Source organism: Ovis canadensis, chromosome 3, assembly GCF_042477335.2.
Source record: "Ovis canadensis isolate MfBH-ARS-UI-01 breed Bighorn chromosome 3, ARS-UI_OviCan_v2, whole genome shotgun sequence".
NCBI lineage: Eukaryota > Metazoa > Chordata > Mammalia > Artiodactyla > Bovidae > Ovis > Ovis canadensis.
Genome location: NC_091247.1, coordinates 142,840,901 through 142,978,629, shown reverse-complemented (window position 1 = coordinate 142,978,629; position 137,729 = coordinate 142,840,901). Strand labels below are relative to the sequence as shown.

General features: G+C 51.3%; 7 protein-coding genes across 20 annotated transcripts; 1 reads left to right on the top strand and 6 right to left on the bottom strand.

Moving 5' to 3' along the window:
* Nucleotides 1-4,894: 4,894 nt before the first annotated feature.
* Nucleotides 4,895-22,578, bottom strand: ARF3 (ARF GTPase 3). The gene is made up of 5 exons (XM_069580862.1): nt 22,315-22,578; nt 9,636-9,875; nt 8,718-8,828; nt 8,364-8,488; nt 4,895-7,800 (listed from the first exon to the last, which is right to left on the bottom strand). Exons 2-5 carry the CDS (start codon nt 9,781-9,783, stop codon nt 7,639-7,641), a joined length of 546 nt encoding a protein of 181 aa, XP_069436963.1. The 5' UTR covers nt 9,784-9,875; nt 22,315-22,578; the 3' UTR covers nt 4,895-7,638.
* Nucleotides 22,579-27,595: 5,017 nt separating this feature from the next.
* Nucleotides 27,596-33,024, bottom strand: WNT10B (Wnt family member 10B). The gene is made up of 5 exons (XM_069586402.1): nt 32,733-33,024; nt 31,744-31,863; nt 31,353-31,621; nt 29,279-29,652; nt 27,596-28,765 (listed from the first exon to the last, which is right to left on the bottom strand). Exons 2-5 carry the CDS (start codon nt 31,815-31,817, stop codon nt 28,307-28,309), a joined length of 1,176 nt encoding a protein of 391 aa, XP_069442503.1. The 5' UTR covers nt 31,818-31,863; nt 32,733-33,024; the 3' UTR covers nt 27,596-28,306.
* A 6,424-nt stretch (nt 33,025-39,448) lies between these two features.
* On the top strand, nt 39,449-42,454 carry WNT1 (Wnt family member 1). The gene is made up of 4 exons (XM_069586401.1): nt 39,449-39,552; nt 40,291-40,544; nt 41,197-41,462; nt 41,966-42,454. Exons 1-4 carry the CDS (start codon nt 39,449-39,451, stop codon nt 42,452-42,454), a joined length of 1,113 nt encoding a protein of 370 aa, XP_069442502.1.
* A 10,708-nt stretch (nt 42,455-53,162) lies between these two features.
* DDN (dendrin) lies at nt 53,163-58,922 on the bottom strand. 7 transcript variants are annotated; one of them, XM_069584496.1, is made up of 5 exons: nt 58,866-58,922; nt 56,979-57,050; nt 54,767-56,579; nt 54,480-54,533; nt 53,163-53,762 (listed from the first exon to the last, which is right to left on the bottom strand). In XM_069584496.1, the coding sequence occupies exons 2-4, from the start codon at nt 57,023-57,025 to the stop codon at nt 54,525-54,527; spliced, it is 1,869 nt and encodes a 622-aa protein (XP_069440597.1). In that variant the 5' UTR covers nt 57,026-57,050; nt 58,866-58,922; the 3' UTR covers nt 53,163-53,762; nt 54,480-54,524. The 7 variants fall into 7 exon arrangements, with proteins under 7 accessions (XP_069440597.1, XP_069440596.1, XP_069440595.1 ...); XM_069584495.1 differs by having other exon boundaries at nt 53,163-54,533; XM_069584494.1 differs by lacking the exon at nt 54,480-54,533.
* A 1,161-nt stretch (nt 58,923-60,083) lies between these two features.
* Nucleotides 60,084-73,911, bottom strand: PRKAG1 (protein kinase AMP-activated non-catalytic subunit gamma 1). 2 transcript variants are annotated; one of them, XM_069584487.1, is made up of 12 exons: nt 73,797-73,911; nt 69,264-69,312; nt 62,938-63,047; nt 62,657-62,738; nt 62,502-62,560; nt 62,318-62,363; nt 62,162-62,216; nt 61,757-61,883; nt 61,508-61,673; nt 61,324-61,361; nt 60,919-61,065; nt 60,084-60,789 (listed from the first exon to the last, which is right to left on the bottom strand). In XM_069584487.1, exons 1-12 carry the CDS (start codon nt 73,803-73,805, stop codon nt 60,685-60,687), a joined length of 993 nt encoding a protein of 330 aa, XP_069440588.1. In that variant the 5' UTR covers nt 73,806-73,911; the 3' UTR covers nt 60,084-60,684. The 2 variants fall into 2 exon arrangements, with proteins under 2 accessions (XP_069440588.1, XP_069440590.1); XM_069584489.1 differs by lacking the exon at nt 73,797-73,911 and adding an exon at nt 72,791-72,870 and having other exon boundaries at nt 62,938-63,045.
* A 141-nt stretch (nt 73,912-74,052) lies between these two features.
* KMT2D (lysine methyltransferase 2D) lies at nt 74,053-114,330 on the bottom strand. 7 transcript variants are annotated; one of them, XM_069584480.1, is made up of 56 exons: nt 113,147-114,330; nt 108,879-108,964; nt 108,503-108,629; nt 108,097-108,320; nt 107,874-107,983; nt 107,579-107,741; nt 106,850-107,015; nt 106,643-106,757; nt 106,335-106,492; nt 105,993-106,138; nt 104,232-105,854; nt 103,043-104,145; nt 102,157-102,270; nt 101,699-101,809; nt 101,052-101,156; nt 100,164-100,345; nt 99,849-100,013; nt 99,646-99,755; nt 99,506-99,553; nt 98,618-98,839; nt 97,998-98,117; nt 97,797-97,910; nt 97,452-97,582; nt 97,218-97,365; nt 96,968-97,033; nt 96,674-96,784; nt 96,379-96,516; nt 96,190-96,274; nt 95,715-95,956; nt 95,545-95,618; nt 95,283-95,333; nt 93,348-95,159; nt 93,081-93,260; nt 92,867-93,003; nt 90,787-92,648; nt 89,090-89,213; nt 88,859-88,943; nt 88,687-88,753; nt 88,363-88,595; nt 85,362-88,262; nt 85,086-85,226; nt 84,796-84,963; nt 84,482-84,641; nt 83,778-83,853; nt 83,421-83,596; nt 83,182-83,312; nt 82,417-82,549; nt 82,211-82,338; nt 80,917-82,057; nt 79,807-79,943; nt 79,562-79,692; nt 79,028-79,075; nt 77,607-77,892; nt 77,305-77,378; nt 77,069-77,177; nt 74,053-76,936 (listed from the first exon to the last, which is right to left on the bottom strand). In XM_069584480.1, exons 2-56 carry the CDS (start codon nt 108,925-108,927, stop codon nt 76,844-76,846), a joined length of 16,854 nt encoding a protein of 5,617 aa, XP_069440581.1. In that variant the 5' UTR covers nt 108,928-108,964; nt 113,147-114,330; the 3' UTR covers nt 74,053-76,843. The 7 variants fall into 7 exon arrangements, with proteins under 7 accessions (XP_069440581.1, XP_069440586.1, XP_069440584.1 ...); XM_069584485.1 differs by having other exon boundaries at nt 84,482-84,572; XM_069584483.1 differs by having other exon boundaries at nt 95,715-95,935.
* A 3,237-nt stretch (nt 114,331-117,567) lies between these two features.
* On the bottom strand, nt 117,568-120,838 carry RHEBL1 (RHEB like 1). The gene is made up of 8 exons (XM_069580859.1): nt 120,520-120,838; nt 119,838-119,909; nt 119,435-119,502; nt 119,081-119,163; nt 118,934-118,990; nt 118,691-118,738; nt 118,276-118,357; nt 117,568-118,104 (listed from the first exon to the last, which is right to left on the bottom strand). Exons 1-8 carry the CDS (start codon nt 120,569-120,571, stop codon nt 118,015-118,017), a joined length of 552 nt encoding a protein of 183 aa, XP_069436960.1. The 5' UTR covers nt 120,572-120,838; the 3' UTR covers nt 117,568-118,014.
* Between the last annotated feature and the right edge of the window lie 16,891 nt (nt 120,839-137,729).

Here is a 137,729-nt window from a genome sequence, read left to right as displayed (position 1 = left end):
AGGACAAGGCTGTGATCATATCTGGAGTCCCTTAGGTGCCAGCTGCACAATACCCTCCATACAACAGATTCTAGACAAATATGTTTTGAGTAAATGCACTATGCAATACTGAGACACCATTAGAGGGAAAACCTAACTATACTAATACAGAAAACCTCCAAGACAAGCATATATACCTTTAAGGTAAAAAAGAAAAAAAAGAAAACTAGACTGATACATGTGATAGGAGCCCCTTTGTATTTTAACCCCTTCCCAAATACGGATAGATACATATATTTAGAAAAGGAGAGGATGCACACCCAACAACTGAGGGTGGTTACCTCTGGGAACAGAGGGAGCAGAAGGGAACAAGTACTACATTTTGCTCTGAACATTTATGAGGTATTTGAATCTTTTGTAATAGGAACTATTTGGGTTACAAAAATAAATTGTAAAATTTTGAGTGAATGAACATGATATCCAGCCATCCAAGATGATGTGTGGGAAGTGCTGAAGGAGTTGGGCTAACAGAGCTAAAGGAGCCAGACTGAGAAGCAAAGCGTCCTTGTGTTGTTGTTCCGGCCGCACTGCATGACTTATGGGATCTTAGTTCCCCTACCAGGGATCGAACCTGGGGCCCTGGCAGTAACAGTGCTGAGTCCTAACCACTAGACCACCAGGGAATTCCTGAAAAACATTTCCTGTAATTACAGAGGACATGGGTAACTTTGCGCTTAGTCACTCAGTCGTGTCTGACTCTTTGTGACCCCACGGACTGTGGCCCACCAGCTCCGCTGTCCATGGGGATTCTCCAGGAAAGAAAACTGGAGGGCTTGCCATTTACTTCTTCAGGGGAACTTCCCAACCCAGGGAATGAACCCAGGTTTTCTGCATTGCAGGCAGATTCTTTACCATCTGAGCCACCAGGGAAGCTCGGGTAACTTTGCAGATCCTATAAGTGGGATTTTTTTTTTTTTTTGAAAGTGGTATTTTTAAACAAGTGAGAAAGGGTATAAAGGCAGAGGGCCAGATATTTGGGGAAAATGAACAGACCAGTTTGGCTAAAGTAAGGGATTTAGCCAGGAGAGTAGACAGAGGTAACTGGAGAGACAAGTAAGAGTTGGTATGGAGAGACTTGATTGGTAGTGAGAATCCACTGAAAGTTTCTGGGCAAAGGGGTAACACTGAATACCGTGCTGATGCAGTGCTAGAGATAGAAGGTTACTCTCTTGCCCAGCTCTGAGGCTTTGTTTGGTAACCTGAATGGGAATGGGTGAGAGGGTAATAGCAGAAAAGGGCAAAACTAAGGCAACAGTATCCCCCACAGAGGGCAGCACAAGCCTTCTTGGACCCAGGAGGGACCAGGGAGGGAGTTTTCTCCTTAGGTCAAGTTAGGAGCCTGTGTGTGCATGCTCAGTCGCTCAGTTGTGTTAGAGTCATGTCTTTGTGACCCGATGGACTGCAGCCCACCAGGCTCCTCTGTCAATGGACTTTTCCAGGCAAGAATACTGGAGTGGGTTTCCATTTTCTATTCCAAGGGATCTTCCTGACCCAGGAATCAAACCTGTATATCCTACGTCTCCTGCATTGGCAGGTGGATTCTTTACCAGTGAGCCACCTAGACAGGCAGAGAAAGGTGACATGGCCTTGGGAAAGGTAGGGGAGACTGGCCCAACCTAACTCAAGGCACAAGTTAATCAGAGGGCCACCCCTGGAGTGGCTTCCACCTTCAGAGGTGTCTGTGTCAGCAAGTAGGAGAAACCACCACATACTCCTGGCTTCCAAGCTTCAGGGGCACCCACCATGCCCAGCTTGGTCAAAGACAATGATGTTGATTCCTTCATCAAAGTTGAGTGACTATTATGTGCCAGATAGAAAGCAAGGCATTGCTTTTTAAATGGTTTTAATATGTTTAACAGATTGCTAATAAATAAAAACTTAAGTGAGTCAGCATATAAAATCTGGGTTCAAAACTGAATGCCATATTTTCAGGAGCATGCATACCCAGGCTGACTAGATGTTTTCTTTTGGCATCTGATTATGTGCTCATAACCAGGAATGACACGCTACCCTCCCCCCTCCCCACTATCCCCTTTGGCTGTTCTAGCCATGGATGTATTGTGCCATCGATACAAGATCTGGCATAGGCAAAAACAGATTCACCACCTCCTATTACCTAAAGGCAGGATTCCTATATTCAGAACTCGGAAAAAAGCTAGCACCCAAATCCCTGTAGTTCAAAACCCCAAGCTAAGCCCTCCAACCCTTGGAAGGCCTTGTACTCAATTCTGTTCTGGGACAGTTCTCGACAACATGTGGGAGGGAGTGCTGGGTGGACCAGTTCATTCTCAAACCTCCTGCCTGGCCGAGCCTAACTGTGCAGACCTCCTCAGAGACAGCTCTCCATGCACCTGTTTTGAAGGAAGGCTCAGGCAGGAAGCGGGTATGGGCCGAGCTGTCAGCTCTGGGCAGATAGCCGAGTTCTGGCTTGTGTGCTGCCCTCTCCACCACATTCAGCTCGGAAGTCAGATCTGCTGCTAAACTAGAGCCCAGATACTCTCTTCTGTGGCTCATGGCCACAGTGACACAAACAAGGAGACACTTACCTTCAAGCCTTGATGGGGAAGAGTTCTGGCCCAAGTCCCTCACTTCCAGACCTCCACCATGGCCTTTCAGCAGCACTGCGCCCTTTATCAGTCAATGCTTAGATTTCCTCACACCTAACCCTTTCTTCCCTTGCTCAGGAACTCAGGGTCATCCTTACTCTTCCCAGTAATCAAGGCCAGGAAACCTAATTTGAATGAAAAGCCTGCAGAGGGAAAAAGGCACTTGGATCCCAAGACTCCCCAGTGGCCAGCTTGATTCTCTAAACCTCCAGTTCCCAGGTTTAAAAAAAAAAAAAAAAAGGAGAGAATTGGACTTTGACCCTTCTACCTCCACACCCTTCTGAGCTGGAAAAGAGACTGTTCTTAATATTATGACTGCCTGCACAAAGACACCATTCCCTGCTCGAAGCAGTGGCAAGGGGGTATCCCTTCTACACTCTCACTACCCCATATGGTACTCTGTGGTTATCCCAAAGAATTCCAGAGCAGCCTAGGAACAGACTTCCTCGTCTCTCCCTCGGTGCCATGGTTTAACTCCACTCTTAGCACAGGTCTGCAGACATGAAGGTGCAGAATAAATACCTGCTAGCTGTCTGCTCTAACCAATCTAATTACCTGAAAGTGGAGATAGTGCGGTGACTTCCCAGAGCTTTCAGACCTAATGCCTCTAGTCCGAGAAAGTCACACCCACTCACACTTATCCTGCCTGTCACTGACTCCATCCCACCTGGCCCGATCCAAGGCTTTCCACTAGCTTTCTCTAGGCTCACTTCAGAAGCTCCCTTGCCCAGATTATCCTGAAGTATATCCTAGGCCAAGCCATGAATGAGGAGCTATTTGTGTTCTGGGAAGAGAAGGTTGCATTTGTCTTAAGAGCTGGATGCTAAACATTCACCTTCCAGGTTAAGTCTCCCTTTCATCTCCCCATGTCCTCCTCCATCCCCCCAAAAGCTAGAAGTTTCAAGCAACTGCCACAAGAGAGCTTCCCCTCTTTCCTGGCATCCTAGACTGACTACTGAGGGTCACAGGGACTAGACCATCCTCTCCCCAAGATGTCAGAGGTCAAAAGACCCCCACTGGCCTGCCATCCAGGTAAAGTCCTCTCCACTACCATTATCTTATGCAGGGCTGTAGCTCTAGAAGTTATCTATTTGTTAGTATACAAATAATGCACTTGGGCAAGTGCTCCTAACTTATCAGCAACCTCGGTCACCAAGCAGGACTTCTGAGGAACCCAGAAGGGGGAAAGCATCACCTGGTTTTGAGGCTTATGTGGGTAGTGTTCAAAGCTTATGGGGTTCATAGAGCAATGTCTGATTGAAGTAGTTTAACGGTTTCATAAGGGCAGATGCGCTGGCTTATTTTAATAGCAAGAGAAGGGCTGAAAAAGAAGATTGCCAGGGGAGGCAGCAGGGAGGTAGCTGAACACAAAGGATAATTTCACACTGGTATTGGGGCTCTCAAACTTATTACATCCCTAAATCCTGTGCCTTTTCCATAACATCAAGTTGGGAAGACCTCTGTCATTAAAGCTTAGGAAAGTGGTGAGAGTAGGGAAGGCCTGCCTGGCTCACCCAGACCTCACCAAGAAAGGGGAGCAGCATCCCTTTCTTTGCCTGAATAACAGCAGGAGAGGAAGAGTAGTGGTGGGAATTGGATGGAAGGACAAGGCTTGTCTTTTTCCTTAGAACACTATCTCTGGATGAGGTCTGGCCTCCTGACAGTGGGGAACTGGACACCTAAAGCAGAGGTGTCATGGGCCATGACAGGGCCCTGCCTTACAGCAGGGCCATGAGCTGTAAGGAGGGTCAAGTTCACTATGCTACTCAGACCTTTATCCTTCACCTTACTCAATGCCAAAGTCCAGAACTAGATGGGTGAGCAGACTCCAACCTATGGAGGAGGGGACCCTGGTCCAACTCAAAGCACCTGAGGCACAGGGCTGGGGAGATCTGAGAGTGGGGGCTGTGTGAGGCATTAGGGCCCTCTACTGGAGTCCCTAAGTCTACTAGAAGATGATGAACACAGCTAGGTTCAGGGTTAAACCCTTTACAACTTGAGGGGCAAAGTCACAAAGCCCTCAAACTCTGGGCCCCGATTCATTTCGGCTCCCTTTTGGGGTATCATGGGAAACAGTAAGAAGTGTGGAGATGAACCTCCATCACTTCACTCTCCCCAGTCCAGAGTACCCTTTACCCCTCTGCTGAAACAAAGAGCAGTCTGGAGTGGGACCAGAAGCAGAACTACCCTCACCAATAAACCCTGCACCACGGCTGCTGCACATCAAGGATGAAGGTCTGCTCCAAAGCTGCATAAAACAAGTTTAATTTCCAACCAGGGTCACAGTCATCGCGCATCCCACATTTTGAGCAAGGAGAGAGAAGGTGAGTTATTAAACATGTACAGTCTACATTCCAGAGGAGAAAAAAAGAAGAGAAAAACCAGTTCAGAACTGCAGTTACCACTATAACACCACAAACAAACTTTTAGGGGGGAACAGGGGAAATTCCCAGGGAGAAGAAAGGCTGGAACAAAGGAAAGCAAAAAATTAAACCTACCAGAGGAAAGTAGGGGAGGGAGTGGGTAGAAGTGGAATGAAACACCCAATTCCAAAAGCGCTTTTGGGTGAATGGGAATGTAGAAAGGACCGCCCCTGCCAAGGGCCTAGCAGCCTGGGATACTAACAAGATCATTTACTGCCCCCTGCTGGACAGATCCTTGAGCAGCACTCAGGCAACCTCCAAGACTGTTTCCCAACACCCTCAGCCCCACCTGTCCCTGAAGGCCCCCAAACCAAGGTGGGGAGTAGGTCTAAAATGAGAAAAACCCATTTGGGACTGACATCTAACTAGGCAGGGTCAGAGAGGGAGTGAGGCAGGAGAGGAGGCAAAGTCCTCACCAACCACAATGATACAGAGTGAGCAATTCTAAGGAAATTTTCCCAAGGAAAAGGGAGACAAACAGGCAACAGCAGTGAAGCAGGTGAGAAGGCAAAGGAAAGAGTTCCGGGAGGCAGAGGCAACAGGAGCAGAAACAAACAAAAAAAAAAATCTGACAAAACAGAGACAAAGGCAAAGTAAAAGTATGAGGGAAGCATCTGTGGGGTCAGGGGAGTGAATACATGTTAAAATGAATCAGAAGCTCCAGCAACCCCTCCCCCGACCCTGCCACCAACCACACGTACACACGCATACACACAAAGGCCTAGAGCACAAGAGACCTGCATACACCCACTGCATCTTGGATAATTAACACGTCACTAAGGAGCTGGCACTGAGACACCCCTGGAACCTCTCTTTCACAGTTCAATCTGAGGTGGGGTAGGGGGTACTGATCCGCCTGTTGTAGACAAAAGTGGCAGGAAGCCTGGCCCCATGGGGTGGGGCTTGGGACAGCCCCTCTGAGAAGAGGTCCCTCAGCCATGCTATGGAGGCCCTGGGCCCTGACATTAGCAAAAAGGTTATGGGTGGCCGTCTTGGAGCTCAGGGCGCAGCCAGCACACACAGGAGCCCGCAGAAAAGCCACGGCTTCACAGAAACCGCGGAAGTCAGGAACCCAGGCCAGGATCTCAGGGACAAGTGCCTCCTGTAGACAGAGACACAGTAGCAGCAGCTTCTGAACTACATAATAATGGAGGGAGGACTCGGAAGACCGCTGCATCCCATCAGCACCAACAATCACTTCGGAGCCCAATCTCCTCCATTCCAATGCCCAGATCCATTTATGGGAAGTGGCTGGAGAGGGCAGGGAAAGGCTGTTGGGATGGAGTAGGGAGTGACGGCAGGATGGTCTCAGGGTCTGGACACAGAAATTTCTCATCTTTCAGCACACGCTGGACTAGATAAAAACGAAGAAGAGCTGGCTTGCTGCTGAGGCTTGTGTGGCAGCCCCACTCCCCTGCTCCTCAGCAAACCAGCCAGCCGGCTCTGGTGAGGCCAGCACTACCAGGGTGAGGAAACTTCTGACAAAGGACAGGTGAACCACCCAGGCCCAAGATCAGAAGACAGAAGGGGCAGGAAGGCAGGAATAGGGAAACTGATCTGTGTTTCACCTTCTCCTAATAACAAAAGAGGATGAAGACGGAAAACCTGAGCCCCTCTCCCCAGTGCCCTGGGTCCCAAATACAACCCATGGTCTTGCTATCCCTACCTCCCCGCTCCAGCTCGGAGGAACAGATCTAAGGATGAGGGGGAGGATCAGCTGAACACTCTGAGCTGATAAAGAGTGAGTGGGTTCCTCTCTCCTTCCACAAAAAGGCAGGGCAGAATGGCATCTCCTTGGGAACAGTCATCTAGCGACAAATGCCAGCCCCCTGACCTGAGTGGGGTGGAGAGAGGGACAGAGGAAGATGGTGGCAGAGAAGCTGTCATCTGCCCTGTCATCCAGGAAAACCTACCTGCAGTGGAGAGGCACCAGCCCAGGACGGGGGAAGCCTCCCCTCCACCTCCTTCCCTTTATCTCACCAGCATGGGAGGAGCAGTTGATAGACGAGAGTGGGCAGTGTCCTGCTCCAAGCCCTGAGCTGCACCCACCTCCTCTACCCGCTCCTTGGCCCCCATATATATCTCTCTATACAGGTATATACACGCGCACACATGCACGCACACACAGAGAGGCCCGTGCAATTTCCATGTAGAATAGGGGGAGAGCAGCAAAGGAAAGGAAGACGGGGAAGGGGAGAGGGGCCTGTGGGGAGAGGGAAGGGACTCAGATGCCAAGAGCACAGCAACTAGAGCCAAACGAAGCAAACCGGAGGGAACACCCCATCCCACCTCCCAAGCCCCAGAGCTTGAGGGGGGACCCACCCCATGAAACCATAACAACCTTGTTTTTTGTTTTAAATCCGGTAAATTGGAATGACTCATCATCAGGACAGCAACTGGGGACTGGTTATGGATGGGGGAGGGGAGGGCAGGGGAAGCAAGGCTGTTGCTGGGCATGCGGACATGATACCCAGGGCTCTGGCCGCACTGGCAACAGGAAGGAACAGGGCAGGGCTGGGTCAAGGAGACAGTAGGGGTGCATGGGGTGGTCGGATGGGGCTGTCTGGCTCTCACTTCTTGTTTTTGAGCTGGTTGGCCAGCCAGTCCAGGCCTTCGTACAGCCCGTCCCCGCTGGTGGCACAGGTGGCCTGAATGTACCAGTTGCGGTGGCGCAGGGAGTGCAGGCCCAGCTTGTCTGTGATCTCAGCGGCATTCATGGCATTAGGCAAGTCCTGGAGCACAAGGGAGACACAAAAAGGAGCCTCAGGATCCTGCAGAAGCTTCTAGAGCACCCACCTAGCAAAGGCAGGTACACCAGCACCCTCTCCTCCTTCTTCAGTGGAGGAACCCAGAGCAAGATCCTAAAGAACCACTTTGGATTTAATCATCCTAGAACTCCAGAGCCAAGGCACTAAAGGTCATTCCACTGAGGAGCTGGAAACCAAGCATGGGGTTGCTAGGGAAGTGGAGAAGTGATTCAGATGGGCCGACAATCAGGTCCATCTGACCCTAAGAGAGAGGGCTGTTCCACTAAAGCAGACAACAGGTGAGATAACAGAGGGGCTGGAGGTAAAGATCTACCACACCAGTCCCTCTGGACAGAAACACTGCCAAGTAAAGCCGGGGTGGGGGAAGGGGACAAGAAGAGGGGCATAAAGAAGCCAGCTAATCATATCTCCTACTCTCCAAATTGGGAGCCCAGTCATAGGGTTTACCACACAATGGGCTCCAAGGTCCCATGACTTCCACGGCCAGGCTGCCCTCTCTCAAACGCAGAGGCAGGGAGATGTCACACCTGTTTGTTTGCAAAGACAAGGAGCACAGCATCCCGGAGCTCATCCTCCGCCAGCATCCTCATCAGCTCCTCCCGGGCCTCATTTACTCGCTCTCGATCATTGCTGTCGACCACAAATATCAACCCTGGGGAGGCAGAGCATGGGCTGCACAGAGACCACAGATCAACTCCCCTCCCCCACCGCAAAGAGAAACACCCTCCTTATACCCTTCAAATATCTGCTCCCTCTTCTGTCTCCCATCCCTAGGAGCTGCAGCAGGGCAAGAGCTGGCGCCTGATAACCAAGAACAATGGCCACCCTCTGCTCACACCCAACCAACCCGTGCCAGTCCATGGGCAATTCACATGGCCTACCTTGGGTGTTCTGGAAGTAGTGTCTCCAGAGAGGCCGAATCTTGTCCTGGCCACCCACATCCCAAACTGTGAAGCTGATGTTCTTGTACTCCACTGTCTCCACATTGAACCCTTTGGGGAGAAAACAGACAGTGGTCACTTGGCCAGAAATACCAGGCCGCAAACGATGCCCCATTGGGTTATTTCTGTTTCCCCCAGGCCTAGCAAAGAAAAGAAAGTAAGGCTTCCTCAGACCTGGTGTTCCCTGACTTAGCAGCATCAAGGCCAAAAAGAAAACCTAAGAGAAGCAGCAGAGGAGGACGAAGAGGGCCAGCCAGGAGGTTCCCAACTGCCTGGGTGAGACAACCTTTCCTACTCGTTCTCAGTCTGACTCTCTTTCCTGCAAAAGAAATGACTCAGCCCCACTCCTGTCCCTGGGCCAGCGAGTCCGCCTCAGCCGAGAAGTGGGGCCTGCGAGGCAGAATGGAGAACAAGAAGTGGGTGACAGTCCTGGAGCCCCGAAAGCAGAACCAGCTGATGATGGTGATCTAGAGCTGCTTCCACGAGCCAAATGCTCTCCCTCCCAGAGGCAGGTCTTAACTGGGATCAGGGCCACCAAGGATCTAAACTGAAGCAATTCCAGGCCTCTGGCAGGAACATCAAAGCTCTTCACCTGCTTTTCAAACAACAGAGAACAAACCAGCTCAGTGCTTGAGGGCCACTGTTGGGTGCCAGGCCACGGAAGTTCCTGCATCAGAGAGCGCCAGGGTAGGTGTGCAAATGGCAGGCCCAGCACCTGCTAGGAAGCTAAATAACCACTCTTCCCTGAACCCCACAGACCGTAAGGACTTGCCTGGTGGCCAGGTTGGGGATCCAGGAATAGGCCCCCTATGTGGCTCAGTGGTGGGCATGAGAGCCTCCATTGAGCTTTGCCCTTACCAATGGTGGGGATGGTGGTGACGATCTCGCCCAGTTTCAGCTTGTACAGGATGGTGGTCTTTCCTGCGGCATCCAGGCCCACCATCAGGATGCGCATCTCCTTCTTCCCAATCAGGCTCTTGAGAAGGTTTCCAAAGATGTTACCCATGATCACAGCAGTCGCTTTCTGAGGACAGCAGGGTGCAGTGGGGGCAGGGGCAGTCTGGTTCGGGCCTGGACCCTGGTATGGAGGACTTGATCCTAGGCAAAGAAATGCAAACTCACTACCGCCATCTGCTTGTCAGGACTTCACGCTAATGGGACTGGCCAGTCATGGCTGGAGTTCTTTTACGACAAACCGAGAGCCTGAGCATACCATGAAGATCAAGGTCCCCTTAGATCCTGAGCCTCTGGGAGCAGAGACAAAGCAGGAACACTCAGGTCCCCTGCTTCTGCCAGTAATCCACCCAGGTGACGCTGGATGGGTTATTTCACCTGTTCTTATCTGCACCTGTAAATGGAGGAAGTTGAACTAGACGATTTCTAAAGTCCCTTCAGTCCTGCCATTCTATACTATATCCCAAGACATAGGGAGATCATTAATGCCTCTCCTTCCCCCAACCTTGCCCTGAGACTTCTGGAAAAGGTGGGAGAGGAGGGAATGGAATAAGGAGTGGCTCTTTGTGACTCCTGACAAGGTTCAGGCTTGTCAGGTTCCCAAGGTTTATGCTCTCAGCCCTAATCAAGAGATTCTGCTTCTTCCCTTCCTGTGTTTCTCCACTTTCCTTCTACACACCAAAATTAAGCAGGAAGAAGTAAGAAAGCAGCACTCCTAAGAAAAGCTGATCCTTTCCACTCTGTGAACTACCAGCTGCTAAAGCCGTACTCTGCGCATACAACAGTGAGCTGAGAGCTGGGAGGGGGGGTGTGGAGAGGCTCCCCCTCATTCCTCAGCCAGCTAGGTCCCTCCCGTGGTCCCTCCCAGGACAGCTGCTCCACATGGTCACCTGCAATGAGGCAGTCAGCTCCTTCTCTGCTTCTGTTCTCACCCTCTTCAACCTACTCTCCACAGAGCAGCCACACTGATTGTAAAACCAAAACCAGGTCAGGCTGCTCCTCTGTTCAAAACCCTCTCTGGGCTTCACAGCTCCCTTTCTGTAAAACCCAAAGCCATCCACGGCCTACAAAGTCCGGTACAGTCTGCATCCCCGCTTCTCTCATCAGGCCTACTACTCTCCCCTGGGCGTACTCCACTTCAGCTCCCCAACACTCTCCGGTCTCAAAGCTTTTGTCCCTGCTCTTCACTCTGCCTGGAAGGCTCATCTCCCAGACAGCCTTCGTGAGCTCTCCCTTGCTTCCTTCAGGTGTCTGTTCGACTGTCCCTTTATCAAAGAGGCCTTTCACAACCACCCATATCACACACACACACACCTCTCTAGCCCATTATTCCACTTTTTCCTCACAGCATTTATCACCATCCGACACGTTCTGTATCTGTTTCCTTCCATACCGGTTTTCTCCTCCTACTATAATGTCGGTTCCTTATCTGTTCTGTTCCCTGCTGTGTTCCTGGTGCCTTGACTAGTGCCTGGCACACAGTAGTTGGATAACTGAATTAACTCACAAAGTCTCTGCTGACCTCACTAGCAGCTCACTCAGGTTAGACCGCTTCTGCCTGATGCATCATTGGCGGAAACGAAGGGAGCAGTTAGCACATTACAGAAGCACAAGATGCCTGTCTGCCCACTTTGCCCACTGCCCCAGACTGACAGAATCATAGAGTCATTCATTTCTTCCCTTCTTCTCTCCCATCTGGATGGCTCAGGACAGCCACAGAAATGAGTCCTTGAAACAACAATGAAGCAGGGGTTCAGAATCACCCATGCCAGCCAGCTCTCTGTGCCTGCAGGAGCCGATGCGTCAGCGGCAGCTTATTCAGCAATCACCATATGCCAGCTGCTGGCGTTCTTCACAGTCTGGGAACCAGAGGCACACATATGCACACCACAAACCCAGCAGGCAAAGGAACAGGTCAAGACAGAGTGCACCCAAACCCAAGAATGTGAAAGGTGGATAGGAAGGAATCCTATTTTCAAGCTAAAGCACAGGGGTTTGGTGGGAGTTTAGTTGTTTCTTTCAAAAACTATTTTAGGTTTGTTTATTTGTTTCCTACTCTCCTCAGTTTGCAGTGAATTCCAGACTGGTAAAAAGGAGCCAGATCAACGGCCCCTGGAGACCAAAGTACTAGTTTGTCCAAAAAACAAACAATCAGTGCTTATGGAGTGTTTCCTCTTCAAAGGCCTCCGCAGACATTCACTAATAAGCCAGGCGTGGTGCTCTGGGTAGGTTCCACAGACGAGCCCAGCCCCTGACCCAGAGGGCTCACACCCCAGGGGGAGGGCCTGGCTCAACTTTAGGGTGCAACTTCAGCCAGGTCGCCCACTAGCCATCCACCCGGCCCCTCCTGCCTCAACCACCCAGGCAGACAGATTCCTGAGGATTCCTGAGGCAGGAGGGGAAACCTACCCAGCTAGTAAGATCAGATCCTACCAACTCTGGAAATCCATGGTAGTCAGACTTCTGGTTCTGATGCCTTCACTTCCAGAAATTTACACCTTCCCCAAGTCCTCCTAGTTTTTATCTTGTTTGCCGCTCACGTGTCCTTTCCTTTAGCTCCAGATGACACTTTGCTTTAAAGCTTAGGTAATAGGCTTTGGCCCAGATTCTGAACTGAATTTATACCACCCGTTTATCTTGCCATCCTTCATGGCTAGAAGTATTGCTGATTAAATGATTACCAACTGTGAGTAGAGCAGCGGCTGAAAGCGAGCCCTTGCCCCAGAACATGCACACACTGTCCTCTGGTTTGCTTCTTTGCTAAGCTATCACACTGAAGTCTTGGTTCAAAAGCGGATCCCAGTGTTACACTGATTTCTTTTTTTTTTTTACACTGATTTCTATTTCCTGGCAAGCTACATAAAGGCCCCTGAATTACCTGAACCATTCAAGTGGCACTACGTTGTGGAGTTTTTCCTTCTAAATCTGTGCTTTTACTGTCTCCCCAATTTAACCATGTGCTCACCATGTGCAAGGACTATGCCTTTTATTTATTTTGGGTCTTTCCTTGCTCCCAGTGCCAACCCCCACTGTAGGAGTTCAAGCAAGCACATTGGCTGATTTAAGCCTCATCTAAGGCTTGTATCATTTCTTCTGTCCTAGTAGTACTCGGTATCTTGGTGTCTCCATGTGGTGCACAGATGGCTGCTCAGCTTTCCTGTCAATCCCTGGCCATTTTCCACACACACTGACCTTAAGACTGGTTTGGGAAAGCCATGAAAGGACGAGAAGACTGAAAGTGGTAAAATTTTCTCTTGGCATTTAAAACTCAATGGGGTTGGCAGATAACTAATGAAATATTCAAGTAGTTACCATGTGTACCCCATGGCACCCCAGGGCCTTGAAATTAATGAACGTTACAACTCTTTTTCAATATAATCAGGAGCTTGACTCAGACGAACAGTCCAAAGTAAGTGCTGGCTTTCTTGTCTTGGCTTTCCTTGTTCCTGTCTGTTTCCAGATGGCATGCTGCCCCGACCACCAGGATGGTGGCAACTTTCAGTTCTGTGCCATGAACATACACCTACGGCTATATAGTCAGCTCTCACTTTCACCACACAGCAGAACGGCAAACCAACCAACCTCGGATTGTCTATGTACAGTATAGCCTATAGTCATTCCCTTTTGCCACAGATGGCACTTCTGTGTCAATAGGGCAAAATACCAGGGTTCCATGGACTGGGAGAAACAGAAAGCAGTTAAGACTGAAGGTGAGTGGCTCAAGATGAAAAATGGAAAACAGCAATATCTCTATAAACAAAAAGGATGTCTCAACATTCTATTGTACAGTTACAAACTTTGTTATCAGTGGTAAAAGCAGCAACAGGAACTCTAAAAATGCGTTTTAGTATAATCTGTGTTGGACTGTGCGGTTCAATCGGGCACACTGACTGATGTAAAGCCTCACCTGAGGATGCCCTCACTGAGGATCACTTACGGCCCCAGATTCCTCCCCCGCAGCGCCCTCCCCCCCCCACACCCCCCCAACCCCCCCACCCCCCCCCACCCCACCCCCCCCCCCCCGCCGACAGGAGAGGCAGGCTGCTGCTGTTACTGACTGTTCAGTCACTTGACTTGAGGCCTATCTGCCTCACACTCCAGGTGATTCTGAGAGTCACAGCCCAGTCTGCCAGGCACACACCCCATTCTTTGTCACAGGCATGTGTCCTGAGACACCCCTGAGGGGACTCCTGATCCAGCACCTTTTCAGGCTGCATGGGCTCAGGGAAAAGACAACCAGAGTCTCCCAAACCCTCTGCTGCCAGGCAGAGTGCACAAAAAGCAGCTATATTCCCAGACAATTTTCAAATTGAGACTTCACTAATAAAGATGCTATTTTTAGCACAGCCCATGGAATAGACCAAAAAATTTAGGAAAACCAAAGCAGGGTCTGCCTGTATTTGGTTTCCTTAATGCAGCTGGCTTGTGACCTATGTAAACTCTCCAAATTTTTGTCTTAAGAGCACTGTAATCAGCACACAAGAACTTGTAGATTAGTATCTCAATGGCTTCTATTAAACTCAAAAGATTTCCCAAAGCCAAGAAACAGCTTCTGATGTCAGTTTCCATTCATTCATTAAACGTTTATTAAGTATAATGAACTAGGGATACAGAGGAAGAGTTTCTGCCTTCATGAAACTCAGTCAATGGGAGAGAAAGACTAGGAAACAGAGGATTACAGTGTGAGGCTAAGAGTGGGATAAGCACACAGTATTATGGGGACAGAAAGCTAGAGCAGTTAATCAAGACTGGAGGATGAAGGCCAATTCCAAGACATGACTCTCTAGTCACACCTGAGCTGACTCTTAAAGGAAGAATACGAATCAGTCAGACACTAAAGAACAGGGAAGGTGGAAGAGGGAGGAGTGTATGCACAGGCGTAAAGATGAGTTAGAACAGTGATGAGCCAAAGTCAGGTGCAACCAGGAGGCCATATATGTGAATGCAGCATCGTGAGTAAAGAGAAGGGATGAGGCTGGAGAGGGAAGCGGGAGCCGGATCATGAAGGGCCCTCAGGGTAACACTGAGTAACATGATCAGATATGTGCTTTAGAAAGACCGTTCTGACAGCAGTTTAGCGACTAAGTTAGGGAATAAGGGGGAAAGACGGAGGGAAAGAGACCACTCGGGAGGTCCAGTAATAGATAAGAAATCCAAAATTCTTAGAGGGGTGGGATGGGGAGGGAGATGATAGGGAGGTTCAAGACGGAGAGGACCTATGTATACCTATGGCTGATTCATGTTGATGTTTGACAGAAAATTTTAAAAAAAAATTGTGTACAACAATTACCCGTCAATGAACAAATAAATTTAAAATTTTAAATAAATAAAATTTAAAAAGAGAAAAAAAAAAAAGAAATCAAAAGTTCTGAAACAGAGATGGCAATAGAGAGGACAGGACAGATTTGAAACACCAAAATAGTAGAACAGGCTTTGATGGCTGATTATAGTAGGGAGAGGAGAGTCAAAGACGACTCCCAGGTTTCTGGCCTGTGTGAGTCAGTGGCACTTCTTTAGACTGGAAACACTACAGAAACAGATCTGGCAGCAAAGATGTTTGTTTTTAGATTAATTTTGAAGTGCTAAGGTCTGAAGATCGGGAGAAAAGTCTGGTCAGGGTATTTGGAATCATCTGCATAGACAGTAACTGAAGTCCCAAGAGGAACCAGGAAGATTCAGGGTGGCAGCAGTTACTGGCTTCCTGCCCCAACAGCCATCTTCCCTTCTTTCTTCTAACAGAACCCCTAATTTGTTCAGACATTGGCAGGCAGTGTTTATGAGCTACCCCTCCCCAGCCCTAGGGTATGAAAGCTGATCAGTAAAGGCTCTGGGCATTTCATTTCTCACCATGATTTGAGTCACAAATGGTCAAGCACTAATTCTGGGCAATAAGATGTAAGAAAAGTCTACCGGGAATATCTGGGAAAGATTTCCTCAATCTTAAAAAAGAACATATATCAGTGTTCTCTTCTCTAGCCTTTGGATGTTAATGTAGAAGGGCGAGATGCTGGAGTAACCTTGAGTATATGAAGGGACAGACACAAGAACACTAGGATATGAGAGCAGAAAAACTTGGATCCTACCAGTGCTTAGTTGGTAGATCAAAAAAAATTGTAAGAAGAAATGTTCTACCCCTGAATTACTTCTCCATGTGGTAGACTATGTGCACGTGTGCTCAGCTGCTGCAGTTGTGTCTGACTCTTTGCAACCCCATGGACCACAGCCCACCAAGCTCCTCTGTCCATGAGACTCTCCAGGCAAGAATCCTGGAGTGGGTTGCCATGCACGGCTTCAGGGTATCCTCCCGACCCAGGAATTGAACCTGAGTCCCCTGGGCTACAGGTATACCCTTTACCCACTGGGTCACCTGGGAAGCCCTGTGGTAAAATATACATAAATTTTACCATTTTAACCATTTTTAAGTGCACAGTTCAGTGGCATTAAGTAGTTACACTGTTGTGCAACCATCACCAGGAGGCATCTCCACAACTGTTTCATCTTCTCAAACTAAAACTCTACTTGTTAACCAATAACGTCCCTCCCCTCCCCCCTGGAAACCACCACTATACTGTTTCTGAATCTGACTGTTCTGGGTACCACCTTAATGTGGAAGCAAACAATACTTGTCCTTTTGTGTCTGGCTTACTTCACCTAGATTTCCTGCTAGATGTTTAATAAATCCTCGGATTATTTGAGCCACAGTGTGTTCTCTTTTTTCTTTTCTTTTTTTTATTTTGGCTACACTGAGTCTTTGTTGCACATGAGATTTCTCTAGTTACGATGCTCAGGCTCTAGAGGGTGGGCTCACTAGTTGCACCATAGGCATGTGGGATCGTCCCGGGACCAGGGATAAAACCCAAGTTCTTTGTATTGGAAGGCGGATTCTCAACCAGTGGATCACCAGGGAAGTCCTTCACAGGTATGCTTTCTATCTTTTGCAACTGATACATCCTAATCTATATATCTAGAGAGAGTGTGTATGCTGAGACAGGAAAAAAGCCAAAGATAAAAACCTGGGGCACATCAACATTTAAAGCAAAAAAAGGCCAGGAAAGAGAGTAGGAAGCAACCAAAAGGGTAAAAAGGAAATCAAGAGACTAAGGCATCAGAGACACCAATGAGGAAAGAAAAAAAAAAGGAGGGTCAAAGGCTATGGAAAAGTCAAATTAAGATAAGGCCTGAAAGATACCTACTGAACTTAGCTACTAGGCAATCAATGAATGGCCTTGTTATAAATTAGAACATGACTAAAATTAGTCTCCACTTAACTAACAGCACTTAGGTTTGAGTCAGAATCGTTAAACATCAGTTTCCCTTCTAGTCTGAGAGGAAGACTCCAGTTCAGGATAATCTGAAGGAAGCCACAAAGTCAAGCAAAGGATTCTAAATTGCCCTGATAGACCCAAACACCAGAGAAGGGTATGGCTTTTCCCAAAGACAAACCTCAGCAAGTGAGTCAGAACAGAACTTCAAGTCTGTTTCAGAATACATGACCTAGCTAGATAAGACAGTGACCAAATAAAAACTAGACTCATCTATTTTCCTGGAACATTCCATGACACTGCCCCCTAATCAAAGCTTTCAGTGTCCCCTGTTCTTAGAATTTGACCAGCTTACAACTGTACCATATCCTGATAATTGATGGCTGCTCCAATGCCCACATCTCTAGCCTTGGATATCCAGTACACTGTACCTTCCTAATTACAAAACCACTGAAATCCCATGAGTAATCAGCCTAAAGCCCTAGTAAACCTTTGCCCCAGTCTGGTCCCACTGTGCAGGTCAAGATGGAGCTGCCAGTGAACAGATGAAACAGGAGACCATGATTTGGACACGGCCATCTGTGACAGAGCAGCCTAAGGATACAGAAGACAGGGAATGCCCTACCTTGGGGGATAAGAGCCTTCTGTGATCCCTCGGCACCTCAAACACACTGCTACTCTAGGACTTACCACAGAATGTTTTATCTACCTTGGTGTGTTTTGCTTTCCAGCGCTGGAACTTCCCAAATAATGTGCCTTTAATGTAATACAGGTCAGTTGAAGATGCTGATCCCATCAATACTGGATAGCTAGGGCTTAAGAGTGGCTAAAGCTCATGGGCCAGTGATCTCGGGTTGCAAGCAACTATGCCTGTTTCACTATTACCATTTTCTCAGGACACCACGGTGGGAAAACAACACTAGACTCTCAGTCCCTTGACAGTTGGGACTGTGCCTTATTCATGTTTCACGCTCCCAGCATCCAGCTCCATGACCGATCTGTAGCTAGTGACTGATATACTTGTTGCTGAACTCAGTTCTACTGATGGTGGCAAACGCTTGTGAGGTTGAGGAAGACAGTATTCTATAAGTGACCTCCAATCCTTTTCCTGTAACTGACAAACTGGAAAAATGGCTTCCATGTTCTCAGAGCCTTAAGGTTCCTTGGATGGGATTCAGAGCCTGCCTAGGGGAAAGGGAAAACTATCTGAGAGATTCTGATTATGGTCCGCCACTCTCCACCACTACCACAGCAGCACTACTTTTATCCATTTTATGTATGAGACTTCAAATAAGATTTTATATAAGGTAGGGTTAGACACCTTTTTCTCAAAAAGCGGAGGATGAAGAATTAGACCACTTCAACAGAAAGCTAATGTTCTTCTGCATCCTAAATCATGTTGAAATTTAAACATTCATGCTTGATATGCTTGTGTTTAAGCTCATAAAGGGCAGGTTATGGGAATTCCCTGGAAGTCCAGTGGTTAGGACACCACAATTTCAATGCCAAGGGCCTGGGCTCAATCCCTGGTTGTCGAGGAACTAAAATCTGCCACGCCCAGTCATTTCAACTTTCTTCAGGAATATGGTGATAACCGTGGATCCCTAATATCTTGAGCCATTTCTTTTTCTGGTCCATCTGATGCAGCAGGTCCTTTGCAGAAGTCCATGACAAATCTCTAACACCTCTGTAGAATCCCTACCTCAGTCAGTTCTTTCCCAGACTATAACACAAAGCCTTCAAACATCTGTAGAACTCTTTCCAAATGCTCCCCATGTCCCTTCATTATCCAAAAGCTTTATTAGCACTCCACCTATATTTGCAACAGATGTTGGAAAAGGCATAGTAGGCAGATTTATAGCCATTACAAGTCTGGACCGTAATACAGTACACTCTGAAACAGAGGCAGACATTTAAAGGAGATATGACTAAGTGAAAAGAGTGGCCCAGGAAATGGAGGATGCTGAAATACCAAGATCTAAAACAATGGGACCCAGGAATCTAAACATCTGACACAGGCCAATCAGGGTGCTCTTTCATGGCAGAGTCAACCATCACCTCAGAGTCACGCTGACTTTTGTATCATGAACACTATTCCTGAGCCCCCACATCCTCACTCTATATCCCAGTTGATGGTTCAGGGCCCCTGCCTTGCTCCAGCTTCACCTCCCACTCAGGCAACAGGAGCTGCCTCTGTGAGGCTGATGCTGAAAAAAGATTTCATTGCTCATAAGCCTACGACCAGCACGGAAAGTCATGGTAACAATCACCCCTCTACACAGGCGCTTCAGGCAGCAAGTTCGTCTTTTGTAAACCTCCTCTTTTTTAAGGCAGCCCTGAGAGCTCATGTTATTATTACTGTTATGATGGTGATTATTAATAGCAGCTAACATTTACTTGAGGCTTACTATGTGTGCTTTGTATAACCCTAAGCACTTTGTATATGTTATCTCATTTAGTTCCCATGCCAACACTATGAGCAGACACTATCATTATCATACTCTTCACAGATGAGGAAAAGGAAGCTACGAGAGACAAATAATTTCACCAAAATCATACAACTAGTAATTAGCAGAGGCATGACTTGAACCCAGTTGTGTCTGATTCCAAGGTCCACACTCTTAATTATCATCCCATTTAACAAAAATGGTGAAGAAAACTATGTTGCACCCCTGAAATTTTAAAAATGTGAAGGACTTCCCTGGTGATCCAGTGGTTAAGACTTTGCACCTCCACTGCATGGGACACAGGTTCGATCCCAAGTCAGGCAAGTTCCACAGTAGCCACACACACACACAAAACAGTGAGGAGAGTGAAATACAGTGACATGTTTTGAGTCTCAGGCCTCTTGAAATCCATTTCTAAAGGTATATGGGGGAGTAGATTCCACAATTTCCCTCAGTCACTGACTCCTTCTTAACAAACCTGGTTTTAGAGAACTTCCTTCTAACCAATAAATCCCGCCCACTGTCCTCTGAGTCCATTTCCTCTATTATGACTCCAGTGGAAGAAGGCAGCAGAGACAAACACACTTTATGACTCCGTGCACGGAAGACTTCACTTCCACTCTTTCTAGCCTGCTATCTGTCCTCCCTTACACTTGCATTCAGTTTAGTAATAGCAGCTACCATTCATTGCCACCAATTCTATGCCAGGTACCAGATACATACACTGGCTCCCTTCTCCATAATTATCAGGAACTCAATCTGCAGACAACTCTGCAGGACCTAGGTCTAAAGGAGAGACTCCTTTGCCCAAAACAGGGAAGCAGGAGATCTAGGATTTCTGCTAAATAATGACTCTGTGTTCTAACACTTTTCTTTTGGGGGTCTTAACTCATTATCCACGACTCTTTTGTGCCTCTTAGGAAACGTGGAGAGACCAAGACCTTAATTACAAAGGGTAAAGACCTTTAGACCCTCACTCAGCTACCTTAAGGAACTCTCTATGACAGCCAAGCCATCTCTTTCTCTTTCCTTAAACTGTGGTCAGAAATCCGGAGTTCAGGACTTTCCGGGTTTGATCCCTAGTCAGGGAACTAGATCCCACAACTAAGAGTTACCATGCCCATCCTGCATTCCGCAACTAAAGATCCCAAGTGCCACAACTGAGACCCAGTGCAGCCAAATAAATAAATAATTTTTTTTTTAAAAAAAGAAAAGAAAACCTAAGTTCTATTTATTCACATTCAGTATTCATGAGAGCTTACTGTGTGCCCAGGCAGTGTGAGGGACACAAGATGAAATCCAATTCCTGCACTCAAAGTTTCATCTCTTTGGAAAAGCAAGACATACGCATAAAAAATTTGACTACAAAAGAAAAAAAAATTTTTTTTTTTTTTACTACCCAAGACAATAACTCTATGCTGGGAGGCAGGAGGAATGTTAATATGTGATACAAGAGGACCCTTCCAAGCTGAATCCAAGGTCAAAGATCCATTCTGTGAAAAGGTGGATCAGTTTTTTTCTTAGAACGAGCTTTTATAGACATGGTATTCAAACCCAAGTCTAATGCACAATGACCAATTCACTGACCCATTCCAGTCATAGCAAGTGGAGACACCCCAACAACAAGCTCAAGACAAAATGGTAGCAAATACTGTCACCACCTGAATAGGGATGGGGAAGAAGTATGCAGACCCTAGCTGCACTGACCTAAGCAATCAGACTCCTGCAGCAGATCTCCTACCAAATAAAACTTTCATGCCATAGACCAGGAGTGACCCAATCCAACAGAGACGGAGACGCGTTTTAAGTTACACTTCTTCCTCCCCCGATGACCTCACTATTTCTTCTCACTCCTGACCACATACCACAGTCCTCCAGGCCTAGCCAGAGGGAGACCAGCGGTAATACAAGCCAGAAAGAAGGGAACTCTCCCCAAAGAGGACTTACAACTTGGCTAATCAAGTGGCCCGGTTTTAACAGGGAATTCCATCCTACCCCTCACCCCCACCTTCTTCCCTCAAACACTGGTGTAAGCAACGGCTCCATTTTCGGTTCCGGGAATCCTGGTACTTCCTAAAGAAAGAAAGCGGATTGGAAGACCGAAACTCAGAGCTGGCGACCAGAAGCTCCCTCCTCCTGTGAGACCTCCCCCGCTACGCCTGGGGGAGGAAGGCACCACCTCTCTTCTCTAAGCAAGACCAGATCCCCCTCCCCCTTCTGCTGCCTCCTCTCTTCTGGCTCCCCACCTGCTGCCCTCTTCTCAACATGCGGTTCCCAGGACCCGAAAGCTCAACCTCCACCAGGGGCTAGTGCCCCTGGGGTGTCCCACTAGCCTGTGTTCCAGGTTAATCCCTAACCCCCCTACGGACCCCTGCCCCACGATAGGGGGAGGGGTGTCATCATAGCAAGGCTTCTCTCTGGTCTATTACCAAGGTGAAGGCGGAAAGCGGGTAGGAAAAAGCGCTATTCCCTAGCCCTTTAATAGGAAAAGAACACAAAACAGTCATCGCCGCCCCCATGTCACCTCACCCAGGACTGCTTTCCTCCCCCTCAACCCCGACCCTTCAAAAGCCCACCTCCTGCAGGCGAGGGGCTCCTCACTGCAGCCCAGGTCGCCCCCTTGTGCGAGGCGGAGGACAAAACCGCCCCCCACCCCCACACCAGCTCAGCGTCCTTCAAATGCGGGGGCAGGCGTGTGGCCGGCCCGGCGCCCCCTCCCCGAGCTCTCGGGAGGGAAGGACCACACCGCTCCATGCCAGGCAGTGCCGGGCGGGCGAGCGAGCGGAGAGCGGGGCGAGGAGACTCTATCCTCGCAGCCCCCACCCTGAGCCTCTCCTCTACCCGGACCCGCCTTCCCTCCTCCAAGCCCCTCACCTGTTCCTGCTCCCAGCTCCGCCGCTGCGGCCGCCGCCTCCGCCCCCACAGGCTCCGCTCGGCTCTCGCTCCACTCTCTCCGGCTCCCTCAGCCGATTTCAGCGCGGCTGCTCCCCTGGCCTCGCTCCCGGCTCCCTCCTTCCTGCCCTCCACCTAGCACCGGAAGCAGCGACGGCGACAGGAGCTGTGCGGCGCACCCCCACCCCCAGACCGGGATACTTCCCACCTCCCCGATCGCGCGAGAGCTGCGCACCGGCGAGCGGCAGATCTCGCGAGATTCATCACCATGGCAGCGGCTGCAGCAGAAGCAGTCGGTATTGGAGGCGAAGTCCGGGCGGGGTCCGATGTGGGGGCTGGAATCTGCGGGCGGTGGTGGCGGAAGCTAGGGAATAGGGCTGAGACAGTGGGAACAGGTGAGAAGCCCCAGGGTTCTGCCTGTTATTTAAGGACTGAGGCGGCGTAGTGGGCGCAGTGGAGACTGGGGCTCCTTGGGCAGTCAGGAAGCCAGAGAAGGAGTGAACATCTCTTGCTTTGGACCTTACTCCTTCAGCTCTCATTTTCATTTCTTAACCAGGGATAGGTGCAGGCCTCCGAGAGCCCTCAGTGCACCAGTGTTGCTACTCACTGCTAAGGCTAGGTTGCTGGGGGGTGGGGGTGGGAGCTCTGAATCAAGAGATCTTTTTTCATAGGGAAGAGGGAGAGTGATGAATTTAAGAGACTGAAGGAAACAACTGGACACTGGGCCAGTTAGGAAGTTGGAACTTGAAAGATAAACAGTTGAGGCCTAATATTCAGAAGTGTGGTTTGAGGAAGTGTACCTCAAGTATGAATTTTAGTATTACAAGGAAAGTGAGGGATTTTGCACCTGTGTTTCTCTGTTCCTGCCTACTCCCACTTTCATCACACTCATTTTTGCACCTGGTCTAGACATGCAGCGTTACCTTGGAACAGTCACAGCTGTGATACAAGAAGGGCACTAATAATGCTAAGCACAGAAGGTTCTTGAAATGCCCTTTCTCCTCATTTACAGCAGTACAGATTTTCCTTGGCTTACAATGGGGTTACATCCCAATAAACCCATTGTAAGTTGAAAATATCTAAAGTCGAAAGTGCATTTACTGAACATCATAGCTTAACCTAGCCTGCCTTAAACGTGTTCAGAATGTTTACATTAGACTACAGTTGAGCAAAATAATCTGACAAAAAGCCTATTTTATAATTGTGTTGACTTATGTAATCTGTTGAATACTATACTGAAAGTGGGAAACAGAATGGTTGTAAGTGTGTCAGTTGTTTACCGTTGTGATGGTATAGCTGACTAGGAGCTGCAACTCACTGCCACTACTGGGCATCACAGGAGAAAGTCATACCACATGGCCTGGGAAAAGATCAAATTCAAATCACAGTTTCTACTCAAGGCATATCACTTTTGCACCATCATAAAGTAAAAAAAAAAAAGCATTAAGTGGAACCATTGTAAGTTTGGACCATATGTATAAGGAAACACATGGCTCTTCCCTAAAGCTTGAGCCAAAATTGTCGATTTTTTTCATTAGATTTTTTTGGGCCTTATTTCTTGTCTCCTTCCAAGAAGAACTAGACTGGTAGATAACTCTGTCTACTCCTTGTCCTCATCAATCCCTGGTATATACATTCACCAATCCCTTCCTCTTATCCCAGTCTGTTTTCGCTCTTGTTTTAACCTGGAAAATAACAAAACCCTAGAATGTGAAGTCAACAGGAACTTAATTTAAAATCGTGAAGGATGAATGATAACCTATATGAGAAAAGAACCTAAAAAAGAACAAATATATGTGTATGTATAACTGAATCGCTTCACTGTATACCTGAAACTAACACAACATTAGTTTAGTAAGTCAACTATGTGTGCTAAGTCGCTTCAGTCATGTCCAACTCTTTGTAACCCTATGGAATGTAGCCTGCCAGGCTCCTTTGCCCATGGGATCCTCCAGGCAAGAATACTGAAGTGGGTTGCCATTCCCTTCTCCAGAGGAGCTTCCCAACCTAGGGATGGAATCTGGGTCTCCAGCTTTGCAGGCAGATTCTTTACCATCTGAGCCACTAGGGATGCCCCTAAAATCAACTATACGCCAATAAAAGGAGAGGATTATTTTTTTAAAAGTTGGTGAAGGATGATCAAAAACAGACTTGTGGTTACCATATGAGAAACGAGGTGTGGGATGGGGGGGCTGTAGGGATAAATCAGGAGATTGAGATTAAAATACACACAACTACTATATATAAAATAGATCACCAACAAGGACCTACTGTACAGCACAGGAAACTCAAATATTCTGTGATAACCTATATGAGAAAAGAATCTGAAAAAGAGTGAATATATATATGAATAATATACATATGTATAACTTAATCACTTTGCTGAACACTTGAAACTAACACAACATTGTAAACCAACTATACTCCAATAAGATTTTTTTTAAAAGATGATGAAGAATGAGAGGACTAATGAGTATGTTTATAACAAAAAGAACTGTATCCTATCCGTCCTGGGCTGTTGCCATCAAAGGCCTTTGGCAATCCTAAGCTCTGTAGTTTAAATGGCAGAAGACTCCTCCAGTGTTTTTACAGACTCCTAGAGTGGGCTCCTGGAGAAGGCAATGGCACCCCACTCCAGTACTCTTGCCTGGAAAATCCCATGGGTGGAGGAGCCTGGTGGGCTTCAGTCCATGGGGTCGCTACAAGTCGGACACGACTGAGCGACTTCACTTTCACTTTTCACTTTCATGCATTGGAGAAGGAAATGGCAACTCACTCCAGTGTTCTTGCCTGGGGAATCCCAGGGACGGGGGAGCCTGGTGGGCTGCCGTCTATGGGGTCGCACAGAGTCGGACACGACTGAAGCGATGTAGCAGCAGCAGCAGAGTGGGCTCCATGATACCTCCAAATGATTTTTCTTTCCATTTCTTTTCCTAGATTTTTTAAGGCACACACCACCAGATTATGCCCTCGCACTGATCACCAAAATTATGCTTTGCAACTGCCCTTGTTAGTGCCTCAACCATACCAAGACGCATTGTGAGACTCTGACAGGAGGTGACACCTGTCAGTGTTCCTGTCCAAGTCTTCAGATCCTCTCAAGGTTGAGTCCCAGGTATGATAGAAGGAAGGAAATGGTGATAGTGTTGTATAGTTAGCAGTAAGTCCCAAGGTATTTGAGTCAGAACTGATGAATGGAACTAGAGAATCTTCCAGCCCTGCTATCCTTCACCCTCTGGAGTCTGGAGAGGGAAGTGTCTATTGCAGCATTACTGGGTGCTCCCCGTAGAGCAAACAGGAGCACAGACAGGTGGGTGGCTGCTCAGCTAGCAATAAGCCAGCCACTGCCACTCCCCAGCTCCCCAGCCACTTGAAAGGCTAATGCTCTAAGGGGAGAAGAGCTGTATTCAGAGCTGAAGGAGGCTGAGAGGCCTGACTACAGTTGATCAGTCTTTCCCCATCCCTCTGGCTGCCATTGGCACTAACCAAAGGCTGAAATTTTAGCCACCCGCTCTGTGGGTTGCACACTCCCCCTCCACCACTGACCCCAGGCCTGGGCCTGAGCCCATTGCGTGAGCCGGGAGCAGGGGTGGGGAGGGGGGTGTTGGCCTCGCTGACAAAATCTATTTGGAATTTCTCAAGGTTGTGGTTTGGGGCTTCAGTTTGCCACAGAGTGTGTCTGACAAAAGAAGAGAGAAAGCTAGAAAGAGAAAAGGAGCCAAAGAGAGCACAGAGGAAGAAACTGGAGGAAAACTGAAATAGCCCTGCTGTGATTTCATTGGCCATTCTCTTCCCTCTTCCTGAGTGTGAGAAATTCCCACTCTGGCTGTTCCTTATTATTTTCCCTCATATCCTATGTCTATGCTAGCTGCATCCATCTCTCTCGTGCTGTCCCATGCATACACGAAGCTCAGTCAGTGCCTAAAGGCCTACCTCCATCAAATTCCCAAACCAAGAATTCTCAGTGTGCAAGTGAAAATTTAGGACATCAAGTTTTGCCATAAAGTACTACCCTAAACCAACACCCCTTCCTCTCCTTCCTACCTTGATGCTACCTGATTTTGAGGGTAATTGGGGGCAGATATAGCTATTGCCTAGAGGTATGAAAAGGACTATTTCTACATCTCCTGGCCAAGGAGATGACCTGACAGAGTCAGCATCTTGCAACCCCATAAATAATCAGTTATTTGTAAAGTTCTAAATTTGTGCTACAGCTTCCTTTTTTGAATTGAAAGATGATTGTTTATTTTCAATGATACTTGACTAGGAACAGAAAGAAAGTGGAATTGAAATAAAAGAAGTTCTGTTTTCTCTAGATATGAGTGCAGTCTCTCAGTCGTGTCTGATTCTTTGCGACCCCATGGACTATAGCCTACCAAGCTCCTCTGTCCATGGGATTTTCCAGGCAAGAGTACTGGAGTGGATTGCCATTTCCTTCTGCAGGGGATCTTCCCGACCCACGGATCAAACCCGGGTCTCCCGCATTGTAGACAGATGCTTTACCATCTGAGCCACCAGGGAAGTCTCTAGATATGGTTATCTCTTAAAAGATAAAGGAGCTGTTTTGCTGAGATTAAGTGCAGAAGAGCTCTGAATAAGGAAAGACAAACTACATATGCAAATAATTCAGGGGGGTAGGATGCTGATTTTGCTGGTTTCCAGAGCAAAAACCTCCAATTTTGAGCATAGGAATCCTTTATATATGTTTCCTGTTAGTCTCGCATCTATCATCAAGTTCTCCAATTTGGAACCACAGAGAAGCACCTGCCATTTTTGAGTCCAGGTTCAATGGTGAGACGTCTTCAGGACCTGAAAATCCCGGAACAGAGGTGACCTCACTGTGTAGGGTATGTGTCAAAACAAACCACAGCCAAAGAACCAAATCTGGCCCTGCAGTCCATTTTTGTGAATAAAGTTTTATTGGACATAGGCATGCCCATGAGTTGAGGAAAAAAGGAAAATCCAAGCCCTGTTATAGGGCAGTGGCCAAGGCAAAATCTGAAGGTGGGGCACAGAGAACCTGAATGGGGCCTATGTTTACATCTTGAGTCCCTCACACCTAGAAGTCCCCCTGCCCCATCCAGTTTTTTCCACACTAAAAATTGTCAACTGAGTCACCTGAAGACCATTTCAAATCCTTTCTGGAACGGGGCATGATATACATAAAGTCACTGAGTGTGGGAGGGTAAGAGGATTCACCTGGAAAAGAAGCCAGGCTTGGGATCCCAAGTGTGGCTAGAAATATCACCATCTGTAGTCACCATTCCAGGAACTTAATTTATTTTTATTACAAACAAGAACCAAGAACAAGTCTCAGTACAATAAATTAGCCATTCCCACCCCTCCTGCTGAAGAAAGAAAAAGAGGCTCAGAGAGTCTTGGGTAAAATTCTTCCTTTGGAGGGTTCCCTTCAACATCTGAATGGGGGCAGACAGCTTCCCTAAGGGCCTTGACAGACAACTTTCAGGGTTTTAGAGTGCTCTGTACCGTGTCCCTTCCCTAAGAAAAACCTCTCTACCAACGGCTCCTATGACGGGGTCCAGGCTGCAGTAGAGGAGTTTGGAAACAGCAAATAGGAATGAGAGGTCTCTTTCTGGATATAGGTTGTATGGCTCCACACAATGCTGGGGCTATCCCACAAAAGAAAAGAGTGGTCAAGTTATAGGGACTCCCCAGCCAAAAAGGAATGTGAATATGAGAGTTAAAGGGACCCCAGGTTGGGTGGCTGGGAGAGGAACACAGTTCATCTTACTCCATTCAGGTGTTCAAGGAACAGAAGAGGGTGACAGCTCCCCCACAAGGCCCTCCTACTGTGGGGGAGAAAGCCACACATCACAGACTCCACCTGACCCAAAGCTGTTTCCAGGTAGACACTTTGAGCTGCCAGGGGCCAAGATTGACCCTGGACAGAAATCAGAACAAAAGGCTGCAAACGTGGCCCTCCCCTGCCCCAGCCCCACAGTGAGGCTGACCCTCACTTACACACATTGACCCACTCTGTGACCTTGCACTCTTCACACAGCACGTAGCAGCACCAGTGGAAGCGGCAATGACAGCGCTCGACTCGGGTCTGCCGGAGCACGTTGTGCCCGCGGCCACAGCACAGGCTGCCACAGCCATCCAGCAGGCGGCTGGTCTTGTTGCAGGCCCGGCCCCGCGTGCCTGGGGAGCCCACAGCGGGGTCTCGCTCGCAGAAGTCAGGAGACTTCTCGAAGTAGACCAGCTCTCCTGAGAGGCGACGGGGCCGAAGGCGGGGTTGGAAGGCTCCGGAGTTGCGGTTGTGAGCATCAATGAAGATGGCCCGGCCCAGCCGCTCCCGCAAGGCTGTTCCCACTGCCCGGAACTCTGGGGCTGCCCTCCAGCACGTCTTGAACTGGCAGCTGCCTGACGTGCCATGGCACTTGCATTTCCGCTTCAAGTTTTCAGTTACCACCTAGAGCATCAGCGAGGAAGAAATGAGAGGGGAGGGCAGCAAATGGACAGAGCTCAGAGGCACAGGAGAGGGGAGGGAGCAGAGAGCACACAGGAACAAACAGAGGGAAGAATGGTGATGAACTATCAGAAGCGAAAGGGCACCGTGAGACGGCTAATAGCGCCATTCCTTCGTTTTATGTTGGAGAACTAAAGCCAGAGCAGAGAGTAAATTGCCCATCTTCAACAAACAGCTGGTTATGGAGATTTGGCTGGTAACTAGCTGGCAACAGGACTCAGCTCCAGTTGTCCTGACTCCCAGTCCAGTGCTCTTTCCAGAGTGGACACTGGTAAACCAGGGAGTCTAGCCCAGAGAACCCCTAAATTCTAGGGAAGGCAGTGACTTGCTTGGCTCCAGGCCACCCCGCGGGTAACAATCACCCCCCACATCTCATCCTCTTATGCTGCTGTGCCCTCTCAAATCTAGCCAGGCCTTAAACGCTAGGAAGACCCAGGACAAGTTGCACACACATACCTGACGCCCCACCCTGTTGTTGTGGATCCGCATTCGTGCCTGGATGTCCCGGGGAGCTTCCCTGGAATCCAAAAAATCCCGAGAGAACTTCTCCCCGAAGTCCATGTCATGGTTACAGCCGCCCCATTCCCACGTGTCCTGGGGACCAGGGCTGGGACCAGAGCCAGGGCCCGTGCTGGGCAGGGAGTGGGGAAAGCTTTTGCCCCGCGATAGTGCCTGCAGCTGCAGCAGTTTCGCCCTCAGTCGATCCTGCTCACCACTGCCCTTCCAGCCACAGCCGCAGCTCACCAGCTTGCCCAGGCTGCAGGCGGTGGCTACTGCATGCATGACCCCAGCAGCCAGCATGGAGAAGGAAAAAGCGCTCTCTCGGAAACCTGGGGATGAAAGGGGTGTGGATAGGGGTAAGTCTGACAGGCCACTGAGAGTAAGGAGGCCAAAGGAAACAGCCAACCTGCAATTCCAGAATTTCCTGACTCCAGATCCTGCCATTTACCAGTGGAGTAGTTTGGGAGCAAGTCACAGGAGAAGGAAAGGAACCTAAAAGCACAGAGTCTCAGTTTCCTCATCTATAAAGGGAGAGGATGAATTGAGATGATCCCTGAGGCCCATTCTTGCTCTGTTTAAGTCTGGGGTTTTCAGGTGTGGATGAAAGAGCTAGGCTAGAGGGAAAGACCCCTGGGGATGAGAGATGACTAAGAGAGAGTCCTTGAGGTCTTTGAAGATATGTTCACTTAGTTCTATATCTGAAAGCCTTAGAAATTCCCCAGCCCTGCAGGTGGGATGGAAGCAGAAGCCTTTGGTTTTGTGATGTTGTTTTTTTAATCAAGGTTATTTAAATCAGTCTTTTCACCAACTTACCCTCCACCAACCCCAAATCCCCAAAGTGTTGGAGCTGTGGAGCTGTCCTTCCTCTTTCCAGTTTCTAGTTTTATATTTGCCCATTAAGACTGCCCCTTATATTTATCCTAACCTGCTATTACTCTATAAAATGCTGGGAGAGGGAGAGAGGTGGAGGTGATTCTCCCTAAGGTCCTCTTAAAATGTTGACTTCTTTGTTATGTTTTGGAGGTCACAGAGGCTCAGGATGACAAGCCTTCCTCAGGCTTAGATAGACATGCTTCTCATTGGGCCATCAAAGCCTTCCCCTACACCAGGCCCTGTAGAAAAGCAGCCTCCCTCTCTGGAGCCCTAAGTGGATGGGAGCACCTCCTTAGGGGCCAGGCCTCTCCCGTCCCAGGATGCAGGGCTCCTGGCCCAGCCTCCTGATCCCCCAACCTCAAGCCTCCAGGGGTGAAGCTGTTTGCACAAGTCTTGGGAATTCCCCCACAGATGGCAGCTGCCTATTAACCCCATAGTCCCCAAAGTATTGCCCCCACCCTTGGGCTGAGCCCAGGATGGAAGTTTACTCCTTGGGGCATGGCCTAGCAAGAGACAGTGATGCCCTTCCAGACCAGGGCCCCCAGGCCAGGCCCCACAGTGACCTGTTCTCCTCACCTCCAGCGCTTCTTCACCTGCTCAAGTGAGAGCCACCTGGGGCCCCCACATCACTGAGGAGGGGGATGCTCCCCGGCTTCAAAGCCACCGGGGTCTTTGTTCCCAGCTTCTGCTCCTGGGAACCCCAGTAATTAGGAGAGTAGGTTTAACCCTTAAACGGTTGGGGGCGTCACCCCACCCCCGCTGAGGCTATGGGGACACCAGCCTGGGCTTGTCCCATGCAGAGAGGAGGGGCAGAAAAATTGGGGGACGAGGAGGAGGGGGGCGTTTAAAGCTTCTAGGGCTGGGGGCATCTCTTGCTCACAGGTGCAGCCGAGATCAGCTGGGCGGAGGCAGGAAAGGGGGGCCCTGGGGTAAGGGAGCAGGGACCCAGCCGCCTTGCCGGCAGCACGCAGGTGGAAGTCTGAAGCACGGGGCCCCAGACGGGTGGCCAGACCCTACTCCGCGCAGCTCCGGGGGGGAATTCCCGGAGAGGCCCCTCCCAGAGTGGTGAACCAGCCCCTTCCCGCCTCCGCTCGCGTCGGCGAGCCCCCCGCCCCCCAGCCCCGGCGGCGGCGCAGACTCGCCCGGTCAGGCTCACCGCGCTTGAGGATGGCGCTGTGGTGCGGCAGGCGGCCGCCGCCCTCGAGCGCAGAGCAGTTCCAGCGCTGATCGCGCAGCTGGTGCTGACACTCGTGGACTGCGATGTGCAGGCCCTGGAGCGCCGACGCCGTCACGTCGGGGCTGCGCAGGCACAGGCCCAGCTGCCGCTTGCTCAGGCCCGACAGCGTCAAGCAGACTGTGTTGGCGGTCAGCGGCGGCTCGCCGCCGCCCGGCAGCTTCAAGCCCAGAATCTCATTGCCGAGGGCCCTGGGAACCGAGAAGGCGTCTCAGGTCTGCGGTCCAGGCCTTCGCGCCCTCTCCGACGCCTCCCGACCCGCCTCTAGCCCAGGGCTTTCTCTCGCGGGCTGGGTGACAGAGGGACCGCTCACCGACTGCACAACGCCAGGAACAGGAGACCGGCGAGGCCCGAGGGCGGAGGCCGCGGCCGGGGCTGCTCCCGCATGTCGAATCCCGGGCCCGAAGGCCCCGATGGGCAGATCGAGCAGGGCCTGCAGAACAGGGACACTTAGGGAGTGCTCTAGAATCGCGTGGCTCACCTGGGCAACCGAAGGATGCCCAACTCCGGCTCCTAACTCACCAGGGCCACCCCGCGGACCCTTCTCATCCTGCTCAAACAAAACAGTAAGATCACGCCCTTGATTCCCAGGGTACCTGGGCCCTGGAAGAAGAGTGTGGGCCTGGAAACTGGGACTTACGCCAGCGTCCTGGAGCTCACCCAGCCAGACACAGTGCCCGGCACACAGACACACTCACGTGCAAACAGCTGGATAGTCTCACAAACAGCTCTCCACTACCCTGTCCACCGCTCCCTTTTCAAGGGCCCCAAGACTGGCTTCCCAGGCCCAACACAGCTTCACCCGCTCACGCTCAGGAGGCCTGGGGGCAGGATTGAGAGGGGCCGGGGTTGGGGGAGTGTCGTCTCCAAGTGCCATCTAGCAGCTTCCCTGAACAGGGTAGGGGAATGGGCTCCCCATCCCGCTCTGCCCTTCGCAGCCCCAGTAGGGAGCCAGGGGAGGCTCCAGGTGCCACAAGTCTGGGAGGGGACCTTGCTGCCCTCTTGAAATGGGCCGTGGTGCCGGCTGCTACTTTTCCTAACTACATGTTCCTCTCCTGGCACTGCCCGTCTGGTCCCCACCAGGTCCCCAGCCTCAGCCCCCACCCCTCTGCTCTCCACTCACTGCCCTCCAAATCTAGGGCCACTGCTTTATTTGCTAGGTCTTTATCTCTGGCAATATCCAGGGCTCTCTCTGCATCTCTCTGCCCCCGTGGGCGGATGCGTGTCTGTCTGACTACCAGAGTGCTTGTCGCGTCCCCGAGTGCAAGTCCCTGCCCTCCCTGCTTTCCCAATTCCGATTACCTCCAGCTGCTCTGGGGCCGAGTCTGCCACCGGCGCGGTTGGGTCGCCTGGACTCGGGCTGTTCAAACCGTGGGGAGACTGCGTCGGGTTCTGGCCCCTCGGCAGAGCCGCATTCTTCCAGGGCAGGGCCACTCCTCTCCGCCGCTTCCCCAGCGCCGCCGCGGCCGCCGGGAGGAAGGGAGGGAGGAAGGGAGGGAGTGATCGAGAAAGCGAGCGAGCGGGCGAGCACAGAACTGGGGGCTCTGGCTCTACTCGCGCGGAGCTCACCGGCGGCTCTGCCGCGGCTGACAGAGCTGCGGCCCCTCCCCGAGCCCGGGGCATCCCCACCCCACTCCTCACACCCCCCGCCTTGACCCGGGGAGCCCAGCCGCTCCCCCTCCTCCCAGCGTACTCACACACCCTCTCCCCCGACGCCTGGGTTTCAGGCTTGGCCCCACCGAAGGGGGAGGTGGCCAGAGTTCCACTCACCTGCTCTGGGACCGCCAAGGCTGCAAGGAGGGTGTGGTGACCCAGACTAGAGAGCCAAGCCCCTGGTCCCCAGTGGTCATGTCTCTTTGCCTCAGTTTCCCCCACCGGTAGCTGAGTGACTGGAAGGTGCCTTTGACCAGATGAAGACGGAACTCAGACCGAACTTGCCTGGCTGGACGGTCTTGGTCTCTGCGCGAGAGCCTGGGGAGAACGCGCTGCAGGGCAATCTGAGCTGGCGGGAGTAGCTCCCTTCTGGGTGGCTTGGCTTCCGCCCACCTCGGAGCCCTACGCCTGCCCCTTGGGAGGGGTCAGCTCTGGCCTCAGAGTTTGGCTCTGGCAGAGATTCCGGGAGCTCCGGAGATCTTCAGCCTGCCCCTGTGCTTCCTTGGGCTCACAGGCATCCTTGCCAGCAGAGGTCCCCTGCCCTTCCTAAGATCCCAAGTCGCCACTCCGGGGTGGCCCATATTCCTGCTCCAGACTCTCAGACTTGCTTCACGTGGAAAGAGGAGGAATCCCAAACTGAGCCCAGCCTGAGGACGGCCAGGCAGAGAGTCTGATCGTGGGTTGCACAGACGGAGGCAAACCACCCTAGGGAGTTCCAGTGGCAGCGAAGGGGTTAGGCGCCACTGCGCTCCTGCCTGACTCACCCTCCCAGCTCTAACCACTGTGGGCTATTTTTGCCAGAGAGGGGCCCCAGGCTTCCCAGCCGCCCCCCGCCCCTGCCAGACCGCAGCCCAAGGCACGGCTGGCCCCGCGCGCCTGAGGCTGGCAGTTGACTCAGAGACAGGCCCCCCGGGGAAGCAGAGCCATGGGGTTGAAACCCACAGCCACAGTCATCTCTTCCTTGGTAGTGGCCATGCAGCTTTCCTGGGCAGCCAGCCTCTAGTCTGTGTGGCTGCAGGTCTTGCCCTGGACTGCAGGGGGCACTGCTGTCTGGGGGGCAAAGCCGTCTGAGAGAGATTAATAACTTTCATCCGTTGGGATATTTATTAATCAACTTTATGTGCCAGGCCTCAGGCAGGCTGGGGAGGTGAAAGTACCCTAGTTCCTGACCCTGGACAGCTGTGATCAAAGAGGGCTGCTTTTCTCTGCTTTCCCACCTCTGGGTGGAGAGGGGAGTAGAGGAGAAGAAGCCCTACAGGAGAAGGGGCTCTTGTCCCTCCTTCCTGTTTAGGGGCCAAGAACCAAACTGTGTGTAGCTTTTGAGACCACTAGAATCTGCACCCTATCTTAGTAGCTTTTGGATCCTGTCCTTGTCCTTCCTGCATGTCAGCCTGGAACTGTCGCTGGAGGAGGGGGACAAGGTTTCCCATGCTCTTGGACACTCGCATTTTTCCATGTGACTCCAAGTCTCCCTCAGGTTTCAGACTGCTCCTTCTGATTTTACCCTTGTCGGGCTGTGGTATAGTCAGGTGCCAAGGAAGGGCTAGGGTCACAGCTACTACCACAGATTCAAACATCTTAGTGACCCCCGGGTTCCCCAGGCTGGCCTGTCCCAAACCCAAAGACCCATACTCCTGTTTCCTTTCCCAGCAGAAGCCCAGCTCTGGGACAGGAGGCCACAGGCAGGCAGACTGGGTGGCCTGAGCTGGCCCCCAGTGCCCTCGGCCCGACCGGCTGGCCTGAGCACTGACCCGCAGGCGGCTGGAGGGTGGTGGGGCAGGCGGGGCCTGGAGAGGGCTGTGGGTACACACCCATTGCCTAATACCCCAAGCACGCGGCCAGCTCCAGGAAAGGAGAGGGGCGGGAACCAGAGAGACCTTGACAAGGGTTGGGGCCCTGACAGCAGGGGGAAAGTGAGGGGCTGCCATTACTTCCGGGAGGGAGTGGGAGCAAGCTGGTCCCCCTTCCCCTGCGGGGAAGAGTAGGGGGCTGACTTCCCATCATAGGGGTGGACATATCAAGAGCAATCTGAGAACACTGGGGCTCTATAGGGCGGGGGTCAAAGAAAAAAGTGGGGGTCCCTGGAGATTGGGGGATCCAGCAACTGAGGCGGTGGCTAAAACTGAGTGCAGCCTCGAAAGCCTCCTCCTCCTCCTCCCCCCATGTTTGCCTTGGCCCGGGGTCCCGGGTGACTCATCTATTGCTGAGCCGCTGATAGGGGCGGCCAGGCCCAGGGAACCCAAATTATAGGCCCTGGAGGGATGGATGCACCCGCGGCGGCGGTGAGCTCAGCTGTGCTGCCCACCCTCCGCCTCTCACGCCTTCTGCTGCAGCACCCTAGGCCACCACCCGGAGGCACCAAAGCGTTCGCAGCTGACTGCACTGGACTCCAGAGAAACCCCCAACACTCAGCAGTTGCCCCCAACGTATCAGTAAAATTACCCACCACAGAACTTTGCACCTTCTCCACCAGAGGCTGATGCCTTCCCAGCCCAAAGAGGGAGTGCCACCTGCTGGTGCTTCAAAAGAAGGTAGGCTCCTCTGCCCACAGCTCTCAGCCCTGGTCCCCTGCTTCCTCCCCAGAGGAAAGCCCCTTTCCTATTTTAAGAGGGTAGTTTACTACTGACTTTCCACTTTAAGCCTTTAAAGGTATCCATGGTCAAAAGTGATGCAAAAAATAAATAAAGCAGGGTAAAGGAGATAGGTGGCGGAATTCCATTTTATATAGGGGGAGGAGAGAAAGGGATGTGGAGGAACAAACACATGGAGATATCGGGGAAGGGCATTCCAGAAGACAGAAAAGCAAGTGCAAAGATCTTGAAATAGTTACTTCCTTGGTATGTTCAAGGAATTAGCAAGGAGGCCAATGTGGCTGGAGGGAGGAATCTGCAGGGGTTTTGAAGACAGAAGAACAGGAGTTTTGTTTTCTGGGTTTTTTTTAAATTGATTTGACTTTAAAAAGTATTAAAAAAACAGACAAGTCAAGGATGGCTCTAGTACTCTCATCCTGTGCAACTGAAAGGACGGATTTGCCATTCACAGGGATGGGGATGACTGAATAAAGAGTAGGTGCAAGTGAATAACTGGGAGTTTAGTTTTGGATATTGTACATTTTGAGATGTTTATTCAAGTGTTACATGTCCAAGTTCAGAGTTCAGGGCAAGAGATAAAAGTAGGGAGTATGAGACTGTATAGTTCGCCAAATGAGTGAGTGTAGACTGAGAAGTCCCAGATTGAAATGGGGTGCAGTCCCATGAGTCATGTAGAAATTGGGTGCAAAGGTGGACCCAGATAAAGAGACTGAGAAGGTGAGCAGTCAGGGAGGTAGGAATAGTGTTCCAAGAATCAGGTGAGACTATTTCAAGGACAAAGCGTTCAACTTTGTCTGCTATTCCTAAAAAGTTTGTTAGGGTGAGGACTGAGATTTGACAGTAGAGCAAAACGGAGGTCATGGATGATTTCGAGGAGGAAATGCAGTGGGTTCAAAGGTGTGATGAAGGTGGTGGAAAGAGAGAATAAAAAAATGAAACTGGCACCAGGGTGATTAAAGCAACACTTTGAGTTGTGCAGTAAAAGACAACACAGAAGTGGGGCACACTTAGGTGGTAATGTGAAGTCAAATAAAGTCGTGGGGTTTTTTAGATGGGAGACATTACAGCGTATTTGTAGGCTGATAGGTATGATCCAGTAGAGAGGTAAACTGATGACACAGGAAAGGAAGAGAAGACAATTGATAGAGCGATGATTTGATCTAAATAAATTTGGGCCAGGTCCTACAAAATTTGACTAGACCTAGAGCCTTTCCACGCTTCCCTACTATTCCTGGTGGGTGGAATAGTGGAACAAAGGATACGGAATCCTTCTTTCCTCCCTTCCCACTTATGCTTGTCACCAGTGGCCACAGACAGGACTGCCCTGTCTTCAAGCCCAGCTCCCTCCTCCATGGGGTTTTATCAACCCACTAAACCAAAAGATGTGACCCAGGCCCCAGTGGGAAAAACTCCTAAGGGACAAAGGGCAAGCTGCCCATGGTACACTGTCTACTTACTTGAGCCATCTGTGCTGGGTGGCCTCCTCAGGGGCCGCTGGCTTTTAGACCTGTGGAAGATGCTAAGCTAGTACACCTTGTCCCTCAGGGTCAAATCCTTGGAGGTGTCAAGGGCGTGGGAAAGATATTCCCCTCAAAAATAACCTCCATCAGGTTTCATTTGGGTTAATAGTCACCCTTTTAAAACGCAAGTGCCCCAGGAAGATTCATTGAACTTATCAGGCATTTATTCTTTAGAGTGATTTTCCTGCACTGTCAGGGAGGCCTGATCATTTCTGGGACTTGGAACTCTTTGGTACCAGGCCTGGTACATTACTCAGTCAAAAAAACATCTTAAAGTCAGGGAAGATGAAAAAAAGAAGATAAAAATGGAGGCAGGAAGATCCTAAAGAGCATTTTTATTTATCTCCCAGTTTGGGGAAGGGCCCCCAGCCTGCTATTGCTGCACAATCACAAGCGGCCATTAAGGTGGAAAAAGCATGGGGTGTGAGTCAGAACAGTCTGGGTTTTAACCTGGCTCTACCATTCATCCCTTTATTAGCTCCGGGGTCCATGGAAACCTGCCCAATCTAGTTTTTCCTTTGTAAAATGGAGAGAGAGAGGAGAGATGTAAAGGAGGAGATCCTCCTCCTCCAGGGGCAACCTGCGTGTGTTGGTGAGGCCTGATAACCAGGCTGGCAGTGCCCCCTATATCTCACACGGGGAATAGCAGCCACTCCTTCTATAGGAGGCAGAGGGACCCTGAAGCTGAGAGGTTGTAGGGAGGTGTGTTAGGGTTAGGGTTAGGTATCCCAGCATGGTGAGAGTGAAGAGTCAGGGTTTTAGGTGGAAAAGACAGAAATTTGGTAGAAAATTTCATGAAGAAGCAGAAACATGGATTCACAGGTTCTCTACTCTGGGTTCGGTTTAGCCAGCAGCCCTTCTGCTCCCGGCCCCTCCACACACACACCTGACATCTAGTCCAACGCCTGTCTTTTCTGAGACCAGCCTCAGAGTCTCCGCTGCTCCAGGCCTCATCCGTTATGATGCCACCTTGGTTACAGGTTTTGTCCCCCGCCCCCAGTGACATGCACAGGTCGACACAGGCCATGGGGTGACACACTATAGGATGACACAAGGCGCACAGGGTAAGAGTGACACACATGTGCATATTTAATCTCCTACTCATCCACCCACCTGCACACACAGTTCCAGACACCGGTGCTCGGTCAGCCTTCTGGGTCTCTCCTGACCACCCCTTCCAGACACGTAGGAGATGATGCACTGTCCCAGGTTGGTGGCTGTGACAAGATGACTCGATGATGCCTTCTGACCTGAGCTAAATCCCAAGATTCTTGAGAAAGGCTCCTAAAATCCCTCCTCAGGACATGGAGTTTCTGTACGTGAAGACACACGCTCATGTGTGTATGCACATTCTCACACGCAGTCTCATTGACAACTCTCCCACTTGATGCACACACTGGCAGGCATTTGTGCACTTCTTTCCTCCCACAAGTACAAGCCTCTGCTGCCTCAGGTTTCTCTCCATCGTCGGGCTCTGTGTGCTCAGCTCATCCCCCCACCCCAACCCGCCCCTGGGATTTCCCTGACCACAGCCCCAACCCCACCCGTCTCCCGCTTCTCCTTCCCTGTTCAGCCGTCGGGGGTTCATGGGCGGGGAGGCGTCTCCCCAGAGTTGCTGCCCAGAACCACAGTTTTCCTTCTTCCACTCAGGATGGGGTTCCGGGGTGACGTCGAAGGGACAGCCCCACAGCGGGCAGCGAAGTGGCTGAGCTCCTAGCAGTTTGTCCCCGCAGCACACTGGTCGCTGCGCCCCCTGGCGGCCGCTGGTCCCCGACGGGCTCCGGACGCGGAGAGGACTGAGGCGGGCGCGCGTGGGAGGGCGTCCCAAGGGGAGGGGTCGGCGGCCAGTGCAGGTCCGGAGGCGGGAGCCACCGGGCAGGGGGCGGGGGTGAGCCCCGACGGCCAGCCCGTCAGCTCTCGCCTCAGACGGGCGGGAGCCACGGCCCCGCTCGCTGCCCATTGTCTGCGCCCCTGACCGGTGCGCCCTGGTGCCACAGTGCGGCCCGGCGGGGCAGCCTCCTATCGTCACTTCAGCCAGCGCCGCAACTATAAGAGGCGGTGCCGCCCGCCGTGGCTGCCTCAGCCCACCAGCTGGGACCGCGAGCCATGCAGCCCGTCGCCCGCCCCCAGGGCTGTTAGAGCCAGACTGCGAACTCTCGCCACTTGCCGCCACCGCCGCGTCCCGTCCCACCGCCGCGGGCAGCAGCCAAAGCCGCCCCAACTGCAGCATAGAGCGGGCAAGGCCGGGCAGGCCATGGGGCACTGGGCGCTGCTTCCTTGCTGGGTTTCTGCTGCGTTGTTGCTGGCGCTGGCCGCTCTGCCTGCAGCCCTGGCCGCCAACAGCAGTGGCCGATGGTGGTAAGTGAGCTGGTGCGGGGTCGCCACTTGTCTCGGGGCACAGAGCCAGGGGCCAGCCCCATCCAGCTCCCACGCTCTGGGATCCGTCCGCAGACAGACTTCCTCCAGCGCTCTGACTTCCCTTTGAGACACCGAGGGGCGCTCTGGAGCGGAGCTGGTCCAGAAATTCCAGCTCTGGTGAAGTGGGGTGAAGGGTCCGCCCGGCGGCCCGCGATACTCCAGGAGGGGAGCCCTCTCCCATCTAGCACTGCCCTTCTTCCAAGAACCCCCAAACGAGCTTCACGGTGGTAGTCACACTACGGGGCTTCCCAGCCTTTGGAGAGAAAGGGCAGGCGTGCACTCCGAAGGAAGCCCATCAGCGGGTGGAACTCCCAAGCATTTCACGCCTTGGGTGGGCATGGACGGCAGGCCAGGGTTTGCGAGCCAGACTGTCCGGAAACAGGCTCTGAGAGCCAAGGTGAATATCTAGTCCCTAGGCTCTCCATGCCTCCGCTGTCCAGCTCCGGGCGCAGGGCCCCCTAGCAGCCCTAAGATTCCTGGGAACACAAAAGTCTGAAAGCCAAGTCCTTTCAAATTAGTGAGTGCCTAAGCGCGGAATCGTTACCTTATTATTGATCTCTCCCCGCTCTTGTGGGCAAATAGCTCCAGGAAGAGGACAGGGCGAGCATGACCTTTCTGGTTAGGGTTAGGGTGCAGGTCCCCTTCCAGAGCTTGAACTCCTCTCATGCGTCTCACCAGGGGCATCGTGAACGTAGCCTCCTCTACGAACCTGCTGACCGACTCCAAGAGTCTGCAGCTGGTACTCGAGCCCAGTCTGCAGCTGCTGAGCCGCAAACAGCGGCGGCTGATCCGTCAGAACCCCGGGATACTGCACAGTGTGAGCGGGGGGCTGCAGAGCGCTGTGCGAGAGTGCAAGTGGCAGTTCCGAAACCGCCGCTGGAACTGTCCCACGGCTTCGGGGCCCCATCTCTTCGGCAAGATCGTCAACCGAGGTGGGTACCCCGGAAGGTGACGCTTCCGGGGACCAGGGGAGCCCGGGGTCACCTCAGGGCACGGACGAGCAAGTGCAGAGATGTCCGGGGCATCTGCAGGGTCACAGAATCAGCCTGCCAAGAGCTTCATGCCAGCACTAGCTCTGGGCCAGACTCGTTCCACCAGGAGGTTTCAACCCGTGCGCCTCGGGCAGGAAGCTTAGCTTTTCTGAGCCACTGCCCCAGCGAAAGGGAGTGCTGAGTGGTGGACGCTCGCTGGCCACCACTTTCCCGCAGTCCCTCTCAAAGAAGCCTGGGAGGCTGCTCTCTTGCCTCCAGCCCAGCAAGGCTTGCATCGCTGATGTGAGCTGGAGAGTTCTTGGCGGTGCAGAATTCTTCCGCTCCCCTCTATTCTCTTTTCCCTCCGGGGCTGCCCTACTTGCACCGAGAAGTCAAAATGAGCCCGGAGTCTCAGTAAAGCGTGATTACAAGTGTGGAGGAGGTAGCGTGCCCACACACATGCTTTCGCGGGGAGACCAACTTCCCAACACAGCCGGTCGCCAGGCTTCCAGGACCCTAAGGGCGTGGGACTCAAAGATCCCAAGGCCTCCCCTGAAGGTCCAGGCTGCAACCCGCGTGCCCCCTCGCTGATCCCCTCTCCCATCCCCAATAGGCTGTCGGGAAACAGCATTTATCTTCGCCATCACCTCGGCCGGGGTCACCCACTCGGTGGCGCGCTCCTGCTCAGAAGGCTCCATCGAATCATGCACGTGCGACTATCGGCGACGCGGTCCTGGGGGCCCCGATTGGCACTGGGGGGGCTGCAGCGACAACATCGACTTCGGCCGCCTCTTCGGCCGGGAGTTTGTGGACTCCGGAGAGAAGGGGCGGGACCTTCGCTTCCTCATGAACCTTCACAACAATGAGGCGGGGCGCACGGTGAGCCTGCTTGAGGGTGTCCGCACCCGAAACGGAATGGCAGGGATCTCGGAGTCCCTGCCTTAGGCTAAGCTCGAACTTGGGAAGTAACGGTCGGTGTTAAGGCCAGAGGTTAGGGTAAGGAACCAGGCGAGGGAGTCCGGAGGGCGCGGGGGTTTGGAGGGATTCACAGAATGGAAGGGATAGTCTGACAACGGAGAGGTTAGAAGTCATGTAACCCATGGACTGTGTTGCCTACGCCCGCCAGTGTTCAGGTTCAAAAAATAAGGCTGAGAGGCAAAGACAGATTCTCTGGGTGGAGCAGAGTTGGGTTTGGCGTCCAAATCTCTTCGGGACAAAAATTTCGTGGCTCCCTTCCTTTGGGCTCGGCTAGGCCTGGGCCTTTGCTGAGATCCCGGCGACGACCAGGAGGGGGCGGTATCCGGGAAGGTGGCTCTGGCTCTGACGGCGTCCCGGGCCGTCCTTTCTTCTCCTTCCCCCCACCCCACCTCCCGCCCCCCCAGACCGTGTTCTCCGAGATGCGCCAGGAGTGCAAGTGCCACGGGATGTCGGGTTCATGCACGGTGCGCACGTGCTGGATGCGGCTGCCCACGCTGCGCGCAGTGGGCGACGTGCTGCGGGACCGCTTCGACGGTGCCTCGCGCGTCCTCTACGGCAACCGCGGCAACAACCGTGCATCGCGGGCTGAACTGCTGCGCCTGGAGCCGGAGGACCCGGCTCACAAGCCTCCCTCGCCCCACGACCTCGTCTACTTCGAGAAATCGCCCAACTTCTGCACGTACAGCGGACGCCTGGGTACCGCGGGCACGGCGGGGCGCGCCTGCAATAGCTCGTCGCCCGCGCTGGATGGCTGTGAGCTGCTCTGCTGTGGCCGGGGCCACCGCACACGCACGCAGCGCGTCACCGAGCGCTGCAACTGCACCTTCCACTGGTGCTGCCACGTCAGCTGCCGCAACTGCACGCACACGCGCATACTGCACGAGTGCCTGTGAGGCGCTGCGCGGACTCGGCCCCTGGGAGCACTCTCCTCAAGCCCACCCCCAAACAGATTCGCTGGCACCTCAGACCCGGATCTGCGCCCACCCCGTCCCTCCAGCCGCACTCCGGGATTCCTACTACCTATCCCATCATTTCTCCCACCTCCTCAGACCTGGGGACTCCTGAAACCACTTGCCTGGGGCGGCATGAACCCTCTTGCCATCCTGATTGACCCGCCCCCGGACCTACCTCCCTCCCTCTCCGCGGGAGACCCCCTTGTTGCACTGCCCCCTGCTTGGCCGGGAGGTGAGAGAAGGATTGGTCCCCTCCCCAATCAGGGTCAGCTCCCGACGCGAAGCTCTGCCTCCTCCACCGCGCGCAGCGACCTGCCTGCCTTTCTCCTTCTCTTTTAACCTCCGTTTTCTCCAGGTCCCCACATGCCCTTCTCCTTCTTCTGTCAAGGGTGCACACCCTGAACACACACCTGGGCATCAGGGCCTTTCTCCTCTCCACCTACAGCTGAAGTGGGAGGTTCCGGGGTGAGAGGGCAGCTGTGGTGATGTGGAAAATGAGGTTGGGGACCCGCGAGAAATATCGCCATTCTCCCAGCCTATGTCATGGAGCCATTGAACAGCTGCAAACCATGCCTCCCTCAGCCACCTCCTACCCTCTTCCTGTCCTGCCTCCTCATCAGTGTGTAAATAATTTGCACTGAAACGTGGATACAAAGCCACGAGTTTGGTTGTTGTAAATAAAAACTATTTATTGTGCTGGGTTCCAGCCTGGTTTGCAGAGACCACTTCCCACCCCAACCTAACTCTGCTCCATTCTTCTCTCCTTTTGCTCTCCAGCCTTTTCTGACCCCTCTTTCCCTCTCCCTAGTTTCTCCAAGATGCCTTTGCATTCCGGAATCAGTATTTCCTTCCACTGTAGCTATTAGTGGCTCCTGGCCCCCACCAATGTAGTATCTTCCTCTGCAGAATAAAATCTCTATTTTTATCAATGACTTGGTGGCTTTTCCTTGAATCCAGAACACACTATTGCTTACCTCCTTTAAACAAATAGGATACACTGTTGAGGGACTGGTTTCCTGACCCTGGAAGAGGACTCTGACATTCTGTCCCTTGGATGACCCTGATGAGGCCACTGGGGATCCAGGTCTCCAGATGAACCCAGTCAGGAGCCAAAAGACACTACAGGGTCCTTCTTCCTGTTTGAACACCAATTGGCTGTATGATACTGAGAAAGTCCATAACTTCTTCAGTTTCTTGCCCTACTGAGTGGGGATTAAACAAACAAACTTGGAGAACCTGCCTTTCCTATGTAGAAGAGCTGTTGTGAAAATCGCTACAACTGAGTGATAGCTATGATGGTGTTCTGAAAAGAAACCAAAGAAAAAAGAGAAACCCAAACAGAAAGGGTGCTGTGGCTCATGGGTGTAGAGGTTTTGGTCCCCAAAGCCTCTCTGGGCCAGCTGTGGTCAGGGTGTTGGGCAACGGGGAAACCACTCTCCTTCCCAGGACAGGGAAATGCCATATTAGGACATCAACTTCCAAACCGTGGGCTACAAAGAACAGGTGAAAAGCGGAGAGAGGATAATGGGGGAGAAGAAAGGAGCAGCAGGGTTAGAATCCAAATAGAGGCTAGACTTTACCAAGTGTAACTGAAAGGAAACCCAACTGTGGTCCATAACCAAACCATGAGGTTAGCCATTCCCATAGAAAGCCCAAATGAGGATTCTGTTGCTAACAACACCAACATGATACCTCTGTGTGCATTTCATCAGATCGGAGGGGAGAACTAATTTCTCCTACAGCCCGAAAACCTCTCTCTAACTCTAATCCACTCCCTCTCCCTAGGATTAGGTCTAACCTTAGCCTTAACCTAACTTCAGGCAAACCCTAACTGCTTGCTAAGCTCTAATGCCAGTCTCTAATCCTAACACTTCCCCCGCCCCAGGGGAGGGCTTGAAGGACCGGGGGAGCTATGAAGCACCCCACCCCCTAAGGGCAACGACTGATCCCAGCCTACTGGAGAATTTCCCCCTCTCCTCAGGACTCTTTGCTGTTGTTGCTGCCTCGCACCACTCCCTGGATGTGTGAACTCTGACCCATGTTGGCCTTTGGGATATGTGTGGGGGTAGGGAAGTGGAGCCAGGAGCTGCTCAATCCTGCAGTGATATATCCCCTTTCCTTTCTCTCCATCCACCAAGCTAGCACCAGTTCAGATTTGATAGGCAGTTGAGGAGGAGGAATAGAAATCTGACTGATCCTGGGCAGAAAGTACCTGACAGGGTTGGGTGTCAAGAACCCCCTGCGATAATGTCCAGTCTATAATCCAAAGAGCTATTAGATCCCCCCAGAGGCAGGAGAGGAGATGTGGGCCCCTGCCAGACAATACCCAGATTTGGGGAGAAGCAACAGGGTGGAGTCAAAGGGTTGGCAGCTGTCCCCAACCACTCTCACCTAACTCCTAACAGTAAGAACCTGGTAGCTGAGCGGGGGCCGGGGGGCTCTGAGCTGTGCCGACACATAGGAGCTGAAAGAAGGGCAGGGAAGAAGTGAATCCTGTTCTGGTCCTAACTAGACTTTCAAAAACTCAGTAGCTTTCTTGGCTTCAGTTGCTTTGTCTATTCAACAGGGATGATTACTGGCACTTAGTCTTCTTCAGGAAGGTGATGAGGTTCAGACAAGATCATGTACATGGATGTGAAACACAGGGTCATTTGAACACTTGCTGACATCTCTTCTGTGCCAGGCATATGCCAAATGCTGGGGATACAGTGATGTATGAGCCATGGAGCCTGCTAGAAGTTTACAGTCTGGCCAGGGAATCAGGCATATCAAGATATTGTCAGGATAATGGGAGCAGTGCTGTGAAGGCTCAATGAAGTGTAAAGCCCTCTGCACAAGCATGAAGTTTAAAGACAGACTCCCATACTCATGTCCTCAGCATGGAAGTCCTTTACTTCCAGCCACAAGGACTTCAAGGGAGGGGGTAGGGAAGTGCAGAATGGGACTGGGTCCTCAAAGGGACATGTGATAATAAAGCAAAAAAAAAAAAAGTAAGCAAAAGAAAAAGAATTTTTTTTTAAAGCAAAAGGGCTAGATCTGCAAAGCACTACCTAGGAGCTAATTATTGATTAGGATCACATGTGGCATCCTCAGACGGAGCAGGTAGATCCTGGGGAGGAAAGCAGCAGTGCCCAGAGCAGGTCCTGGGTGGGGGTCACTATCCTCCTGCCCACCTCTGATCTTCAAGTGGGATCCGAGACTGGCAGGACCCCGGACACAGGCTTGGCTCAGTGACTGAGGGAGGCACTGGTCCTGAAATATCCTGGGGGGAGCGGAAAAGCTGAGAGGACTGAGGCTGCACAGTCCCCAGGGGGTCAGCAAGCCGGCACCACACACACCCTGCCACACGCACCCTGGAAAAACCCTGTCAGTGGGGCTGCAAATACCCCAGGGTCTAGCACCCCCCACCCCCCACCTCAGGCTGGCTCAGTCCTCCTCTCCAGGCCAGAGGGAGAAAAATAACAAAATGAGGAGAAAATAAGCTGTTTGGCTGTGGTGTGAGCAGGAATATCCATGCAGAGCTGCCCACCACTCACCCTTACTCACTCTTTCCACACCCAGCCAGGGCGCCCAGCATGAGACAGACCACCCCCCTGCCCCCTCCCCCGTCTGGGCTAAAAGCAGACGCTGGTGAGCGAGCAGCAGGTTATAAATATGCCCGGGGAACTGCCGCCAACTCGCTCCCTTGTCATCCCCGGGGAGGGTATAGGGTGGGGTGGCTCCTAGGGAGGAGCCAGGGCTGCCCTGTTCCCTGGGGCCCAGGAGGAAGTGGGGCTTCCAGGAGGCTACTGCATTTTTCCTCCCTTTTCAAAGGGAAAGAGCCACTGCCACTTCATTTTTCCTGGACATCTGCTCATCTGCTCAGAGGTGGAGCCCTCATCCTCCCTGGGCCGTAACTGGGAGTTCAGAATGAAAGGGCCCAAGTCCATTCACTCCGTGTCTCGGTGGAGCCCAGCGCTGCTTCTCCTCACACTCAACACCAAAGTTCACTCATTCACTCAACAGATATTAACAGAGGACCTGTTGAATGCCTGGCCCTGTGTGCAAGCATGTCTGCACATACAAGCGTGTGCATGTGTGTGTGCAGGCACACAGCAGCCCCTACACCCACGCATGCACACCAGCTCCTCCTCTCCCCCGACTTGGTGTTTCCACGAAGGGTAAAGCTTCAGGCTCCCAGTTCCACCTCAGAGTAGGTTTGGGGAGGTGGGGCATTGAGAACAGGACCCCTAAATATTCCTGCTTTTACTACCTCCCTGATAAACGAGAGGGTCCCTTCTCTCCTCCCTGCCCAACCATCCTACCAATGGAGGCACCACCCAAGGAAGAAAGAGCCACTCTGTGGGACGCTAGGGGGTACCTGCCCGGGCTGCCAGGGCCCCCTGCCTCCCAACCACTTGCCAAGTAAGTACCAAGCCGGGCAAGAGGGGGCAGTGTCACCCTGGGAAGCTCCAGCTCTCCTCCCTCAGAGACGAACCCCTCCCTTCTCTCTCCTCCCTATTAATCCTCGGAAGTGAAGGGGCCGTCCCTGGCGGCCCCTCAGCCCTATTGTGGCCCCTCGCCCTCCTCGGCTGGCGTCTAATTAACTCCTCCTGCCCCTGGTTTTATGTGCCCCCCTTACCCCACCTTGTCGGCCCCGCCCCTCCGCTCGCCCGCTCCCCGCCACGGACATTCCAGCCCGGCCGGGCTGGTGTGCCAGGGCAACCAGGGCCGGACCGAGGCCTAATCCCCCCGCCGCCTGGCCCGACTGGGAGAGCCCCGCTCACCTCCCCGCTCTCTGGGGGCTGCTCGGCTCTGCGGTGGCGGAGACACACAATCGGGACAAAGGCGCAGCCCCCAGGGGGCTAACTCAGCCTTCACGCCCAGGTTGTGCGGCATTTGGGGAGTTTAATGAATTGTCCATCACGCCTTTCAGGGCCCGCCCGTCAGCCTGGATTAATCTTCGGAGCCCTGGTGGGGTAGGAGACACTAAGCCTGTATTTATTACTCTCCCATTGTCACTAATTGAGGTAATTATCTGTGACTCTGGCCTGGCCAACAATGCGGCATTCACTCCCGGGACCTCGATGGGCCTGGCTCCCACTCTCAGCACCAACCCTCCCTCCTCTCCTCTCCCAAACCCACCAAGGGCTAACTGGAGCCCTGGAGCATGATGGGAAAGTGGACAATGTCCCATAATGCTTCACCTCCAAACCGGTATGGAGTTGCAGCTAGGGAGAGGTCCCTCTAAAGCAGGTGAGAAAAGAAGGCAGCCTGTCTGGGGACAGGTTTGGCTGGCAGAGCCCTTGAGCCACAGAAGGGCATGACTCTGGCGTCTTTGATTTTCTGGACCCTCATCTCTGTGTTGGTGGTGCCAGCGTCTCCCAAGGTCCTTCTGTGAATCCACCTTCATGCTCCTGTAGCCTCCAGAGTTCTAGGGTATTAGGAGGCCCTATCTCATACCAGGTATAATTTAGGGAGGGCCCTAAAGTTTCAGGGCTGGCAGAGTAGTGTGGGTGGGGGAGGTGGGGAAAAAGAATAGGCTTGGGCTCAGGGGAAGAGCAAGAGGAGCCATCACAGGAAGGAGCACCGAGGGCTCACGCTACTGTGGCCATGCAATAGCCTTAGGGAGAAACTTGGATGTGAAGAGGGGAGCAGGGCCAAAGAGCAGATTTCACATGGAGATGGCTTCCCAGGTCAAGGGGATTGGCCCTGGGGAACAGGTGTGTGCGTTTGTGTGTGTGTGTGTTGGGGGGGTGTGTAAAAGAAAGAGAGAGAGAAAGATAGCAAAGGCAGTTTTGGACAGGACGAGACAGTAGGCTCCTTGAGGGTAGGGGCTGTGTCTTGATCACTGTTGTTTTTCTAAGAGCCTGCACTGTGCGTGGCACATAGTAGATCCTAGCAAATGAGGGTATAGGTGAGGCCTGTGTGATCATTGGGGTTAAGATCTGTCGACTCCTCTGCCACAGCCGCACACAGACTCTTCCTTCTGCCCCAAGGCTTGCTGAAAGGAAGTTCTGATCATCTGGGGACAGTTCTTGAAGGGCACATCACCAGCTACCGGTGTCAACGATCTTGGCAGAACCCAGTGCTACACTCGGAACATCGCCACCTTGTGGTGCCTCTTGGGAGAGCTACTGGAGGGACCGCAGCAAGGGAAGCAAGGTCGTCCCTGGCGGGTGCCGGGCATAGGGGAAGGACAGTCACACCAGGCAGCAGCAACCCCTCCCTTATATATAGACCCTGAATTGCTGTGCCAATGTTCCTGTGGCACAGTTTTATCATCTGTTCCTTCTTTCTGCCAGCATCTGCTGAGAGCCTGCTCCAGGCCAAGCTTGTAGGCGATACAGAACTAAATCAAAGGCACTACCCTTGAGTAGCTCATGGTCCAGTAGAGAATGACACAAAACCTCTCTGCCCCTCACCTCTCCCTCAGTTCTTCTCACTAAAGCTCAAATGTTTGGCTGTTTAATATTTATTTATTTGGCTGAGCTGGGTCTTAGTTGCAGCATGCAAGATCTTTTGGTTTCAGCAATACAAGCTCTTAGTTGCAGCATGTGGGATCTAGCTCCCCTAGCTCTAGCTCTCCTGCATTGGGACCACGGGGTTTTAGCCACTGGACCACTAGGGAAGTCCTCAAATGTTTTATCCTTGCTTTCCTGGGATACTTCATGATGTGGTTCCCATCATTCCAGGATCCCATCCCTTTGCAACTCTGCCTTCCCCAGTGCCTGTGCTGTGTTCTCCCACCTCTCTACCTTCACCCGCACCCTGGAAAGAACCTTTTCCCCACCTCCCCTGGCTGAAATTCATCTCAAAACTGCCTTCCTCATGAGGCTCTTCTAATTTCCCTTGGCAAAGTGGCCTTGCCTCCTGACGCACCTTCTTGGCGGGGCTTTCACTAAATCAGCAGCACATACTGGCTGCTCCATGGGTGGAACATCTGTGTGTGTTATTCATATTTGTATTGGCTTCTAGCTTTCTGAGGGCATGGACTCTACGTTTTGTTCATCTTGACATCTCTTGCAACACTGAGCTAGGCACATCACATGCCCTCATTAAGACAGATGGATGGTTAGATGGATGGATGGGTGGATGAAGGAAGGAATGGATGCATAGATGGATAAATTAATGGAAGGATGACAGATGAGTTGGTGAATGGATGGATAAATGGATGGGTGGGATGCATGGATGCACAGATGAATAAACAAAAGGATGGATGGATGCACGCATGGATAGATGGATGGATGAAGTAACTCTTCTCTAAAAAGATTCACAAAAGCTTATGTAAGGGACTTGCCTGGCAGTCCAGTGGTTAAGACTTCCCCTTTCAATGCAGGAGGTGTTTGGTTCGATCCCTGGTCAGGAAGCTAAGATCCCACATGACTTGCAGCCAAAAAACCAAAATATAAAACAGAAGCAACAATGACGCACCAATGAAGACTTTTCAAATGGTCTATGTTAAATAAAACTTTTAAAAGAGGCTAAGTAGTACCAGGGGCTTTAAGGGAGGGAGCCCCCACAGCAGGGCATGAAGAGGAGATAATGGATCCAGGCAGATAATGGATCCAGCCTTCCTTCACTAACACGTGTACCCTCAGTGACTGGTCTCTCAAAAGCTTGGGTATATTCTAACTGCTTAGAAGTTGCAGGTTGGGAGCCATTCCTTCCTTTATGCTCCCCTAGACCCTGCAGGAATGCTTTTATGAACATATATTACATTGTACTGCCTGCACTGTGATGACTCTGTGGGTGTCCTCTTCCAAATCCCTTCCCCTGTTTCTCATACAGCCTAGATATGTGAACTCCCTGAAGACAGGTAACAGGTCTGAGTCTTGTGTGTGTCCCTAGGGCCTGGCATCCATGTTCAGTGGGTGAGTGAGCAAATGAGTAACTGGGTGAATGTACAATATCTACATATCCATGTTCAGCCATCTCTCCTTGTCCTCTCCTCCTCACTCACTCACACACACACACACACACACACACACACACACTCCTGACGACAAGTCCCAGAGCTATGGCCTGGTTCTTTGTCTCATTTACCCATTTGTGATCTATCTCGGGAAGTCCCAGGGCTCTCCTGAGAGTCTGAAGGGGGAGGGGGCTCTTAGCTCCCTTCAGAAAGGGGCTTCCCTGGGAAGAACTTGGCTGGTGGAAGGGTAGGCGCATTCTGTGGTAACCTGAGGGCTGCTGCCCAAACCTGAGCACACTCTCCAGCACTGCCGTCCCTACAAGGCTGTCCCAACATGGGGTGGGGGGGTGCGGTGTAGTTGTGGCCTCTGTCTTGAGGCTGGCTGGCTGGCAGACGCAGCCAGATTTAGAAGTCATTTTCGCAGCAGGGAGCCTCCAGCCTCCCACCCACAGGGCCCTGCAGGGCCAGTCTGAGATATGGCTCACCCAGGGCTGGCCCCCTGGGCCTGTACTAGCTCCTCCCCTTCTCCTCTCTTACCCTTTCTCCCAGATCTTTAGCAGCTGGTGCTGATTTCACCCTTAGGCAAAGATGGAGGAAGTCCTGGGGGAGGGGGTATTGCACTTGACATCCCAGCCACCCATTCACCCAGTCAAGGGGCTGCTTGTCTCCACCCCAGGAATCCCCTCTCCTCTCAGCCTCTGCTGCCTCTTCCTCCTATTCCTCTACCTCTACTCCTCTCTTCCCATCTCCCAACCTAATACTCCCAACACTAAAGAAATAGCCCTAAAGAGAAATAACAGATTTCAATACATATATCACTTACTGTGTGCCAGGGGATGTTCTAAGTGCTTTACATATTGAATCATTAATCCTCCCAACAAGCTTATGAAAAACACACTATTAATAACTTCATTTTGTAACTAAGGCTGCTAAGGCACAGAGAGGTCGAGTAACTTGCCCAAAGTCACACAGCTAGTATGAGGTGGTGGTGGTGGTGGTTTAGTCGCTCAGTCGTGTCTGACTCTTGCGACCCCATGGATTATAGCTCACCAGGCTTCTCTGTCCATGCCCAGGCAAGTATACTGGAGGGGGTTGCCATTTCTTTCTCCAGGGGAATCTTCCTGACCCAGGAATGGAACCTGGGTCTCCTGCATTGCAGGTGGATTCTTTACCGACTGAACTACAAGGGAAGATCCAATATGAGGTAGATGCAAGATTTAAACCCAGGCTGCCAGGTCCCAGAGTCCACGTTCTGGATACAACACTACCGTAGTTCTCTAACAATGACAGCAGTCTGCATAAGCTCTTAAAGCTAGCCTCCTGTGTGTTCAGCCTCAAAGAAACCTAGGCAGCATTGTGGAACCCCCCTCCCCAGGAATAGCCCCTCTACTTTCCCATGCACCTCACCTCTCCTGACACTCCCAGAGCCTGGGAGCCCCAGGGCTACAGCAAAATCCGGGCAGATGCTCTCACTACTGCCCTGGTCTTCCTCAGTCTTCCTCCTAGCCTGAAGTCCATCCTATTCTTAGGCCCAGAGGTCAAAGGCACACATCCCTGAGCTGGACCAGGCTCACCCTAGCTTGGCCTCTGTTTTCATTCCTGCCTTTATCTTCCACATCTCCTCTGAATGTATCCTCAACTCCAGTCAAACCAGACCTTTGACAATTTCCTAAACAAACCATTTCCCTTACATTCACGCCTCTATTTTTGCTGCCCCTCTGCTTGGAAACCCTTTCCCCAAATGCTACCTCAGATGTCTACCTCCTCCATGGAGCCTTTCATGATCTCATAGAATCTGTACAATTTGCCTTGTTTGATTCTTTATAATACTTAACACCCACTGCTCAATCTATCATTATTTACGTGTTTTCCCTTCACCCCGTCAGGCAGGTCTTACTCATCTCTTTCTTGGAGCTCAGCTCAGTGCCCAGTTCTCAGGTGCTCAGTAAATGTTTAGGAGTTAGAATCAGCAGAAGTTAGAACTGTAGGTGGAAGGAAGACAGAACTCAGAGACCTTTGATCTCTGCCCAAGGTGAACCCCCACTTACTTCACTTCCTCCAGCAAGAGCTAACTTGAAACCTGGCAGTATGGTTTCCAGGCAGGTTCTGAGATGGACGGACCTTCCCGGGTGATTCTGACCAATGTTATCCATTTAGATTCAAAGCCCCCAAAGACCCCTCCCCCCCTACCCCGCCCAACCCCTTTCACTGAACCAAGGTCAGACACCCAGTTTAGGGTCCAATTCAGCGGCCTCCCTACCCTGCCCCCCTCCCAGTACTGCGCAGTCTCTCCGGGTGCGGGTGGGGAGCGACACTGAGATAATTGGAGACCAAAACTCTAAGTGGTTTGAGAGCGGGGCTGGGGATCGGAACGCTGAGCCGGAGTTGCTGTTGGCAGGACTCGGTGGGGGTGGGGGGTAGAGGCGGGGCCGAGGGCCGGGCCAGGACTCGGCGACTGAGTCTGAGCGAAGCCCCCGCGCCTGCCTAGTCGACGGCTAAATTTACCCAGGCTGACTCAGCCCTTGCCCGGAATGGGGGGTGGGGGGAGTGCATCGAAGCAATGGGAAGAGTCAGCGGGGGTGGGGTGGGGGGCAAGGAAGGGAGAGTCCGCACTCGGGGAGACAGGGGTGGACCGGCGTTTCCATCAGAAAAAGGGGTCTCCTCCACCGCCCACCGAGCAGGAAGGAGCGCAGAAGCCCTGGGGAGAAGGATGCTGTGGGGAATGGGTCGGTGAGAGGAAAAAGATGCCAAGGCTGGACAAGGGAAGCTTAGATTTATTGAGCGCCTGCTGTGTACCAGGTACTATGCAAGGCGCTTTACATACATTATCGCATTAAGTCCTCACAACAACCCTGCGAGGTAGGTGTTTATAAACCCCCATTTGACGGATGAGGAGACTGAGGCTCAGGGAGGTGAAGTGAAGTGATTTGGCCGAGTTCACATGGCTAGTAAATAGAGACAGAGGAGGTGTCCGAGATCGAAGAGAAAAAATACTTCAGTGTCTGAATCCCAAGCTGTTTGGTGTGGACGAGTACAGAGAGGGGCTCCGCGCGCTCCAGAGGTCTGCAAGGCCAGAGGCCTACTCGCGATCTCGCATGGCTGGAGACGGCGGGGCAGGGGACCCGCGCGCAGGAACTAGGGAGCAATTGATTAACTGGCAGTGCCGGGGGTTGGCAAGACTCGGGGACTAGCTACAGGGAAATCCGCGACCTGCGCGCGCCCCGTAGTGGCTACAGCGAGTATCACACCCCACACCTACAGGCTTTTGGGGACTAGCCTCTTCCTTCCCTTGTTGGTTTCTGGAAGAGGCAGAAACATGTAAGACATTCTCAGGATTCTCTCGGATGATTCCACCTGGGTGGGAAATAGTGGTAACTATTTAGAGCATCACCGAGGAACACTGGGGAGGAGGAACAGGGGAAGGCCTAAGGGTCCCAAGCTGCTTCATTGGGTGCCTTCCCTCCCCAGCTCAGACCACCACAAACTAGGGACAGTGAAAAGGCCACCATCCTGCCCTGCCTCGGGGATCCTACACCTAAACCTGAGAGACTGGAATAGGAGCCCTTGCCCACTTACTTGGCTCTTCTGCAAACCCTGCACGGTCTCTTGAATTGAGAGTGAATACAGGTGTCCATGAAGCCACCCAGAGACCCTCAGACTCTTCACTTATTCCTAACTGTCTTGTGGAGGGGAGGATTGAGATAAGAGCCTCTCCTAGGACTCCAAAACATCAGGAATGGACCTCAGGACCCCCTCATTTTACATACTATGGGAACTGGAGAGGGGAAATGACTTGCTTAAGGTCACCCAGCAAATCAGTGTCAGAGTTGGGGTTGGAACCCGAGATCTGTGAAACCAGTGACTCCTCTTCTGCTTTGCTGGTGGCTTCTGCCAAGGGCCTCTCTGTCACCTGATCACCTCAGTCTGAGGCCTCTCCATCACCTTGCTTCTGCCCAGAGGCCCTGCCCTGCAGTTCCCCTGACTATCCCATCCCTGCCCTCCTGCCTAACCCCACCTAGGCCTCTCTGCTCAGCTCCATGTTAGTGCACTGGGCCCTGCAGAAGACCTTACCCACAGGCACTGGGTGGAGCAGGCATTCAAGTCTACTGCACACCCTCAACTCTCCTGGATAAAAAAAAAATCTTGAATTGACATGTGCTCCCTCTCATCTGTGTGCCTTCTATGCTGAGTACAGGAATGGGTGGGTATAGGTAAGGGGTACAAGGAAGTCTGTGAGGAAGAAAGGGGACACAAATACAATAATGGGCCTCTCACTGTTGCTCCCTATTTCACTGTGGAGTCCCCTTTATGTCCCTCGCCCCGAAGAGGACCTCCTCGTTTTTGCTGATGGCACCTACAATCTCTCGGGCATTGCCGGTCAGCTCGGCTGTCTTCCCGCCTTCCGGGGGCCCGGTCCGCTCTTTCCGCCAGGAGGCGCCCGAGGCTTCTGTGTCGCTCGCATCAGAAGAGCTGCTATGGACGCTGAGCTCCGCAGCTTCGTCTGAGTCGGAGTCCGGGGCGGTGTGGCGGCGGATGCGAGACACGGCTTCCCGCAGGGCCCCGGCATAGGGTCCAGGGGCTCGCGCCCAGCCCCGGCCTGTGCGCCGCAGGCCGGACGCCACTTTCTCCGATCCCTCGGCACCGCGCGCTCCCCCCGAAGCCGGTGGGCCTAAGGCTGAGTGCTCTGGGCTACCTGGCTGCGTGGGGGGATCCCGTAGGTTTACTTCGCCAACCGGGAGCCCCAAGATGCGCGAGGCGCGCTCCTCCAGTGAGGAGTCCGCGGGCTTCCCGCCCTCAGCTTCGAGCCCGCGTCCCTCACTGGGTTGGAGAGAAGGGCGACTGCTCAATGGCAGCTTTCGGCAAGGGGAAGGAAGGACCGCGGCCCCCTCTCCCTCCTCTTTATTGGGTTTCGGTTGGCTGGGGGCATTCCCCACCAGGCGCGGCACCCCGGCGGGCAAAAGCTGCACATGCTGGGTTCGAGGGGTCGGGACGTACTGGGAGCGTATCACCACGCAAGTGGCATCAATGACAAAGACGCCTTCCCGACGAGCGGGGCCACGGGAACTTCGGGGCAGGGTGTGGGGGCGTCGGGTCACCTTCCAACCCTCCAAGGTCTCGGGTCCTGCCTCCCCTCTGTGACCCAGGGGCTCTCTCCATCCCGTGCCTCCTGGAGCCCAGGGTCTGGGAAGGGTCTGGCTATGCCGGGGCGGCTGCTTTTTAATGGAGGGAACCCAGCGTTTGGGGAGCCAGGTCTGGTCTCTCCCTTCCCTCCCTTCCCCGGAGCCCTTGAGATGGGGTCTGGACCTGGGAGTGGGACGCGGGGGGCTAGGGGTGGCAGTGGCAGACCCCGCAGGAACGGTGCCTGGGCTCCCAGCGGCTTTATCTTGGGGATGGCCGTCGCTACCACTCTTCAGGACAGCAGCAGCCAGCCTCGGGCTTTTCTCCGCGGCCCCCTTACCGGACTCCAGCCTTGGCCTGTCTGTTCCACAGCCTGGGGATCCCCCCAAGAGACCCCGTCCCTGACGGAGACCCCAGGCCCCTAGGACGTCCCGGTAGATCCGAGGATCTAGCCTCTTCTTTGCGCACCCTCCCTCTGTCCTAGTCGGCGCAGAGGTTGAACAGGCGCGCGCCTGCGAGGGCTCGGGGCCTCGCTTAGTCCCCAGGGTCCTGTGGGGGCCCTCGTAAGAAGGTGGAGCCACGTAGGGTGGCGGCCGGTCCCAGCGGCGTCGCGGGGCCATCCCGGCAGCGCCTCTCAGCAGCAGGTGAGCCTCGTAGCTGGGGGGCCCTGGCCGCCGACCAGCCCAGGGCCCCGCCCACGCCGCCCCAGGATTGCTCTGCGGCTGCGCGGATGGACGGGGCGGTCGCCCCACCGACCCCAGGCGCTCGGGCCTTGAGGGAGCTGGGAGCCCTGCAGAGTGGGCCACCCGAAGGGCGTTCCGAGGCTCCGGGCGGGGCCGACCAGGGGGACTCCTTCGGGCCCCACCAGCCTTGCGCCTTTTTCGCTCGGTCTCCTTGGCCTCCCGCTCCTGCGACGCCGCTTTCCTTTTCTCTTGCTCCCGGGCTCGGGCCTCGGCCGGGGGCCCCGCCCGCCAGTTGGTCGCCTCCTGCAGCACCCTGGAGGCCCAGGGCCGGCGGGGCGGCGGCTCAGGGGATCCCGGGCGCGGCCCACACCTGGGACAATGAGCAGGAACCCAGGTGAGCAGTTTGTGGGGGAAGGGAGCCGAGGTCCGGGGAGCTGGGAGCGCTGGAGGCCACTTGGGGCCACCGGGTGGAGGGGTGTGTGTGAGTGTGTGCGTGTGTGCACGTGCGTATATGTTAGGGTTGAAGTCGAAGCGGGACTCCTCACCATCTCTCCATGCACACTTTAACAGTATCTGCCCCATCTCACCTGCCCTTTCTCACGCCCACTCCTGTGCCCCCAAACAAACGGGATGAGTCAGACCCCAACCTTCCGGATGGGGTTGGGGGAGGCGTGGAAAAGAGAAGGCAGCTCTGGCTGGTGCCCACGGGAAGGTCCGGACCCCAATCCCTGCCCCACCTCTCTCTTCCCCTTACCCCTCCTTCACTCACGTGCGGCTCTGGGGCCCGCAGACCCAGTGGCTGGCCTGGAAGTCCATGAGCTGTCGAGGAGGGGCGCGGCGACTATAATGACAGGAAATAGTCTTCACTTCGATCACCAGCAGCTTGGATTTCTGCACCCAGAGGCAGCTGCCAGACTCCTCATCCTTGAGCTCCCGGGGGCTATCGGGCCCCTCGGAGAAGAGCTGGCCATCCAGCATCCTGCCCCACCCCACCCCGGCCCCCCACCCTCCCACCCGCCCCGAAAGCCCCCTCCCAGCCCGGGGAGCCGGCGCCCACTGCAGAGCGGCAGGCCCAGCGACTGGGGACTATATATACCCAGGCACACGTGTGTGCCTGTCTGTGTGTGTGTGCGCGCGCATGTGACACGGCGCGGACGGCCCCGCGCTGCTACCTCCCCCACGTGCACGACCGCCCCCTGGGGCCCGGGATTGGGCGCCCCTTCCCACTGCTCTTGTCCCGCAAGCCTGATGGGACCCGCACGAGTGGGCAGGGGAGTTATTCTTGCCAAGATGACCGTGCCCCCACCCCCGCCCCCGTCTCTTCAACCTTCCCGCCGGTTTTAACCCTTCATTCTCCTGCTTCTCGGGGTGCCTGACCAGCAGCGTTCTGTCCCTGACATCCTGCCCCAGACTTTTATTTCTTCATCAGGGAGGTGATGGGAATGGAACTCAAGGTCTCCGCCTGCCACTCTCTGCTGGTTTCCAGGGGGTTGGGGTGCAGAAAGGGCTGGCCCACGGCTGGGGGGTTTATTTTTAGCGGCAGTGGCGTTCGGGCGCAGAGAGGAGATGAGTAACCAGCTTCCATGCGGTGGAGGGAGGAGGTGGTGGCTTGCCTGCAGCCTTTGTGCAACTCTGGGGGAGAGCTGCCTCCAAGCTCAAAAAGGGTCACCCCCACACCCTTAACTCCTTACCCTCTCAGTGTTGTGCCCAGGGCTGCTGGCACAGCAGGACAGGAGTCTGTCTTAGCCATCGAAGCTGCCCACACTTTCATCCTTAGATGTTTGTCCTTGGGCACCCATGGAGCCCTCTCTCTGAAGCAAGCTCTCCCAACCCCCAATCCAGAAGCCAGGATTTGGGGGTCCTATTGTTCTTGGCCTGAACTCTGCTCAGACTTGTGGAGGAAGGAGTGCTTACGCACTTGCACCCTTTCAGAGGGTATAGAGGAGGAATGGTGTGCTTCCTTGGCTAAACTAATCCCCTAGCAACTGAAATGACACAACTGGCCCCCATTTTCCAGTGGAGCACTCTGTCACCACTACCACAGTGCCTAGCTCGTTCAAGCCCCACCTGGAGTGGAGCTCAAGGTGCCCCCCTTTTAGGCTCATTCTGTCCCCGGTGGGGGTGGTTGCCTGCAAGCCTATACCAGGTGTCCCCTGATTCACCATGGTAATGTTAGTGGCAGTGCAGCCCACGCCAACCCTTCCATGCAGAGACTTAGCAACCATGCCTGGCAACCATGGCAGCAGCTCCAGTGGAGAGGAGGGGGGCGGGGAGGTGGGAGAAAAGAGTGTGTACGGCAACAGCACTGAAGAACGGATAATGCACCTCTCCTGAGGAATAGGTTAGAAGGCTATGAGGCTCCCACTTTGTCCCTTGTCTTTCCTTCTGCTCCGTCCTCATACCCCGAGACTGCCTGGTTGGGTTTTTTGGGGGGACAGGAGAAGCAGATCCCAATTTGTTTTCCACTCAAGTATACACAGCCCTTGGACACAAACCCTTGCTTTTAAGGTGATGAGCCAGGAGGGTTGTTTTAGGATGGGCACCGACTTACTGGGAACCACGGAAACAAAACCCAGGCTTCCTGCTCCCTAACATGGACCTTTAGAGAGAACCCAAACATCCTCTATCCCATCCGCTCAGCCCGCTTTATACCTACCAGCTACACCGGTGGGGTGGCTCTTGCTTGAAGCTGCTTCCTTCCACCCAGGTCCCACCAGAGCCCCAAGGCTTTAAAAGTCCTTGCCTCCTCCCTAGACACGATGGAATGTGACATAAGGCGACATCTGTCCTTTCCATCATGCACACACCCACACACACATAAACATACCCTAATTCTAATAACTTATAAGCCTCCCTCCCTCAAGTGTGGGAATGTGCTGTGAGAGCTTTGAAGGGGCGAATGCAGAAGCAGAGGCTTTGGAGAAGCCCCACAACGCAGCACTGACAGAAGGGCTTAGAGCAGTGCCCGGTGCTTCTCCCTGTGTTCCATGGAGAAGCCTGGTTTGGAGGAACCACTACAGAATAGCCAGGGTCATGAATTATCAGGCACGGTCTGGGTAGGGGCAAGGAAGTACTCAGAAACTCCTTCAAATCTGGGATAGGAAATGGTACCATATCTCTAAGGCAGTGGTGAGACAGTCTCCAGAATGTGGTTCATACCCAACCATCTAGCAGCCCTTATGGTGCCAGTTGCCTGGACTACTGCTTTGGTCCAGATAGTTTCAGCAGAGGGAGAGGGTCTGACAGGGTGACCATAATCCTGCTGCTCCCCACCCCTCACTCTCCAGCTCTTATCTACCTTGGAAGAAAGGGATTTATGAGTTCAAAGACAGTGTTGGTTCAGCAAAATCCAGAGTCCAACCTTTCCTAAGAAAAGTGGATGATAGCGGCAGGTACCTCTGCCAACCCAGAGGAGACCGAGGCTTAGCGCTGTTACGGGAGTTTCCTTGGGTGCCAGCTACGGTCCAGGCAGAGGAGAAAGCGAGGTGATAAGGGGACTGCAGGGAACAGGGTGGGAAACAGTTAGGAACAGAGAATTAGACAGACAGTGAATCTGATGTAGTGGTAAAGTGCATTAAGTTCTAAAGCAAGACTGTTTCAGCTCAAATCCTAGCTCTACTTTTTATTAACTGTGTGGCCGTAGGCTAGTTACTTGGCCTTTTTGTACCTCAGTTAAAAAAAAAAATCTGTAAAACTGAAATAGTATCTACTATTGTTCTGAGGATTAATTGAAGTAATATATGTAAAGCACTGAGAATGGTGGCCGGCACACAGTTTAATATGTGTGTGTTTGCTATTATTGTTCTTAATGATGAGCTGAAGAAGCCATATGAAGTAGAAACATTGGAGCAATTACAAAAATCAAACACCGAAATACCATGAAGAGGCTCCTGTCATTTTAATTAGGTTTGCCAGGAAAAGCAATAACCTCAGCTAACCACTCTGCCCTCCTCCTCCCTGCAACTCTCATCTCCTTTCATATGCACACAGCACAGGAAGCCAAGGGTCCTCCTCCCCATGATCCTCCCCACTCCCATTAGAGGAAGAAATGCCACTACATGGACTCAGCCTCCTCCATACAGCATGAAACATGATGAATAAAAACATCTTTATGCAGAGTTCTGTTGTGCCTATTTTCTTAGGGTGGAGTCAGGGACAGAGGCAAAGGCTGGGTGAGGTCTGGGGATCTCTTAGAGATCAGGATTTGCCTGAGGAGCACAGAGTCCATAGGTCACTCAGAAAGGGGGCTATGTCTAAAAAGAAAGGGGCTAGGATGGGCTAGGTGAGGATAAGGAGAGCTAAAAATCCATTTTCCTTCCTTCCCAACATGTTCCCTCCTCCCATGTAGAAGGGTAGGGGGCTCCTGGGCAGGGAACAGTCACAATTCTCTAAAGGTCTCATCTATGGTTCCCAGAGCTTTGGGCAGGCAGTGAGTGGGGCATATGCCCTGGTGCTGCACGACCCCTTCCCCTGGCTCAGGGCTTCTCTCCGCCTGTGAGCACCAGCGCCTGCAAGATGTCAGACAGGGATACAATCCCCTTGACCACATCATTCTCATCCACCACTACAAGTCGGTGAACCTGCACAGAGCCAGGAGGGAGAAAGGGATGTTTAGTGCCAGCCTCAGTTAAGGTGAGCCCTTCAGTCCCCATCCTCCATGCCAAACCCGAGCTGCTCCCCCAGCTCCTTCTGGACTGCTGGCCCCCTACCTCTGCTTCTACCAGCCTGTTGATGATGGCTTCCAGAGTCTCATGCAGGTAGCACTTGAGAACACCCTCAAAGTAATGTGATCGGTGTTGCAGGGCTTTGGTCACTGACACATCTAGGTTGTTGTAGGTCTTTTCTGCTGCCAGGTTCTGGGGAGAGAGAGGAAGATTCATGCAGGGAAGCAAGGGAGTCCCAAACCCTGAGCCCACCCCACCTCAGAGTGATTTCAAGTAGGTGTCAGCCATGCCCACAAGCCACGCCCAGCTCATTCAATTCCTTTTCAAACAGAATTTGAAAGCTTGGAAGCTTCTAAAACCCTTAGGTCCCAGAAGAGACTCTTCTCCCTCTCCACATTCAACACCCCACCCCTTTCCCTACCTCCCAACCCCGCCCCCACAATCACTCACGATAACATCAAACTTGGAGTAGATGTCCACCACACGCCCTAGGGGGACAGAGGCAGCTCAGCAAGGAGGATCTGGCATCCAGGGTTCCCCCTGCCTACAGAACCACCTTCCGGGCTGAGCTGAGGGGACAGCAGATTTTCCCACAGCCTCCCTGGAGCCCTCCTCCCTGTGCCCGATCCCTCACCTTTCTCATCCACCACTGGCAGGGCTGAGACTCGGTGCTGTACAAAGATGCCCAGAGCCACGTACACAGGGGTGGTGGTGCGGACCATAGCAATGTTGGCATAGGTACCAATCTGTAACTCTTCCAGAGACTTAGACATGAACTCTGGCTTGGGGAACTCGGTGATCTGAGGAAATAACCATCACCTTGAATTTTTTTCAAGGCCCAACCAGTATATAAGAAGTAAAAACTGGGCTGAGGAGCACTTACAAATAACTTGAGGAACTTGAGGATGCGCTTGTGGGTGAGGATGTACAAGGTGTTGCCTGATTCCGGGTCAATAACTGGCAGCCTGTGGATCTTGTTTCGAATTAATGAAGAGACAGCATCAAACAAGCTGTGGGAAGGTAGGGATTAACGATAAGTTCCACAGTGGTGGGCCTGAGGGTGCTGAAGTAGCTCTTTAGAGTGTGCTTACAAACAGGTGGTTAAGGGAGAAGAGCAGGGGGTTCAGACCAGACCTAAAGAATGTGCGTGCGTGTGTGTGCATGTGTGTGTGTTTGGGAGGAGTGTCTTTTTTCTCTTCTGTTCCTGGCTCTTTGGGTATCTAGGGCCTTAGCTATGCTGATGGCAAGGCTCTTTCCCCTTCTAGACAAATGGATAGGTGGAACTCACCTGGCGTTAGGAGAAATGCAGACAAGTGGTTTAAAGGAGTCCTGTAGGTACACCTCTGAAGGGAAAAGGGAGGTTCACAAAGTATTACCATGAAAAACTGTTTCCCAGGAAACTCTCCATCCCTTTATCCTTTCACAACCCTTGCTCTCCACATACCTCTCCAAGTTTCTATCTTGTGTTCTTCCAGCTCATAGATCTGCACCTGAAAGCAGAGGCAACAAACCTAAGACTTGATCTCGCCGCTTTATTAACCCCTTGTAGTTTGCTTGGAAGAAAGGAAATGAGAGTGAGGGACTCTGGGCAGGGAAAGTGGTTTTGGTCATGGGTTCAGGAGCCTTACCAAGGCTGATTTATAGTAGCGGTGCAGGATATTGATGAAATCAGTGATGGTCAGCATGCCTAGAGGCCAAGATAACAGCCCTCAGCACTGCTCAAAAGCTTCTCTCCATGCCCAGTACAAGATACCAATAAAACAGTGTTCCAAAAACTGCTTACCCACAAAACTCTGCTTCTTACTATCCCACAAAGGGGCAGCCCGGACACCATTAGTCACCAAAGCAAAGAAAGCTTTCTTCACCTGTAGTGAAAGAGTAATAACCTCAAAGGAAAATTCACAGGAAGCAGGGCTGGAAAAGAACAGGGGTTGGGTATGCTGGGGAAAATGGGAGCCTAACCACATAGAAGGACAAGCTTATCACCCTTGGGATGAGGTAGGATGAGAGGTATTGAACCAGAGGCTCCGAGGAAGGGGTAAGGGAAAAGAGGATTTCACTCACCTGAAGGGAAGTATCAAATACAACCAGTTTTGAGCTTGTGGGAATCAGGTCATAGCAGCGATGAGACTTCATGAAGGAAGTATACACGCTATTGTTGGATTCCGGAGTCTCTACATAGGGTGAGACAGTTAGTAGCTTCCTCCCATGCAACAACTCACAATCAAAAGAGGCAGAAAATAAAAGTGTGGTAGTTGCTCAGATATTTACAGCATGATTTATAAGGCCCCCTTATAAAGGACAACGGGAACAGATATTCTGTTTTGTTGCTATTGTTCCCACAAAACCTGGATAAACTCCTTAGAAACCATTTGATCCAACTTCACCCCCAGGAAGAACTGTATCTACTGGCTCCTTAGGCAAAAGATGGCTGACTAAAACGAAATCTATAAAACTTTCATTAACCTGTTCTAGTCTGAAAGTTTTTTTTTTTCTCACCTTTAACTCATTTTCCTTCTCATATATTTAGCACATTTTCACTTGTTCTCTTTCTCAATTAAAATGTAATTAAGCTTCTTAAAATCCAAGAAGTAAAATTCTTAAAATTTCTTAAAAGACTCACAGATGAGGAGTCATGGTCCAAGGTGGGCCATATTAGAACAGCACTAAGTTAGAGCCCAGTGCTCAACTGACCTGGCCGCAAACAACCTGAGAGTCCATCTTGGGAAGACTGTGTGAATCAGAGATCACCCCACCTACTCTAGACAATGGCTGTGTTTGCCTTTCTATTCCTCTGACTTTAACTGCTTGTTCTATTAGAGCAGCAACCCCCAAAAGAACAGCCCAAATGTGCTACATGGTATGCTTGTATATCTAAAAATATTATGTCATTTAATCTGTAAGGCAAATATTGTCATTTTTCATCTGAGAAAACAGACAGAAAGACATAAAACAAAAACTGCTCAACATCATATCATCAGTAACGAGAAAGGCTCAAACACAGATCTACGTGATTCCAAAGTTCTTAAATGCTCTTAAATCCTTATCAGTTGGTTTTTTATTTTTAATTTTTTTACCAAAGTTATATAGGTACACAGTTTAGAGAGTCAAATAGTTCTATAATTTTGTTAAGAAAAACTGCAGTTCCTAGCACCCACCTCCTTCCACCCCTCCCCAGAGATGAAACCTCGTTAGCTGATTATTTTGGTACTTATTTCTATGTCTATAAATAATATGCTTATATTGCTACCTTTTTTTTTCACTTGTAGGCATTAACTATTATCATGCAAGGAAGATGACAGGCACTCTCTATTATCATATGAGGAAGATGAAAAATTTCAATTCTACTTCCTACCAGGACCTCATTATAAACCTGTACCTCCTAACTCTCCATTCTCCCAGAAGTTAAATTACATCAGTATTTAAATGATTTGACTGAATATTCATTATTCTGAGCTACCTCAAGTAGTAAAGTCTAATTTTTTTTTTCTTCACAACTTTATTTTCCTCGGAGTTAATAACTGTCTTTTTGTTTGCTTAGTTCTCTATGTTTAGTACTTATAACTAATTCAATCCCCAAACTCCTTACCAATTGTTTAAGTCTCCTTTCAAGAAGTTCAGAAGCATGGGATAGTCTATCAATTTAACTACCCAAAGAAGTCTCTCTGGAGCCTTCTGACCTGCTCAAATCTGGGCTGGTTTGCCTGCCGCACACTTCTGTCATCTTGAGATCGCCCTTCATTTCCGTCCTGGGACCCCTTTCACGTCTCTCCTGCATTTGCACTCTTGTGTCCTGTATCCCATGATTTCCTTTTTTGATTATTCCCTTGTTTTGGTGAAGCACATTTTCCAGTAGCTTCCTGAGAAAGGGTGCAGGGGAGGTAAATTTTTTGAGATCTTGCACCCTGCAGACATCTCTATGTTACCCTCATCTTTGATTTAAATTTGTCTGGCTACAGAATTCTAGGTTGAACTTTATTTTCCTGCAGAATATTGAGGGCACTGCTTCATTGCCTTCCAAGCTTCTGGTGTTATTGAGAGTTTGGGGTCCTAGGCCCTTCTGATTCTTTGTATATGTCTTGTTATTTTCTCTCTGGAAACTCAGGATCTTCTCTTTGTTCGGTGTTCTGAAATTTTATGATGATTGTGCTTTGGGGGGGGCGGGGGTGAATTTCACCCGTTGTGCTGAATATTCAACGAGTTCTTTCAATGTGAAAACTAATGTTCTTCAGTTCTAGGAAATGTTCTTGAATTACTTCCTTGATTGTTTCCTTTCCTCTGTGTTGTCATTTTTCTCTTTCTGTAACTCCTATTATTTGGACTTCCAAAACTAACCCTTAATGTTTGTTTTTGTTGTTTTTAAAACACAGTAGTTCCCCCTGCCCCACTCACCTAACCCAGGGTTTTACTTTCCACCGTTTCAGTTACCCATAATCAAACCTTGTCTGAATATTAAATAGAAAATTCCAGAAACAAGCAATTCATAAGTTTTCAATTGTGTGGCATCCTGAGCAGCGTGATGAGATCTCTCGCTATTCAGCTCAGTTCCAACCCTGGGAGGCAATCACCCCTTTGTCCAGCATATCCCATCTACTACTCATTAGTAGCTCTCTCAGTGATCAGACTGTCATGGATGTTATCGCTGTGCTTGTGTGCAAGTAACCCTTATTTTGGAGGACATCTCTGATGGCCTAGTAGTTAAGACTCCGAGTTTCTTGGAGAAGGAAATGGTAACCCATTCTAGTATTCTTGCCTGGGAAATCTCATGGACAGAGGAGCCTGGCAGGCTACAGTCCCTGGGGTTGCAAAGTCTGGCACTAGTTTAGTGACTAACAATAACAAACCCTTATTTTATTTACTTATTGGCCATAAAGCATATGTAAAATTGAAGCCCTAGTGCTGTGTGTGTGTGTGTGTGTGTGTGATTAGTCGCTCAGTGGTGTCCAACCCAGGGATCGAACCCATTTCCTGCACAGCAGGCGGATTCTTTACTACTGAGCCACCAGGGAAGTCCTAAAACCTAGAATGCTTCCTATAACTGAAAAGGTGAAAGTTCTCAACTTAATAAGGCCAAGAAAAACAATCATATGCTGAGGTTGCTAAGATCTCTGGTAGAAATGAATCTGCTATCTGTGAAACTGAGAAGAAACAGGAAATCATGCTAGTTTTGCTGTTGCAACTCAATTGCAAAAGTTATAGGGTCAGTGTGTGAAAAGTGCTTAGTCAAGATGTGAAAGGTATTGTGTTTGTACAGTAAGATATTTAGAGGTAGACAGACTGAGAGACACAGGTTTGATCCCTGGGTTGGGAAGATCCCCGGGAGTAGGAAATGGCAACTCACTCCAGTATTCTGGCCTGGAAAATTCCTTGGACAGAGGAGCCTGGCAGGCTATAGTCCATGGGGTCACAAAGAGTCAGACACGAATGAGCACACATACACCTTATTCTTATTAGACTGACCAACTACATTCATATAACTCTTAGTATACTGTTATCATTGTTCTATTTTATTATTGTTGTTGTTAATCTCTTATTGTGCCTAATTTGTAAATTAAACTTTATCATAGGTATACACGGGGCTTCCCAGGTGGTACTAGTGGTAAAGAACTCGCCTGTCAATGAAGGAGACACAAAAGATGTGGGTTCATCCCTGGGCAGGGAAGAGCCTCCCCGAGGAGGGCATGGGAACCCACTTCAGTATTCTTGCCTGGAGAATCCCTTGGACAGAGAAGTATGGCAGGCTACATAGTCCATATTGGTCGCACAGAGTCAGACACGACTGAAGCAACTTAGCATGCATACACTCATAGGTATGTATGTATGTAAGTCATTACACTCATAGGTATGTATGTATATAAGTCAGGATATATAGGAAAAAAATTATATATACAGTTTAATACTATCTGTGGTTTCAGGCATCCACCAGGAGTCTTGTAATGTATCCCCCAAGGGTAAGGAGGTACTAACCACTGTTTCTTTTTTCTATTTCCTCTTTTTTCACTTTTTTCCTTTTTCATTATAGTTTATTACAAGATACCAAATACAGTTCCTTGTGCTATACAGTAGGACCTTGTTTCTTTTATATATATAGTAGTATCTGCTAATCCTATACTCCTAATTTATCCCCCTTCCTTCTCCTTTGGTAACCATAAGTTTATTTTCTATGTCTGTGAGTTCACTTTGATTTTTAATTCTTAGTTAATGAGAGATTTCTTCAACTTGATTTTCCAAACCTCCTACTTAGTTTAACACGTTTGCTGTTATATTTTTAATTTGTAAGAGCTCCTTTTTTCTTTTTTGAACATTCCTTTTCTTTAAAAAATTGCATCCTATACTTGCTTCATGGTGGAAATACGTTCTTTGAGTAAGTATTAACGTTAGTTTTTAAAGTGTTCTTTATGCATTGACTTTTCCTGCTGTTGCTTTTTTTCCTGTTTATCTTTTTCTTTTTTCTTCTTCATTTGGGGGGACAGTTTGGATCAGTCTTTTCGCATTAGAGGCTTTCTTTAGATGTCTGGTAATCCTTGGTTTAAAGGAGGATTCAAACCATATTTTAAGAATGGAGTCTTTAAAGCTGATTAGAAGCTTTATCTGTGTAGATGAGCCTTGTTAACTGTGAACCATTTAGATGGGGAACAGTCAGTACTTATATTTTTAGGTTTTTCCTTCAGTGGGGTTCTGAAGAAAAGGATTATTCATTTGACTTTGTGCTTGAGGATGAAGTCTTTTCTATCAGCATTCTGAAAACTGAGTGGGGGAAAAGGACTAGGGTCTCAGCATCCAGTATAGTTCACCTCACGCTCATGTTTTCAGCACAGTACCTCAGCCCCTTTCTGTACCTCCAGTCTGTGCCAAAGTTAAGATGGGCCGTTTTCCAGCTGCCCTTAGTGGGGTAGGAAGTCTTGGGATGTGACTCCTCCTTCGACCTTCGGCGCTTCTGGGCTTTCCCCTCTGCTAGTTACAGTTGAGTTTTCTCAGGTATGCTAAGGCATTTACCACTCTTCTGTCTGCTTTCCAGCTTCCAAAAATTCACTGCCATTGTCTCCTTGCTTGTTCTCCCTATTTTGATGGTTTTTGTACTTTCAAGAATAATTCCTTCATGGTGGCTTTAGTGGCTTTTTGTGAAGGAACAAAAGTAGATACATGTATTAAACCCAACGTCTCTAACTGGAAGGCCACCATTGTTCTGCAAATTTGAAAACTCACAGACTCCCAAGAACGTGTCTTTTGACACCAGTTCAAGACATGCTACAATGATAGTTAAATAATATTACAGGCTATAGGCCTGCAAACATATTTGGTTTGGTTTTCACAGTATTTAAATAATTAATTTAAATAAAATTAGCTGCCCAATTACACAATTCTGGAGATTTATAAGAATCCAAATTCTCAGCTTCTTTTCATAATCAGAAGATCTGACAAAACTAGGTCTTGAATTCCTGAAGAGCAGCAATTAACCAGACTAGGTTAGTTGCTGCCTCCTTTTAGATGCAACGAGAACCACAAGTTATTGTAATCATATGCAACCCACGTCACTACTTGATCCATGTAGACAATTTGAGTTTCTTACCCCTGCCTCAGTTGATGCTAATGCAAATCACGGTGCAGTCATCAATTATAAAGAATCATCCAGGTAATTCAAAATATGACTATATTAATTTTGGATACTAATGACATGAAAATAGAACATTTAAAAATTCTTGTGGAGAACTCACAGACCTTTAATAATATATCCTACAGTCTCATTCCATATTTTAATCCTCTGAGAAAGTATGTATTCCTAATGCCATAAACATGTCTGAGAAAGACTAAGAGTGTTCCTGGGCAAAACCCTTTACCAGAGATGCCTATAATTTTGCTTCTTTCCAGATGACAGGGTTGGACCATCCTGCTCTAACCAGGTATTTGGGCAGATGCTGGAATTCCCTTCTCCTGTGCCCTGAATTTTAGGGTTTAGTGCCTCTATTTCTGGATTAGTTCTAAGGGTTTTCAAGTCCTTTCTATAATTTCTTGTGTATATTCAGGGGCTTTAGTGAGATCACTGGATGATAAAATCCTAGTGGCATTGTTTGGGCTACTCAGAACATACCAGGGACTTGAAACATGGTTAGCCAGCCCAGAGTTGCCTATGAAAGTTCTCCCTGTACCTCAAAAGTTTCTCTCAAGTGGTCTGATGACTGAAGATATTAATCATCCTCACCCTGCCCAACATTTATTCTTAGGTGATCTCGGAAAATCACTTGTTCCTGATTTATGTAGTTTGGCACATTATCTGGCCCAGCCTTGATTTTCCCAGGGAAGACTCTGGGAAAAATTCAAAAGCACTGCTGAATACAAATTAGGATCGGGCTATTGTTTTCATACCAGTTTCCTTTCCTCAGTAAACTTACCTTGAAGATGCTCATTTTCCACAGCTGGGTAGCTATCTGAAGAAGGGACCTGGAAAGACAAGAGAAACAAAGATTCAGCCTATCTTAGGCTCCATCCACTTGAGCCTGGCAACATTCGGGGAAGGGCTGGTGAACTAATGACTTCCTTTAAAGCACTACAAGGTCCTTTAGAAATATTATCTCATTTAATCTTTATAACCCTGAGGTGAATACTATTATCAGCCTTATTTTCACAGATTAGGAAACTGAGGTTCAAGAAATATTAAGCAAACTGCCCATGGCTGGCAAGGGGTGAAATGGGGATCTGAATACAGGTCTGTGTGGTTCCAAAACTCATGGTCTTATATACTACATTGGCTAATGAAACATTTAGGACTTAAAAGCTGACACTAGAAAATATGAGCTTAAAGTTGGCCCCACAAGACTTTCACAGACCTATTTATAAAAATATGGAAGCTGGAGAGACAACACTGCTTTCCTTCAAATAGTCACTAAGTGTAGGTGTAGGCACCCGAGTCACTGACATACAGCTTACCACGAGAGAGGGCCGCATCTGGGGAGGGTCCCAGCAGCTGACTGTCAGCAAGGACCAAAGTTTGAATGACTGAGGGGTAGATGAGAAGGATAAATGTTCTGAAACTAGGGAACTGAGTCCTCTCAGCACCCTTGTGAGTCAAAGGCTGCTATAGCCCAGAGGGGGCTGGTTTTCCAAGTTTCCTTGTTTATGACAGTCTGAGATTAGAAAGTGCTCTGAATACACAGAAACCTTCAGAGCATCTCAGTGCTCCCTCAAGTGGGAACATTTAGAAATTTCATTGTTATCTAGGAACCCAGGAGAGATCATGATCATTTTTGTCTGCTGGAATCAATAGTTTTGACTCTATTTGTTCTTTTTGGGTAATATTCCCAAAGTATCTTAAAGTCACACTTCACAGTGACTTTACTGTGGACACAGTAAAGTCCACAGCTGCAGTCATAACATGAATTTAAAGGCCTTGGCTTGAACCTGGGGGGTTGGCTGGTAAACAGGGTCAAGCTGGTTGGAGAGCTCTAAATTTCCCTCCTCTAATAGGCCAGGGTGGGGGCAGGGGGGTAATCTCCCTCTCTTCTCTCTAGGCTGCATAAGACTTTCATCATGGCCTGGCATTTTGGCATAGCTATCGGAACAACAGCCTCATCATTTATAAGTGGGAGAGAGGACTGTTTAGCAGTAAAGCAGTCTCACAAAGACCTATACAAAGAAACAGAAACAGTGACTTCTGTAGAAATTATTGTACCCACCATATGATACTTACTTACTTCCCTGTGCTACAGTTATTTTGTTCATTATCTATCTAAACAGACTGTAAATTCCTAGAAGTCTGAAACTATCTTACACTTCTTTGTATCTTTCTCTCATATCACCTAGCATGTGGGTTTGCATATAATTATCAAGTGTTTTGCTTTTTAACACTCAAACTGGTAATGATTCACACTGATATGGACAGAGAGATCTAAGACTACATTACAGAGAAAGAAAAGAGACATACAGCTAAACAGAGACATCGATACCTACATAGGAGTCAGATACAATTGAATATGACTTTCTTTCCACCTATTTCTCCACACAGGAGTGGGGCAATTATGTCTACTCTCTCTATATTTAATAACACAGGGGACTTGAGACTACTGTACTACATAAGTTGTTGTTGCTAAGTCGCTTCAGTCGTGTCCGACTCTGTGCAACCCCATAGATGGCAGCCCACCAGGCTCCCCCATCCCTGAGATTCTCCAGGCAAGAACACTGGAGTGGGTTGCTATTTCCTTCTCCAGTGCATGAAAGTGAAAAGGGAAAGTGAAGCCACTCATTCGTGTCCGACTCCTAGCGACCCCATGGACTGCAGCCTACCAGGTTCCTCCGTCCATGGGATTTTCCAGGCAAGAGTACTGGAGTGGGTTGCCACAGAGACACACCCTATATCTGCTACAAGACACAATTTCTTCCAAACTCCTGATCCACCTTTCCAGTTGTTTGCTGGACCACCATAGATGTCACAGAGACTCCTCAAATGCTTCAATACAAGATAGAACAGCATCTGCCCCTCCAATCCTATTATTTTTAACTGTGGTTCCCACCTCTGCTTTTGCATTGCTCTCTTCCCAGGTGCCTGAACTGTGGTCTTGATTTCTCCAAAAATGAGCTATCCTAACATGCCTGCTTAGAATGATAGAGCAGGGTGTGACCTAAACTTGTCCTTAATGTCTATTAAGTAAGCTGCTATGCTAGAAATAATTGCCTCAAATCCATCTCGCTCCTTTCCACTTTCACAGCTTTAACATAGCCTCTTACATCACATTTCTGCAACATTCTCTAAACTGTTATCCCTGATAGTTTAAGAGAAGAGGAAATCTATTTCCTCTTCAATTTGTCTTTCATGCTGTCACTAAGTTCTCTCCCCAGGCATCTCAGAAACTTGGAAGGGAACTTCAACTCCAGGAACCAAGAACTCACTACTCTCTGAAGTAGCTCCTCCATTTACAGAAAGTCACTAGGAATATTCTTAAAGTACACTCACTACCTTGCTCATAAATCTTCTGTGTGTGTGCGTGTGTGTGTGTGCGTGCACTGTCATGTCTGACTTTTTGCAACCCCATGGACTGTAGCCTGCTAGGCTCCTCTGTCCATGGCATTTTCCAGGCAAGAATACTGGTGTGGTTGTCATTACTATTCCAGGGGATCTTCCTGACCAAGGATTGAACTTGTGTCTCTTGTGTCTCCTGCATTGGCAGGCAAGTTCTTTACCACTAGCACCACCTGGGAAGCCCCAAATCTTCCATGGGTCGCCTTATTACAAAACAAAGTTCAAACTTAATGTGGTATGCAATATCTTCAACCTGACCTCAACCTACTTTCCCAGTCTTTTCTCCAACTATAACCAAAATCCAAAGCTCCAGCAACATCAGCCACTGGCTGACCCCCAGTTAATCGCTACACACCCCAGTTTCTATGCCCTTGCTCACACTGTTCTCTCAACCCGCAATGCCCTCTTGTGGGCTGACAGTAATTTCTCCCTCCCCTATGCTGCCACAGTCCTTTTTTTTGCATCTTAATGATAGCATTCACTACAGTCTACCTTAAATAACAGCTGTCACTGACTTACCCTTCCTCCACTGCAGCTAGGCTAAGCATTTTCAAAGTGGGGTTTTTCTTTTTTTCTTCATTTTATTTATTTACCAGCTGCACCACATGGCCTGTGGTATCTTAATTCCCCCACCAGCAATCGAACCCAGGCTCTAGCCATGAAAAGGTTAAGTCCTAACCACTGGACTGCCAGTGTACTCCCCCCCCCCTTTTTTTTCTTTTTAGAACAATTTCTATTCCAAGAAACTTCTAATCCAGTACATAAAATATGGCTAAATTAGAAAATCCATACAAAAATGCTTTGTAAGCCATAATAATTTATAAGTAAAAAATAACATCATTTTGAATTTAATGGAATAAGACCTTTTATTTTTGCTCAAAATTCTCCTAATCTATAAGAACTTACTCCCTTGCCTGGGTGATCAGTTGAAAATCACTTTACTTTGACTTGATTTCTTCTTTATAATCTGAGGGACATGACCTCTCTGCAGGCAGAAAAAGAGCACAATAAGGGAATTACTCTGGGCATGTAACTGATGGAGAGAAAGGTGAACCTGCAGCCGTCATACAACTACAGTAGGAGATGATAAAAACCAGGAGAGGAAGAGCTATTCTGTTTGACAAAGAATACATGGAAGGAAGGAAGAGAATGGGAAGAGTTCCAGAGTTCCAGACCAAGGCTCCTGAGAGTGAGGAGAGGTACAAAGAGATAGTAGGGGACCTGCAGCAACTCTGGGAGGATGACAGGGCCCTGCCACAATCTGTCAATGCCTGCTACCCAAGAAGGAGATAGGCCGACACACCTGCTTAGAACCGCAGAGCAGGGCATGACCTAAACTAGATCAGGGACACAGTGGCCTCTAACACTGGAAGATTCCCTCCTTGAGGGAAACCCCACTTTTCAGTCTTATTAAGGCTAAGTTATCTCGCTGAACACCTCAAAGCAGTATAAAGGTCTCTCAGACGTCCCTCCTGCCAAAGATTCTATGGATCACACTCGGAAAACTGTGGACCAGGTGCTACCTGCAAGCGGGGGTCCCTTGGAACCCCCTGCTTCATCTAGGAAAACTGGCTCACGACCCTTCTCTCTCAGGCAAACCTCTGAAGGGCTTGAGGTGCTAAATGAGGAGGAGGTCCGAGATCTCCAGGGAGTGCGTGGGTTTCAAGGAGGGAGGCAGGAGTCATTGCCCGCTCGGGCTTAAAGTACCGTGGACCGAAGGCAGGCAGCGGCGCGGCCCAGTCGCTGAGATGCGCTCAGCGAAAGAGCGGAGGAGCAGGGTCACGGTCTAGGACAGACACCCTACTTCTCGTTGACTGGGCACCAGCGCCGGCCCCGGTTCCCCAGTCCCCTGACTGGGGTCTCGGGCTCCACAGCGCACCCCCGCCTCCCGCCACCTTCCCGCGCTCCTCACCGCCTCCATCGCGAGAGACGCCGGCCGGGTTCTTTCGCTTTAGGAAGCTGGCCCGGGGCAAGGGGGCGGAGAAAGCCCCGCCCCACGTCCGGTACCGCGACGCACTTCCGCCAACGTCAGAACCTACGCAAGCCAAGGGTGGAAAGCAGGGAGCTCACCCTTCCGGTGTGTTCTGGCCTCGGAAACCGCCCTCCCCGGGTCCACTCAGACCTCACTGATCCCACCGACGGCGAGGGTGACGGGACGGAGTCGCTTGTATTTAAAATGTTCTTTTATTTGTCGTTTAAAAACAAACTTGGAAGAAGCAAAATCCAAAACTTGCCCTTTGCCTCTTGCAACATAAATTATGTACAGTTCAGAATGATCGCTGATACAAAACATGCCAAGGACAGGGGCGCTGGGGTTGGAGGGAGAGAGGGCGCTTTAAAAAAGGGAATCATTTCATCCGTTGTTACGAAGGACCAACCTTGCTGTACAGGATACACACAACACAAAATAAAGTCTTCACGGGATTCACACTTGTCAGAGATTTATTTTTTAAAAAGGGGGAGGGTCCTGGAGGTGAGGGGAGAAGACCATAAATGGGAAAAAACTGAAAATTGAATATGTGCAAGTGTAAACCAACCCAAAGTACAAACATGGGGGGGGGCGAGGGGGAGGGAGGGAATTCTGATGCAATTATACAGGCGGGGTACTTAAAAAAAAACCAACAACCAAAATTCCAACCTTGTAGCTTGGGTCTGAGTTAGTTTATATAAAAATTAAAAACTGTATAAGGTTTCTTCACTAAATTCTACAGGACTATCAGATACCTAGCATATGCTTACAAAGTCTGCCCCATCCCCTTTTCCCAATCCCAGGGCCCAAGCCCCAATCAGAGCCTGACTGGCAGGAGCCAATCTCCCCTTCCCTGTAACCTAGACCTTCTGCTCTTGGAAAAGGAACATCCAATGGCTATGGGGGCAGAAGCCCAGTCTCCCCACTGTGATCTCATTACAGTGGTTTCTGTGGGGGTGGGGGATGTTATTCTCTTAAACATTTGCAGCTTGAAACAGTTGAGGAAGCAGCTTAAAAAAAAAAAATTTCCCTACCCCCATCAATCCGCAACCCCCCAAATTCAAAAACAAACAAAAACAAACCTAAAATCACAACAGCGACCGTGCTCCCCCTCCAGCAGGCCCACCCATACACCACCACCAAGCCCACCCCCACACTCCAGACATTTGATTCTTGAAAATATTAATTACAAAATGCCCTTTGCCCACAGCCCCTAGGAGAGAACTGCATATAAGCTTCATCTTCATCCCCATGGCTCCCTACCAGAGAGGGGTCTGGGGCCTCACCCACCCCCTGACCTACCCCTACCCCCAGGAAGAGGTTCAACTGCAGCACAAGCTTGGGCAGAAAGGGGAAGGAAAGGGAGGCAGGGGAACCCATTACCCTCTGGCTCCCCCTGGGGCCAGCTCACTTTTGTGCGTTATAACATAGTCCAACTATACAAAAGGGGGTGGGAATCGCCCAGCCTCTATACCCCCACCTTACAGCAGTCACAGCCAGGGGGTGGGGAGGAGGGGGTGAGGAAAAGGGCGGTAGGTTGGGTAATGGAGGGGGCTCCCCCACAAGGGGAGCTCCATGTATCCGCCCCACACCCCCCTACCATTTATAAACTGGTTTTGTAAAAAGAAAATAGATATATTTATATAGAATATATAAAGCACAAAAATTAGTAGTTTTACATTTGCTCTCCCCGGGGGTGGGGGGAGAGGGGAGGGTTCTCACCTCCAGCCGGCTCCCCCATGCCCCACAAGACTATGTACAATCCCATGTATAAATAGATAAATACCCCCCACCCTCCCCGCGCTGACACTAAGCTCCCCCACCCCCACATCACCACCCCTTCTCACCAGACCAGCAGCAGTTTGGTGACTGAGGGAAAGTGGGAGCTCCGGGCCACACCCTGCCTCACTGGGTATGGGCATGCCACTCAGGGATAGCCCTCACCCTACCACCCACCCACCCCATCCAGGGGCTGGAGGGCAAATGGGCTCATGATGGGGTTGGGAAAACAGGAGGGAGATACTCTGGTCCTAAGCACACCCCTCCTGCCCCCATGTCCAGATGGAGAAGGAAGTCCTAGAGCAACTAGGGGCCAGTCATCCCCAATCTTCATCATCATTAGCCTCAACCACCATCCCATGCCCGTAATTAAAAACAAAGATGGATTTTTTGTTGTTGTTTTTTCTTCTTCCTCCTACCCCCCTTCCACCCACTCAGAAGAGGGCAGTGAGGTGGGGGAGAGGGTTGGGGCAGTAGGGGGCTTGGAGAGGGTCTCACATTTCAAAACAGCAAAAAATCCAACACTTAAATGAGGTAGGTGTGGGTGCGGGGTCTCCTTGCCCGGCTTGCCTGGCTTGCCCTCCTGGGCAGCTGGGCGCCTCTTTCCCATTCATGTTGCATTTGTCAGATTGGAAAACAAGGAAACACAACCCATAGAGAGACAGAAACACAGAGGAGAAGAGGGAGACAGAGACAGATCGAGAAGGAAGGGGATGGGGGTGAGGGTGGGGGCAGGACCCGGCAGGCAGGGCCAGGTGTGGGACCCGGCCTTTGGGATTGTCAAGCTTAGTCAAGTCTCTTTGCAGCCTTGAGTTGGGCCAGAGAGGTCGGTGGGAGCAGCAGGGCTGTGAGGCCCGGCCACACATCCTCCTCCCTCCTCCCTGCTGCCTCCCAGATGCTTCTGGGTAGTTCCCGGCCCATATCCCCCTCAAACCTGAGATGCCCAATGGCTGCTTCTGTCTGGCCCCTCCTGGAGCTGGGGGCAGAGATGCCAGCCTGGGGGCCGGTGGCGGGGAAGAGGGTCATCCCTGGTGCCCAGGGTGGGCTTGGCCTAGGGCCCTCTGCCCCAGCCTCCTGCTCCAGGGGCTCCGGTCAGCCGGCAGCCCCAGCCCTGGGTCCTGGCTCTGGCTGCTACCTCTCTTCCCCCTCATCCCTTTCAGGGAAGAGGTTGGGGGTGGGGGGACTCCCCTGCCTGGTAGCCTCAAAGCTTCTTAGTTCATCCATTTCCGACAATTCCAGGCTCCACAGTGGCAGGGGATCTTGTGCTGATCGTCCTCAAAATCAAACTGATAGTCATATGTCAGCTGGAAAGAGAAGAGGGCACAATCAAGGCCAGTCCGCCAGAGGAAGTCGGGGAGGGCAGTGGCCTTGGGACTGGACTTTCAGCAGAGAAGAGGGAGCTGCTCTGTCACTCACTAAGAGAGGCTTCCTCTTACCTCCTCTCCTTTGGGGATTCGCCGGCTGGAGATGATGATGATTTTGTCCTCCTTGTCAAATGTCACAACTTCCGCCACACAGTTAGGGGCACAAGAATGGTTAATGTACCTAGGCAGTGGGACAAAGGCAGAAATATCAAGCTACTGGGTTGGATGATGCTGGTTCCTTGTTGGCCCGCCCCCAGGGTGCCACCCTGAGGGACTCCTAAATCCCTTCTTGCTCATCCCTCTCTCACCTGGCGGGGCCTCCGGTCAACGTAGCATCAATGACATGTTCGTTGTTTATTCGAAACATGTAGATGCCTCGATTCTAGAAAGGCAGAGGTTGCAGAAGGGGCAAGAATATCAGAGAAGGGCAGCAGAGGTGGTGGTGGGGTCAGGTGGTGGGCTTGGGCAGTGAGCTCATCTTTCTTACTCTTCCTTTCTCCTGCCTCTCCCCTCCTCTTCCCACAGCAGCTTTCCCCCTGCTCCTCTGGCCCCAGTCCTGCCCCTGCCCCTTGGCTAAATGCACCATGATAGCCCCTCTGCCAGCCCATACCTGCTCCTCATAGATTTTCTCCCGCCGGTTGGCCACTTCATTGCGAATGATGGTGCCAATGTACTCGATGACCATTGTGTGCTTTTCTAGGTCCTTGGCTGCATAGAGACCCAGGCCCTGGATACGGGAGCGAGCCAGGTAGACATTGTTCTTCCACTCAGTGCGCAGCCGCCGGTACTGAGATGACTTGGAGTGCACAAACTGCTTGCTGTACGGGGTGTTGGTCTCGCCTGTGAAGGTGCTCTGATATGCCTTGGACATGCTGGTGCTGTTCAGAGTGTGGGGCCTGGGAGGTGATACAGTCCACAATCCATGACAAGACAGCTCTAGCCCAGACCAGGCACACACCACCCGCTTCCTCCCTGGGATGTGTAACACTCCAATGAGGGCGCGTGCTGCCTTGGGAGTGGAGTAGAGGCACCCGAGTCTTGGCTGTGGTGAGGCAGCAACTAGCTACGGGGACCCTTCCAACACCCTGTGTGGCGGAGAGAGCCCAGGATGGCGGGGTGGGGTGTGAAGGGAGGGGAGGGGCACTGATTCCCCTACACTGAGCCTGCTCTCCCATCTCCCCGCCTTCTACCACCCTCCTGCCAAACCAGACTCAAGGCCATGCTCACGAGCAGCCCAGGCCTGGAATTTAGGCTAATGGATTTGTTCAAATCTCTGAGTCCTATCTCCTGCTCATGCTGGAAGCTCCGCAAACGGGGGCCATGTCTACCACACTGGGCTGGATTTGAATTAAAACTGGCCCTGAATTCACAGCCAAATGGTGGTATCCTTTCCTTTCTTTAGACTGTTCTCTTTCTCCGCCATAACATTGGGCTCTGTGCAGATGGCTCAGTGCAGGGGAATGACTGCTGCCTAGCAGGATGCCTTTTCACCACCCTAGGGTACCAGCCAAGTTCTTGCCCATCCCAGAGCAGTGGTTTTCAAACTGACTCTTTCTCATACAGCAGAAATCTTTTTTTTTTTTTAAACAAAACATTACAGGAATGCCAATACATAAACTAGATGGAAACGGAACTCTTCTGGTTAAATCCAATATGGGGAAGGGGAGAGTTATGCATGGAGAGGGCCAAGTTCTGCCCACTCAGTTTATGTGTTCCAGGGCTTTCTGAAACACAGTTTGAAAACCACTGGTGTAGAGCATCAGGGACCAGGGCTGGCGGGGCTGGAGTTTGACGCTCTACAACAGCCCAAAGAGCAACCGAAGACCTTCAAGAAAGCCCTCCTCTCATGGATTCTGCCTCCCTCTACCCAGGGACCAAGGTCAGGCTACTGTGGTACACAGCAAGAACGGTGAACCACAAGTCAAGAGGTAAGGCTCTGGTCCCAGCTGTGACCTTTGTCTAGTCACTTAACCTTTCTGGGTCTCAGTTTTCTCAGCTGTAAATGGGGATAATACCACCTGCCCTACCTACCTCATAAGGTTGTTGTGAGGATCAAATGAGATAATGGATGTGAAAACGCTTTGAAAAAAAAAGTATAAAGTGCTATACAAATGTAAGGTTTTATTATTTTTTTCTATTATATTCCTAATTATTTATTTTTGACACCAACTCAGCCTGGGGACGGGAAGGTGAATCTAGCACTCATGGGGCATCTGTCTCAGGCTGGGGAGAATCACAGGCCCCCTGGAAGCAACACAGGAGAGGAAGGTGGCATCTGGGTCCTTTATACATAAGATCTCACCACCGTCTACCCAGAACCTCCCCAAGGGCCATTCCCAGGACACCCGAGAAGTGTCCCTAGATGCAGGTCAACCCCAAGCACCTGAGAAGCTGGGGAGGAAAAGGATACCCTAGTGATACCTGTATACCCTCAAGTCAGGAGGCTAGAGTGAACCCCCAGTCTTTCTGAGGGAACTCTGATCTGTAACCCCAAACACTCGTAATTAGCCAGAGGGCCCTACCAACCGCATACCCACAACCCTTGGTCCAGCCCCACAAGCTCACCGTTTGTAGTGTGTGAGGATTTTAGGCTCTGACCGAGCACAGCCAGTGGGGTTGATCATGAGCGGTAGCTCCATCAGGGGGTGGCGTCCATAGCGGAATAAATAATTTTGACAGCTTTCCACTCCAGGCAGCTGTGGGCACAGGTCACACTCACTTCAGCCTGAGCACTTCTGGGGCAAGACCAACATTCCCAGGGCCCTCCTGGCCCCCAGCCACCAGCCACCAGCCCCCGGCCCTTTCCTTACTGATTCAGCTATGCGCAGCACGGCGTGCACTGTCAGCCCAAAGAGCTCCTCGCCTTTCAGGTACTCGGGGAAGAGACGCAGCATGTCGGCCTCTTTCCTCATGGCTGCCACAGGCTCAATGATGCGATTCCAAACGGCTAAGAGACAAGGAAAGACAGCAGCCCTCAGAGGCAATTTCTGCTTACTGACCTCAGCCCTAACCTCCATCCGATGCTAGGGTGGTTTCTGTAGCCTGCCCACCTTGCTATCAAGAGGGTGTGTGGTTCTTCAGGAACCTCTCTTGGCCTCCCAGTCTCAGTCTCCCTCAACAAGCCAGGAGGTTTCCCACCCTGGAGGGGCATCAGAGAGCCTTGTGACACAGAAACATGAACCCAGGGCCCAGGATACCCAACACAGTCCATGTACCTTACATGAGAGCCAGAGCAACTCAAGCTCCAGGCATGTTCTGGAGTGACGAGACTTAGGTTCAGGTTCTAATACTGGCCATGGGGCCCTTAAGGCAAATATTGGGTTGGTGAAAAAGTTTGTTTGGGTTTTTTCTAAAACCTGAACGAATTTTTTGGGTTAACCCACTACTTAAATCTCTCCACTACTCAGTTTATGTATAAACTTGGCATAATAATCATACTTACCTTGAGGGGTTGCAGGAACAAAATAATTTAGATAAACCACTCAGCTCAGTTTGTGGCACATAATACATGCTCACTACAACGTTAATTCTGTTACTTTTACCATTAATACCGAAACCAAGATCAAAAGATTTTATCCAGGGGAAAGCAACCATAAGGAACTCAAGCCTAAAATGAGATTGGGTAAACTGGGCAACAGGGTCTCAGACTTGTATCCTTTAGATCCACTGAGATTAAGAAAAGGAGCTGGAATATGTATAGTCAGAGAAACAAAGTATCTTCAGTTACAAAGAGAATTCAAAGTGGCTGAGAAAAGCCAAAACACTTTCTCTGGAGAATTTCAAGAGACCTCTACCTGCCGGAGGTTGGGGAACAAGATCACTCAATAAGGAGCCTGAAGGTCTCATCTCAACATCGGAAAGGTGACTCTGGGAGAAACTCGCCCAATGCCATACTATGGCTGCAAGGGTCCTGTGCTCACCCTGGGGAGAGGCGTCCGTGAAAACCATGTCCTCCAGGCCCTGCTCCATGACTTTGATCACGAACTCCGGCCGCCCATTGTTCTCGCCGATGGAGCAGCGGTAGCAGCAGCGACGGTTGTTAGTGCGGAGGCTCCAGTAGATGCGCGTGGCCTCGTAGCCCACTGGATACAGGGCGGTGGCACTGTGGAAGTCGGCCATCTGGTGGGGCAGCAGCTGTCCAATGGCGTGGAACACAAGGCCGCCCACCCGGAACATGTGCAGCCGCTCTCCCCGCTGGATGATGCTGGCAATCTGCTTCACCTCATCCCGCTCGATGTAGACCCTCCGGAAGACAGCAAAAGAGCTCAGCTCCTGCTCACAGGGCCCTTTGATCTTATGCATTGGACACAGCATGGTCTTGTCCTTGAAGAACATGCACTTGGCGCGGATGGCGCAGGCAAAATGGTAGACGTTGGGGCAACGCATTCGATTGCAGCTGCTGGTGGCACCGGTGCGCTGGCACAGGGAGCACTTGGTGAGCAGGCCTCGGTGCAGGGCAACCTCCACGTTCATCAGCGCCCCGCCCTGGGTCTCATATACCTCTGTGGACCACAGGGCACAGTTGAGGTGCACCCACAAGTCCAAGTCCAGGTTCAGCAGGCGGGCAGGCCCATCCGTGGCCCCATCCCCCTCCTCATGACAGAAGCAGCAGCGCCGCATGTCTCGAGGCACCTTGTCAGGTCGCAAGGCTGTGCCGAGCTGTTCCATGAACTCAGCCACTTCGCGCTCATCCTCCTGCCGCACACCACCCTTCTGGATAGTCAGCAGCAGCCGGAGCCGCTTCCAGCGCACCCCCTTCCACTTCTTGAGGCGAGGGGGCCGGGAATCTTCACCTTCCTCAGGAGGCCGGGCTCGGGGCTTGGGCCGGGTAGATTCAGGGGACGAGGCCAGTGGCAGAGGCGAGGGGATCGGTGGCTCAGCTGAGGGTTCAGCTGGAAGTTCAACCAAGGGTTCAGCAGGGGGGCTGGCAGGAGAGGGTGCCAGAGGGGAAGGGGGTGGGGAGGGTTCTTCAGGAGGTGGGGCCGAGAGCTGTCGCACATCCAGGTTGGAGACGTTGTAGGTGTAGCTGTGCTGGGTGGGGGGCTCTGGGGCAGGGCTCTCCTATGGGAAGATAGGAGAGCCCTGAACCGTTAGTGCTGGCTCCTCAATTAACTAGTCACCTCTCTCCTCCCACCCAGATTCCACTCGCCCCAAAGCCCTCTGCCTCCTCTGTCCTAGCCAGATACCCACCCTGTCTTCTTCCAACAGACCCACCTGTTTGAGGAGACTCAAGATGTCTAACTGACTCTTGAGTGTATAGCCAGGCAACACAGCATCAAACTGCTTCAGCCAATCAGGGCCAGCCTCTGGGCTCTTGCCTCCCAGACTCTTTTCTTTCCCACCTGCAGAAAGGAAGGGGTCAGAGACTCCCACCACTATCACTCCCTGCGGGCCCCAAGGAGTTTTTCTGCCATACTCACCAGGGCCCTCAGCCTCCCCCTTCTTAGGCTCGATGCCGGCCCGGGCAGGGCTCTCTGGGAACAGCACCTCATAGGAATTGGGGATCTTCATGCTCAGCAGCTCTGCCACTGCCACCATCATGCCATTCAGGTTCTGCCAGGGCAGGAAAGGGGATACGACAGCCAAGTCGGCAGAGCGGCAGCGTGAGAACCATCACCAGCTTGGTGGGGACCACGACACCCGGAACGCAGCTCCCTAAGCGGCCTGTCAGTCCCGCCCCTGAGCCATCTGGCTTCTTCCCATGCACCTCCTTTAAAGGCAGCCTTTCTCAAATCGCGGTGGGCATTACCGGGAGCTCACAGCAAGAGACCTGCGGCAACTGGGCTTAGGAAACGACACACTGCGTCCAGCCCTTGTAAATCAGTACTAGCAAAGTAAAGGATCTGCAGAGCCTTGTAATAAAGAAAACTGTTTTCCTATTTTAACGGAGATTTCCAACTTCCTTTGATCACAAGACCCTGATAACATTTTCAAAAAAACAGAATTCCATGCAATGTGACTGGGGGGACATGTTTGGTAGCGCTTTACCCCTGAACTGTGAGCTCCTTGAGGGCAGGGCAGCCCCTTGTGCTACATTTTTTCTAATCCCACACTCCGGCTCAGGCTTTCATTCACAGGAGGTCCTCAATACACAGGTTTAAATGACTGGATTTATCCAGAGAAGCTCCTGGGACTGCCCTCTGACTGGCATCCTCTCCTGGCCCAGAGGCATCCCCAGGACATACCTTGGCGGCAGCAGCAGAAACTGTCAGCATGACTGACACCTCGCTTCCTTTGCCCTTTTCCCAAGTTGGGGCAGGCAGCTTCCTGGTGGCCTCCAGATCCAGGACCCCATAAGGTTTACTCTCTGGGAAGACTGAGTGACAAAGAAGGACCTACGTAAGCTCCAGCTACCTCACTCCCTGACCTCTGACAATGCAGCCTGGCCAGGCCAGGCCGGGTCCAGGCCCAGAGTCACCTCTACCTGGAATGCTGGCCCGAGGAATGATGGGGATGACGGGGGAGAGAGCCCGGTCATCCTGCTCCCACCGGCCTGAGCCCAGCTGAGGGAAACGGGGGGCCTCCTCCCCCAGGATGCTCTCAGGGGATGAAGCTGGCACGATGCTGTCAGGAGAATCGCTGTCCTCATCACTCTCCATCCTGTGGGCAGAAAGTAGACACTCACTGCCTCAGCCCAGCAGGTGCCCCCTCCCAAATCTAGAGATTTGTGGATGTTACAGCTCTATTTGAAATCTGCCATTGGTCAAAAGAAGAAACAAGGAAAAATGAGGAACTGGTCCCCCACCTCAATTCCTCATCCCCATCTCTGCCCCTTCCGCACCTGACATCCTCAGTCTGATTGTGAGGGGGCGTAGGCAAAGCGGCCAGCAGGTCTAGACTTTTCACTTCTGAAGCATCTGCAGGGTAGGTAGGAGAAGAAAAGTCAGGCTGAGGTCAGGCCAGAGCTGCTGGTGCTTTCTCCCACATGTTTCAAGCCTAACGGGTACAAGATCTAGCTCAGTTCTATGACCACTATCTACTCATCCAGGCATCTACCAGTTTGGGGTACATGAGCTATAAATTTATTGAGCCTTTCTAAAGAGTGTACTCTGCAGTGTACGCTCATTGGTTATAGTCTTTCAATAACTCCATTAAGTATTATTTTTATTTTAGAGTGAGAAAACTGAGGCTCACACAAGTCAATCAAGTTACTTGGCTGCAGAAACACAGCTAAATGAATGCAAGAACCAGATTTCAAATGCAGATCTGACTGGAGTTCATACCCTGTGGGTAAGGAAACTTGGTCATTCCTCAAAAACAAAAGCTTCATTAATATTCTCCCTGCCCTGCTGCCTTTGCTCTGGACTCCAGAAGCCCCTCCTTGGCTCCAACAAATCAGTCTCCGAAGAGGCCCTTCCCACCTCAAGGACCACCTGTTGTGTGCGCACACAGAGCAACACACAACCCACTCCTACCTCAAACCCCACCACAGGACCCTAGCCACCAAGGTGGGGCCGAGAGGCGCCCACTCTGCTCCTGACTTACCCCTCAGCACCCCTTCAGTATCCCGGGCAGAGGCGGCATCCTTGGGGTGCTCCCCCAGCTCTTCAGACGGAGTGACGCCATTAACCATCTTCTGCTGCACCGATGGGGGTGGGGTGGGGGGCAGCGACGAGGGTGGTGTCGGCGGGTTACTCAGGTTATTCTGGGGGCGGGGTGGGGTGTTGTGTGCAAGATGGCATAGGGAGACTGACATAATCTCCTGGCCCCAACTCTATCAGCCCTTTGCTCAAGTCTGCCACCCCCAACTCCACCTCAAGAACCTCATCATCCCCAAAAGGTACTGCCATTTTTCTGACCTTGGTAAGCAGCTGGGAATAGTAGTCAGGGCCCGTGGGCAGCACCCCACTTCCGAAGGCCCCTCTCAGCTGGCACTGCCCACTGATCGGGCAGCCGCTGCCAAAGGGAGCAAAGAGGCTAAAGTTGGCGGTGATGGTAGGTTCCGTGAGGGGCAGCAGGGACAGCTCCTAGAAGGGGCAAGATGACAAGGTTGGAATCCCGAAGCATATACCTCTCTGCTACTGCACAGCTGGGGGCCAGGCTGCCCCTATCCTGGGATGGGACCAGGGGACTGGCTCCTGGGGGTCACCTGTTTCAGCTGTTTCAGCAAGGCCTCGCTGGCCCTGACCCCGTCCTCCTTCCGCAGCTTCTTTCGGGAGCTCACCAACCTGTCGCTTGCCTTCTGTACCCGCTTGGGCTTCGGTGTCAAAGGCTTCCTTGCTGCTGTATCCTAAGCCGGACAAACCCACAGTGAAGGCCACCGTGCGCCTCAGAGCCCTCACCTCTGGTTTCACCCAGACCTGCTCGCTCTGCCCCTGGGCTCCAGGCCCCACACTGTCTGCTCCACTCTGACTGGAGTACTCACCTCCTTGGTGCTGGGGGTACCCTGCAGTTTCTGCTCCAGCCCAGCAAGCTTGCTGTCAATGTGCCCGTTGATCTCAGCTCGCAGCCCCTCGGGCCCCCGCCCAGTACTGAGTTGCACATTCTTTGCTCGAAGAAGCTTCTGCAAGAGCAGATGCCCGGCTTCTGAGCGGGGCCCTGCCAGCAGGAGGTGGTTGCTGGTACCTGGTGCCCCTACAGGCTCCCCGTTGGCCTCCCTCTTCACCGCCTGGGACCCAAGGGCACACGGCTCTTCCCGAGGCTCCTGCTTGATGTTGAGATGTGGTGGCTCAGGTACCACCTGCCCATTCACCTGGTCCAGATGCCCAGGTACCAGGCTGCTTTGCTCCAGCTTCTGGGCTTCCGCTAGGTGGTCTGGGGGGTCCCAAGGTCCCAGTCCCTTGCCAAAGAAGGTATCCGCAAGCTGGGCAGCAGCAGGTGAGACCCTCCCAGGAGGAAGCTCCAAGGGAGGCCCCTGGGGCTTGGGGGTTCCTGGCTGGGTGATAGGGAGCTGGGCCTCTGAGGGGAGCTGGGAGCTAGGGGAAGGTAATTGGGAGGAAGGTCTCTTTGGCTCTTGGGGGCTGGATGGTGGAGGTGTGGGATGGACAGGGCCAAGAACTGGTCCTGTGGATAAGGCTCCTTGTGGGGCGGGGAGTCGGGGTGGGCCCTGAGGTCGAAGCCCGGCCCCTAGCTCCTGAAGAGGGCCTGTCTGGGATCCAGGGAAGCCCCCAGGTTGGGGCTGGCGGCCCAGGAGGCCTTGGAGGGGAGAGGGCTGGGTCCCAGGCTCCGGGTAGGGTGGGGCCTGGCGTGCTGCCTGACTCTGCTGTAGCTGCCTCTGCATGAGAAGCGCGTGGAGCTGCTGCTGCTGCTGAGGACTCAAATGCCGCAGCTGTGGGTTTTTGGCCAGGACTCCTTGGAGCTGTGCCCGAAGCTGACCCACTGTAGGCATGACCCCAGCCCCTGGCAGGCTCTGGCCAGACTGCGGGACAGATCCCGGCTTGGCAGGCTGTGGCCCTATGTTATTTTGCATAGGCCGCTCTAGTCCAAGGGGCTGTTGGGAGCTCAGAAGGTTCTGGGTCACGGATCCAGGCTGTTCCCCTAAGGAAACAGAGGATTGGGCCAGTAGGTGGGGCACAGACGAGGCCTCAGATGATCCACTGCCTGGTTGCCCATGGCTTCCTGCGCCTGCTGTGTGGAGCAAGTTAACTGGCGGCTGCTGTTGTCCTGGGAGCCTCAGAGGTGGCTGTAGCTGCAGAGAATTGGGCTGAGGCTGTGCCTGGGGCTGGACAAGCAGGAGTTGTGAGTCCCCAGACAGTGAGGGCTTCACCTCTCCTGGTTCAGTGGCCACGGACTCTGGTACAGTCCCCATTGGTAAGGGCCCTCCCTGATGTGTGGAGGGCCCCTCACTGGCCTCTGAAGGAAGAGCCGTCTCTACGATGCTTTGTTCCTTGCCCGTTAGGATGAGGGTTGGGCCCAGGGCTCCGGGGCTAGAAAAGTGTTGCAGAGGCTTGGCTGGCATGCCAGAGCCAAGTGTCATCTGTTGCTGCTGCTGTTGCTGTTGAGGAGACAGTAAAGCTCGACTCTGGCTCAAGAGGCCCATCTGCTGCTGCTGTTGAAGCTGCTGTTGCTGCTGCTGCTGTTGAAGCTGCTGTTGCTGCTGCTGCTGTTGAAGCTGCTGTTGCTGCTGCTGCTGAAGCTGCTGCTGCTGCTGAAGCTGCTGCTGCTGCTGTTGAAGCTGCTGTTGCTGCTGCTGCTGTTGAAGCTGCTGCTGCTGTTGAAGCTGCTGCTGCTGCTGTTGCTGTTGAAGCTGCTGTTGCTGCTGCTGTTGTAGCTGCTGTTGCTGCTGCTGTTGTAACTGCTGCTGCTGTTGTTGTAGCTGCTGTTGCTGCTGCTGTTGTTGAAGCTGTTGGTGTTGTTGAAGTTGCTGCTGCTGCTGCTGTTGCAACTGTTGCTGCTGCAAGGCGGCCATGGGCTGAGCACCCAGTTTGGGCTGCCCATTGTGTGGCATCAGACCCTGCTGAAGATGGGAAAGCCCAGCCATGGATCCTTGCTGTTGGTGCTGTTGCTGCTGCTGGGATGTGACCAGCCGGTGTCCCATTAGGCCCTGACCCTGCTGTGCCATCTGGGGAGAACTTAGCACCCGCGGCTGGGTCAGGAGCACCTGTCTGTGAGGGCCCTGGGGGCCCAAAGCTCCAGGGTGTGGTTGCTGCTGCTGCAATACTGCCACCTGGGCAGGGCCCAGCATGCCCTGGGGCCCCTGGGGTGGTTGGGGGGACAGCTGCTGGACCAAGAGGCCCTGGTGGCTGCTGGGAGGCAGAAGGCCCTGGGGCTTGGGACCCAGAGCCTGGTTTGCCTGTACTCCTGGACCCTGCTGCTGTTGCTGCTGGATTGCCACCTGTCCTAGGAGATGCTGCTGCTGCTGCTGTTGTAATTTCTGGGCCAGCTGCATCCGCTGCTGTTGGAGCTGCAGCTGCCTTTCCTGTAAAAGCCTCGAGTCAGGTCCCAGGCCTCGAAGAGCAAGGTTGCCAGGGAAAAAGCCCCCTGAGGGGCCAGCCAGGGCCCCAGCTCCACCAGAATGTTGCTGTTGCTGCTGTTGGGCCAGGGTGGTGTTGAGGAAGGGGCCACCAGGCTGTCCAGGTAGGGCCATGCCCCCGGGGGTCAGGCGAAGACCTGCAGCTTGCCCCCCAGGGGGTCCTTGAGGTGGCTGCAGCCCATGGCCTGGGAGCAGCTGACCAGGAAGCTTGGTGAGTAGCCGGGGACTCTGGGAAGGGCTAAGGGCAAGTACGGCTGAGTGCTGCTGCTGTTGCTGTTGCTGTTGTTGCTGCTGCTGCTGCTTATTCCGATATTCTGCCATTAAGTTAGTGTGCTCCTTCTGCTGCTTCCGGACCTAACACGGGAAGGTTAGGAAGGTCAGCAGGGAGGCTACCCACCTGTGCCACCCTTCTTCCCAGGTTCCTGGTTGCTAGGTTGAAGTCTGTCTTCCCTACCTGATCCAGCTGTTTCTGGATCTTGCTCTGTTGTTCTGTAACCAGCTTCAGCTTCTCAGCATCAGCCTCGGGGAACTCCCGGCCAGCCTTCTTGGCAGTGCGCTGCTTGGCACACAGGGCTTTCCGGGACTTGCGGTGCACCCCTATCTGCTCCTCTAGCACCTTCAGCTGCATTTGTAGGAGCTGCTGGGTATGGAACAGCCACTCCTCATACTGCCGCTGGTCAGCCTCATCTGGGAAAGGAAGTGGACGGATGTCAGGGGATCCAAACCCCTCTTTCCCCAAGCCACTTCCTTGCACATTCCTCCCCATCACCATACTCACTGATCACTCCCTGGGCAAAAGTGGGTGGATTGGGACGAGGCTGGGAGGAGTCACCGGCACCCCGCTCCTGGGATGAGAAAGACTGTTGAAGGGTCATTGTTCTGTACCAGGCCCTAAGAAGGGTGGCTCGAAGGCATAGGAGCCAAGTTCCTGCTCCCACCAGACCATTTACCTGGCCACTCCCAGCTGCCACGTGGTTCTGCAGATCACTGCCGGGCCCCCCTGAGAGCCTCTGAGCTAGCAGGGACACTTGCTGCCTGGAGTCCGCCAATGCAAAGAGGATGAGTTAGCGATGGGGAAAGTTGAAGGGCAAAGAGGTGGGACAAGTAGGAAGGAGGATCATGAAGAATAGGGGAAGGACTGGAAAAGGAAAAAGCCAATGCTCCCATCCCATACCTCTTACCTGTTCATACCAGGTGCCACTCCAATGCTGCCCTGAGCCATCACCTTTTTGATGCCTTTCAAAGCCACCATCTTGGCCTTTGCAATAGGATCAATGATATCTTCTGCAGCGAATTTGTCCAGGTCTAGAGACAGAAGAGCCAAGTGAGCCTGGCATTGAGGTCAATGTCTGGTGTTGCAACTCCTTGACTTCCACCAAGCCAAGCAGAACAATGACATGGCATGGTGGAAAGACCACTAGACTAGGAGCCAGGTAGCATAGGTGACTCAATTCTATTATTCACAGGACACATAGCTGTTTTTACTTGCATGGTGTTAGGAAAAGGTACTCAGTAAATATTTACTGAACCAATGTATTAAAGTCATTTCACCTCTATGAGCCTCAGTTTATTCTTCTATTTGACAGAGATCATGATTCCTTATTCTGCTTATCTCACGGAGCTACTGAGAAGATCAAATATGACCAGAATACAACTTTACTTTATGACCTAAAAAGCATTCTTCAAAAGTCATGTTCTTAAGACAACTAAGTGCAGCCCAAGAACCCAAGATGTGGGCACAGTGCCAAAGCCCAATGCCAGAGTTGCTTTGGCCACAACACACACCACCTACAAACCACTCTTCTGCCTGTCCAGGACACTGGGTAGAAAAAGAGAAACAAGAAGACACCAAATCATCCTAAAATCTTATACACTGCATATTTCTCCACTACTCAGAAAGCTTAACTGACTCCCTACTTTTAAGAAGATTAACCAAACACCTCCTCCTGGTTATTCTGAGGTGGTAGAACAGTTAAAAGGATATGAGGGCCAGGCTTCAAATTCCAACTGTTAGTTGTAGGATATTGAGCAAGTTAATCTTTCTGCCTCAGTTTCCTTTTCTATAAGATAATAATAGGACCTATTACCTGTACACACTGCTATATTTTAAATGGATAACCAAGGACCTATTGTATAGCACACAGAACTCTGCTCTATGTTATGTGGTGGCCGAGATGGGAGGGGATTTTGGGGGAGAATGGATGCATGTATACGTATGGCTGAGTCCCTTAGCTGTTCACCTGACGCTCTCACACTGTCAACCAACTATACCCCAATACAAAATTAAAAGTTAAAAAGAAATAATAATGGTACCTACTCAATGTTTTTGTTGTGATGATTATATCACACAGTAAATGCAAAGTGCTCAGCACAGTGTTTAGCAGTCATTATTCAATAGATACTACTATACTTTGATGTCTTCTTCAATCTGGGCCCCCATCTCACCTCTCCAAAGTTACGGCAGTGCCCACACGCTTCCTTCCACAAAGCCTACCCCAGCCTAAGCAGTCCACTCATGGTCTCCAAATACACCTGACTTTCCTGCCACTAAGTCTCACTACATCTTTTACCAGGCCAACTACTTCTCGTACCACTCTGCTCCAAGTCCTAAGCTCTGGGTCTCACCACAGCTACAAGGACTCTGCTAATCAGACTTCAGGTGTCCATTCCGTTCATTCACTCAAACATCTGAACACCTGCTAGACACCAGGCACTATTCTCCCTTAAAAGCTAGTGTTTCTGCCTACACCTCTCTCTGAGTCTGGTCTCCTTTAACTAGGGAGTATCTTGGGTCTGCAGCCTCAGAGAGAATTCAGTTAGTGGTAACCGTGATCACTCCTGAGTTACTAAGCCAGTCTCTCCCCCAAGATGAGGTTACCTGTATCTGGGAAAAAGCTGTTAGCCAACTGCTGCTGCATTGCCAGCTGCTGTGGTTTCATGCACATGGACGGTGGCATGGTACCCATGGGCTTCTGTGCCAGCACTGGCTGTGGGTTCTGCTGGGGCACCAAGCCTGCCTGTCCCCCATGCTGCCCACTTAGCATATGCCCTTGGTTGGATACCATGGCCATGGATGGGGCCAGGCGCTGCTGGAGGGCATGAGCTGGTGGCTGGGTGGGCATCAATGGTTGGGCCAAGCCTGGCTGTCGGGAGCCTCCAAGTCCCAGGGAAAGCTGCTGTTGAGGGCCAGCCAAATTGGGAGAAGAGCCCTCATGGGGCAAAGACACAGCCTGGGCAGGGCCTGGGGTAGACAGCAGGGAATGCTGCTGGGGCTGCTGCTGCTGCACAGGCTGCAGCTGCGCTGAAAGCTGCTGCTTCTTCTGCAGCTCTTTCTTCTCATGTTCCAACAGGTCCTCAATGAGCAGGGGTAACTCACTGGCTACCAGTGAGCTCTCCATCTTGTCCAGCTCATCCCCAGATGCATGTCCACCAGGCAAAGTCAGGGCCCCACTCTCTAGCTCAAACTTTTCCAGTAGGGAGGACCCTCCCGGGCCACTCAGTGGGCTGGGCGTCAGCAGGTGAGCTGGTGGTCCTCCTGTGGTCCCAAAGGGGACCTTCTCAGCTGTGTGCCCACTGCTAGAAAAAGATCCTGTGCCCATTCGAGTGTCCCGGCTGCCCGTCACACTCTGACCTGGCTTCACCCCCAGGCCTAGGGAAGTGGTGACAGGTGCTGGCTCTGCCTTGGGGGTGGTAATGGTAAACTGGCAAGGGGAAGGGTGGCGCCCACCCTCCTCCACCTTGGGCTTCACCTCGGGAAGCCCTGATGCCAGACGGGGCTCAGGCGCATCAGCAGCCGGGGGAGGGCGCTCCTCGGGGCCCAAGGGTCCTGGCTCCACCCCTCGCAACAGAGCCTCTCGTTCAGCCTTTTCATTGGCCGACTCCACCAGCCTCAGATGCTCATTGAAGATGTCCTTCTTGTCCCCCGTGTCCAGCTCAGGGTCAGTATAGGCCAGCAGGTCAAACTCATCCCCATTGAGCAGGTCATCAAGGTGGGGATCATTGGTCTCTAGGTTTTCCAGAGTACCCAGCTCATCGTCTCCCTTGGCCACATCCACACCCAGGCCCAAGTGAGCAAGCTCCTCATCGTCCTCCAAGGCCTTGTGGGCATCAAAGTCATCATCCAGCTCAGGATCCTCACAAGGTAGTTTTCCAGCTTCCAGAGCCAGAGGAGGGGGGCGGCCAAGCTCAGTGCTGGAGGGGGGCCGGCTGACTAGCTCCAAGCCAGTGGGCAGGTTGGGACCCTTGGTGTGGGGCGTTGGATGGAGGCTGTTGTTCAGTTCAGGAGCTGGTGGGGCTGAAGGTTTTTGTGGAGGAAGGCCTGAGACTGCTAGGCCACGAAGCCCTTCAGGGGCCAGTCGGTGGGAATCCTCAGTTACAGGGTAAAAACGGGGTCTCTGTGGAGGGCCCTGACCGGGAAATGGAGGCCCCCCCGGTCCGAGTCCTTTCTGTACATTGTGCCGCAACTCAATGAACTGGGCAGGACCAGCTGGGCCAGGCACTGGTTCACCAGGGCCAGGCAGGCGGTTGGAAATTCCAGCCAAAGGGGAACCTAGGGTTTGGCGACCAAGTTCAGGCCCAGGAGTTGAGGGAAAGCGCGCAGACATGGTAAGTCGCATGGAAGCTGCTGCTGTTGCCTGTTGCTGCTGCTGCCACAGTTGCTGCTGCTGCTGCTGCTGTAAGGGCAGGGACCCAGGATACGGTGCTCGCTGATAGAAGGCTTGGGAGCCCCCCACCAATTGCCTGAAAGTATACGCAGTAGTAAGAAAAAATCAGAATGAAAAAAGAGCTAGAACATGGGCTTCCCTAAAGAAGGAAAAAGTTAACACAGTGAGGGGGAAAGAATGGGAAAGAAAAGAAAGAGATGCTGAGGATTAGACAGACAGGAAAATCAGGGGCAGTCCACACTGGATATAATATACTCCCTTGATTTTTCCCTGAGGGAAGCCCAGGAGCCTCACCGGCTGTTAACATCCATAGAGGAAGGGGTGGCTGGTGGAGGTGGCCGGGAGAGTCGGTCATCACTGGGGAAAGCCCCTGGCCCCAGGATGGGGCCACCCAGCTTGCTTGGGGGCAGCCCCACAAGGCTGCTCTTGTCCTAGGAAAGATGAGGGTAGATGAAAGTGCAGCCACCTTCTGCATCTTGGATCTACCACCCCTTGCCACTCTACCTACCTGGGTCCCAGCAAAGGGGGTCTGGCCTCGACCCAGCTGCTCAAATGCAGGGCTACTAGGCTCAGCACCCCAGCTGCCTGGGGGTCCCACTGCTCCAGCAGCTGCCGCAGTCTCCTTCTCCTGCCGAAGGGTGTTGCGCTGCATCTGCTGCCGAATCAACAGCTCCCGCAGTCGCTGCCGCTGTGCAGAGTACAGACAAGACAGTAAGTCCACTGGACGAGCACCAAAGCCCAAAGGGCTGGTCCACAAACAGAGATGTTGACCCACCTGTCGCTGCTTCTCTAGTTCTGTCTGACTGAGGCCAGACATGCCTGGGTCCTGGGTACCTGAAAGCTCAGGTGCCGCCAAAGAGCTGCCCGTGCCAGCCCCTGGGTCTTCTCGCTTCTCGACCGGAGAGGTGATGCCCGCCCGTGGTGCAGCCCCATGGGGTAGGCAGGGGAGGGGCCCGTCGGGTGCGGGTTGGGGAAGGACTGACGGGGGGCGCAGCGGGGACGGCCCGTAGCCCTCTCCTGCGGGCCCGCTGCTGGGCCCCAGGGGGCTGCCCGATGGGCGGAAGTTCCCTGCGGCTACTGCGTAGTTTGTGCTTTGAGGCTTGCCCATGGTAGGGCCTGGCCCAAAATGGCTGTTGATCCCATGGGGTGGAGGGAGACCAGGCTGAGGGACAGGGGGCTTTAAGGGAGGCTCCCCGACCGCCTGAGGGAAAGTGAAACGCATGGGAGAAGGGGTGCCCACAAATGCACTGGTCCCAGGGGACCGGGCAAAATTGGGGGGTTGCACACTTGGGACCTTGGCATGGAGCTCACCTGCTGGCCCTGAGGGCAGGGCTGCTGGGAAACCCCCAGCCCCCAGCGGAGTGTGGGCTAGAGGCCCAGCCTTGAAGGCAACTTCAGAGGGCTGGGGGCGGGGGGGCTTATGCAATGGGGCAAATGGATCCCGGGACTGAGGGCGTGAGGGTGGACGGGAATAAGGGTCAGGGGATTGGAAGCGAGGGGTAACAGGGGATGGGCAGAAAGCCTCAGCAGACAGAGGACGGGGTGTTAAGGGGGACTGGGAGCTGGACTGGGACTGGGGACTGGCGGGCACTCGGGAGAAAGGGTCAGAGGGCAGTGAGCGGGGAGGCAGGGCACAGCAGCTCTCAGGTGGTGGGGGCTGGGGCCGAGGGGTCAGCGGGGGTTGGGCGTAGGGGTCAGGGTAGGGACCAGGGCGAAAGATGTCCGAGTGGCTGGGAGGAGAAGGGGCCAAAGCCTGGGCAGGGGGTGGCTCCTGGGGCCTTAGGCCCAAGCCCGGGCTCTGGGGCTCTACCTGAGATGCCCGAGGGGTCAGGGGGGCTTTGAAAACATCAGGTGCCTTTAACTCCAGGCCACCCAGGTGGGGGCCTGAGGAGGGAGAGTCAACAAAGCCCAGGTTTGGGGGCCCATAGCTCGGAGAGGATCCCCCAAGCTCTTCCTTCTTCACCTCCAGGGCCTTCCGAGACTCCCCAAAAGGCAGGGGCGACAGCAGAGGCTCAGCAGCCTTGCCTCCCCCTCCCCCTGGGCTCTCAGGCACAGCCAGGTTGTCCAGGGAGGGGCAGCGGGGTTTGAGGAAGGGGTCAGGCGTGGAGGGCTGGTGTCGGGGGGTGCCAGGTGGGGTAGTGTGGAACTCCCCTGGCTGGCCAGTCCCAGGACGAGACGAGGCACCCAGCGTCGGGGGCGGTGCAGGGGCCCCAGTCGGACTAGGATAGGGAGGGTAGGTGGGCGGTACTGTGGGGAAGCGGGGCTCCAGAGCATAGGCAGAGGCCAGTCCAAAGGGGTCCTGCGAAGGCACTTGGGCGGGCACCTGGGGCGGGAGCTTGAGGAAGAGCTCACCAGGCGAGTCGGGGCCGGGCACCGTGCCCGCCGGCGGCTTCAGGAACCCGTCCGCAGAGGTAGACAAGCCGGCGGGGGGAGTGGGGCTGCCAATGAAAATGGTGGGGGCAGCAGCGGGAGGCGGACTGCCCAGGGCCCCTGGCTGGGGGGGGATGCGGAGATGTAGGGCCGGTCGGTCAGTCTTGCGGACCATGTCGCCCACCTTGGTCTGCTTGTTGATCTGGCTCTCAGCCTGCTACAGGAGGAAACCAGGTAGAGAACAGTCAGGCTGCTGTGGGTAGGCCCTCTGACCCCCACCTGCAGGGAGGCTGCCCCACAACCAGACTTGGATGCCTCTGCGCACCCTGAGCCCGCTCACCTTCTGCACCTTGTTGATGCGGTGAGCTGCCCGGTTATCTTTGGCCTTTTGCTGAGGAACAGAGGACACAGCCTGAGGCTGGGACTCAGTCTCAAGCCCAGTCCCACTCCCTCACCACGCCGTCACACTCCCCACCCAGAAGCCGACCCCTACTGGCCCAGCTGCTATGAAAGTGGGGAGTAGAAGGAATGAGGGTGACTTTCCCGAAGACACGCTGCCCATGACTCATTTCCCATGCCACTCCAGGCTCCTTCTGTCTCACCAGGTAGGGGGCTTTATCAGCAGCTGGAACTTTTCTCCACAGCTTCATGATTTGTTTGCAGCGGCTTGACCAGTCTGGAGGACAGAGACCATGTGTGAGAGGAGAACTGGCAGGTGACCCCTGCGCTGGTCGTGTTGCAGGCTGTCTCCCTTGCTCTGTCCCACAGGTACCTGGGTAATCCTGCTTGAGACTGGGGAAGTTAATATTGGCGTACAGCACAGGTGAGATGGTGGAGAGCTGGCCCAACTCCTCGTCCTTCTCCCAGCGCTGAAGACTCCGCTGATTATAGGAGAGCCCGTCGCCCTCACCCTCCGTGGTGGGGGTGGTGGGGGTGGAGGGCGTGGTGCCCCCCGAGCCTGTCCAGGGGCTGTCTGGCTCACCGGGTTCCGGGCTAAAGAAGCCCCCGCGCTCCCTGGGGCGCAGGGGCAGAGAGTCACAGAGGGCAGGGATGCCAAGCCCCACCCCAGACAAACTGCCCAGAGTCCCCAGGCTACTGCCCTGCCCCAACAGAGGACAGTCACTAGCAAGGCAGCAGAGGGAGGGAGGGGTTGCCACAGCAGCACCCGAGAGTCCAACGTTCCCTCCCCCAGCGTGGCCCCACTGGAGGGAAGGGACTGCCCGCAGAGGTTAAGCACAAATACCAACCTAGAATCCAGGAATGGGGACTGGCAGAGGCCCGGGTAAGAGTCCATTGGGCTGTTGGAGGGGAGATTGCCCAAAGGGAGTCCACCTACAGGAAGCATAGGATCAGAGAGAGGGAGCAAGCAGCCCGGTCTGGAGGCAGGCTTGATGGTACCTGCCCACGCAGTCTTCAAACCACTCCCATCAGCTCACCTTGAAGAAAGGGCCTCTGCAGCGGTGTCCGGCTGCCGTCCAGGCCAGGGGTTCCGCAACCCAGATGCTGCTCTCGTTCAGAACCCAGAACGTCCTTGAAAAGCTGCTGCAGGTCCTTGGATTCCATCTTAGGCAGTTCTGTGACGGATCAAGGAAAGATGCTGCTGAGGAAGACTAGGGCTCAGGGGATACCAGGGAAGGTGCCCATGACTCCCCACCAGAGGAGCAATATAAACGAGTCCCTCAGGCAGAGGAGAGGACCTTTATACATGCAGAGTATGGGTCCCAGCCTCACCTTCTGTGGGAATCCTGTCTAAGTCAGAGCTAAGCATCCCTTCACCCGGGGTGCCTGGCTTCTCAGGGTCACTGGGCACTGGGGATGCCTTTATGCCACCATCCTCAGGTCCTGCAATTGCCAAGAAAAGCCCATCAGCTAAGGTCGGTGTGGAGCCACCACACTTGCCACTCTGGCAAGGACCACAGAAGGCCTGAAACACTTTCCAGCCTCCAGCCTTGATGGTGCTCAGGGGCAGAACAGGTTGACAGAAGCAAAACCAAGATGGCACCCAGCCCTCCCAGAAGCCCTCACCTGGTGTATCAGCCTTGCTCTCGGGGCCACGGGATTCTTCATCTGCAACATCTGGACCATCATCTCCTATGAGCAACAGCCCCACTTCAATCAGAGATGCCCAGAACAGGACCCCAGCACCAAGGCCAGGACCCTTGGCCAACCCTCAACTCCTAGAGACCAGCCCATTTCACACCAAAATCTCTTACCAGCTTCCAAGTACAAAGTGAGGTTGGACCCCTTCAGACTACCTTACCCCCACATGACTGACCTTTCTGTGAGGTCGGGAGCTCCTTCCTCTCTGAGCCTCCATCGCCCTTGGCTTTGGGGGTTCCCAATCCAAAGCTTGGCCGGCCCACGCCAACTGCAAACAGGGCCTTCCGGCTCAGGTCTAGCAGCTCCTTCCCAAAGAAGGCTTCCTGTGGGAGGAGGCGGAAAGAAACAGGCTTTCTCAGGCCCTGCGGGCCAGGAGCCTGGCCAGTGGCCTTCAGAGCCTAAGACCCACCTGCAGGTAAGCAGGGAACATGTCCTCCAGTTTGTTCTTCTTGCGCCCTCGCCGCTGCTGCTTCTTCTTCTCATCCCCATCGGCTAAGCTCTGGTCCACAGAGCCCTCGGCAGGCAGGTCAGCAGGCAACACTGAGGACCCAACAGGAGGGTCAGCCTCTCTGGGGACTGTGAGCATGCTGCTCCCAGGCTGGCCTGGGGACACTTTCTGCCTATTCTCCCCCGACACCAATTGGGCCCACTACCTCCTTGACCCTTTGAGAGCACCCCTGCCCCCGGCCTCCCTGGCAGTGTCCCACAGGTCCTGCGAGCCCCACCTTCTCCCAGGCCCCACTGGAGCCCTCACCCGTCTCACCCTCGTCGGGCTGCCCATCCCCACTCAACACCTCCGCCTGTGCTGCAGGCCCTTTTTTCACACGTGTGTGGGATTTCCGCTGTCGCACCATGAAACCACCAATGCCTGTAAGGAGGCAGAGCTGAGGCTGAGAAGCCGCTGGGGACCTGGTAAGCTGCCCCTCACCATCCCACCCACATCCCAGGGCCTCACCAGGCCGATAGGGTTTGCGTTTGCGTTTTTTGCTCTCCTCGGTCTCCTCTTTGCCAGGCTCTCCATCAGGGCTGACAGGACCCTCCAGTTTAATTTCGCACTCCATGTGCTCCACACTACCTGTGTGTGGAGACAAAAGAGATGGAGACAGGTCAGAGGCTTGGACCCTTTGAACCCTGTCATCCTATCAGTTAAGAACTGAGAACTGGGGACTCCCCAAATGGTCCAGTGGTTAAGAATCGCCTGCCAATGCAGGGGACATGGGTTTGATCCCTGGTCCAGGAAGATTCCACACACCAAGGAGCAACTAAGCCTGTGAGCCACAACTACTAAAACCCGCACACCCTAGGGCCCATGCTCTGCAATAAGAGAAGCCACCACAATGAGAAGCCTGTCTACTGCAACTACAGAGTAGCCCCTACTCACAGCAACTAGAGAAAGTTCACATGCGGCAACAAAGACACAACACAGGCAAAAAAAAAAAAACAGACAGCTGAGTTCGCTGTCACAGAGCCATCGGACAAGACCCACAGGGGCCCAAGGGTGACTGGGAGTGACAATGCTGCCCTGACCCAACATCAACTCTCATAGGCATGCTCCCTGAGACCCCCTAGGCTGACCTTCAGCCTTGAGCAGCTCGTCCGTGTCCAGGTCACCATCCTTCTTGTCATCAGGGCCCAGGACCTCTGAAGGCTCGGCCCCCTCCAGCCCCGCCTCACCTGGGAGGCCGGGCCGTCCACGCCTCTGACGCCGCTTGTGCAGAGGCGACATGGTCAGGTTACGCAGCACCGCCATGCCCGTTTCTGTCAGCCACACGCCCTCGAAGCGAAAGTACTGGGGCTCTGCACAAAGAGGGGAAGCGTGTGACCCCATGGAGCCCCAGGGAAACTGGGACTCTGAGTTTCCGCCTAAGTCCCTAGCTGGGACAAGAGCAATGAGAGACAGACTGAAGTTCAGACTGGGGTCTGAGGGCTATAGAGGAGAGACCACCGACGGGCACCAGCTGAGGCCTGAGTGCTCTTGCAGTGACCCGAGGGGGTCTGAGAGACAGCGGCTGCTGAAGCTGGACTCTGCTCCTGATGAACCCTCAGGTCACCAAATGTTCTCTGGCTATGTGGACCAAGGAGGGCCCCGCTTTGCCGAATGCCAGCTCATAGTGCCCCAGATGCCAGGAGCAGTGCCTACATCATGATGGATGGAGATGGCAGAGCTCCTTCATTAAGGAAAAAGAGCAGAATTCAGAAAGAGTTCTGTGCTCTCTAAAGATGAGAGTCTGGCTGTACAAAGGCCATGTTGGCTGGTAAATGGAATTCTGCCTGGAACCTAGAGGCTGTGAGTGTCACCACAACTTCACCACTGACATACGGGGTGACCTTGGGCAGGTCACTCAACATTCCTGGGTCTTAGCCTCTTTTCTGTGAAAAATGAGATAAAATTGGAGGACTGGAGCTGGACTAAGTGTCTAAGGGTCTTCTCTGGCACTGGCATTCAGATTTATTGTGACTCACCAGGCTCTTTCACCTTCATAGGTACCAACTCTGGAGGTGCGACAGGCGCTGTGGAGAGGACAAACAGCTGGAGGCTCTGGCCCAGAGCAAGGCACCCCTGCGCTGACCCCTCCTCCCCCTCCCTAGCACCCGGGACTCACCAGCAGGCTTGACCACGTAAGGCTGGCAGGAGACACAGTCGAAGCCCTCATCAGCTGCCTGCTCCACATCATCCTCTGTGAAGAGGCTCTCACAGCCGGCATGCATCCACCTGGTGGAAAGGAGACAGGAGGAGGTGAACAGAAACAACGCAAGGCTGAAAACAGGGCGGGGGGGCCTATCTGGGGGAGACGGGCACCCTCACCGTTCACAGTGGCGACACTGGATCAGCAGGTCCTCCTCCACGTAGGGGGCATGACAGATAGGGCAGGTCACCAGGCTGGCACAGGGCCCGCAGTGTGTGTAACTATTCTGCCATTCACAGTGGAAGCCAGGGGAGGCGGCCCCACACTGCATACAAGACACACACCTGGTGGGGGCAGAAAGACAGACCCTCAACACCTGACCTACCCAGAGCACCCAAACCAGCCTGGCCTTCTAAACCCAGCCTCAGCCATGTATTCAACATCATACTCACTCTTAACATGTCAGGCCCACCTGAAGTTGCTAGTCTCCTTACCACTTGCACTTCCAGCCACCCTTGGGCACGGTGAGCAGTGGGGGGTCCAGGCAGTACGTGTGGTAACTAATGTCACAGTCATCACAGAGCAGGAGGCGGGAGGGGTCTGAGGCCTGGCCACACACCTCGCACACGATGCACTCCACACAACGCCAGCCCTTCAGCAGCATCACCTTGGTGATCTGGTGCAGGAGATGGCAATTCCTCAGGGGGTGACGCAGAGGGCAGGGCAGACCTCTCCAGGGGTGCTGGGACTTATACAGGTGGGGCTGGAGGACCCCCACACCCAGGCCAGACCTTCATTTGAGCACAGGGAAGATACACAGAGTACCCTCACCCCTAAAATAGTGGCTCTTAATCTTAGGCTTCCAGGGATCTCCACTGGTCAAAGAACAGCCTCACCCAGCCACTGCCTTGTTAAGATCTTTCACTGCCCAGGCGGTATCTCCCCCAGCTTTTCTTGAACATGGGGCACCTGCTACTGCTGCAAGTCAGTCAGTGTTAGCAGTGGAAAAGTTCTAAATGTTAATGAAAACCCCAAAATGACTGATCATGCTTGAGTCAAAAACATTGCTTTCTCTTTGTGGACATGTGTTTGGTTCTGATTTTATATTTTATATCCAGACCATGTTTTCTACTAGAAAAGTTCTCACAATCTATACAATGTACTCAATTATACTGGTAAGTCATGATCTGAAACAAAGAAACTCATAAGACCACTATGGTTTCCAAAACATTTTTCCCAAGATGAATTTGACAGCCACTGGAAACTGATGAACAAGTTCCATGACCAATGACCACTTTAAGTAGAGTGGCCAGGAAAGACACCTAGGATAAGCAATAACTGACCCCATTCCCCAGACCGTATCTCTGGGGCTCTGAACTCACCTTGCTGTTGACACAGTACGGGTGATAGCACTGGGAGCACTGGGAACAGGCAAGGAGGTGGCCCTCTGCCCCCCGGCCAAAGCTGCCACACACCACACACATGTCCTGGGGAAACACACAGAGACCCAAGTGTCCCGCCTCACAGCCTCAGTACCACTCAGTCCCTGTAACTGACTACGACACTAATCTCACAGGAGGGAGTCAGAGAACCAAAAGCCTATCCCTGCATTTGGGCAGAGCAAGCCATCACAGGACCCTGCTCCTTCCTAGCCTGCCTTGGTCGTCTGATCGGGTAATCTGAAATGATACAGCCTACCGTGGATAGAGGTGATGAGAAGTGAAAGAAAAGGTGGGTGAACACTGATCAGGATCACAGTAACATACACGACAAATTCTGTAGCTTCAAAATTACTCATGTTCCCTAGACTAGGAGCTTCAATAGAGCAGAAATTGTTCCTGCCTTTTTCACTGCTACATTCCCAGCTCCCAGTTCAGTGTCAAGCTCATTTTCTAGTATTCCGAGAAGGAGGTCTCTGGTTTTCCTCATTTACCCTCCCACCAAAACACATATATCCAAATGCCATCCTGGCGTTCAGTCTGCCAGGTCTTACTGCTGAAGATGGGACTACTTGCGTCAAGTACGGTACCTGCATTAGCACAAATTTGTCTGTGTTGGAGAAGAGAACCACAGTATTTTGCATGGTATCATCATCGTCGTCTTCTTCCTCCTTGCTGGGAGAGCTATCGATATCAGCAACCTTATAGGCAGAGAGTTGTGCAAAGTGAGGCAGCTAAATCTGCCCCGACTAAGCTGCTTTCCTCTTTGGTGTTGGGGGAAGGCGGCATAAACCCCCGGCTAAGATGAAGGCCAGGAACCAGGACTAAGAAGCAGAAGAACACCCCAGCTCCCAAACTGGGCCTCAGCCCAACATCACATTTCAGAGAAGCCTGGGGGCCAAGAGGACAGAAGGAGCACAGAAATAGCTGGACAGGCCCTAGGCTAGCAGGCAGGCAGAGCGTGCAGGGGACTGGCAGGATTTAAAGGGTGTTTAATCTTGAAGGGGCCAGCTGAAGCATGTTTGGGGGATGGGAGGCCTCTCCTTACTACCAGAGTCTCAATGGAAGAAGTAGTTGATTTTAGCCGGGCCCGTCCTCTCCCACGTCCTCCATGTGCTCCTCCACGTGGCCGGCGTCTCCCTGGGAAACTACTGCTGCGACCCTGAGTGAAGGATAATAGGTAATTACAGGAGTAGAGGGCTAACAGGTGGGGTCCATAGGCTTAGAGGCAAGAGAAGAGACAAAGGGACAGAGTATGGCAGGTAACAAAGTCCAAGCTTCCCAGTCAGGGCCAGGGAGGAAACCCAAACTCTAGAGTAGCAACAGGTAGGTAGCTCTGGTCCAAACCACTCCTGATCTTCCAAGAAAGAGTGGCCAACATGGTACTGTATAGTAAGAAAAAAGACTAGCTTGAGAGATCTGAGTTTCTAGTACCGATTCTATTGACTGAGTAACCAAGAACCTGGGCAATTTATTTTCCCTCTGCCACTGGTGTTCTCTTTAATAAAAGAACAAGATGAATTCAAGGATCTCTGAGAACCTGTCGCTGCTGCTGCTGCTAAGTCACTTCAGTTGTGCCCAACTCTGTGCGACCCCATAGACAGCAGCCCACCAGGCTCCCCTGTCCCTGAGATTCACCAGGCAAGAACACTGGAGTGGGTTGCCATCTCCTTCTTCAATGGATGAAAGTGAAAAGTGAAAGTGAAGTCGCTCAGTCGTGTCCGACTCTTAGCGACGCCATGGACTGCAGCCCATCGGGCTCCTCCGTCCATGGGATTTTCCAGGCAAGAGTACTGGAGTGGGTTGCCACTGCCTTCTCCCTCTGAGAACCCAGGATTCAATAAGTCAAGTGGAAAGGTATCAGTGAGTGACAGAACCGTACCTCTGACAGTGACGGGACATCAAACACATCCAGTGGCTGGATAGCCCCTCACCTGTTTGATGCGGGAACGAGCTGGGGAGCTGCGCCGCCTCCCCTTGTCCCCCTCGGCTTTGCCTCCTCCAATAGCTGTCCCAGCATCACACAATAGCGAGTCATCAGTCTCTGGCAGCGAGTCGGTACAGAGCCGCAGGGAGCCCTCATCTCGGGCTGGACTAACGTCTGTAGATACCCCCAACTCCATGGACAGGGAGCCACCCCCCTCAGGATCTGGAGAGCCCAGCAGGGGCTCTGAGCCAGGAAAACTGGCACTGGCATCGCCCTGGCTCAGATTGGAGATCTCATTAACGATGTCGGATTTGATGAGAGTAGGGGGGGTCGGGGCCACCGGTGCACGTGGCTCCTCTTGCTCTTCACAGGGTGAGCCCTGCCCTGCCTGCTTGCATTCTGGGCCGTAGACCTCCATAGGGGTCACAGGGGCCAGCTCCTCAGAGTCCAGGAGCACAGGGGAGCACTTAAGTTCACTAGCCAAACTGCCAGGGGTCTGTCCAGCCTCTGGTTGTGAACCAGGAGTGTCAGTCCCATCCAGAGGGGCTGTATCTTCCCCCAGGCCACAGAAGTCATCCAGGGCTGGGGCAGGGCTGGGTGCAGGGCAGGAAAGGTTCCCCAGAGGAGACGGAAGAGGACTAGTAGGGCTGGGTTCCAAGGCTGGGCACTCAGGTTCTGGGGCTTTCTCAGTCTCCATCTTCTGTGGCTCAGCCTCTTCTGAGACCTCCACTGCCTTGTCCATGGGACTCAGCGGGGAAGGAACCGACAGTGGCAAGGCAGGAGAGCACTGGGAAGGAGGTGAGTTTGAGGGAGGCAGGGAATGCTGGAGGAGTGGGGAACGAGGGGGAAGGGGCTCCATCAGGATGGGAGAGGCCGGTCCCATGGGGGAGCCTGGGGATGGGGGGAGGATCATAGGGGGTACAGGCTCAGGGTCAGTGCAGTTAGCTTCCGGTGGAGGGCTGATAGGTGTCTCCAAGATGGGGGCAGCAAGTGGCGACTCAGGGTCACTGTCCCCTTTGGCATCAAAGGGGTACTCTAACTCTCCCAACGGAGACAGGGCTGGTGGGGCCACAGTTGTGATGATGGGTGAAAGTGGAGGAGGAAGAGGATCTGGAGGAAAAGAGAGGCTCTTAGATTAGATGTGCCATAAAGAGTTAAGACCGTCCCAGAGTAACAGAGTACTAAGTGCCCCTTACCTGGTGGCATCAGCTGAGGTGACAAAGATGGCTCCCCAGATGGGGACAACGGCAGCTCCTCAGGCAGAGGGGACAGAGGTGGTTCCCCAGGCTCAGACAGGGCCGGCTCTCCAAGCACAGGGGATAAGGGTGGCTCCCTGGGTGGGAGGAATAAGGGCAATTCCTCAGATGCAGGGCACAGGCCTGGCTCCTCAATGGGCTCCTCAGGTTGAGGGGACAGGTGCGGTTCCTCAGGCCGGGGGGACAGGCGCGGTTCCTCAGGCCGAGGGGACAGGCGCGGTTCCTCAGGCCGAGGGGACAGGCGCGGTTCCTCAGGCCGGGGGGACAGGCGCGGTTCCTCAGGCCGGGGGGACAGGCGTGGTTCCTCAGGCTGGGGAGACAGGCGTAGTTCCTCGGATGCAAGGGACAGATGTGGCTCCTCAGGCATGAGGGACAGGTGCAGCTCCTGAAGCGCAGGGGACAGGCAGGGCTCCTGGGGTGCAGGGGACAGGCGCAGCTCCTTGGGCGCGGGGGACAGGCGTGGCTCCTCAGGCGCAGGGGACAGGTGTGGCTGTTGGGGCACGGGGGACAGGTGCGGCTGCTGGGGTGCGGGGGACAGGCGTGGCTCCTCGGGCGCAGGGGACAGGCACGGCTGCTGGGGTGCAGGGGACAGGCGTGGCTCCTCAGATGCGGGGGACAGGCACAGCTCCTGGGGTGCAGGAGACAGACACGGCTCCTGGGGTGCAGGAGACAGGCGCGGTTTCTCAGGTTGAGGGGACAGGTGTGGCTCCTCGGGCCGGGGGCAGAGTCGCAGTTCCTCAGGCAGTGGCAACAGCGGTGACTCCTCCAGCGGCAGGGACACGAGCAAGTCCTCCGGAGGCGGGGAAGCAGGCGGGTCTTCAGGTGGCGGGGATGTAGGGGAGTCCTCAGGTGGAGGAGACAGGCGTGAAGCCTCAGGTGGAGGGGATGTGGGAGACTCCTCAGGTGGCGGTGACAGGGGAGACTCCTCAGGCGGGGGGGACAGGCGTGACACCTCAGGTGGGGGGGACATAGGCAAGTCTTCAGGTGGTGGGGACATGGGTGAGTCCTCAAGTGGAGGGGACAGGCGTGACGCCTCAGGTGGTGGGGAGAGAGGAGATTCCTCGGGTGGAGGGGACAGGGGCGACTCCTCAAACGGTGGGAACAGACAAGAGGCCTCAGGTGGCGGAGACATGGGTGACTCTTCAGGTGGCGGAGACATGGGTGACTCTTCCGGTGGTGGAGACAGGCGAGATGCTTCCGGTGGTGGGGAAGTAGGCAATTCTTCAGGGGGAGGGGACAGAGGAGACTCCTCCAGTGGTGGGGACAGGGGTGATGCTTCAGGTGGTGGGGGTAAGGGTGTATCAAGTGGGGGATGTGAGGGGGAGTCCTCTGGGCAAGAGAAGGGTGGTGACTCAGGTGGGGGAGACAGAGGAGACTCCTCAGGCGGTGGAGAGAGGGGTGAGTCCTCAGGCGGTGGGGACAGGCGCGATGCCTCAGGCGGCGGGGACGTGGGTGAGTCCTCAGGTGGTGGGGACAGGGGCGACTCCTCAGGTGGGGGCAGCAGTGGCATCTCCTCATTTAGGGGGGCCTCCAACTGGGGCTCAAGTTGGGCCCCTTCTCTCCCTGCAGACATAACACACTCTGCTCCTACCTAGCTCAGCTGCACCCCCACAGCAAGTACAGGATCAGGGCAAAGCAGAGATTGGCCCTTGCCACAGGATAGAAGGGGATTACTTTCAGGAACCCTCAAACCCTACTCACCTAGTGGTTTGGCTTCACATTGCAGGGGCCCCGGTTCCTTGGGTTGCATAGAGGTCACGTATCCACCCTTTGGCTGCCCTTGGCACGCAATGTACAGACTATTGGGCTCATCAGTGGGGGTAGCGCCAGGCTCTGGGGGTGAGAATCTGCAGAGGGCACAGGAAGCAGACTCGCATCACCTACTGACCCCTCTAGAGCACACAGGGGTGAAGCATGGATGCTCTGGAATGTACTGCTCACCCGAGGGCCCTCCTCTCAAAGGCTGTTTGCTTGAACACAACCCCTGCCCATCTCAGTACCTCCCAGGTCCCCTCCCAACCTCTGCCAATCCACACCACTTACCTGCTACAGACCGGAGGGTGCTGCTCAGCAATAGAACTGACGGGCTGTCCTCCCGGGGCTTTGTGACAGCGGTGACAGAGTGAGTAGTTCTCAAACCACTCAGAGTTGGGATTCAGCTCAGCTGAGCCTGCCCCACAGGCCCGGCACACCCGGCATGCCTAGCAGAAGGGAACAAGCAAAATGGCCACCGGTCAGACAACAGAGACGCAGAGATGGGAGAAGAGCACAGTGCATGTCCCAACAGAGAAACATGGGGCACTGCAGGAGGTGGAATTAGGGAGAGTAAGGCAGCACTGGGGCACACTCACCTTGCACTTCCAAGAGTGAGCAGGCAGTTCCTCCATTGGTGGTTTCAGGCAGAAGGTATGGTATCCTTTGTCACACGTCTCACAGACCAACATCTTAGAGTCATTCCCAGGTTTCCTGCGGGGGTACATAACAGGGTTCTCCCTGCCCTCCTTTTCAACCCTGACCTGTGCTTCACCTAAGGTTCCCTTCTGCCCTCCCACTTTTACCTGCAAGCTTGGCACACTTTGCATTCAGGGCACTGCCAGCCAGCACGCTTGCGGGCAGTCAGAGCAGTGTCCAGACAGGCCCCATGATAGTGATGCCCACAGCTGGTACAGAAGAACAGGTCACATAATTCCCCTGGCCCCTCACATACTGCACAGCGAGCCTCCTCTGCAGTAAGAAGGGAAGGATGACACAGGTCAGCTATGGATTCCTTATAGGACTCAGCACAGTGCTGTCTACCTAACTGGTGTTCCACAGACACAGAATGAACAGAGTTTCTGAGTGTCTGCCTGACATATGCCAGGCGCTCCTCTGGGCACTGCACTGCGTCGTGCGTGTATGCTCAGTCGTTTCAGTCGCACCCGACTCTAAGACCCCATGGACTGTAGCCCACAAAGCTCCTCTGTCCATGGGATTCTCCAGGCAAGGATATGGAGTGGGTTGCCATGCCCTCCTCCAGGGGATCTTTCCAACTAGGGATCAAACCCACATCTCTAACTTCTGCACTAGCAGGCAGGTTCTTTACCACTAGTGCCACCTGGAAAACCCAGGCACTACAGAGACCACAGTAAATGAGACAGGCAAAGCCACTGCACTCAGAGTCCAAGCCTATTTTCATGGGGCAGACTGACAGCACGTAATTACAGATTTTGGAGCACTCTGCAGAGCATAAAAACCCCAGCAGCCGTGGACCCTCACGTGTCCCCTGTCCAAGCGGCAGGACTCCTCACCCAGATGTGCGGCCACCTCACTGTGCTCTGGGCATAGCAGCTGCAGTGTTTTCATGGATAAGAAGGAACCGCTGGCAGTTGCGCAGGGGAAGTGGTAAAGACGGGAACATCCAGGCGAGCGGCAAGGGATGGAGGCACCAAGTCTGGTGCAGTGGGAGCAGCGCTGCCAGAGTGGAAACAAAGCCTCAGCGCTGGCCAGCTCTCTCCAGAGCCACAGGCCAGGCACAGCTCTACCCCAGTATGCCCTCTGCCCACCCTGCCCTTTGCCTGTGCCATTCCCTGGCCCCCACCCCACCTGTGAGATCCCTGAGAAGATGGCCTTGTCCACACCACATAGTTCTGGGCCCTCCTGCCCCCATACGCCTGCCGACCACGCAGCGCACCAATGGTGAGCCCAGCAGGACCCTTTATAGGTAGAAAGAGGGAAAACAGTTAACAAGAATGTGACCCTGGTTCAGGACCACCTAGCCCCTACCCCATTTCCTCCCCAAGTCAGCTACCCACTTCCCTTCCCTTACCTCCAGGTTCTCCCAGGTGGGCAGGTGTCAGGCCCTCAGGGAAACCGATCTGTGATAGGTCCTCGCTGGGCAGCGCTCCCTCATTGGGCCCTGGGTTCCCCCCAGGGGACACCACGGGACACCGGGGCCAGTCAAATGGCAATTCAAAGCGCCGTAGCTCCCGCTGCCCATGTAGACTGGGCTCTCCGCAGTTACAGAGAGCACAACGCCGCACCGGACCCCCGCTGTGAACACACAAGCATCAGCACCACGCCGGTTCTGCCCTAGGGTACCCTCAACAACCCAACGACTTGGCACATCTATGCTTTCTGAACACTCATTTCCTAAATCTTCCACTTTGAAAGCCCCAGATGCTCAAATCAAGTCTTCATACATCTTTATATCCTCATTTCCCCAAACTAGTTACCTGCAGTCCTGGGGAGGCTCCTGAAGCCGGGGACCCCCAGAACTGGGCACAGAGACCTCCCCAACATGTGGTTTGGGAAGGTCTGGCTCAGTGGCACCTGACTCCTCAGAGGCTGCAGGTCCATCAGCTGAATGAACAAAGAAGAAAGATGTATCAACCATTATCCTCTGTTTAATACCAGCCCACTCATCAGACCCATGAGATTACCCAAAACCCTTGGTGGATAACAATGATGGCATTTCAACTTCTGTCCCAAAGAACAAAGTCCTTCAATTATTACCTGTCTATCAGACAGACTTAGCTTCTGTCCCTGTGCTAGGACCAGAAATCTAAGATTTCCTGGGAAGAACAGAAACCCAGTGTTTGTCCTACCCACCTGCTGGTTCCGAATCTTTATCCTCACCAGGCGGCTTCGGGCTGTCCATCCCTCTCTCCGACTGGGCAGAGCCCTCTCGGGGAGACCTGTCAGAGCCAAGAGATATGTATTTGTCTAGGAAGTCTTCTCACTAAACACTTTGCTCCAAATCCTAAGGAGAAGGCATCTAATGTTATCTAGAACCTATAGAAATCAAAGCAAAATCACACCTACAAACTCCTGTACTAATGACAAGGAAAATCCTTCTCCCCAACCCTTGTCCCACGGTCTACTTCCCCTCCAATAAACACATATCCCCTTCTTCCACTCTGAATTCCCGGGGGATCCACTTCCCATCTCCTGCCTAAGAGTTCCCAGGACAACCAGAAGCACCCACAAGCTACACCTAGTACCCTTCTTTGCCTCACATCTGAGTTCTTGGCTGCTGGTAGGCCCTATCCCTTGGACTTTTCCCTCAGTTCTCAAGTCAGCTACCATCCTAGAGGTCTTTCAGCACTAACCCAGGAGTAGTCATAAACCAAGAAGTCTGAGTTCAGCTGAAATCCCTCTACTGGAGACCAAATTTGGGGTCTTGCAAGATGTAGAACATGTTACTGGAACGAAAGCCCAGCTATGGATGGATCTCCCCCACCTCCACTGGTTTCAACCATAATATTCCAATCATAACAGAAGAAACTCCCCATTTCCCACCTACTGCCCACCTAAATCTAGCTCAGTCCCACCCCCCTGGCCCCTGCCATGACTGAGCTCAAGTTCTCACCCAGCCTGAAGGCCTCAGGTCGTTGCCCTTAACAACGCCAACTGCCCTTCCTCCTTAGATGTCCCTAGAAGTTAACAGAAGGGGCCTTAAGAGTTACTGAGCATGTGTAGCCAGGCCTGGTGCTAGGCATGCTGGGAGTTGTAGTCTCAGGAAGCACACAGCCACTTGGAGCTGTTCTAAACAGGGGCAGGACACAGCAAAGCAGCTTCCTTCCTCTTCCGTCAGGCAGGGTTTCCACACACACTATGGGGGTGGGGGGTAACGGTCCCCTCTTCTAAGATATGCCTGCCTATCCCAGAGCCAAATGAAACACACTGAAGTTATACCTAAGAAGGTCAAGATCCACACCTTTTGGCATATTTTCCTAAATCTCAGAGGAAACTAATAAACAGTACAAAAAAGAGAGAAGTAAAGAATTACAGAGCTGAGGAAGAGGAAAGGGGTCCTATAGAAGAAGGAAGAAAGGGACAGGTGCCAACAGCTCTTAGTGGGAAGGGTAGGGGCTTAAGCAGAGAAACTACAGAAAGTATTATTTTCCCATAGCAGGTGGAGTAGGTTACAGAACTCTAAATGAAAGTTTGAGAATTTTCTGTCTCCCCCTTTCCACTCCTCTTATTTAACCAGAAGGACCGCACCAACCTTTGTAATGACAAGCCTCTCTCCCCACACCAAATACCCCAGTCAGCTACTTGGGGTTGAGTGCATGGGGCAGATGAGACTGGGGGAATCCTCAAAGATGCCCAGGATCCATAAATCAATTACCTAAGAACCACACTATCAGTGCTCTTTCCCTGAGTTAATACTCCATTTCCAGAGACTGGCAATGGGCCTCATGGGACATGCCACAGGAAGGGAAATTTTTACTCTTTTCCCTTTACACTATTAAATTCTACTGGGAAAGTGAAGTATCACCTGACACCTGCTACCTTTACTCCCAGATCATCTCTTTCCCAAACCTGTCACTCACATAATCACACCTAAAAGGAAAGCAGGGTGGCCATCTAGCCAGCCCAGAGAAAAGATGCTCTGGCACTTCAAGGGCCCCCCAGAAGCCACCTATGTGAAGTAGGGGTTGGAGGTCAGGGCACCAGCTAGGCTCCCCTTCCTATTCAGCCATTCAAGGCCTGACCACACCCAAAAGGCTTCAGAGTTTCTTAAACATGTGTAACTTTTGTGGTACCTTACCACTAAATGCCCCCAAGAGCTTCCAACTGTTGTGCTCTCAAAGTTGAGGCTAAAGGAGTCACAAACAGCAAGAAATCAAAAGCAACAGTGATAGCGCAGTGGGTGGGAGGACTGCCTCACACAAGGCCAGAGGGACAAATTCCTCCGCCCTCCCCCAAGCGCAGCCCTCTCAAGCTGGTAACGCGGGCACTGCCTGGGGAGGTGCAGAAACCACCTTCATCCAGCTTTGGGAAACAGTACCAACATCCTCCAAAGCTGCCGCCTCATTTATGGCATCATGGAAGATGAGAGATAAGCCAAGGGTTGAGTGTCCTCCAAGCTGGACCAGAGAATCCAGAGGCTCTTCTAAGGAGTCCCATTTCCCTACCCGGCAGTCCAGCACCTGCCCTCCCAATGCTGAGTGTGAGTTGTCAGGCCCCTGAACAGATCTAAACAAATAAAAACCACAGGTTCCCCTGTCCCAGCATTCACAGCCAGAAACACACATATACACCAAGGGTTTTTCCCCGGATCTAAACTGGGCTAAGGCCTGGCCAGGCTTCCTCAAGGGAACTAGGGATCCTAGAGAAACACAGATCTAGGGAGTGAAACCATGGTGGGTCCATTTGACCCCAGGCTGAAGAGACCCAGGACAGCAAGGAAGAAGGCAGGGATTCATCTCAACCCACTCTACTCCCTGCCTCCTTCCCAGACCAAAAGCTTTAGCTCCATTATGCCAGCCAAAGGGGAAATGGAGGCTTGGAGAGGTGAAAGGCTGAAGCAGGCCCTTGAGTGAACAGCTCTTCTGTAGGACTCAGGACTTCCTGGTTCCCAGCTTGAGAATCAAACCACACCTCTCCCCACCCCCATTTTGGGCTGGCCCTCCAGGGAAGAACCCAAATGGCAACAGGGGCTCTGGAGACCCTCCGAACTATCCCTGGGTCATCCTAGGGTCAGCTACAGCCAAAAAGGAGTGGTGTCTCTTAAGGAAGTTCTTTAGGGACAGACAGCCGGAGAGGCCCTCCACAGGAGGCAGGGACAGACAGCATGGGTGACAGCTAGCCTCATTTCAGCACCCCTGTGCCACCTCTCACCTCAGGATTACCACCCCAAAAACCTTTCAAGGGCAAACCCCTATTCTGTCCTTTCTGAGACCAGGCTCAAAGTGGCCGAGCCTCTGTATGTTGGAGGGGACAGAATGAGGGAGCAAAATACAGCAGCCAAATCCTGGCTGGGCAGCATGACAGCTGTGAGAGGGGCTGTCCCAGCCCAGGGTCCAGAGGCTCATGCTGCACCCTTCATGCAATCATACACACTCCCCTTCTCCCCAACACCTCCTGCCAGGGCTGAAAACACTGGCTTCAGAGACATGCTCCTATCAGGTCATTTCTTCTCCAAAGAGGTACAGGCCACCCTATTCTGCAAGGCTGGGACTGGATCACAGGACTAGTTAACATTCCCTGACTGAAAAAGGTTGGCGAGGTCTGGGAGGGGCCCTGCAGGACTGGCCAGAGACTTATGGGCAACCAGGCCCGGAGAAAGCGGGAGACAAAAGCCATTTTTTGCAGCCCACATTCACAGGGAGCAAATCTCAACAGCCTCCTCTATAATCCCCTAGAGATTATGTCCATCCCAAGAGGAGGGAAGGCAAAGCAGGCTAAGACAGCACTAGGCCTCGTTGGGGTCACTTTGCCAGGCAGGGGTAGTTTAAAGTTGACCAGCAAGGCCAGAGCTGCCCCCGGCCCCGCCTCCTTCTTGCCCCAGCCACCTCCTTCATCACAATAGTCAGTTTCCACACACTCTGCTCCATGCACAGTGAAATAAGGCCTAGTGCAGGAATCAGGATTCCTTGAGTCTCCCAGAGACTGCTCTCGTGGTCCGGATGAGCAAGAACAACCTTAAAGTCCAACCTGGCGCTAAGTCTGGCCTGGCAGTGTGGCACCCTACCCCCGCTCCCAAGTTGTTCTATTCCCAAGGCCCACAAGGAACCCTGAAGGAGAAGCAGCTGACTGGGATTGGTGCTGGCATCAGGGCTTGGGTCCTAGTTTAGTAGAGCTCCCCCCAACACAAAAATAAACAGGCAGAGAGACTTTCTGGCCAGGTTCCCAAACTCCCGTGGTTCCCTGAACCCCCCAGTCTTTAAAGAGGCACACCCCAGGACACCAGGCCTCGGTTCTCCTCTGGCGACTGGCTCAGGTTCCCTTGACAGACCCTGCCAAAGGAACCCTCCTCAGCTCTGGCACCCCTTTCTCCAACCTACAGGCCAGCTCGGGCCAAGATAGTCCATCTGGCTATGCCCCCAGTCCAACCCTTTCTGGGCCCTGGCCGGGCGGACTTCACTCACCTCTTCACAGGGCGATCCAGAAATCCTCATCCGAGAACATGGCCAGAGCCCGGGCCGCTCCCCGACCTCCAACCGCCAGAGCGATCACAGCCGCCCCCCGCACGGGGGGGCTTAAGGGGGCCAAGAACGGTAAATCCAGGTCGGAGTGGCCACCCTCCCCCCCTCAAAAAAAGCAAGAAGCCGAAGAAGGGTTCTCTGCCTCGGGTTCCAGCAGTTTAGGTTTCCATGGACAGCCCCAGGGCGGCGAATCCCGAGCGGACACAAAGAGAGCACCGGTGGCTTTGATCTTGGGCGAACAGGCTCCGCATCCGCGTCGCCGGGCGGCCTCTCAGTCCTAGGGCCGGGCCAGCGCCCCGGCCGCCCGCGCCGGGCTCGGGCGGAACGTCGAGGCTCTCCAGATGGAACGTCGAGGCGCCTCCCCAGCAGCCCGGAAGGAATGCCGCGCCGCCGCGCCGGGCCCGGATGGAACGTGAGACCCTCGAAGGAGCGCCGAGCCCCTCTCCCCGTCGGGCCGGCGCCCCGGGGCCGCGCGAGCTACGGCGACACGGAGCCGGCGGGGCCGCGGGGCTGAACCTGACACACACCCAGTGCTGGGCTCCTCGACCCCCGAGCACTCTCCCTCGGGGGCTTCGAGCCCCCCCACCTTCTGCTCCCCCCGGGGAAGGGAGGAGGGTAGGTGGGCGAGGAAGAGGAAGGGGCGGGCGGTGCGAGCCCTCTGCCCGCTCCCCTCCGGCCACTCCAGGCCCTGCGCTCGCCTCCCTTCCCCTCTGGCCTCGGGAGCTGCCCCGCCCCCGGCCTGGCCGGCTCAGATCGGCGGCACCCCCTCGACCCCCGGCTGGCTGTGATCGCGGGGGGCCTAGAGGTGCATGGCCCAACCCCGGCTCCCGGCGCCGGGGGGTCAGGAAACTGAGCGGAAAGTGGGGAACGAGGCAGCCATTTGCAACCGGAGAGGAAAGTAGTGCAGCGCGGCGCCGCTCCGCCTCCCCCCCCTCCGCCTCCTGTTCGGCCGGTAGGGTGGTTCCTGCGAAGGGGCTATTTCCTGGCCCGAGATCTCGGCAGCGGTCGTGAAGATTCAGGAAGCCTTCGGCGCGAGATCCGGGTGGCCCTTTTGCCCGGGGAACCCCACTCCAGAAGGGGAGAAAGGAGAAGACGCGGCCCTATTTTGTGTTGGAGCGGAGCGGCGGAGGGATCCGGTCCTCTCGGAGGAAAGGCTGTGACTCTGCAGTTCTACGCACACGCAGCGGGATCCCTCCGCCATAGGTTAACCCCGACAGCGCCGGGCCGGCCGCTGTGCAGACACGTGGGAATGAAGCCCCCCTCCTCTTCGCCCCAGACCTGGAACTGTCTCCTTCACCACCGGGCTAGTAAAACTAGGAAGCTGGTCACTTTCTAATTCCGTTTCGCTGGAGTTATCGGTCCCTGAAACTCTTAACTGCCCCTTGCCTTGGCCAGGAGCAATCTTTCCCGGGAGGGGGATGGAAGAAGAGCCTGGAGATTGGCCGCTGCTCTGCATCCTGGGAACTGGAGTCCGCAAATGGAGAAAGTGAGGCACGGCGCCTGGCGCTGCAAAGGGTGGGTTCCTGCCACGTTCGGGGGCCTAAAGGAAAGCGGAACGAGTCCCTAGTTGTTCTGCTGGCTCTCAACCCCCCTCGAGAGGAAAGAGCACTGTTAGTGCCTCCACAATCACCTCCCCTGTCAAAACAGAAATGCAGAGTTTCCCCTCCTTTCCCGGGTGCTCCCAGCCCCAGCCCTTCTTTCCGAATCTTCAGGGCCTGGACTCCCCAGCAGCCCCCCCCCCCCCCGCCCCTTTTCAGTAAACAGAAGGCATGTAACTTGTAGCCTTGCTACCTGGCCAGAGTACTGTTATTCTACGCAAGATCCCAAAACAGCTTGCAGGGACACCCCTCGCGCCCCCTCCGCCCCGCGACCCCCCGCCACCAATTAGTCTGGATGAGAAAGGATTGGAATGACTTCTCTGCATTAACTCTACCCACGGGATAAACAGGAGGAGACAGATTAACAAATGCGCTGGATACTTAATATATTTTTAGTTATTCCTCACCCTCGTTATGAATTAATGTGGAATTATGTCCATATTACAGATGAAGAGATTGACACTAAAATACATAAAATTGTTCAACAAACCACGTCTAGTGAGAAGTTTAGCCTTGCCGTAATGCAAGCCAATGGCCATGTTTGTCCTAGGATGTGTATGTGTATATAAATATATATATATTTTTTAATTATTTTAATATGTGGAGAAAGACACAGACACATCAGGTGCAGGGCTGGTTTTGTGGGAAGGGGTTTACAGTGCTGTCCAATAGAACTTTCTGCAATGATAGAAATGCCCTATACACTCATGTGGCTTAGTCACATGTAGCTATTGGGTACTTTGAAAAGTAAGTGGTGCAACTGAGGAACTTTTAATTTTATAAAATTTTAAAACTAAGTAGCAATATATGACTTGTAGCTTTCATATTGGACAGTGCAGAAGACCTAAATGCCTACTGGCCAGAGTCATAGGAGGGATCAGGACTAGGTATGTCTTGGCTAGCCAGATACTGACACACGGTCTGCACTGACCATTCAGGTCTAAGTCAGCAAAAGAGTCCAGCAGTAACTCCTCACCTGTAAATGGAAGGCCTCTCCTTACTTTCTGCACCCAGAGGCCGGGAGGCAGACCCTCACCAGAAAAACCTCAAATAATACACAATAGCCATCTTTTAAGGGTGAGGACCTATGCTAAGCATTTCATATATCACCTTAGTTTTATTCTTACCTCAATCCTTGAGGAAGGTTTAACTACACATAGTAAATGAGAAACTAAGAGAGGTTCAGAGGCTCAGAGTTTTAAGTGTCTTCCTAGTGTCACACAGTTAAGTGGAAGAGTAACTCTTTTTAACCCAGCCATTAACCACTATTCTTTACTACTATCAGGCTTTGAGATTTTTTGATATACCTCTCGAAAACCTGATATTTGTTATCCCATTTCAAACCTCATGGACATAATAGTATAGATACCTGTAATGAGAATTCCAGGTCTGATGTGCAAAAAGACCTAATATTAGTGTAAGGAGAGAGGGTGATGAGAACCCTAAAGAGATTCCCGAGTCCCTAAGAGATTGCTCTTTGGAATATGCTTTTTTTTGCACCCCTTATTTCTTTTTAGATTCTATATCAGAGATGCAGAAGCTGCTGGCAGGAGTTTTAAAAACAAGCATGACAAACCGTCATCCCCAATTATAAGCCCAACTAGCCTGGAGCCAGGCAATAACAAGGTCATAGCTAAAAATCACATCCGGATTTTGTCCATTTTTCCCAACTAAGCGTTGACAGAGTATCTCAGGCTCTCACAATTGGCAGAACTCTATGCCTTTCCTGTGAAGGATACCATTCAGGTCACCCTTATAAGTCGTTGCAGGAGGTATTAGGCCACTTAGGACCTAGGGCTGCTGGGGAAGGGTTGGAGGTAAAGGCAGTTAGGACTAAACTTTCCTAGCTGAACCCATCCTTCTACTGAGGTGGTGGGTCAATAAGAACAGAAGTAATAGCCTTTGACATCTGGAAAAGGTAACACAACTTCAAAAGTGTGAAAGGTATGAAAAAAGCAAAGAACATCTATTTTGATGAAAGGCACTTGGAGAGATGAGGAGCAGGGAGTGAGGGTTGATCGGGGCATTATTTCTTCCTTTATTCAACTCTCTTAAAAAGTTAAAATCTTCGCAACACTTTAGTCCCTGCCTTCACACTACTTCACAGTTGTTACATTATTAGGAACGAGGGTCTTTCTTCGAACCCAAAGTATCCTGAGTTCCAACAAATCCCAAGGCCCCAGGAGGGAAGCTAGGGCAGCATGTGGCAGCTGGCCACTAGAGGGCGGTGTTTCTGTAGTTAAGGGGGTTGTGCTGCTAAGTCGCTTCAGTCCTGTGCGACCCATAGACGGCAGCCCACCAGGCTCCCCCGTCCCTGGGATTCTCCAGGCAAGAACACTGGAGTGGGTTGCCATTTCCTTCTCCAATGCATGAAAGTGAAAAGTGAAAATGAGGTCGCTCAGTCGTGTCCCGACTCTTAGCGAGCCCATGGACTGCGGCCTACCAAGCTCCTCCGTCCATGGGATTTTCCAGGCAAGAGTACTGGAGTGGGGTGCCACTGCCTTCTCCGAAGGGGGTTGTGAGAGCCTACAAATTTGGATGAGAGTGGCAGTCAGTTGGTTACCTGTATGGGAGAACACGGTAGAAAAGAAAGTTGGGAAAAATAAGTATTAAGTCTTAGGGTGATGGTCCTGAATGAATGAGGGGTAAGGAATAGGAACAAGGTTGAAGGAGTAAAAACCTTGATTCTCTACCAATGGTCACAGTCATCACTCCTTAGAAAAGAAGATACTGGCCCTGAGTGCTCCCCAGATACAGAGAAGTCAATTACAAAAAGATTTCTCAGTTTATTTGCATATTTACATTGTCACTCCTGGGAGCCAGCTTCACTTCAGGAGTCCCCAGCTCCCCTCACCCAGCCAACACCCAAAACCTACAAAGGAGACTGGGTCCTGAATAAACAGTGCCCAGGACTCATATCCCAACCCCATAGGTTATCACAGTTCATTTATTTAGCAAAAACAGAGCTAGAGGACAGTGCCCATGAGACATCCTTGCCTCTTTGTAAACATGGACAACCAGACCACTGGAGCCTGGGTAAGTGTGCAAACATGAGGGTACCTCACTGTGTGCCTAGAGGGCCAGGGACACAGCTGGCAACCAAACAAACCCGTGAAGTCCTGAGAGCGCCCCCACAAGCCCCCACTGGAGCTTGGAAAGTACCAGGGGCAGAATCAAGGCAGCTGCCCCTTGCTCAAGGGCTCATCTCCAGGCTCACATGAGATGGCAGCGGCGCTCTTGCCCATATGAATTTTCCACCCGGGCAATCTCCTGGATCACTTTGGTGAAGATGCCTTGAGTCAGCTGCAAGGGATAAGGATTCAGGGCAAAAAAAAAAATTGGTTGAGTTCACTGCCAATACTACCCAACTCTTAGGTGAATGCCCCACTCCCCCACCATCCCCACCACCAAGCAGTGGCATAAAAAGAAAAACACTGCTGCCCCCACCACCCTCCTACTCTTCAGGCCCAATACCTGATTATTCCGAGCAGATGACTCCATAAATGTTGCACCCCAGGATGCTGCCAGCTTCTTCCCCTCAACAGCCTGGACCTCCCTAGAAGCAAATTCAGGACATGAAAATGAAGAATAGCAATGGGCCCCATGCTCTCTGAAAAATCTTTACAGAAACTAGACTTCCTCTGACTCATCTCATTCCAAGGTTTGGGAGGTCTGTGGAAGAAGAAAATACAAGAAAACAAAGGAACCTAGGACTGAGGCTTGAAATATGAAATTATAGCTTTTGAGATAGAAGGATCATTTTGTCTCAACCTTCAAGTTAGAAACGAAGAGGTAAAACAACTGGTTTAAATCAGTGGCAGAGCCAGGACAAGAGCCTGACTCACTCCTAGACACTTTCCTTTGCCTTAAGCTACAGAGATTTCCATACCTGTCTGGAGAGAGATCGGCCTTGTTTCCCACCAGCACCACCGGCAGCCTGGGAGGAGACAGCAGTTACAACAGAATCCCCTCTGTTCCCCATGAACAACCTCCTTCACATCATAGCTGGACAACTCCCCATCAAACCAGATAGGATCGATGTTCCGGCTTCCTCCTTAATTTGGATCACTACTCCCCTCTGCCCTCCGTCTTCCCTGGTGTCCACATTATGTCTTTATCCCGTGCCACGTACCGGGTTTTCCCGTGGCCTTCATGTAGCTTTTGGTACAGACTCTCAATGACTTGGAAGCTTTAAACACAAGAAAAGAATCTTACAATTTTATTCTGGGATAGCCCTCAGGTCTTCCCAAGTCCACCACTCTCAACCTCGGTCACTTACCTATGCAGAGAGGTGACAGAATACACAAGCACATAACCATGGACCCCAATGATGAATGAATAGGGCAGAATGCTGTACTCATCCTGACAAGAAACAGAAATATCAATACCTTGATTCACAAGACTCAGATGGCCAAGTTTGGGGGGCTGCATCCTGGGGACCCTCCCTGTGGCACTCCCTACTCCGGTCACTTCTATCCAACAAGTATTTATAGAGTAGCTCCAAACAACACTGCACACTGAAATACTGCTAAAATGCTTTTAATACTACCTTACAGATGAGCCTCAGAGGCTACCAGACTTCATCTCCCAGGACTGAACTGCCACATTTAGACACCCTACCCCAAACTGGTACCTGCCCTGCTGTGTCCACCAGGTGTAGGTGAAACTCATCTTTGCCAACAGTCACTATCTTGCTGTAAGCTGAAAAGAAAAGAAAACTTGACTGTGAGGTGCCTTGTACGGCGAGCAATCTGTGCCCCTATATATTAACACAGATGGGCCAGGTTCAAGGAGCTCTCCAGGAAACTTAAGATACAATGTTAGGCTTCTTATTGTCTACACATGCACTATCCTGGACTCAGTATCTTGGAAAATGCACACTCTAGCTCCACTCACAGAACAGGATTGATAGAGAAGAGACTCGATTTAATATCTAATTAAATCATCCCTTTGGCACCCGGAAAATCCCAAAGTGTGGCCTTGGGTGGGGCACCCAAGCCCTCCCTACCCCACCCCAAGAGGAGAAATTTACTCACTATTCTCCACAGTAGGATCATAGTCTTCCAGGAACTCTCCCTCCACAAATTGATGTGCTAAAGATGTCTTCCCTGTGGGAAGCAGAGGTAATTGTAGCCAAATCACCCATCCACATTCATTTCCTCTGTCCTTTCGGGCTGTGGCCCTGGACTAAAGGAAACCCCGAATTAGCATCCTAGCCTGTGAATGCCCCATGCAATGCTTTCCCATAGACTCCTTCACCCTCTTTTCGCCCCAGGTCTCTGCACCTTGGCCACCGGATGCATACAGTAGCGACGCAGGAAGCTTTTCCTGCAGTCTTTCCCCACCCAACTCCTGGGAAGATCCGGATTCCCCAGGATTTAGTCAGCCTTGCATCCGACACCTGAGATTTGCCCCACCCAGACCGCGCCCCCGCCACCAAATCCTGCCCCCATCTCCACCCTCCCAGAGTAACGAACGCTGAGGACCACTGTGGTGTTCAAGCAGTAAGCCCATGTATACTCTTCCATGCTCCAGCTTCCTGCCGCCTTGAACACTACCACCACCCCAGCCTTTCCCACTCCAACCTTTCAGTCCTCGCTCTACAAGCTGGTTCTAAGGATGCCACCATTTCTCCCTGGGTCGCCTTCCCGCGGCAGTGCGCCTCCTCTGGCCACAAAGCCGCGGTGCATCGGTGCTCTGCCCTAGAGGGAGACTCACCTACAGAACGGTATCCGAGGATGACCACCTTCCTGTAGCGAACTAACGGCATGGCAGGAGCCGGCCCCGAGGGGCTTTGCAGAACTTGGAGCTGAGAGAGCCCCAAGAAGAGAAAGTCGCAGTGCAGTCAGGTGTGGCAACCGGCACAGGAAAGTCGCTCACTCTGAAGCTGCCAGGGGCAAGCTAGAGGGAAACCAAAACAAGCGCCGCGCCCGGAGCTGGCCACGTGATCACAACACAGCAAGACTAAGGCGAGGGAGCCGGGCGACCGGGGAACTACACTGCCGCGCCGCTCAGGGCTCCGCCCCCCAGGCGGCTCGCCATTGGTCCATTAGAAAGGATAGGGGCGGAGCCGTTAGCAGGAGGGAAGGGCGGGCCTCACGTGGAGCGGGAGAAAAAGGAGTTGCGCATGCGCACACTAGACCCGGTTCATTCATAAAGAAACAGAAAGGAACCCGGGGTCCTAGAGGTGTTTGCGCGTTTGCAATCTAGTAATAGTGGCTGCAAAGAATCGTGGATGGAAAAGCGTTGTGGCTGGGCTGGAATTTATGGTTAAAAGATTCTAGGTCTCCCTTTTGCAAGATCTCCGGAGTCCTTGGGTAGGGAAAAAAGGCCAAAGTTGTAATATATCCCCCTCCAAACTTTAGCCCCAGATATTTTATTGTAAGGTTTCTGTAGTCTTCCAGGATCTAACTTCGGAACTGCGATTCTTATTCCTTGAAAAATTGTTAGAATTTGTGGCCAAGTCCTCTGAGGTTTAGCTGTTATCGTTATCACAATCAAAGCATTTATTTGTTCAACAAATATTTATTAAGCATATACTATATGTTTTAGTTATTGCTCCATCTTGGAAGATAAGAGTGATGAACACAATAGATAAGGTCTCTGAGTTCACAAGCTTAAAATTCAGTTGGGAAGAAACAAACATAAACCAGTAAATGTTAGATAATATTAAGTGCAACAAAAAAAGCAATGTTACAAGGGACTTCTGGGTGGTCCAAGGCAGAGTACTCTTTGTTCCCAATGCAGAGGGCGGGGGTTCAATCCCTGGTCAGGATACTAAGATCCCACATGCTGCAATTAAGACCCTGTACAGACAAATAAATAAAAATAAAGGGGGGGCGGGGAACTGTGATAAGAAATGACGGATTAGTCATTAGTGACACAAATTAGTGGCTTTTCATTTCAAAAGAAGCCCCATTCAAGGTGAAGTTCAAATGACAGTAAGGAGCCAGCTAGGTAAACATTCAGACAGAAGAATCCACCGGCACTAGGATGGAAACAAGTTTGTGAAAATCCAGAAAAGAGAGAAAGCCAGTTAGCCTAAAGTAGATGAAGTCTAAGAGGATCGCAGGTGCTAGCCCATGTAAAGTAGTTTGGGCTAATTCTAAATACCTAGAAAGCTGCTGTTGATGGCTGTTGATGGTGTCATTAAGTAAATTGGGGCATGACATGATCTGAATTGTGTTTCTAAAAGATCTTTCTGACTGTGGAGAATGGATTGGGGTTTGAGAGAAACAGGAGCAAGTGGAACAAACAGGGAGATCAGCTAGGAGTCTGCTATTTGTAGACCAGGTAAGGGGTGAGAGTGGCTTGACTAGAGTGATAGTGATGAATGAATTTCATTCAGAGAATTCGGGGTATGTTTTGAGGCTGAGGTTAAGCTCACTTGCTTGCCGAAGGTATGGATACAGAAGGTGAGGAAAGAAAACACCTAGGTTTAGAGAGAGTTTTACTTTATGCCAGGAGAACTGCACTGTCATCTTATTTAATATTCACCATAGCCTGAGGTTATTAATTGGCATTGTTCATGCATTCATCAACAAATATTTATCATACAACCGCCATGTCCCAGTCACTTCCAGGTGCTTAGAATACAGTGGTGAACAATACAGACAAGGTCTCTGCTTACAAGGATCAAGTATTCTTTTGGGAGAAGACCAACAATCTAGAAGTAAACAGTAAATAAGTTACAATTTAAAAGTAATAACTGCAATGAGAAAAAATAAATAAGACATTAGTGGGCTAGAAAGTAACTTGGCGTGTTATTCCTCTCTTTTTAAAATAATTTTATGTATTCACTTATTTTTTTGGCTGTGCTGGGTCTTTGTTGCTGATTGGGCATTTCTCTCTTTGCAGAGAGCAGGGGCTACTCTCAAGTTGCATTGCTTGGGCTTCTCATTGCAGTGGCTTCTCTTGTTTTGGAGTACAGGCTCTAGGCATGTGGGCTCAGTAGCTGTGGTTCCCAGGCTCTAGAGCACAGGCTCAATAATTGTGATTCACAGGCTTAGTGGCTCTGTGACATGTGGGATCTACCCAGACCAGCGATAGAACCTGTGTCTCCTGCTTGGCAGGCTGATTTTTTACCACTGAGCCACCAGGTAAGCCCCATACTCTCTTTTTATATATCCTAGAAAGCCTGAGGAGGTAACATTTGTGTCCATGACTTGAGTTGTTGCTGTTTTTTAGTTACTAAGTCATGTCCAAGTCTTTTGCGACCTCATGGACTGCAGCCAGCCAGACTCCTTTGTACATGAGATTTCCCAGATAAAAATACTGGAGTGGGTTGCCATTTCCTTTTCTAGGCGATCTTCCTGACCCAGGGATCAAACCTGCATCTCCTGCATTAGCAGGTGGATTCTTTACCACTGAGCCACCAGAGAGACTTGAGTAATGGGTAGCTGTTATTACTGTTCTCTTACAGATGTAGAAGCTGAGACTTAGTCATACAGGTAGCATACAAAAGTTATTTCTTCTGGAAGACCCTGATGAGGTGAGTGTGTAGGAGTTAGACTGTATTAGAGGACAGGCTTTATAAAACTAAAGAATCATCTCATGCTTAAAAATATCCAGATCTACAAAAGTTATTTCAAAGAGCCACTTTTTAATCTGGTCTCAGAAAAGGACCTTTACTGTTGGGTAAAGGAAGTTCCTTGTAGAGCAGCAATTTTATGTTGGATTATTGGGCCTGAATGAGGTTGGCAGTAGTCCCAGATTAGGTTTTAAACACTGTAGCATAAAATAAAGAACTGGATTCAATTCAATAAAATTTTATTCATTTCTTCCTTTGTATCAGGCACTCTTACCATATCTTGCTCACTAGGTATATAAAGGTAAGTAATAGATGCCTTTTTTATTGCTTGTCTTTCCAGGTTAACTTTCTACCTTTTTCCACCCAGATTTGTGTCTAAGAGGTAGACCTTGATCCTTGGATCCCAGGGGGGTTCAGCCAAAGAGGAGTACTCACAGAACACAAGGAAGAGATGGTCTGTTCCCACCATGAAGGTCACAGCGCCTCTCAAAGCACTCCCCTTACCCCAAAACAGGCAGCTCTCATGTTCTATTTCCAGCAATTGCCTCCCTCGCCCTTCAGGCCCTACAGTAGTTAAGAGCTTCTCTGATACTCACCTGGGGTGCTGCTCTATCCCCTTTGTTTTCCTACACCCTGCCTGCACCTTTGTAAATAGTCTCTTTATTAAAACATCCTCGAACTCTCTTGTTTTCAGTCAAGAAGAAGGCAAAAGGACTAAAACAAAGGACTTTCTCTTGTGAGTTTTTTTTTCTTTTTTTTAATGCAGAAAGAAGATCTCATGGAAAATGTTCTCCTACATCTTGAACAGAACTGTATCATATGACCATCACTACCTACAAGAGAGCCAGGAAGTTTTGTTTAGCATTTTGTTTTCCACTCTTTGCAAAGGAAAGCAAAAGAGAATAGGAACAAATGTTTAGTGAGCCATTCTAATAGACCTGCATATCTTGAGACCAAGATATTTGTTAAATATCAATCACCATAAAGGGAGGGCATAAATGGTTACTTCATAAAGATCACAGATATGCAAAGATCACCAATAAAGGATAAAATGAAGGGAGCAAACTACCCTAATGTTTGATAAATAAGCTTAGCATAAAATTACTAGAGACAGCATCATACATTGCTCTATTTCAAACAGCTGAGATAAAATAAAGATGAATTGCTGCCAGAAAGCTGTTTTAAGTATCTCTATGAAAAATGTAGGGACTTCCCTGCACTCTAGTGGTTAAGACTTTGCCTTCCATTTCAGGAGGTGCTGGTTTGATCCCTGGTTGGGGAGCTAAGATTGAGGCCAAAAACCAAAAGATAAAACAGAAACATTGTAACAAATTCAATAAAGACTTTTTAAAAATGATCCACATCAAACAAAAATCTTGAAGAAAATAAAAATGTTTTTACTATTAATATGTTTGCATTGAAATGATGGGTTCCATTTCACAGATCTTCTTGGTTTCTCACAGTTTTGGTGGAGGAATAGTTATGGCTTCACCTCCCTGCTGATATATCAGTTATCTATTGTTGCATAACAAACTATATCAAAACTTGGTGGTTTAAAACACCAGTGTATTATTTCTGATGATTTCATGGATTGAATTGGCAGTTCTTCTGTTGGCTCTCCTGGACTCACTCATGGGGCCAACAGAAGCCACAGACCCTGTTGCAAGGCCCTCTCCTTCAACTAGGTACAGGTACACCTCTCTTTGGTTCTTGTGACCCTTTCTTCCCTTGCCCTTCAGGTCTAGGGGCTAGCACCTGTGGTGACTCCCCACTGAAGACAGACTCTGAATACTTCGGAACACTTGTAGATACTCCATCATCCTGTCCACACCTTTATGAACATTCCTTTCATTCTATGCTCCTCAATTCCCCATTTGAGTATGCAATCTGTTTCCTTCAAGGATTCTGAATGATACACTTCCAAATGTCATAGTAGGAAAAATTATCAAACAAAATTATAGCAAGTTTCACATTACAGTAAAACTAGCTAGAACCATAGAAGAAATGTTTCTTCAAGAAAAAAAAAAAAAGAGGAAGGAAAGAAGAAAGGGAGGAAGGAAGAATGATTGATTCTGTCTGGAAAGATCAAAGAGATTTCACATGATAACTGATAAATGAGTTGAAACTTAAAGCTCAAGAATGCCCTGAGCGAAAAAGCAAAATGCTGGGCTGGAGAGGGATAAATTAGGAGTTTGGGATTAACTGAACTGAACTGAACTATGTATATATGTATATAAAATGGACGGGGCTTCCCTGTTGGCTCAGTGGTAAAGATGCCACCTGCCACTGAGGGAGACACGGGTTTGATCACTTTCTAGGAAGATTCCAAATGCCATGGGGCGTCTAAGCCCATGTGCCACAACTACTGAGCCTGGGCTCTAGAGCCCGGGAACCACAGTTACTGAGTACCGCAATTACTGAAGCTCCTCTCCTAGAGTCTGTGCTCTGCAACAAGAGAAGCCCCTGCAGTGAGAAGCCTGCACACAGCAACGAAGAGAAGCTCCCATGCAGCAATGAAGATCCATCGCAGTCAAAAAAAAGTCAAATTATTATTTTTTTTAAATGGAGGTACTTCCCTGGTGGTCCAGTGGTTATGACTCCATACTCCCAACATACGGGGTATGGATTTCACCCCTGGCTGGGGAGCTAAGATCCTGCATGCCACACAACTGGGCCTAAAAAAATAAATAAAATAGATAACCAACAAGGACCTACTGTATGGCACACGGAACTACACTCAATATCTTGTAATAACCTAAAATGGAAAAGAATCTGAAATATATATAACTGGGTCACTTTGCCGTGAATCACTATGCTGAAACTAACACAACATTGTAAATCAACTATGTTGCTGTTGTTGTTCAGTCCCTCAGTTGTCTCCAGCTCTTTGTGACCCCATGGACTGCAGCACACCAGGCTTCCCTGCCCTTCACCAACTCACAGAGTTTGCTCAAACTCATGTCCATTGAGTCGGTGATCCCATCCAACCATCTCGTCCTCTGTCATCCCCTTCTCCTCCTGCCTTCTATCTTTTCTAGAATCAAGGTCTTTTCCAATAAGTCAGCTCTTCACATCAGGTGGCCAAAGTATTGGGGCTTCAGCTTCAGCATCAGTCCTTCCAATGAATACTCAGTGTTGATTTCCTTTAAGATCAACCGGTTTGATCTCCTTGCTGTCCAGGGAACTCTCATTCCATTAAAAAAAAAAGTTTTAAGACAAAATGCTAAAAGAAGAGCAAAAGCACAGTGTATTTGGAAATACAGAGTGGATACTGTACTTGGAGCATTCTGTGTGTGTGAGTTATGTGTGGAGATTAAGGCTGGAAATTTGACTGGAATCAGATCAAGGCAGGTTCTGAATGCCAGATTTAAAAATTTGATCTTTATTCAGTATCCCAAGGGCTTTCAAAATATACCACTAGTGGTATGTAAGATGACTTAGTTAATACACAAACTTAAAAATTACATAACAAATTTTTTTTGTTATGTAAGGGAGACTTAATGCCAAAACTATGACTTCAGAAATATTCTTGCTTAGATGAGACTGAAATTGATAGAAAGAAAAGACAGTAAAATACTAAATAATTATATGGGTGGAATGGAACTATAGACATAGTCATCAAAATAGTAAGAGGTTTAGGAAGCTCTGCAATGAGCAGTTGGACCTTTGCTATTTCCCAGGTGGAAGTGTCGTGGGGAGGACAGTACCGTGAAGACAGCTGTGCTTTGTAAGGATCTCACTGGTGACCCTGTGGAGAAGGATGTACCAGGAGAGACTGAGGCTGGAGGCAGCAGCACAATTAGGAAGCTGATACCCAGGAGGAGAAAGATGAGGGCTTGGACCACAACAGCAACAGAGAGGATGCTGAGGACTCCTACAAAGGGCACTCCAGACAGAACTTTAAAAGATGATGACCTCATTCAGTTGAGTTCAGTTCAGTTCAGTCGCTCAGTCATGTCCAACTCTTTGCGGCCCCATGAATCGCAGCACGCCAGGCCTCCCTGTCCATCACCAACTCCCGGAGTTCATTCAGATTCACGTCCATTGAGTCAGTGATGCCATACAACCATCTCATCCTCTGTCGTCCCCTTCTCCTCCTGCCCCCAATCCCTCCCAGCATCAGTCTTTTCCAATGAGTTAACTCTTCACGTGAGGTGGCCAAAGTACTGGAGTTTCAGCTTTAGCATCATTCCTTCCAAAGAAGTCCCAGGGCTGATCTCCTTCAGAATGGACTGGTTGGATGTCCTTGTGGTCCAAGGACTCTCAAGAGTCTTCTCCAACACCACAGTTCAAAAGCATCAATTCTTCGGTGCTCAGCCTTCTTCACAGTCCAACTCTCACATCCATACATGACTACTGGAAAAACCATAGCCTTGACCTCATTAGAAGAGGCCAAATTTATAGATTGGAGGATATGGGGAGGACAGGAATTGTTTAGTGGGGGGGTGGGGAGAGTGTTGAATCAATGCACTAATATTTTACATAGTTGTTTTGTTTGTTTGTTTATTTGTGGATTTTTTGTTTTTGCCACGTCACACAGCATTTGGGATCTTTGTATTTCAACCAGGGATCAAACCCATGCTTCCTGCAGTGGAAGTGCGGAGTCTTAACCACTGGACCACCAAGGAAGTCTCTAATGCACTTATTTTCGACCTGTGGATTTTGAGACAACTCCCAGCTGTTCACATATTAATGAGCCAACTAAGGATATGTATCTCTAGGCACTCACCAGAAAAAATAACCAGAATACATGTGTAGGTATCTCCCCTGCATGTTTCATACGTCTGGTATTTTCCTTATCCTTATACCTCTTCTTAAATTTTGCTATCATGGAGTTTGATAAACACCAACTCATTTCAGAAAAATTAGCAGTACTTAGCTCCTCTAAAGGCACCTTGCTTGATCCAAGGACCACAATCAGGAACTTCCAAAATAACGGAATTATAACGTATGAGAGCTGGAGGACCTTGGCGATCATCTGGTACAGTTATTCTGAACAGTGAGGACACGTTAGAGTCACTCAGAGAGTTTGTTAATGCACAGATTGTCGGACCCTACACCAGAATTTTTGATTCAATAGGTCTGGGTAGGAACCAAAAATGTGCCTTTTGAACAAATTTCCAGGCAATTCTGAGGTTGCTGATCTGTGGACCACACTTTGAGAACCACTGATGGAGCACAACTTCTCCAAACTACAGACTGAGAAAATGCAGCCTGGAGAAGTAAAGTGCATTATACGAGAGAAATATGGAAAGAATATAGACTTTGCAGTCAACCAGACCTGGTTTCAGATCCTGACTGACTCACTTTGTGATCTCAGGCAGGTACTTGACTCCTCTGAGCCTCAGTTTCTCTTCTATGAAATGGTTAGAATAACCAGGTAGTAAACATTTGTCCTTCTTTCCAGCTGCCACAGAAAGACAGAGTTGCCAGATAGTGGCCACGGTGTCAGCGGTGCCTTCCAGCATCTAGCCAAGGCATCAGCCCGCACACTGCACTATCCAGTGTTTAATGGCAGTTGCCACAATGCCCCTGGCTTGGTTCTGTCATCTGAGGCATTGTTTTTGGCTGTACAACCTTGGAACCAGACCTTTAGCCCTCCTGTGACCTGCAGAAATCTTTCTGGAATCAAATACTGGCTTTTGCACAACTCTTGTGAGAAGTAAATGAGATAGTCCCTATCACTCAATTGAAAAATATTTGGTACTCATTAAATTGAAGCCATCAAAAGAACTATCATTATTAGTTTGAAAATGAATTAGCAGTTTGGCCAGAGAGGTATGCACAGAAGCAGATGGCCTGGCTCCCTCCCTGGACACCACTGAGAAAGGCAATGCCAGGAGGAGCACAGTCTAGCCAACTTGAGAATTGGACTTGCTCAGGACACCTCCAAACGGTCATGCACTAGGGAAGCCTCGAATTAATTCATGAACACCAGATCTGGGTTCCCACCATGCTTTCCCTTTCCACTACCGAGGAAGTCTGTGCTCCTCTATCTAGGGCACTCCCTTTTCCGGTGAGGTACCAATTTGTTGCCCGATGAATGGAAAATTAGGATAAAGAAGAAGGTATTTCAACCAGGTCACATGGAGACCCAAAGAACCATCCCTGACCCACCAATGACCACATTCAGCACCTCTCTCCTCAAGATAATTCTAGGCATGGACCTCCCTGGTGGTCCATTGGTTAAGAATCCGCCTGCCAATGCAGGGGACACAGGTTCAATCCTTGGTCCATCCCTGGTCTGGAAGGAGTCCACTTACCGCAGGGCAACTGGGCCTGTGCACCGTAGCTACCAAAGCGTACATGCCCTGGAGCCCATGCTTCTCAACAAAAGAAGCCACCGCAATGAGAAGCCCACGCACTAGACAGCAGCCCCCACTTGAGCCATAACTAGACAAATCCTGAGTGCAGCAATGAAGACGCAGCACAACTCCCCCAAAATAATAAATTAATGCATAATGAAAGATAATTCTAGGCACATGGTAACAAATTGATTGACTGAGTTGCCCATTTGCCACATTCCATTTTGGATTAATAGATTGATACTGGTTGATCAAGGGCTCTCTCTTTCATTTCGTTGTTGTTCAATCCCTCTTTTGTATCCGACTCTTTACAACCCCATGGTCTGCAGCACGCCAGGATTCCCTGTCCTTTGCCATCTCCTGGAGCTTGCTCAAATTCATGTCCACTGAGTTGGTAATGCCATCCAACCATCTCATTGTCTGTCGTCCCCTTCTCCTCCTGCCTTCTATCTTTCCTAGCATCAGGATCTTTTCCAATAAGTTGACTCTTTGAATCAGGTGACCAAAGTAGTGGAGGTTCAGCTTCAGCTTTCCAATGAATTCAGTCTTTAATGAATATTCAAGCTTGATTTCCTTTAGGATTTACTGGTTTGATCTCCTCGCAGTCCAAGGGACTCTCAAGAGTCTTCTCCAACACCACAATTCAAAAGCATCAGTTCTTCGGCACTCAGCCTTCTTTATGGTACAACTCTCACATCCATACATGACTACTGGAAAAACCATAGCTTTGACTAGATGGACCTTTGTTGGCAAAGTAATATCTCTGCTTTTTAATGCACCATCTAGGATTGTCATAACTTTTCTTTCAAGGAGCAAGTGTCTTTTAATTTCATGGCTGCAATCACCATCTGCAGTCATTTTGGAGCCCAAGAAATATAAGTCTCTGACTATTTCCATTGTTTCCCCATTTACTTACCATGAAGTGATAGGACCAGATGCCATGACCTTAGTTTTTTTGAATGTTTAGTTTTTTCTTTTTTTTGAATGTTTAGTTTTAACATTTACCCTATCTATTTGCTGTGAAGTGATGGGACCGGATGCCAGCTTTTCACTCTCCTCTTTCACCTTCATCAAGAGGTTCTTTAGTTCCTTTCTGCTTTCTGCCATAAGGATGGTGTCATCTGCATATCTGAGGTTATTGATATTGCTCCTGGCAGTCTTGATTCCAGTTTGTGATTCATCCATCTGGCATTTTGCATGATGTACTCTGCATATAAGGTAAATAAACAGAGTGACAATATACAGCCTTGACACACTCCTTTCCCAATTTTGAACCACTCTGTTGTTCCATGTTCAGTTCTAACTGTTGCTTCTTGACCTGCATACAGGTTTCTCAGGAAAAAGGTAAGGTGGTCTAATATTCCTATCTCCTGAAGAATTTTCCACAGTTTGTTGTGACCCATACAGTCGAAGGCTTTAGCATAGTAAATAAAGCAGAAGTAGATATTTTTCTGGAACTCTCTTGCTTTTTCAATGATCCAATGGATGTTGGCAATTGATCTCTGGTTCCTCTGCCTTTTTTAAATCCATCTTGAACATCTGGAAGTTCTCCATTCATGTACTATTGAAGCCTAGCTTGGAGGATTTTGAGAATGACCTTGATAGCATGTGAAATGAGTGCAATTGTGCAGTAATTTGAACATTCTTTGGCATTGCCCTTCTTTAGGATTGGAATGAAAACTGACCTTTTCCAGTCCTGTGGTTGCTGCTGAGTTTTCCAAATTTTCTGGCATATTGAGTGCACACTTTAAAAGCATCATCTTTTAGGATTTGAAATAGCTCAGCTGAAATTCCATCACCTCCCCTAGCTTTGTTCATAGTGATGCTTCTTAAGGCCCATTTGACTTCACATTCCTGAATGTCTGGCTCTAGGTGAGTGATCACACCATCATTGTTATCCAAGTCATTAAGATCTTTTTTTATAGTTCTTCTGTGTATTCTTGCCACCTCTTCTTAGTATCTTCTGCTTCTGTTAGGTCCATACCATTTCTGTCCTTTATTGTGCCCATCTTTGCATGAAATGTTCCCTTGGTATCTCTAATTTTCTTGAAGAGATCTCTAGTCTTTCCCATTTTATTGTTTTCCTCTATTTCTTTGCATTGTTCACTTAGGAAGGCTTTCTTATCTCTCCTTTCTGTTTTTGGGAACTCTGCATTCAGTTGGGTATATCTTCCCAGTTTTATTTTTCTTTCTTTCATTTCAGATACATTAATATAAAGCAGATAAAGTTGAGAGAAATCTTTTTCTCCTTCTGCCTTACTCTTTGCTCCATGCTTTATCCAATCAACCACCATGTCCTATCAATCCCACAAATATAAATGTTTCCTGAAACTGTCCTTTCCATCTCTACTGCCACCTCTTTAACTCAACCAACACCATCACTCATTATCTCATTGTCTGTTTTGCTTGCTCCCCTCTCTAGGCCCACTGAAAATGAAGTTGCTCAGTCATGCCTGACTGCGACCCTGTGGACTGTAGCCCACCAGGCTCCTCCATCCATGGGATTCTCCAGGCAAGAATACTGGCGTGGGTTGCCATTTCCTTCTCCAGGGGATCTTCCCAACCCAGGGATCGAACCCAGGTCTCCCACATTGCAGGCAGACGCTTTAACCTCTGAGCCAACAGGGAACCCCCAAACTCCAAAACTGGGCCCACTAACTCCATTCTAATCCATTCTCCACTTAGGAGCTACAATGACCTTTTCAAAACCCAAATTTAATCAGGCCATTCCTTTCAGTTAAAACCTAATTAATTTAATCCATTAAAATGAATGCTTCTTTCCAGCAGATTCATGTCAATGTATGACAAAACCAATACAATATTGTAAAGTAATTAGCCTCCAATTAAAATGAATAAATTTATATTAAAAATAAAATAAAATGATTGCTTATTTCCTAGAAAAATGTCAAAAATCCTTAGTATAGTATTGCTACAATGCCTAATAGTATTTGCAGGTTCAGTTCAGTTGCTCAGTCATGTCTGAATGTTTGCAACCCCATGGACTGCAGCACACCAGGCCTCCCTCTCCATCACTAACTCCTGGAGTTTACTTGAACTCATGTCCATTGAGTTGGTGACGCCATCCAACCATCTCAGCCTCTGTCATCCCCTTCTCCTCCCACCTTCAATCTTTCCCAGCATCAGGGTCTTTTCAAATAAGTCAGCTCTTCACATCAGGTGGCCAAAGTATTGGGGTTTCAGCTTTAACATCAGTCCTTCCAATGAATATTCAGGACTGATTTTCTTTAGGATGGATTGGTTGGATCTCCTTGCAGTCCAAGGGACTCTTAAGAGTCTTCTCCAACACCACAATTCAAAAGCATCAATTCTTCGGCACTCAGCTTTCTTTATAGTCCAACTCTCACATCCATACATGACTACTGGAAAAACCATAGCTTTGACTAGATGGGCTTTTGTTGGCAAAGTAACGTCTCTGCTTTTTAATATGCTGTCTAGGTTGGTCATAATTTTCCTTTCAAGGAGTAAGCGTCTTTTAATTTCATGGCTGCAATCACCATCTGCAGTGATTTTGGGGACCATGAAAATAAAGTCTGTCACTGTTTCTACTGTTTCCCCACCTATTTACCATGAAGCGATGGGACCGGATGCCGTGATCTTAGTTTTCTAAATGTTGAGCTTTAAGCCAACTTTTTCACTCTCCTCTTTCACTTTCATCAAGAGGCTTTTGAGTTCTTCTTTGCTTTCTGCCATAAGGGTGGTGTCATCTGCATATCTGAGGTTACTGATATTTCTCCCAGCAATCTTGATTCCAGCTTGTGCTTCTTCCAGCCCAGGGTTTCTCATGATGTACTCTGCATATAAGTTAAATAAGCAGGGTGACAATCTACAGCCTTGATGTACTCCTTTCCTTATTTGAAACCAGTCTGTTGTTCCATGTCCAGTTCTAACTGTTGCTTCTTGACCTGCATACAGATTTCTCAAGGGACAGGTCTGGTGGTCTGGTGTTCCCATCTCTTTCAGAATTTTCTATAGTTTGTTGTGATCCACACAGTCAAAAGCTTTGGCATAGTCAATGCAACAGAAAAAGATGTTTTTCTGAAACTTTCTTGCTTTTTCAATGATCCAGTGGATGCTGGCAATTTGATTTCTAGTTCCTTTGCCTTTTCTAAACCCAGCTTGAACATCTGGAAGTTTGCAGTTTATGTACTGTTGAAGCCTGGCTTGGAGAATTCTAAGCATTACTTTACTAGTGTGTGAGATGAGTGCAATTGTGCAGTAGTTTAAGTATTCTTTGGCATTGCCTTTCTTTGGGATTGGAATGAAAACTGACCTTTTCCAGTCCTTTGGCCACTGCTGAGTTTTCCAAATTTGCTGGCATGTTGAGTGCAGCACTTTCACAGCATCATCTTTTAGGATTTGAAATAATATTTGTAGGAGCTTTAATAAATATTTGTTGAAGGGAGGGTGTCTCTGGACCTGAGAGGAACTGCCTTGTCTCTTGTGTGTTAATCTGACTTGTTTAAATCTCAGAGCTCCTCCTTATTTCCAACCCCTTGGAAGCACCTCATTGTAGTAGCCTCTGGCATTACAAAGTGATTTTCCTCAAGGTCACAGCTGGTGACTAAGCACCAAATAGAATATACAGCCCTACTGTTCTTATCTGGGGAAACACAATCAAGTAAGAGGCAATCACAGTTCAAAAGTGACAACCACCAGTAGGACGCTTGACCCTCCTGCTACACTCCCACCAAGTTTCCAGGCCTTCCTATAGACTATTTCAAAGATAAAGGCAATCCACCTTCTTACCCTCCCAAAGAAGTCCCATTCATCTTTAGACAATTCCACCAGTTGTTGAAAATGAAACATTTCAAAGAATAATCTACCCTAGCCAGTTTATCAAGGGATAGAGAGAACGAGGGCAAGGAGGCCATATGAGAGAGAGAGAGACCAATTCTCCCTCCTGTAGTGGTGCTAAGGTGCCTTGACCAGCTGCCTCCAAGAGAAGAGGAAGGTGGGTGACTTTGGCCCCAGCTTAGCTCAGGGAGAGACTCAGGCTCTCTAACCTCAGAGATTCTACGAGCTCCTATAGACTAGCCAGGACTAGAACAAGGAAAGGATGTGTGTGGAGGAAATGGGATTAATCCCAGCTCAAATGTTGGGTGGAATCCCAGCTGCTGCAGCTGCTGAGGGCTTAACCAGCTGTTCCCTGGGCAGCTGCAATGTTCAGCCCAGACCCGACTCTCAGGGTGGCAGCTCTGTATGAGCTTAAGGCTATCAGCTCCAAGCAAAGTCAAGGCTCTGTGAAAAGAATCGCTGGAAAGCAAAAGAGAATAGCAGAAAGAGTCCCCAGTTCCAAGAACTTCTGTTTGGACATCATGTGGTTTGAAATCAGACAACTGTGTTTTTATGTTATGTGGTCTCAAGGAGGGAAGTTGAGAGACAGTTTGGGTTTAGGTTTCAGAGAGAAGCAAAGCAAGGACTGGAGGTACTGCCTTCAATTCTCCTTTCCTCTCCTGTCCTGCTTCAATTTCCCTACACTTCCCCCACCACCATGGGTTTCCATAACATGTCCCCCATGGGAATGGATGCATTTCCTACTTGTGATCGGAATTCGTGACATTCACATGCTCCGATGAGGACTAATGTACTTAGGGATAAAGATAACCCCAAAAGCCCATCTAATTGTCAATTTATTTTTTTAACACATGTTTATTTTTGGCTGCAGTGGGTCATAATTGTGGCACTCAAGTTCAGTAGTCGCAACAGACAGGCTTATTTGCCCCATGACATGTGGGATCTTAGTTCCCCAAACAGCGATCAATCCTGTGTCCCCTGTATTGGAAGGTGGATTCTTAACCACTGGATCACCAGAGAAGTCCCAGCAGTTTCTATTTTTAAGTGCAAGTTTGATTTTCCCCCTCACCTGCTTCAAATCCTGCAATTGTTTTCCAAATTTCAGACAGAATTGAAAATCCTTCAAGTTACTGCATCTGCCTTGCACTGTACTGAACTTGCCAGTGCTCCTCAGATTCATCTTATCATCACTCCCCAACGCCAGTCCTTGGCACATACTATTCTCTTTGCTTGAACGACTCTTAACCATCTTTCAGGTCTCAGCTTAAATGTCATTCCTCATCTCCTCACCACACTTAACCACCTTCTAACCACTTATGCCTGTCTCCCTAGAGGACTTTCAAGAACTGTGCTTGACTTTACTGTCCTATCCCCATGGCACAGCACCGTATTTGACGCATAGCAAGTACTCAACAAACCCTGATTAGAGATACCCCTTTCTCAAGGGAGATGTTCATCATCAACCAGGTCTCATATAGAGGCAATAACACAGAGAAGCGGGCTTGAATATGCTAACTGGCCACAAAATGCCCCGTAGGGAAATACCCCAACCACCCATAGATGGCTTCCCATAGACAGCTACTTCAGGCTCCCAGACAGAGAAGAAAGCTTCCTCCAATACAGCAGGAACCACAAAAGCAGTCACGAATAAACATCTCAAGACTCTAGGTCAGAAATGCTAATTTTTCAGAGTTCATTATTTTTACTAAGGACCCCATCTTAGCACTGGGTCCTTTTTTTTTTTTTTTTTTTTGGCCGTATAGCATCTTCATTGCTGTGTATGGGTTTTCTCTAGTTGAAGGGATGGCAACGAGGGCTGCTCTCTAGTTGCAATGCACAGACTTCTCCTTGTGGTGGCTTCTCATCACAGAGCACAAGTTCTAGGGCGTGCAGGCTCAGCAGTTGTAGTGCCCTGAGGCAGGTAGGATCTTCCCAGACCAAGGATCGAACCCATGTTGCTTGCATTGCAAGGTAGATTCTTAACCACTGAACCACCAGAAAAGTCCTGGCCTCTTCTTATTTCAAACATTTCTAGAAGCTTCCTTTATTCTGCTAGAGCTCCCATAACAAAATATCATAGACTGGGCGGCTTAGACATCAAACATTTATTTTCTCATAGTTTTGGAAGCTAGAAAAATCCAAGATCAAGGTTCCAGTCAATGCAGTTTCTGGTGAGAGCTCTCTTTGTGGCCTGTAAGATGGCTGCCTTCTCACTACAGCCTTTCATTGAGCATGTGAAGAGAGAGAAAGCAAGCCCTCTCCTGTGTCTTCTTGAAATGACACTAATCCTGTCAGATCAGGGCCCACTTTAATGACCTCATTCAACCTTAATTACTTCCTTCGAGGCCCCATTTCCAAATATAGCCACAAAGACATGAGAGCTTCAACAGATGAATTTGCGGGTGACACATACATTCAGTCCATAACAAAGCTCAATATTCCCTCTCCTCTAATTCAAAAAGAGCTGAGAGTCTTCTCTTGCTTTCTGGGTTGGTGTACCCACCTGCTATGGATTACTGCCAGAAACTTGCATGTACATCTATATTTCCTTAAGCAGTGGCTAGGTAAGGAAGCCAGTCCTCCAGACAGGAAGAAGAGTCAATGAAAATGAGAAAGTGAGACTTACTAGTGACTCAGTGAAGGGAACGAGGAAGAGTTAACACTAGCTTAAGACCCCATAGGATGTGGCCCCATCCATGAAGGTAGTCTTATTTAGTTATTCCTGCCCCAGTTTCCTCTTCTGTAATATAATCTCACTGGGTTATGTGAGGACTAAATGAGGACGCATGTAAAGTGCTGAAACAGGGCCTAGCCTGTAGTGTGTTCTCAGGCAGCGTTGGCTGTAGTTACACTTCCCAGTCTCCTGTTGTAACCAGCCTGCACATTCCCATTCCAGATTCCAAGTCCTTGCTCATGTTGTCACTTCTATCTGGAATGGCCTTTCTAGTCTCCTCCATCTACACATGCTACAACATCCTATTCAGGCCCTACTTTCTCCACAAGGCCTTCTGGGTGCAAATATGACATTCACCACCCATTCAACTCATCTGAAGTAACACTGTTGCTTAGGTAGTTAACCATCTTAAACTTTTGAGAAACTACTTCTTAATTTTTATGTTCTTCCATGTCTAATATGATGCTACACTGTGTATGTCCAGCAAATCCTGATGAAGAAAGGAAGGGGAGAAAAATCTGAATTCTGGGCAATAATAAGGTTTCCTAGACCTTTACCATCTGAGCCACCTGGGAAGTCCCCAAAGTTCACCTGAACCTCAACA

What these genes read in the sequence shown, in the direction of transcription:
- ARF3 (XM_069580862.1), bottom strand. Translation starts at nt 9,783, where the DNA reads ATGGGTAACATCTTTGGAAACCTTCTCAAGAGCCTGATTGGGAAGAAG. An exon ending in CACCACCATCCCCACCATTG is followed by an intron (nt 8,829 to 9,635) that starts GTAAGGGCAAAG and finishes TTCTCCCCAAAG; the next exon opens with GGTTCAATGTGGAGACAGTG. An exon ending in TTGTCTTTGCAAACAAACAG is followed by an intron (nt 7,801 to 8,363) that starts GTGTGACATCTC and finishes CTTGTGCTCCAG; the next exon opens with GACTTGCCTAATGCCATGAA.
- WNT10B (XM_069586402.1), bottom strand. Translation starts at nt 31,817, where the DNA reads ATGCGGGAGCAGCCCCGGCCGCGGCCTCCGCCCTCGGGCCTCGCCGGT. An exon ending in CAGCGCCATCCTCAAGCGCG is followed by an intron (nt 29,653 to 31,352) that starts GTGAGCCTGACC and finishes TTTCATCCCCAG; the next exon opens with GTTTCCGAGAGAGCGCTTTT. An exon ending in ACAACAGGGTGGGGCGTCAG is followed by an intron (nt 28,766 to 29,278) that starts GTATGTGTGTGC and finishes CTGATGCTCTAG; the next exon opens with GTGGTAACTGAAAACTTGAA.
- WNT1 (XM_069586401.1), top strand. Translation starts at nt 39,449, where the DNA reads ATGGGGCACTGGGCGCTGCTTCCTTGCTGGGTTTCTGCTGCGTTGTTG. An exon ending in CGGCAAGATCGTCAACCGAG is followed by an intron (nt 40,545 to 41,196) that starts GTGGGTACCCCG and finishes CATCCCCAATAG; the next exon opens with GCTGTCGGGAAACAGCATTT. An exon ending in ACAATGAGGCGGGGCGCACG is followed by an intron (nt 41,463 to 41,965) that starts GTGAGCCTGCTT and finishes CCGCCCCCCCAG; the next exon opens with ACCGTGTTCTCCGAGATGCG.
- DDN (XM_069584490.1), bottom strand. Translation starts at nt 56,791, where the DNA reads ATGGGGCAGATACTGTTAAAGTGTGCATGGAGAGATGGTGAGGAGTCC. An exon ending in CCGGCAATGCCCGAGAGATT is followed by an intron (nt 53,763 to 54,766) that starts GTAGGTGCCATC and finishes TTTCCCACCCAG; the next exon opens with GTGGAATCATCCGAGAGAAT.
- PRKAG1 (XM_069584487.1), bottom strand. An exon ending in TATTTGATACTTCCCTTCAG is followed by an intron (nt 62,739 to 62,937) that starts GTGAGTGAAATC and finishes CTTTCACTACAG; the next exon opens with GTGAAGAAAGCTTTCTTTGC. An exon ending in GCTACTATAAATCAGCCTTG is followed by an intron (nt 62,364 to 62,501) that starts GTAAGGCTCCTG and finishes CTCTGCTTTCAG; the next exon opens with GTGCAGATCTATGAGCTGGA.
- KMT2D (XM_069584480.1), bottom strand. Translation starts at nt 108,927, where the DNA reads ATGGACAGCCCGAAGCCGCCTGGTGAGGATAAAGATTCGGAACCAGCA. An exon ending in GAGCAAGGCTGATACACCAG is followed by an intron (nt 96,785 to 96,967) that starts GTGAGGGCTTCT and finishes TGGCAATTGCAG; the next exon opens with GACCTGAGGATGGTGGCATA. An exon ending in GCATCAACAAGGTGCAGAAG is followed by an intron (nt 95,160 to 95,282) that starts GTGAGCGGGCTC and finishes TTCCTCCTGTAG; the next exon opens with CAGGCTGAGAGCCAGATCAA.
- RHEBL1 (XM_069580859.1), bottom strand. Translation starts at nt 120,571, where the DNA reads ATGCCGTTAGTTCGCTACAGGAAGGTGGTCATCCTCGGATACCGTTCT. An exon ending in TGGTGGACACAGCAGGGCAG is followed by an intron (nt 119,164 to 119,434) that starts GTACCAGTTTGG and finishes GTTTCTTGTCAG; the next exon opens with GATGAGTACAGCATTCTGCC. An exon ending in CATCTGCTCGGAATAATCAG is followed by an intron (nt 118,105 to 118,275) that starts GTATTGGGCCTG and finishes TATCCCTTGCAG; the next exon opens with CTGACTCAAGGCATCTTCAC.